Source organism: Halichoerus grypus, chromosome 1 (assembly GCF_964656455.1).
Source record: "Halichoerus grypus chromosome 1, mHalGry1.hap1.1, whole genome shotgun sequence".
In the NCBI taxonomy this organism is placed as follows: domain Eukaryota; kingdom Metazoa; phylum Chordata; class Mammalia; order Carnivora; family Phocidae; genus Halichoerus; species Halichoerus grypus.
In genome coordinates, this window is record NC_135712.1 from 201,391,556 (window position 1) to 201,501,936 (window position 110,381).

Sequence of the window (110,381 nt, forward strand, 5' to 3'; positions counted from 1 at the left end):
GACTCGGAGTAAGCATAGACGCCTCTTGATGAGTTTTGCTATAAAAGAGCGAATTCAAAACCAAAACCAAAAGGCAACAGGGCAGAAGTCAGAGGGGAAAGTGGTATCAAGCAAAGGGACCGTTTCCCTGGGACGGGAGAAGCCCAGCGTGTTCTGTCTTCCTCCCCACTAGAACATGCGCAAGCCCGAGATGGTTTTGTTGACTCTGAAGGCATTTTCATGAAAGCGGGAACGGCCGGAGAGAGCGGGCAGAAGTGGGCCATTCACCGGGAGCCCCGGGAAGGGTGGGAAATGGAAAATGTGTGTTAACGCTGCACAGAGGGTCCGGATGTGCAGCCAGGTCTGCGAACCCCGTGTGCACTGCGGGGTGTGAACGTGCCTACAATCGCCCCCCACCCCGGGGGTCCTGCTACGGCGTGGGCTTTGACTTAAGGGGGCCTGGGGAGGGGCCCGCGTGAGTCTGCATTTCTCACAGGCTCCCCGGCGGTGCCCACGCTCGGCCACAGAGCCCATTTCCAGGACCGACAGGAGAAAGAAATCCAAAATAATCTGAACTGGTGAGCTTGCGGAATGAAGCGCGTGTGTTTTCTGGCAGAGTGAGGCTCCTAGGGCTTCTCCCGTTAGGAAGGTGAAGAACAAGCACAGAACAGCACCGCAGGACACAGTGGAAGTCCTTAGGGGGTCCCCGATGGGGACAGCGCGGCCCCCGGGACACCCTGACCCTCGAAAATATTTTCGCAGCGCCCCGTCTGTTCTTCCTCAGCAGATCACGCCTCCTAGCTGGTCCTGATTGTTTGTTCCCCGCACAAATATGTGGGGCGAAGAAGCACACGGGGCCAACGCCAACAGAAAGTACGGAGGGAATCTCGGCTGCCCACTGGGCCCAGTGTTTGCCCAGGGGATCAGCTGAGCCGTCCTGGGGAGCGGCCGCACTGTTTTCCCACTAAACCCTTTTCTGCGTCTGTTCGCCGGGGCCTGAAAAACACCTGTTTGTTCCACCCAGGCCTTTCTGAAGGATGCCCCCTTGGTGGGGTTTATGCTCACGAGCTAGACAGCACCAGCAGCGACTTGGCGAAAATCGCTTCAGCTTACTTTGCTGAAGGCGGTCGTCCTTGGGAAGGGGTTATGTGGACAGGAGGACCCCGGATGTCACACTTGTGGTTTCCTTTAACCTCACTCCAAGTCTCTCGAGGCCCTGAGCTCTCCCCAGCATAGAGTCTGTCAAGTCTACAAATTCAAGCATCCGCTTCAGCGTTTTCCCTACATTAGTTTACGTTTAGGCCTTCTGTGCTTGCAAGCCTGAGACCTCTTTTCATTTTCTTTTCTCTCATTTTTAAGGCTGCCATGAATGTCACCTGTGTCCGTGACTCGGTCCTGTCCCACAGCGGCGGGAGGGCCAGAAACAGCCGCAGCCTGCCGCCGCCGCCCCCAGGCCCCATTCTGTGTGGCCGTCCCCGCCTTGGTCATCCTCCACCGCCCTGGGGTCGGCCGCACAGTCTGAAGGGCTTGGGAGCGCTCAGTGAGGAAGGCCCGCAGTCTGTCCCATGCTGCAAATGTAAAATGCAAACTCAGAAAGGTCATACGCTCATTTTTTCCCCCAAAGTCCATCAGTCACGATACAGTCAAGTGCCTGAAGTGCATATACAGTACTACCCGTCACAGGTGCCATGGAAAGGCTAAATTGAACACATTTTCTACAAGTTCCAGGGAGAAGAAAAAAAAAAAAAACCAGTGTTCGATGAGCCCCAGTGGAAACCATCAAGACAAATTCTGAATGTAGGCCATTCTGCAACTGACACAATTAGCCCAGTCTCTCCAGAAAGTTCATGCCACGAAAATTAAAAGGTGGGAAAACCATCCCAAAAGCAGCTCTGCGGACACCTGGGTGGCTCACTCGGTTAAGCGTCTGCCTTCGGCTCAGGTCACGATCTCGGGGCCCTGGGATCGAACCCCGCGTCAGGCTCCTTGCTCAGCGGGGAGCCTGCTTCTCCCTCTGCCTGCTGCTCCCCCTGCTTGTGCATGCGTGCTCTCTCTCTGTCTCTCTGACAAATAAGAAATCTTTAAAAATAAAAAAAAATTAAAAATTAAAAAATAAAAGCAGCTCTGTTCGCAAAGCCAAATGCAAGGTGTGAGTCTGATTTGCTCCCGGATAGTCATAAAGGGCACTGGGGACAACTCCCTGAAATGTTCACTTTGCATATTTTGACGAAGCCTAAAATTACCTCCTTAGAACATTTTAACCCCTATCACGCTTCTAAGTTACGTGCCCAAGATTTAAGTTCTACCTTTTTATTTTTTCAAAATTGCACAAAGTAAACACTCTTCTGCAGTGAGACCTTGGTCATGGATTAAGGGCTCACCGTGACGTTCTGGCTCATCCTCATGATGTATCTTGATACATATTTTTCTTTTTTTAAAATCCTACCTGGGATTCATTGGGCTGCATGAATCTATAGTGTGAAATGATGAGCTCTTAGACTTTAAATACCACTCTGTCTTAGATTCTCCTTCTTCTCCTTCTAGAATTCTAAGAAAGCATATGCTACTTTATTGCTCTACATATCTTAACCTTTTTCATATTTTTTTAACCTCTTTGTCTCTCTCTGTGCAGTGTTCCAGAAAATTCCTTCTGACAGATCTTTGAGTTCATTGACTCTCCCTAGCTGTGTCTAATCCATTCTTCAACCCATCCACTGAGTTTCTGATTTCAGTTACTGCGGTTTTCTTTTCTAGAAGTTCCACTCGGTTCTTATTCTAATGATCTGTATCGTTTTCCGTTCTCTGCTGTTTCCTGCTTTCTCTGCCAGTCACGGACAGACGAGTATAGAAGTCTCTCTCGTGATTGGCAGCCAGATCAGTCTCTCCTAGCAGTCCTATCAATTTTTGCTTCCAGTTTCTTGAAGCTGTTTTATTCATTGTATTTGACTTTGAAAATGTTACATCTTTCTGGTGACAGATGTCCTTTCTGTCACTAATAACACTTTTTGGTTTTAAGTCTGTTTCGTCTGATGTAATACAGCCCTCCATGGCTTTCTTTTGGATACTATTTTCCTGGTACTTCCTTTTCATCATTTACCGTAAATTTTTCTGTGATGTTACGTTTAGTATGTGTCTTCTAAATGAATTTTTTTATTCCAGTCTTTGTCCTAGTCCATTTAAGTCATGTGTATTTACCGTAACTACTGGCATACTGGGATGCATATCCCCATCTTACTTTTTGCTTCCTGTTTGTTCTGAATTCTTATTAATACTCCCCCCACCCCACCCAACCACCACCTTTGTTTGCTCTCATCAGACCAAGCAAGAATATAAAGCAAGGCTGCTGTGGAGTCTTGACGCATGTACATGAATACATGGTACAACCACTGTTAGGGATCATCTACCAAAGTTGAAAATATACACACAACTGTTTCAGCAAATGCACCCAGAGAAAGTCATGTGCACATGCACCAGGACACACGTACCCAAAGGCCCTGGCAGCTTTCTTCACGACAACCAAGCTCAAAGAAAATCCAAATGTCCACCGAGAGTAGAGTGGATAACCGATCTGTGGTTATAATCATATAGAAAATATGATAGAGCAGCAAAAAAGGGAATCAACTACAGCTACACGTGCCAACTTGGAGGAAACTTCAAAAACAATAATAACGTGACAGGAACAAAGTCAAACACCAAAGAATAGCCACTGTATTTTTCCATACTATAAAGTTCAAACACAGATAAGACGAAAATGTAGTGATGGGGGATTCACGCCCGGGGAGTAAAACCACACGGAAAAGCAAGCAAGGCGCCGTCAGCACAGGGGTCCCCTCCGCAGGGAGAGTGGGGGTCTGACGGGCAGGATGGGTGAAGGGGCCACTCGGCGCAGGCAATCCCTTTCTGGACCCGGGCGAGACGATCATCTGTGAGCTATAGATCCGATGTGCAATTGTCTGCCTGGGTGTTCTATTTCACCATGCACAGGGAAAACAGGAATACAGTCCAGAAGTATCTCTTTTTCTACTCATTACCATCTTTTGCCAAACTTCCACACTCACTGACAATGCTGACGTCCTTACATTGAGGTGTCTCATCTTCAAAGTTGCTGTGCACTCGGTGTCGGCCTGGGTATGCGCGGTCACAGGGGAGGCTCATTCTAACCTAGGTCCAGGGGCCACGTTACTCCCTGATCAGAGGTAAAGGAGTGAATGGTGGGACGAGGGATGGAGATGGAGAAGGTGGGACACACACACAGAGAAAAGCTATCTGCCATGTCAGGGAGAGCCGGGCGGCCGGTGGGACAGACACCAGCCCCGGGAGGTATAGCAGACAGTAGGAGCCCACGCTCAGGGAGGCTGGCCATGAGGGAGGGCTGCAGGTGAGCTCCCAGCCTGGAGGGAGTGCCCTCAGCTGGCCAAGCGGTGCTCAGGACCTGGGTTAAGTCATCAGTAGGCTCAGGGGGGTGGAAAGAGAGGCTTGAGAGGTGCACAGAGAAGATGGGGGACCCCGGCCCAGGGCCATGAGACAGGACAGGACAGAACAACAACAGCAACAAGGCCCTGCTGAGGCCTCATGGCCCGATCACAGCTCTGCGAGATCTTTCCAGAAGCACCTACCAGCAGTCCGGGGAGCCCAGAGAGGCTTGAGTTTGGGTGGCACAAGGCTGAGAGACAGCAAAAGGACTGGGAGTCAAGGGGGTTAGGAGGGCAATACGTGGAATCGGCTGCCCGTTAGGTCCGGGCCAGAGACGGGGCCCTGGTCCCCGGGAGACAGACAGGTAGTGGGAGGGGTGGGGGTTGGGGTTTCCCCTCTCGCAGCTGGAAGGGCTTCAGGGGACAGAGCCACCTGGGGCATATCCAGCCTCCCAGTGGGAGGATGAGGGGTCGCATTCAGCATCCCGAGAGGTGGAGGAGCAGAGCAAAAGAAGGTCCCATCTTTTCTGGGGACAGGACAGCATTCGGACATGGCTGCATCCCACTCACTTGCTCACAGTCCGGGCCCAGCAGGTGGAAAGCTCTCCGTGGGAGGAATTAGCACAGAACCCCCCCCCCCAGGCTCCCCAGACCCCAGGCAGGAGTACCCGGCGGGGCTTCCTGCAGTGATGGGGACGCTCCATATCCTGCTGGCAGCACGGCAGCCACCAGCCGCACGCACTGCCCCGCTCTTCAAGCGTGGCTAGTATTGATTTCCTATTAGTTCATTTAACGTTAAGTAGGGGACGCCTGGGTGGCTCAGTCGAAGCGTCTGCCTTCGGCTCAGGTCATGATCCCAGGGTCCTGGGATCGAGTCTTGCAACAGGCTACTTGCTCAGCTGGGGGCCTCCTTCCCCCCCCCCACACGCCCCCCCCCCCGGCCTGTGCGCGCGCTCTCTCTCTCTCTCTCTCTCTCTGACAAATAAATAAGATCTTAAAAATAAAATAAAGTTAAGCAATGGCAATGTGGCCAGTGGCTGCCATGTTGGACAGTCCAGCTTCAGCTCCCCTCCTTGAAAACAGAGGCCTGGCCTTGGCAGTGGGGCTCCAGTACGTTTGGGGACCTTAACACTTTAGTCCAAGTTCTCCACGGAAACCCGTGTCTAAAAACATGCTGGTGGGGCTCCTCCGCTCGGGCTCCCCCTACTGCCTGCCAGGCCACGGGCACGCCGTGGGAATTCCGGGGCTCTGTGGGCGCCGCCTGTGGGCAAGGGGTGGGGTGTCTGCACTCGCGGCGCCGGGAGGACCCGAGGCGGCTCGTGGCAGCGCCACCGACAGACATTGACCAGCTTGTCTTAAAAGCCATTAGACCAACACCGGCTTTACAGGTATGGTAATGATGGAAAGCTTCCTTTTAGAATGCATTTAAGTGAAACGGTGAATTCATTTAAAGGAAAATGATAGATAGATAATAGTCCCCGTGGTTCACAAATGGGGCAAAATGGTGGTTCAAAATCCTGGAAGACGTGGCTGCGGCGTGGGGAGCACTGAAGGGTCTGATCTGGGGATCCGGGGATTTGGACCAGGGCCAGCGGCACGCCCTGGCACCTTGTTGGAAACGCACACTGGGAGGCCCCATCCTGAACCCACTGAAGCAGGACTTGCGTTTTAACGAGCCCCCAGGGCATCTGTGGGCACATCAATGGGGCTGGCTATGCCGAGAGTCCCAGGGTGGAGCCCAGGAGCTCCACTTGCAGCCAGGAGAGGCTCAGGTCTCCTGGGAGCTCCTGTCCCCTCAGCACCACACACACACACACACACACACACATGCACACACATGTGCATGCACACACTCAGCCCTGATGTGGGGGTCCCAGCCTGGCTCTCGGGAGGACCCTCCTCCTCACCCCCTGACAACCCCCCCCACCGCCACCCCCAGCAGCTCCTCGTGGCTTCTGCACTCCCATCTGCACTCCCCCAGAGAGAGCAAGCAGGTACCTTGGGCAGGAGGGAGGGGGCGCTGTCCTGCCCCGAGGTGTGCCTGCAGTCCCCCAGCCTAGCAGGCTCCTGGCACATGGGAGGTGGGCAACAAAAACTCGAATGTCTGAGGAAAACTTCTGAAATGTGGGCGCCTTGGTTGTCGATGCTCTGGAGCAATAATGATGAATTGACACCAAAGTGCTCATTTATCAGCTCGCCTTTACTGAGACTCAATGATGCACCTGGAATAGGGAGAAAAAGATGAGTAAGACGTGACACCACTCGGTTAAGCGTCTGCCTTCGGCTCAGGTCATGATCTCAGGGTCCTGGAATCAAGCCCCCATTGGGCTCCCTGCTCAGCGGGGAGCCTGCTTGTCCCTCTCCCTCTGCCTGCCGCTCCCCCTGCTTGTGCTCTCTCACACTCTCTCTGTTAAATAAAATCTTAAAAAAAGACGTGACACCAGCCATGGAGCAGAGGGGACACAGATCTTGCACTCTTCGTGACAAGGCTGCACGGACAGAGGACAGGACAGTGTTAGAAACCAGATATGCAGCCCCAGGCTGGGGGGCGGGGGAGAGGGAGCAATGTAGCCTGGCCCGAGTGGTGGGCGGGGTGCTGGACTTCCAAGAAAGGGTAGTATTTAGGGGCGCGTGGGTGGTTCAGTTGGTTAAGCGTCTGCCTTGGGCTCAGGTCATAATCCCAGGGTCCTGGGATTGAGCCCCACATCGGGCTCCCTGCTTGGCGGGAAGCCTGCTTCTCCCTCTCCCACTCCCCCTGCTTGTGTTCCCTCTCTCGCTGTCTCTCTCTCTGTCAAATAAATAAAATCTTTAAACAAGGTGGGGGGTAGTATTTCATCTGGGTCAAGAAGAATGGAGAGCCTTCTCCCAGGTCAAGAAGGGAGAAGGTGATCCTGGCTGAGGGAACAGCCCAGGAGGACAAAAATGCACACCACTTTTCGGAAGGTGAAAAGCCTAGGTGAGCAAGGGTCAAATTCCTCCTGGCACAATCAAAAAATAAATTCCTCGGGGCCGTACAGACCAGGCTCAGGAGTTTGGACTTTATCTCATGAGGAACTAGGGATTGATGGGGAGTTAACAGCATCATCTCGAGGGTGGGTACATTAATCATTAAAAGCTGGGTGGCTGGAATTGGTGGGGAAGAGTCTGGAACCCTGGCACGGGGCCGTGACCACACCTGTGCAACTGAGGGCCGCCCCTCCTTTCTCCACCACCCTCTTCCCCAAGTCAGATAACTGGGGCAGGCTGGCCTTCTGTCCTGATTGACATGGGGCCCGATGAGACCGGACAGGCCTGTCGGAGGGGAGGATTTCTTCCATCCTGGCAGTGGGAGCCCCCAGGGAGCACTCAGGGTGGGGCTGCCCTAGGGCACCGGACCTCTGAGACCTGGACTCGCTCCCCGGGGCCCCTGCCACACTGAAGTTGCCGGCTGGTACCTCTTCCAGAATCCTGTGAGCTGATTGTTAAAGGCAGCCAATATTAGAACTTCAGTTATATAAACTAACAGGTAAATGGTATAAACCAGAGGTGATAAATGTGCTCAAACCCCACCACTTCCTAAAGGTCCACTGCACCTCCGTCATGCTCTCGAGGCTGTGTCTACTGCGTGTGTGTAACGGAGATCCAGACAACGGTGGGTTCCTGCGCGTCTCTGCCCAACTCCATGTTCAGTGGCACCGTGTTGGAAGTTTGGACTTGGCCACAGGGGGAGTATTTACACCAGCGAAATTGGCGAGCACTACCAACCAGAGTTCTGTAGAGAGCCGTGGCTTTAGCGTTTGCCACCACTCACCCCCACCCCCTGCTTTGCTGGTTTCCCGTGGAAGCGCATCCACCCCTCCCAGGCCTGTTCTTCACGCTTCCAGCAGCACAACCGGTCTTCTCAGCTTAGAGAGAGCTGTGGTCGGTGGGCATGAGGAAGGTGTGAGGACCTTACCAGGAGCCCTGAGCATCTGCCCCTGAGGATTTACTTAGTCCTACTATGGAGTGTCTCTGTGCGCTTCCCACAGCCCCCACCCGGGGTCCCCCGGCCCTGATCAGGCTCCTGGGGCGTCTGGCAGTGTGACTGCTGGGACCTTCTGGCCTGACCCCTGGGGGTGGGGAATGGAAGAGGGGCCTTGACTTTGTCACACCAACCACCTGCAAGCAGACGGCAGGCAACCGCACTGGGCATCCGTCCGGGGTGGCCAGCTCCTGAATGCCACCGTGTGGCCGGCCACCCTCTAGGGAAAACTCATTCACGAGAGTTGTTTGTTAAGAGTTTGTTAAAATCAAGACCGTCCGTTCATCAGAAGACACCACTGATAGAATAAAAAGACAACCCGAAGGCCGCGGGCAGGAATTCGTAATACCTAAAACTGACACGGGGCTCATACCCAGAAGGAGTAAGGAACTATCTAGGTCAGGAGGAAAAAGACAAGTCAATTACAAGCTGGCAAAAGAACACGCACTTCATGAAAGAGGATATCCAGATGACCCAGTTAGCCTATGGGAAGGTATGCAGCCTCATTCGTATGCGGGGAAATTAAAATTAAAAGTCACAGAGAACCATCACGACACACCCACCAAACCGGGGAGCACTTTTAAAACAGAACGACAGATGTTGCTGAGGATATAGAACAACAGAAACTCTCGTGGGAGTGCAAACTGGTACTACCTCTCTGGGCAACAGTTTGGCAATATCTGCTCGCGCTGAACCTCCAGTTAACCGTCCAGCCCGGAAGTTCCCAGCGATGAGCGTACTCGTCCCTCAGTGGCACTAGAATGTTCATCACCGCCTTATTCACAATAGCCCCAACCTGGAGACAATACCATGTCCTTCGGGCATCGCCTGGAGTCGGTTCACAGCGTGGAGTACTATGCAGCAGTGAGGAAGAACAGCCTGGAGAGGTGCGCACTGGAGCAGAATGACTCGCACAAGGAAGCCGGGCATGAAAGCGCACATACTGCCCAAGTTCATGTGTGCAGAGGTCCAAGCAGCGGAAACTAACCTATAGCCATAGACGCCAGGATGGTGGGTCCCTCTGGGGAGGAGGCAAGTTGTAGGAAAAACACTAGAATCCCAAAGTTTAAAAAAGCAAAAATAGTCTCCCTTGCTGTGTTGTGGACTTCTACGGCTTTGGCTGTCAGAGGTGGAAAGTTCAAGGACAGGCCGCACGTAGGAGGAGCCTCCACCTTCCTTATCACACTGCCCTTCCTGAGCCACCGGCCAGGCAGGGACTCGGGGGATTGATTTCATTTTGGCTTCAAGGAAGATTTCCACTAGCAACTCCACTTTTTCATCTCTTTTTAATTTTATTTATGTATCAAGCATTTTCTTAGCAGGCCCTGTACCAGGCACCGTTCATAGTATATCATCATTATTAACTGATTTAGCGTGCTACCTTTTCCATTCATCCAGACCTCTGGGGACTCATACCAGTGGCCCCTTTATCAAGCACGTACTATGTGGCAGGTAGTAAGCTATCAGTTAATTCTGACATGAGCCCTTGGGAGGGGGCTATGTTTGTTTCCGTTACGGATTAGGCAACAGAGGCTCAGAGAGGCTCAGTGACTCGTCCAAGGTCGCACAGCTCAGTGGCAGAGCTGAGATCCAAAGCCAGCCCTTGGCGCTTCTCCAAAGCACCAGGCTTAGACAGGTCTAGTGACCACCTTGAACGGAACAACCTTTCCAGACGGGTTTTTTCAGGCCTTAACTCCTGTATAATGAATCAGAATCTCTAGCCCTTAGACCCACCTGAGCAGTAGAGTATCTCACAGAGCTTGTTCAAAACGGGATTCCTGACCCCCACCCGACACTACAGAGCCAGACTCCCTGCCCTGCACACAGTAGGCAATTAGGGCCTGTCTGCAGATGGAGGGAAACCTGGCTGCCCCCATTGCTCTTCCTCCAAGAAGTATTTGTCTGCAAAGGAGTGGAGGCCCTGGAGAGTCCCCCTCTCCTTCCCTTCCTTTCTTCCAGTCTCTGGGCAAATGTCCTGTCTCCTCCTCTGGGAAGCCCTCCGGGACCACGCAAGCCTACCGCCACGATACTGCTCACCGTTTTGCTTTGCCTTAGTTGCCTTCCTCCTGTCTCAGTCTTTTATATGGACTAAAACGAACCACATGAAACTGTCCCTTCTGTAGGTCAACAGTAGTTGAAACTGGGACCTTTTATCCCGGCCAATTTAAGCATTTCCCTCCCGAAATGTCAGATCCCGGAAGGGTTGGGGATGTGTGCGTGTGGCTCACAGCCCGTCCCCAGACGAAGCCCAGCACCCAGTAGGCACCCAGGAAACGATGGTTAGGTGGCTGGGAGAACCTGACGGCTCCGAAGAGCCGCGCAGCAACACCCCGGCCCGGCCGCGGAGCCGGAGAGTCCCGGGCGCCGCCCCGTGCCCCGCAGTCCCAGGCGCAATCCCGGGCGCCTCCCCGGCCGCGGCGGCCGGGCGGGGTGGGGCTCGCCGTCATCCATTTACAGTCTCGCCCCTCCGGCGGGCGCGCGTTAATGAGATTAGCAATTAAAAAGCGAGCGAGCAGGCGCGGCCGAGGCGCGAGGCCACCCCCAGGCCGAGCGGGCAGGGACGCGCCGGGCAGCCGCGCTCCGAAGCAGCCCCGCGCGGCGCCCGAGGGGGAGCCGGCGCCCAGCTCGCGGCCATGGAGAAGGCGCGGCCGCTGTGGGCCAACCCGCTGCAGTTCGTCTTCGCCTGCATCTCGTACGCCGTGGGCCTGGGCAACGTGTGGCGCTTCCCCTACCTGTGCCAGATGTACGGCGGAGGTGAGTGCGGTCCGCGCGGGGGGCACCTGGCCGGGTGCCCCGACTCCGGGCCGGTAAACTGAGGCTCGCCGCGAGCGAGGGGCAGGGGGGTGCAGAGCCCGCCGTCTCGGACCCAGCACCTCCCGGTCCGCTGCCGAGCTGTTATCCAAACCCGCCCCCCCCCCGCGCCCTCTGCAACCCCCCACCCCCACCCCACCCCACCCCACCCTAGGGGCCGCTGAGTCCCCTCCGCACCCCTGCTCTTGAGAGCCGAAGGAGGCTCTGGACGGTTTTCCCCCTGGGGCAAGGGTCTGACTTCTAGTGAGTAAAGCTGACATTTACGTGTAAAAAGTGAGCAGGAAATGGTCTTGTTAACAGAAACTCCCGCTACAGTTTTCAAATCCGAAACATAGTCCCAGCAGTTCGTTTTGAAACCGGTTAAAAGGATCTTGAGCCAGTTCTTTACATGTTTTATTAGAACATTGGTTTGGATTTGGAGTCACAGATAGCAGGAAAGGCAAATCATTCTATTTCTGTTTTGGGGCTTTTTTTGTTTGTTTGTTTTGGTTTTACAAATGTTTCCCCTAAAGCATCAGGGCACACTCACTAGATAGACCCACCCACGCCCATCGCATTCCCTTAACGTGGCAGGGTGCTGGGGACACCCTTCGTGACATGCGAGAGAGCCTCTGTGCAGGCCAGCCTGTCGTTTTGGAAGGCGGTGTGGCAAGAGGGATTGAAGTCTCAGCATTAAACAGAGTTTTCCTCCTTGGTTCCACTTCTAGAATTCTACCGAAAGGAAATTATCAGAGGTCTGACCGAGGGTGGCGATGGAAGGACGGTCTCAATCTTTTAATAAGAGGAAAACGTTAGAAACTTCCTGAGCCCTCAACGAAAGGGGTTGGGTCAATAAGTTATGGAACATCCGTGCAGTGGGGCTCTTTGCAGCCGCTAAGATGGAGTTTTCAGAAACTTTCATAGGAGTTTTCTCCTGTCATGTATTCAGTGGAGGGAGGGGAAGTTAAATTCAAAACTGTATAAAAGGGATGGTCTCAGTTACATTTAGAAATATGCCAAGAAAAGAGAATGAGAAAAAAATACACCAAAATGTTAACAATAGTTATATCTCAGGGTGATTTTTCTTTGCCTTGGATCGTCTGTGGGGGGGGGGGGGATGTCTTCTATAATCAGGAATGTTTTTTCACCGTAAAGAACAATAAAAGATGTTAGACCAAAGTATTAAGATTTAACCCATTTAAGAAGGACCAAGACCTAAGTACTGCTGCCCCTTCCCCTCCCCCCACCTGCTCAAAAAAAAAAAACCACTTGACAAAAGGTTATTTCTCTGATTCTTTCTTTTATTTGAAGGGCATTAATACAGCATAATGATGGGAAGGGCATGTGTTACCATGTGTTGTAACAGCTTCATAACTGACTTTTGAAAGAACTGTTTGTCAGGATGAGATTTCCAGGTCGTTCTGTGCTCAGCACCCCTACCCACAATACCTTTGTCCCGGCTGCGTGTTTTCCAGCTATCGGGCCAGGTGAGCCTCGCTGTCACATGACTGTTAATTCCTTGTTTCTAACAAAACACCATCCCCTGAATAGACTGCCGGTGACATGGGTCGGTTGGAGTAGTTCTGAAATAGAATATATGTAAGGAGTTGCTAGGGGAACAGCAGGACCTTCAGGACGCGGAAAAGACAAGAAGAAATCCTGTGTCCGGTACGGAGTATACTCGGGCTGGCTGGCTGGCTGGCTGGCTGGCTGGGTGGAGAGAGACGGATGATGGCTCACGGGTGGGCAGACACCGAGGAGAGGCTGGATTGGTGGCTGGCTGGGTCCGGGGTGGGCAGATATAAGCGGGGCGGGTGGCACCCTCTTAAGCATAAGTGTCTACAGATAAAGACCCATCGGCTTATCCTGGCCCAGTAAGGGCTTCATCGCCCGACACCTGCTCTTCTTTCCACCCCATTTCCCGCCACTCATCTTCCAGCCCCACCAAATGTTCCAGCTGTTCTGGACAGTTCCCTGACAGTGAATGCCTACTGTCTGCCTCCACACTTTGCACGAGCTATTTCCTCTCCCTGGGAAGCTGTCCATAGCCTGGAGCCCTCCTTTCTCTGCCCCCTCAACCAGCCCCACTGGTGGGGCCAGAGGAGCACCAAAGAATATTTGTTGGATGGCTGAGCAGGCTCTGTTGGGAAAAGCGCGGGGTACGTGAGGTGGGGATGCTGGTGGTTTTCCCCAAGCCTTTCCCTGTCCAGGGGTGGTCTATGTGGCCCGAAACCCAGGCCGTTTGCAGACCTATTCTTTACCTAAAGCTGAAGGGTAAACCAACCACATCATGAAAGAAAGGCTCCAGAGGAGTGTTCAACCTCCTTCTAAACAGCGCTGGGACCCACCGCCTCCAGACAACAAAGCGCTTGTTTATAAACTACCGAGCCAAGCTGTGCCAAAATACTTCCCAGAATAAAGCGGATTAGGGGTCCGTGCTCCTTTCCACGGGGCTGGGCCTGTGACTGGGGAGGCCTGTGTCCTTCCTGCTGTCCGGGCCAGGCCCAGCCCGAGGAATGTTAATTCTGAAGATTACGTTTCGGGTACCAGCCACGTCTGGACAGCACGCCGGCGCTAGAGGAAAAAGAAAAGCCTGCCCAAAACCTCTTCTGGAACAAGGCAGCAGGTCTCGGCGACCGTGTCAGCGTCTAAGGCAGTGTTGTTCTGGAAGAAATTCGGGATGCAAATGCGTTGTTCGCCCGTGTAGAAAAGAAAGGCACCAGCAACTGCTTTCTATACCAATGTGCTCGAGTTATGGAAGAGACACGGACCGATGGGAATAGTTGCCTGGCTGGTGGCAACGTGGTGCTTTTCCTCCTAAGTTTTCTCGCTATTATTGTGACCTGTGAAGGGGAGGAAGTCGGAGGATACCTGCCTGCATTGGTTCGATGACACTCGGACTGGATGTCCCACTTCCCCTCGAAGCCCCCTCTGCTCGTCTCTGGCGCTTAGAGCATCGCGCCTCCAACCGTAGCCTTCCTTCCCGGGGAGCCTGATAAACGGCAGGTCTCTGGCCCCCCCCGCCCCCAGAGATTCTGACTCAGACACCTGCCGTGAGGCAGGGGCAGGATCTGCCTTTCTAGCAAGGTCCTAAGTGGTGCTGATGCTGCTGGTCCTTGGAGCACACCTTAGACCGAGGTCAGGGTTGTTCTCAGGCCGCCCCCCAGGCCACCCGCTGCGGGGAGCCAGGTAGCAGGGTGCTGGGAAAACGTTGAGCAGCCGGCTTTTGGGGGCAGAAGTAAGACCTGATTTGTAGCATCCGATGATTATCGCCGTGTAAATACTCCCACCATGGCCAATTTCACACTGTAATGTCCTGGGACATGTCCCAACGTGAGGTCCCGGGACGCGGGGCTGACAGAGATGTGCACAGCCGGCTCTCGTGAGCTGGTCTGAGCTGGCCCCGCACCCCCAGCCCTCCAGGCCAGTGTCCGGCCTGGGACCGAGCCACAGCAGCTCAGCGCACAGATGGACAGGTGGGTGGCACCTGCTGCTGCTCGCTGTACAGCGTGCGTGCGTGCGCGTGCGCGCGTGGTGCGTGTGCGCGTGGTGCGTGCGCGCCCTGCGCGGTGTGCGCGCGTGGTGCGTGCGTGCCCCCGTGTGGTGCGTGCGCGCGTGGTGCGTGCGTGCCTCTGCGTACGCGCGCGCAATGTGCTTCAGTGTTTCTACGGTTGCGCTGGGCGGGACGGAAACCTGCGGTTCAGAGGTGGTAGTGCATCGAGCCCATAAAGTTTCCACAGTCAGCTCCGGATGGTAGGTGAGAACATGGGCTCTGTGAGTCCCTCGAGAAGCCACGTCTGGTGCTGCTGCTGGGGCTTCTAGACTCAGTGCTGGGAACCGGCGCACCTGGGCTCTTAGCAGCAGGTCCTCGCCGTCCTCCTCCCAGCACCCCTGCAGTCGGTCCTGTCTGCCCCACTCAGCGATGGGAGACAAGTCCAGAGAAGAAAAGGGGGCTCCTGGAGGCGGAGCTGGGGCTCAGGCCACTTCCGTGTGGGAGCCAGGCTCTGCCCAGACCCCCTGGTGCCAGGGTTTCCTGTTCTGATAAAGGCAAGACAGAAGCGACTGCTGCAGAGGCCTGGGCCTCCTCCCAGGATCGGACTTGCCCTGGCTCAGGGCCCTTCCCCACACGGTCTGCTGTGACACTCAACCACGGCTTCCCCTGCACACCGGAGGGCGGCTGGCCAAGCACCTGCTATCTGCCGTGTCCACCCAGGAGAAGCCCTTGTCGCCTGCAGGCCAGCCCTCTCTCTGCCCCTGCCCTTCCCCCAAATGTCTGGTGGCCCCCCCTCTGTCGGGGGTACCCATGCTTCTCGCCCTCTCCAGGACACCTCCTCCTCCCTAAGTTAAAAGTGGCTCTAAAGCCATGTCTTACCGTGCCCAGCACCGTGGACTCTAACACGGCTCACCCCCGTCCCCCACAGTGGGGAGGAAAGGCCCCCAGCCAGGACGCTGCGTCCACCTGTCAGTGGGGAAGGCTCTACCCATCTGCACATTAGCATCCCCCGGGAGCTGGGCGACACGCTGATGTCTGGGTCCCACCCCCAAATCCTGAGTTGGTCTCACGAGTGACCTGACCAGTAGGCGTTTTAAAGCTCCCCAGGGGATCCTGCTGTGCACCGGGGCTGAGAACCACCATCTTAGATCCTTTCCCAAACAGGCAGGAGCATAGAAAATTAAACCATCAACAATATAAACCTCTTAGGAGTTTAATTTCAGTCCTTCAACAAGCATGGATTGAGTATCTGCTGCCGGCCAGGGACAAAGATGGTCATCACCCCTGAGGATGTGACATCATGGAAAGGTCCCTTCCGCATGGAGCCGCAAGAGCATCCTCAGAGGGCTCTTTGGGAGGCTTGACTGAAGTGACTCAAGAGGAAGGACTAACCACCCGAGAGAACCCAGGAAGACTTCCGGCAGTGGTGGCATTCCATCTAGGCCTGGACAGATGAGTCTGAGCTCATCAGGTAGATTTAGGGACAAAATCATTCTGGGCAGAAGAAACCCCGTGTGAAAACGACACAGAAGGATGTGCATCTGAGGGGAATGGCTGGAAACTCTGTGTGGCCAGGACGTCTGGGGTGGGGGCAGGACCATGGCGGGAGGGCACGTGAGGAAGGGTCCAGCATGAATGCAAACCAAAGGGCCTTGACTAACAGGCTGGCAATACGGAAATTCACTGGGGCAGCGAAGCCAGGATTCCAGGAGGGGAAGCCGTGCCTTTAGAGCTTACAGAGCAGGGGGCAAGACAGACGCCAGGACCACGTTCACCAGGGTGGCTGGTGAAATGATGCTGCTGGCCGAGGGGTTGGGCCAGGAGCAGGGGGCGCCTATGGGACGGGCATCTATAAGTTCTAGACCAAGGCGTCAGGCAGGGTAAGCGGGACTTTCATTTTTCTTACTTGTGTCTCTGTTCTTTGTTTCCAAAAGTTGACCGGAGTTGACTCCAAATAATAAACTTTTGGGGGAAAGCCAAGATGCGAGGGGGTGAATGAGGAGGAGGCAGGTGGTGGGATGGGGTGCTGCAGAGAATAGGACAGCGCTCCTCAAAGTGTGGTCCCCGGACCAGCAGCTTCCGCATCACCTGGGAACTTGGGATCTGTGCCCCTTAAACACACACACACACACACACACCAAAAAGAAAAAAATCAGGGTGAAAAGTCCCTGTGTGGTTTTGTCAAGACAGAGGTGTGGAAATGGAAAGACAGCATGAGTTTGAAAGCCTGAGCAAACTTTCGCCTGAAAGTGGCTGCATCTGGTTGTTTGGTCTCTTTGTGGGCCTCAGAGGACAGAGATTTGCAGAGATAAACTTCATACAGAGAGGAATTTCTCTTGTAGGGAGCTTCTTGAGTGTAGCAAACAGATTCGGTACTGGCTGCGATCGTTAGAAAAATAAGTGGCAACATGCTCTTAGAATGACGTATTCGTGTGTGTGTGTGTGTTGGGGGTCATAAATGTAATAATACGTATTCGTGGTAGAAAATTTGGAAAATAGAGAAATACATAAAGAAATAAAATACAAAATCACCCCAATCCCAGTACCCCAAAAAGTCATGACCGTTACTTTTTTTTTAGCCTAAAACAACTAGAGGTATATTTTGTATGTAATTTCGTGTCTTGCTGATTTTACTTTCCCTGTGACAATCAACGATCGTTTCCAAAATCATTTAATATTCTTTGAAGCTGTGAACTTACACGGCTCTTGGAGATTCCATTTACAGGTAGAGCGTTAACTAATTTGCCCATTCTCCAGTGTGGTCTGGGACTTGATCTCACAAACCTTGCAGGCTCTACGTCTAGGTCTTAAGTACATTCTCATCAGTTTTGCCTCGGACTGCTATGGCTCCCGGCATGCAGGGTGGAGACCCTTCCCCATGTCCCCTGCTGATTACAAACGTCTCGAGCCAACTGTTGACCCACTGGAGGGTGCACCAGAGCTCCTGCTGGGAAGTCAGTCCTTTTTGCAGACATTAGCCCACTTGTCCTTGTGAATGGGCTGCTGGGGCTGCCCGATGGGCTGGCTGACAAGGTGAAACCCTCAGGGGTGGGCTTCCCTGGCGAGAGGGCCCAGGAGTCCCCCCTTGCTGGAAAACGCTGCTCTGTGCCTCTCCTCCCCCCTTTCTCACAATGGGTGAGGCAGGGTGCCTCTCCTCCCCTCTTTGTCACAATGTGACACTCTGTCAGGTCAGCTGCAGACGGGGCTGAACGACCCGAGTGTTCTGTGGGGCGAATCCTGCAGGCGAGGACACTCAGAGCTGCACCTCCCCACCACTTTGGCTGGTAGCTCACAAAACTTTTTTTTTTTTGCTTACAAAACTTTTTAGAAAATGTTAATGTGGGACTAAGTGAGCCCTTTCAGTGACATGGCCAGGGAAGCATCTGGTAGAATTTGTTGTTCCAGCTGCTGTGTCCACAGCCTTCTCTCCTGCTTGGTTCTTTCTAGAGACACAGGAGATGCGTGGGCTTGCCATCCGTACCTCACCCTCTGTCATTTCCGCTTTATCCTCTTCCCCTGAGCTACGGGGGTAATTTTTTTACTTTTGACTTACAGCCTCCATTGGCTTTATTTTTTTATTTTTATTTTTATTTTTTAAGATTTTATTTATTTATTTGAGAGAGAGAGAATGAGAGAGAGCACATGAGAAGGGGGAGGGTCAGAGGGAGAAGCAGACTCCCTGCCGAGCAGGGAGCCCGATGCGGGACTCGATCCAGGGACTCCAGGATCATGACCTGAGCCGAAGGCAGTCGCTTAACCAACTGAGCCACCCAGGCGCCCAGCCTCCATTGGCTTTAAATTCATCTGCCATATTTTTTTTTTTTTGTCTTCATAAAATCTTTTTTCTCTTTAAATTGTCCTTTCTTCCTCATTGCCTGATGCTGTTCCTTAAGCACAGTGTCCTCTTGACACTTAGAGACCAGGTACTAGAAATTTGCTACAAATTTCTTCTGTTTGTCACAGCAAATTGATTTCGGAGGAAGGCATTTGCTCTAGATGCTTTAGAGGGGCCCTCGTGTCTTGAGCTGTGGTGTATTATCCTAGGGCCAAAGACTGCCTTCTGAGTGCTCATCCTTTCTGAGGGAGTGCAGGCCAATGTAGAATTGCCTAAGGTCCGTATTACCTAACGCAGCCACAAAATAAAGCTAGAGTTCAAAGGAACCTTCTATGAAATTTTATGGTTTTAACAACATGATGGGTTTAGCAACCATGACGAACTTTCCCAGACCTCTCTGTCATCTCTCTCTGGTAAGAGCTTCACAAATTGCCCACCCACATAGAACCACCATCAAAACCACTTACCATCAAGCGGCCATTCAGCAAACACTCACTGAGCAAGCACCCACTCCGTATCGGGCCCTGTGGTAGGAACTGGAGATTCCGCTGTGGGCCTGGCAGACCCCATCTCCGCACTCGGGAGCTGTTTAGGGAAGTAGGGGTGGACAGAGCAGTAGACAGTGAGCAAGGGGCTGTGAGGAGGGACACCCCAAATTAGCTTTGGGTGATCTGGAGAGGTTCCTAGAGGAAGCCATGTGTGTGGAAGGTCCAGGGAGCCTGAAGGATTCTGTCCTGCATCCACCAAATATCCACTGTGCTCTGCTCTCTGCCCAGCTCTGTTCCGAGCAGACCAGCGGCGAGAGCATCCATGCTAAGGGGAGACAGACACCAAGTAGACAGCTAAAATTACAGCATCACTTTACAGGAGTAACTGCTTGGAAGGAAGGTCCAGCGGGGTGAGAAGTTGGAGGGTCCCTCTAGCCTGGGGGCCGTGGGCACTAAGGCAGACCAGGAAGGCCCCTCTGAGGGGGGCAAGTTTGGCAGAGAAATGAGAGAAGGGAGAAAGCATTCCAGGCAGAGGGAACAGCAAGGGCAAGTGTGCAGAGGCTGGACCAATGGGAAGGGCCACAGGGCTACAGTGGCCAGAGGGAGGCCACCAGCCTGGAGAGGAAAAGGGAGCCCTGGGTCTCAGAGCCTCAGAGGCCACAGGAGGGAGAGTGGGTGTTATTCTAGGTGTGAGGAGACCCAAAGAGGCTTTGACCAGGTGTGGGGGGGATGGGGGGAGGCAGAGAGGGACACAATCGGACGATCAGCTGTCGGGGGGCAACTGTTGGGAGTGGACGGGCCCAGAAGACCAGCCCCGAGGCACTGTGGTGAGCCCTGGGGAGGTGGCAGGGAGTAAGAGCTCCCCAGGCTCAGAGCTGTCTTTACATCCTCGGAATAGAAATGTCCTCTGTGACCGTAAACATCCCCCTGGCCCAGGGTCGTGCGGACGCACACAGGCCCGTGCCACCCACACTCCCTGACCTATCTCGGCAGCCCAGAGCACTCTAAAACTTAAGGACTTAGAAGGAATGTTGGAATTAGAGGGTCACCCGTTGGTAACCAACACGACGATGGGTGTCTCCCGCAAGAATCCCCCAGGGCTGCTAAATCTAGCGGACAGCGGTCTGATGGGAAACAGGAAGGCGACCTTGGCTCAAAATACCTCCCTGCAAAGTCACATCATCATTTCCAAGGGGCAAACCCGTAACTTTCCACAGAGAAACCTGGTCGATCCCCACACCCCTTTGACCAAGTAAACCAAGTGAACCCGGCCAAGAACGGATACAAATCTTTTGTACATTTTTTGAATGGGTTCTTCGTTTGCTCACTGTTGAGTTTTGAGCGTCCTTTGTAAATTCTAGATACTGTCTTTGTCAGATACGGGTTTTGCAGATGTTTCTCCCAGTCTTTAGCTCGCCTTTTTAATTTTCCTAACCGTGTCTTTCACAAAAGACAATTTTAAAACGAAATCCGACTTACCGATACCTTCTTTCCTAGATAGTGCTTAAGCCAAGAAATCTTTGCCTAGCTTATGGTAAGAAAGTTTTTTCCCTGGGCTATCTTCTAGAAGTTTTATAGTTTTGAGCTGTGCTATAGGTCTGTGATCCATTTTGAGACATTTTGGGGGGGGGGTTCTAAAATGTGAGATGTGGGTTGAGATTTTTTTCTGCACGTGGGTGTTCAGTTATTCTAACACCATTTGTTGAGAAAACAGTTGCAGAGCAGATTCACTGGGATCACGTGTTTGGATAGTTAGAGGATGGGAGGGGTGATAGAAATGTGTGATGGGCAGGCCTCAAGAGCCCCCATGCCCCCGCCTGGGCACCAGGCCTTGGATTGCCAGTCTTCCCATGGGCAGTGGGCCATCAGGCGGGCCCTGCCAAAGAGAAAATCCTGCCATGGACCTTGCCAGGCCCCATGTGGTTACTGTTTAACACCTTGGGTGAAAATGAGCTTTTCTTGTAACCACTGAGGGTTTGAATGTTGCTCCAAGCAGATGGTGCCCACACAACCTTGGTTGTTAGGTTTGTGGTGGGTGGGAGCCCCCAGCAGCCTGCCTCTTGGACTCCCTGCTCCAAGAAGAACCTGGAGAGATGCCAAAACATGTTTCTGCAGGGCAGGACAGGAGCCAGGCCTGGCAGAGGGCAAGTCGTCGGAGCAGAGTCCAGAAGTGAGAGGGGGAGCACTCGTCGTAGGCCCCAGTGTGAGCAGGGAGGACGGAGCTGGGAATGTGAGGCCTGGTGGTCCCGTGTGCACCGTCGGTGCATTTCTCTCGGTGATGGGACACGGCCCTGCTTGGTCTCTGCTCGGTCTTCACGCCAGCCATCCTCCTCTTGGGATTTCTATCCCGAGGAAAGGACCAAACACGTGGGCCAGGCTTTGTCCCACTGCTCTGTTTAGGATGGCAGGAAACTGGCTACAGCTTAGCGGCCAAGGACGGATGAAATGAGTCTGGGTGCGTTTTCCTAGTGGAACTCTGGGCGGCTGCTGGAGGGGTGAGGCACACGTACGTGTTGTGGTCGGGAGAGGGTTTGTGAGATCCCGCCGGGGGAGAAAAGTGGGCTCTGGGGCCGCAGGTACGTACAGTGAAGGCATTGTTGTAAATATTAGCTGTTCATGGAAGCATCTGTATTTCATTCTTTACCTGAACACTTTTGGAACCAGTTCCTTCTGTAACCAGCCCCTAATCCCTGCAGCTGTAGTGTCAGGGTTTTATTTTAATCAGAAGTCCTGCCCTCTTCTCCTTCTGGACCCTTTCTCAGGTCCACTGCCAAGGAGCCAGGAGCCGGGGGAGAGATAAGCAGGGCTTCAGAGAAGGAGGGAAGGAGGGGTGGGGCTCACGGGAGAAGCAGCGGGACAGCCCTCTGCAGGGCAGGGGTGGGGGGCGCCCCCAGCAGGTGTCAGCAGTGGGGAGAGCTTCCATAGCTCCAGCCACACTCCTGAGCTCCCCACTATCATCACAAGCACTTGTCTGCAGATGGCTCCTCAGGAGGCAGCAGGCTTTTAATTTGTGTTAGTCATAGTACTCTTTTTTTTTTTTTTTAAATTTTTTTTTTTTTTTTAAGATTGTATTTATTTGCGAGAGAGAGAATGAGAGACAGAGAGCATGAGAGGGAGGAGCAGACTCCCTGCTGAGCAGGGAGCCTGATGTGGGACTCGATCCCGGGACTCCAGGATCATGACCTGAGCCGAAGGCAGTCGCTTAACCAACTGAGCCACCCAGACACCCAGTCATAGTACTCTTTATTAAAATAAAATTTTAGACTGAGGGCCACTGTATAAAACAGATACACATACAATAGAGGTGCTCTGAAGAAGAAGCATTATAATTCAGCTATAATTTATTTTTTTAAAGATTGATTTATTTGAGAGAGAGAGTACTCATACACACAGAGGGAGAGGGAAAGGGGGAAGGTGGTAGCCTAGGCTCTGTCTGTTGGGGACCCCTTGTCTCCCCACACATACACACCAACCCCTGCCTATGCCATTGGTTGCTACAACAGAAGATGGATTAGGGTTCTGGCAGAGGAACTGGGGCAGCTGAGCCATCGAGGAAGGCACTCAAGGGGCTCGGGGCAGTGGCAATTACCACCTGGGATGGAAGGATTTAAACATTTTAACTAACAAGTCCACATGTCATCCATGGATAGATGGATGAACAGATGGATGGATAAGTAGAAAGATGAAAAGATAGAAGGATGGATGGATGGATGGTAGATGGATGGTTGAGTGGATGGTTGGATGGATGGATGATGGATGGATGGATGGATAGATGGATGGTGGATGGATAGGTGGTTGGATGGTGGATGGATGGGTAGATGGATGGTTGGATGGATGGATAGATGGATGGATGGGGGGATGGTCGGATGGATGGATGATGGATAGATAGATGGATGGTGGGTGGATAGGTGGTTGGATAGTGGAGGGATGGGTAGATGAATAGATGGGTGGATGGTTGGATGGTAGATGGATGGATGAGTGGATGGTTGGATGGATGGATGATGGATGGATAGATGGATGGTGGGTGGATAGGTGGTTGGATGGTGATTGGATGGATAGATGGATGGATGGGGGGATGGTCAGATAGATGGATGATGGATAGATGGATGGTGGGTGGATAGGTGGTTGGATAGTGGATGGATGGGTAGCTGAATAGATGGGTGGATGGTTGGATGGGTGGATGGATGGATGGGGGAGTGGATGGATGGATGGATGGATGGATGGATGGATGAATAGACGGATGGATGGTTGGATGGGTGGGTGGGTGGATGGATGGATGGATGGTTGGGTGGGTGGATGGATGGATGGGTGGATTGATGGACAAATGGAAGAACACAGATGGATGGATGACAGATGGGTGAGAGGAAAGAAAGAACAGTGGGTTGTGGAACAAGATGGAAGAGAGTGAAGGCAGATGGATGGAGGATGGATGGAAAGATGGGAGGACGGGTGGGTGGAAAGGTAGAAGGATGAATGGATATGTGGAAAGACTGAAGGAAGGAAGGGAAGGTGGATGGAAGGACATGTGCATGGAGGTTGTGTGCGGTCCAGAATAAGACCCGTCAGTGACGGCCTGCTCTTGGCTCTGGACGCCCGCAGGGAGCTTCCTGGTGCCCTACATCGTCATGCTGATGGTAGAGGGCATGCCTCTCCTGTACCTGGAGCTGGCAGTGGGGCAGCGCATGCGGCAGGGCAGCATCGGTGCCTGGAGGACCATCAGCCCCTACCTTGGTGGTGTTGGTAAGTGGATTGTCTCTCGTCCTTGGCCACCTGGACCCCTGTCCGGGATGCAGCAGGGGCTGGGGGTGGGAGCCCACTGGCAGAGCAGCTGGGGCCAAGGAGCAAGCACAAGGACTAAGAGAGAGCCCCTGGATGGGTGGACACACGGCCCAGGAGGGGGTGCCCCCGCATGCCGGCTGGGAGGGGCTGGATTTCTTAGGCACAGGCCAGCGAGAAAGCGGGGATGTACACGCGCTGGGCAGCTGGTGCCACATTGCTTTTCTTCTCTGGGCCTTAGTTTGCTCTTTTGTAAAAGGGAACTAGCTGCCCAGCCGAGGGGCTATAATGCAACATCCCAGCCGGCTACCACTCTGGGAACTCACCTAGCTAACTGCTCCCTGCCACTTACTAGTAACAACGTCTCCCTGTCTGTGAGCACCTCCTCAGTGCCGGGTGCCAGCCTGTATGATAGATGCTCATGAGCCCAGGCGAGCTTTGTCACAGCACTGAGAGGCCGCGGGGTGCCGTTCATACCGCCAGTGCACGGAGCCAGAGGCTGCACGGCCCCCCCGCCGAGCCACTTGGAGCTGATGTCCCGGGCACCGCTCGGAGATGGTTAACCTGCCCCGCACAACCCTCACGCTGCAGGGCTGCCTGGGAGCAGCGGGAGGAACTTTGGGCCACACTGGCCACCATCTCTTCTGCTCCACCCTCCCACCCCCAGACAGGAAGGCAGGCAGGGAAGCAGAGGGTGTTTCGGGAGCAAGGAGGAAGTACACGTCCGTGGCCTCCCGAATCATCTCTAAACCCCAACTGCCTCCTCATCTTGAAGGGCTGTTAATTTTTAACAAGGAGGCGCGTGGTTTTACAATCTGCCCACGTAATCAATCACAAAGGGCTCCTCTGAGGTGGCATTTGCTGCCTGATAGGAAAGATACCAGCTGCTTGTGCCAAGCAGGGGTGCGGGCGAATGTTTAACCACCAGCCCTCGAGGAGGGCTGCGGTAGGGAGGGCCTGGCGGTAGCGTTCACCGAGGCCGGTGGTATAAATACTTGCACCGGGGCGGACTGCAGACCCCCCACGCGATGTCCCACGGGGTGGGGTTGGGTGGAGATGCGCACAGTGGCTCTGGGGGGCTGGCCGACCCGTCCCCTCGCCTCCTGACACCCAGCCCCACGCCCCCACTCCCTGCCGCCATGAGGCAGGGCTGGGCACAAGGGACCCCACTTCGGGGGAGCCCTGGGGGGAAGCATCGGGGTGGCGCTGGGCAGGCTCAGCAGGCCGCTCACGCTCCGTGCTGAGCCCACGTCTGCCACATCGTAGCCCAGCGCTCTCGAGCAATCTCTGTGCCTCGTTTTCTCCTCCGGGAAGGGCAGGTAATGACGCCCCCGTGACCACGTTGTCGCGAAGACCTAAAGCCCATCAAGTGCTCGGATTGCACCTGGCACCGAGGGGTGGCAGACATGGCCTCGGCCTCGGCGTCGGCAAAGCCGGGGAGTGAGTTTGCGGGGACGGACCGGCCCTTAGAGAGGGCCCGCAGGCGCCCGGTCATGGCTGGCCCTCCCTCAAAGCTGTCGGAGGAGGAGGTTTGCTCTCCCGGGGCAGTCACCCAGGCGCGTCTCCGGCCGGCGGACCCAGGCCAGGCCTCAGCGCCCCTCTGCCTCCTCACAGGCCTGGCCAGCGTGGTGGTGTCCTTCTTCCTGTCCACGTACTACAACATCATCAATGCCTGGGCCTTCTGGTACCTCTTCCACTCCTTCCAGGTGAGCCGGCCCAGGCCGGAGCGGGAGCCACCCCCAGGGGGCAGCCTTGGGAGGGCGGGGGGCTGGGGAGGCGGGGAGGCTGAGCACCCCACGCCAAGCAGAGCCTGGCCTCCACGGGCCCCTGCCACGGTGTGTGTGAGCGCGTGCGTGTGGGTCCACGTTTCTGGGGCGCAGGTTTCTGGCTTTCCCTGGGTTCTCTCTGAAAGATGTGACCCCCCCACCCCCACTCCTCGCAAAATATTGAGCGCCAGCCCTGGAGAATGTATGGAGAGAGCCAATGGGGAGGGATTCCACCAACCCAGCAAGACGGGAGGAGGCCTTCCTTCTCCTCTGATTCACCCCCCCACCCCCTCCCTGCTCTGGTCACTTGTCCTTCCAGCTTTCCGACTCCAGGCCGAGCCCCCACTTTTCCCCGCAGACCAGAGTTCTCCTAGAAGGACCACTGGCCCCCCTGTAACACAATAGGGGCTACTCCCAAAGAGAAACATTTTAAACATGTATTTCTGATGATGGCCACAGCTGACGCTCATGGTAGCACGTGGGAGGGGGCTGAAAATCGTAGAGAAGAGAGAACCCCGATTCCTCGCTGAGGTGCTCTTTGTCTCCAAGCCAAGAGGAGTCTTCCCTTCTGCCGCCCGTGCACACTGCTTTTCCTCAGTGCCTGCCCTTCACTCTCGGGGACCCCCCGCCCACTGCCCCCTCTTGCCCTCCAGCAGCCCCCCTCCGTCTCAGACAGAAGGTCACTGGGCAGATGCCCCACCCTTTGCCCCTGAACCAGGCCTTCACAGGACGGACACTGTCCCCAAGTTCCAAAAGCAAGGCAGGGCTGGCCATGCACTGTGGACTAACCCCAACTTGTGGGGCCACTCTCTAGAGTACTGGGGCACAGCCTTGAATCTTTGGCACCCCAAGGAATGCTTGGGTGAATGACCTCTATAATCGGGACTTGGCATTTACACTTGGAAGATACTACATCCACACCCCACTCTGGCTACCCAGTCAGCCCTACCCGGTCACCGCAAATGCCCTGTGTACATCCTTGACAGGAAGGACTCTCTGCTCTGAGCTTAGTTGCAGCCCCTCATCTTCTCCCCGACTCCACAGCCCTGCCTCTCCTCCACCTTTTGGGCGGAAACAGTAGCTCCTCTTACTCTCCACGCTGGTGATGATTCCTCCTCCTCTGTGCAGATCTGTCACGTACAGCTGGGCAGGTCGTGCACTGCACAACAGCACCCCAACTAAAGAGCTGCCATACACATCACCGGCATTACAGATCTGTATACTCATAAAGACAGTTTTCCAAAGGTGGAAGCAATGTGTCTTGTTCTAACAAAATCAGAATAATTTGACGACCTTCCAAAGATGAAGATAAGGTTGTCTCAAGAAATGAGACCCATTTTTCTAACTCTCAGAAGTTCGAGGACCAGCAATTCCTGAAAATCACTGGACTGTCCATTCATTCCGTCATTCACCCTCAGTCCCTCTGCTCTGGAGCCCTCGTCCGTGTTCACATCAGGATAGGACCAGCCGCAGACACTCACTCACACTTGCTCTGGGCCAAGCATAGACACCGGCAGCCTGGCTTCAGGGGCCCTGCTCCTGTCCATCCCACTACCTGGGCTTCCCAGCCTCCTGTCTGACCTTCCCCAACAGTAGCACCAGGGGCTATTAGGAATGCAGATGCAAAGACCCCAGCCTGACCCAGAGGCTGCATTCCTGCAGACACTGTGGCTGGAGTCCCCTGGGCTCCTCGCTGCAGAGGTTGTGGGTTCTACCGTCATAGATGGTCTGGCCATTGTCCGTTTGGTCCAGTCTCTCGGAGCCATGACAGAGCTAGGTAATCCTGAACAAACACCTGTTTGTTGAAGTGTGGAGCGTGTGAAGCCTTCGGCCCGCCTCTCTCCCACCCTGCAAGCCCTTTCTGTGCCCCTGACCAGCCCTCCCATTCCCTGTCTGCCTTCAGCTATCAGGCCACCTGTCCTTTGGGGACCAGCGCCCTTCTCCCCCACCCCACCCTCCCAAGCCCCTTCTCAGGGCCATTCCCATCCTTCCCACTCGGCCCTCCAGCCTCAGCCCTCACTGGTCTGTATAATGCTTCTTTTGATCCCAAAGGATCCCCTGCCGTGGTCCGTGTGCCCGCTGAATGACAACCACACGGGCTATGACGAGGAGTGTGAGAAGGCATCCTCCACGCAGTACTTCTGGTACAGGAAAACCCTCAACATCTCCCCGTCCATCCAGGACAGTGGGCACATGCAGTGGGAGCCGGCGCTCTGCCTCATCCTGGCCTGGCTGGTGGTGTACCTGTGCATCCTGCGAGGCACCGAGTCCACCGGCAAGGTGGGGACGGCAGAGCCTCTGCCCGGGCCTGGGCAGTGCCAACGGGGGCGGGGGGAAGCCGGGCTGGGGAGGAGGGTACGGACACGAATCACCTAGCAGGCCACCAGACGGTGGTGCTGGAAGTTGCAATCTTGAAAGGAGGACTTTCCCCCTACCTAAAAAGATGAGCATTCCTGCGCCAGCCAGCCCCACACCCATACCACCCAAGGGGCACCAAGCAACTAGGCAGTGAGCTTTCCCTTCCCTGGAGATGTCCCCAAGACGCCCTAGCCACTGGCCCTCCAACTTAGCTGCACATCAGTGTCATCCGGAGAACTTCTAGAACTCTGATGTCTCAGTCCTCCTTGCCCCCAGGAGGTCCCGGAGTCATGAGTGTGGGGAGGAACCTGAGCATCCGGGTGGTAAAAGCGCCCCCAGGTGATTCTTTTTTTTTTTTTTTTAATATTTTATTTATTTATTTGACAGAGAAAGAACACAAGCAGGGGGAGTGGGGGAGGGAGAAGCAGGCTTCCCGCCGAGCGGGGAACCCAATGCGGGGCTCGATCCCAGGACCCCGGGATCATGACCTGAGCCGAAGGCAGCTGCTTAACCGACTGAGCCACCCAGGCGCCCCGCCCCCAGGTGATTCTAATCTGCAGCCGAGTCTGAGCACCTTTGCTCTCGGCTGCTGTCCATGACCCTGCAGAGCTGTCCGGCCTGACTGATGAACCTTCTCTCCTTAGTGCATCCCCAGGTTTATTCTCCTGCAGGGGGGCGCTGAGATGCTCTTTAATCTGCCCGATGGAGGCTCTGCAGCACCTGGCATCTTTCTGGAGCCGCAGCAGATGCCCTCCGCCCCCCCCCCCCCGGGGCACTCCCCGTCCTCATACTCGGGCACTCGTCCTAGCCGATCCCCTGTGGGTTGGGCTTGCACCTTGTCTCCATCTTGCAGGAGCCCTTCATAGTAGAGTTCATTATCCCACTCCCTTGAGGCGTTGAGGGGCAGAGGGACCTGCCCAAGGGCACCAACCAGTGAGGGCAGAGCCGGGGCAGACCCAGCTTTGCCCCTAAGACTCCCCGTCCTCTTGGTCTGGTGAGCTACCTCTGTTTGCTCTCTCCGTGCCTTTCGTGACATGATTCATCCCAGCTTTTCCCTTCCGAAGGTCCTGAGGCCACCTGTCCTCATCCTCTTGACCACCTGGGTCGCCTCCTCCAACCCCACAGTGTTTCTCTTGAGGCAGCAAGACCAGAACTACTCGTGATATTTTAGGTGCCCTGTGATGTCCCCAGCACTGTGCCTATCCCATGGCCAAGCTGGGGGACTAGTGAACCTTCTCTGGAAGAACTTAGAGCCTGGCAGCTACTCATTCCATCCCATCTTGAAGCTTGGCTCGTATTTTATGCTCATAAAAAAAAAATGTTTTTTGCGACTTGTCTTTGCCAGATTATTATGCACGTGACGAAAGATCTGAGGGCAGCATCTGTGAACCTGGAGATTTAATGAGGCCGTCTCTTTTCGAGATCATTTATAAATGTGCGAAATGAGGTCATGTCATGCCATGAACTCTTACTTATTCTTACTATTTCCTCTGCTCAAGCCACAGCCCCTCTCCATGCAGAAATACCCCAACAGCTTCATTTACGGGGGAGTGATTCTGTTAAAAACTGTGTACTATTTCCTGACTTCTTCTCTTGGAATCTGCTCCCCCCCGCACACACTCCAAGAGATGTCATAGATGGGTCAGAAATGGTTTCTCCCGATGGTGTAGGCTGGGTCACATGTCCAGCTTCCCTGATGGGGGAGAAGTGAGCCCAGAGAGTCTTCCAGGACTGACCTGAGGGGAAGGAGGGAAGCTCCAAGGGCCTGCCTCAGTATCCCCTAAGTGTCCACCGGTTATGGACATTGGTTACCCCTCTCCAGTTGCCCTCAATGTTCTTAAGCTCACGCCCGATGTCCTTGTCCTCATCTGTCTGCATCTCGCTCCTGGATTATTTTCTTGTCAAGTCAGCTGGCTTGATTACTCGAGTACAATGACCTCAGTGAAGAATCAGTGATAAGAGACACGCCCCACCTCTGCCTGCTGTCCCTGGGGGTGAGAGGGCATGAACTGGTCCTCTGGTGGCCTTGGAAGTTTCCAGGGAGGCCACCAATGATGCCACACCTCAGCAGGAATAGAGGAATAGAGGGCCTAGTGCGATCCAATCCAAGCCCATCTGGACACGGGCCTCCAACCAGATGCCTCACAGGAGGACCCAACCTTCAAGCCAACAGCTTTCGCCAAGAGAATTTTGCAAAATATTTCTGTGCTTTACATAAAGAGGCTCTGGTGCCCATATGAGTCGAGTCAGAGGCAAAGCGCCGGGCCCGGATGGACACACGTGCACCTGCAGGTCCCTGTTTGACGGCCGTGTGAGAGTTACCGTTAGTAGAGTTAGCAGGCCTGGAGTGTGGACGGCTGCCAACACCACCACGGAAACCGAGGATAAAACGTCGTCGAGCTTGTGATGCGTGTCAGCAGGAAAAGATTTGGTTGAACAAAAATTCCGTTCATGGGCAGTTTTAAAGACCGTGAGAGGGAAGCCTTTCATAAAAAAAATCAGATCATTGAATTTCTGTCGTATTTCCGATAGGAACATGGTCCCCACACCAACATCATCACTTCTCTTTCAGGAGCCCTCGTGGCCAGATTTCTCTCAGGTCTCAGTTCTCAGGAGAGACATGCCCTTGCTCCAAGCCCCTGAGGTGTTTTTTGGTTTTTTGTTGTTGGTGGTGGTGGTTTTGGGGTTTTGTTTTGTTTTGTTTTGTTTTCAGCCTTCTAAAGACGATATTAAAGGTGTGAGCGATGGTGCTTTCTGCAGGGCTGGGGCCGCTAGGAAGCTCAGAGAGGAAAGAAGCTGCTCCCGAATGGTCTAGCCCTCACACACACATCCTGTGGGCTGCCTTTCCTTTTGGGCTCATCTTACTGGATCGCTCACACGGTCTCTCATCTAGCAGTTAAAAATAGCGATGTGCTAGGTATACTCAAATCCTTTCTGGAATAAGGTCCTGTCGAAGGGAGGGTGGAAGGCAGAGGCCTCGTACCCATTTTCCTCTGGTCCTACTGATGCAGATTTCCTGGTGGTTACAGAGGCGGGCAGAGGCATCCCAGCACCCCAGCTCCCAGCCCAAACTCAGAACCAGTGGTCCTGCCTTTCCAGCCGTCAGTAGCCTGGACGCCTGAGACGGGGGAATGTTCTGTGGGGACCACCCCCTGGGGGTCTGTCCCAGGGACAAAGGGGGCCCGGTGGTGGCTGGCGGCAGGTCTCCCGGAGGCTGACGCTGCCCTCTGGTGCCCGCAGGTGGTATACTTCACCGCGTTGCTGCCTTACTGCGTGCTCCTCGTCTACCTGGTCAGGGGCCTCACGCTCCACGGAGCCACCAACGGCCTGGCGTACATGTTCACGCCCAAGGTACAGGCTGGAGGGAGGGGGACCTGCCGTCTTCCAGGGTGGGTGGAAAGAGGGGGAGACCCAGGGAGGTGGGTGGGAGCCCACCAGGCTGGGGGAGCAGTGTGGGTTACCTATGGGTGCTGGGTCACCTCCTCAGCCAGGCCGGCCCCAAGCCCTGTTCGTTCTGGGGACACTGAGTCTTTTGTCCGCCCATCCTCCTCGTCCTCCCTGCACCCCAACCGACTGCTACCCGAGCCCCATGTCTGGCCTCCTGGCCCCCACTCTCACCTCACACCCTCCTGGCAGCCTCTGGACTATGTGATTTATCATCCAACCACTTCTCTCTCTCCTGCCTGTGCACCTCCACGCACCCCTTTCCCTACAGGGGTGAATCCACACTCCGCAGGGTATCCTGTAATCCCTCACCAGCCCACCCGCTCCCCTGCACCCCACGGCCAATGCTCATCCATCGGCAGGGTGTGTGGAGATGGTGCGGGGGGCGGGGGGCACTACTGACTTTGGGACAGAACAGGTTCTTCGTTTAGCAAATCTGGAAACAAAATGACTGTGGCAGCGCCCCCCCGAGATGCCCCCCGACATTCCAGATGGCCCCCAGTGTCTTAAATCACTTCACCCTGCTCTTTTCAATTGCACACGTCTGCAAAGGCGCTGTGGAGGATGGGACGTGAGCCCATGCTGCGGGCTCCTGGGGAGTGGCCGGGCTCCTGCGGGGGTGGGGGGGCACAGGCACGCTCGGTCCCCCTCGCCGGGCCTCCTGCCCCTGCCAGTGGGTCCCAGGGTTGGTTCAGCAGCCCCGTCCCCTGCCTGGCTTTGCAGCTAGAGCAGCTGGCCAACCCCAAGGCCTGGATCAACGCGGCCACGCAGATCTTCTTCTCCCTGGGCCTGGGCTTCGGCAGCCTGATCGCCTTCGCCAGCTACAACGAGCCGTCCAACGACTGCCAGAAGCACGCCATCATCGTGTCGCTCATCAACAGCTCCACCTCCGTCTTCGCCAGCATCGTGACCTTCTCCATCTACGGCTTCAAGGCCACCTTCAACTACGAGAGCTGCTTGAACAAGTAAGCCCGCCCCAGGGGGCCGTCCCCACGAGCCCCAGGCGTCGGGTGGGTGTGCGTCTCCCGGGCTCCCAGGGCCGCCCGGGAAGAGGTGGGCGCCGGGAAGGCGAGGGGCGAGAGGCAGCGGCTGTGCAGCCCTCCATCCGGGGCCCCAACCCGGGCACCCCTGCCTAAGGGCTGAGGGCAGTGCAACAGACAAGCCTTGGTTTCTTCGGCGTCTCCCTGACCTCGGAAGTAACCGAGCGCTCTCTGGGTGAGCCGCGGAGAGCCCAGAATCTGCTCTCTGTCCCCTTCCCCTTACCCAAAACAAGACAAACCTCATCCAGTCCCGTGCAGGAGTCACTAGCCACACGTGGCTACTGACAGATTGAAATGGGGATGGATTTACATAATTAATTTTTAAAAATCTAATTAGTTGATTAAATTTTAATCAATTGAAGCAGTTGTGATTTTAAGTTAAATTAAGTCAATGAATTAAATTTTTGTTTAAATTGATTTCCATTTACCTGTAAATGAATTCAAGTGGGTTTCTCAGTTAGACTCGCCACATTCAAGCGCTCAGCAGCCCCCCGTGGTTAGTGGGGGCCGCACTGGGCAGCACCGACATAGAATATTCCCATCATCACAAACATTCTGTCGGACAGTGCTGGCCCAGATGTGAACGTGGCCTAGCTGGGTGGGTTGGTTTCTCATCTCCGGTCCTACTTGAGGCTCCTGCAAAGCCATTCAAACCCCCCCGCCGCCGGCAAACTTTAAAAGGTCACCGGTCACTGATCAACAGAGTCCCTTTGTTGGCGAGACCTTGCCCGATCAGAGGGGAGGGACCTCCAGCATCCAGGCCTCAAGAGGGTTCCGTGACCGTGGCCTTTCTAATCATCGAAGGTCCATCTGGTGCTCTGCTCTGCAGGGTGATTCTGCTGCTGACCAATTCTTTTGACCTGGAAGATGGCTTTCTGACAGCCAGCAACCTGGAGCAGGTGAAGGGCTACCTAGAGTCCACCTTCCCCGACAAATACAGCGAGGTGCTCCCGCAAATGAAAAACTGCAGCTTGCAGTCAGAGCTGGCCACGGTAAGGCGCGGGCCAGGTCTCCGCTTGCTTCCCTCCACCGAGAGCTGCCCACAGGGACAAGTGCAAGCCGAGGAGGATTCTGCAGTCAGCCTTAGTGTTCAACCTGTGTGTCATTTCCCAGAGGTAGTGAGTGACACCTTCCTTGCAAATGCCTAGGCCGCTGTGAGTGTGCGGGGGTGGGGGGACCTGCCGGTTCATACCCAACGGGAGGCCTTTGTCATTAACTTTTGTCCTCCCGAGTCCATCTGTGGGTGCCACATTTGAGGATCGGGGCCTGGAGCTGTTTCTGTCACGGTCATGCTGGCATCTCTGCTGTTTGGAACTGATGTAGCGAATTTCTCCCCCCGAATTTGTCCCATGCCTATTTAACTCAACCAAATCTGCAGTTCCACAGGATCTTGACTTCCCACCCAAACAGAACAAAGACCGTAGTGCCCGTTCATCTCGTCCCTCTAGTTTTAAATACCATCTCTGTCCGCTTCTGTCTTTTCCTCCGCGTTTGTCTTTCCCCGAGTGTTTGCCTTTTTACCTGCTCACCATTTCCTGCGGCACCCCAGACATCTTCCGGGATTGTTTTCTCCCTTAAAATGCATTCCTTTAGAGCAGCTTGTTTTTTTACCCCTTTAATTTTAATCCCAGTATAATTACAGGGCTATGTTCATTTCAGGTGTACAGCACCTGTTTCTTGATGATAAATTTCCTTGGATATTGTCTGCATGCAAATGTCGATATTCAGTCCACTCTTCTGAAAGACTGTCTCCCCTGCGTGGAACATTCCAGGTTAACAGTTATCATCTCTGGACACTTCAGAGATGTTCGCCACGGGATTCTGGCTTCCACTGTTGCTCCTGAAATGTCCTGTCCTTCTTGGAAGCACTCGGCTGCCCAGGGCTTTTGCTCTGATTTCTCTGTGCCCTTCCTGTGGACTCTGGCCTCAGCCACCTAAGCGCGGATGTATTTTTTATTTATCCAATGTGGCTTGGGTGAGGTTGGGCTTCCTGGATCCGCGGATCCATGTGTCTTTATCAGTTCTGGAAAATTCATACCCGATACCTCTTAATCATTGCCTGTACTTCTGTGTGTCTGCTCAGAATTCCTTCCAGACCTTCGCATCCCCCACTGCGTGTCCGCTCATTTCTCTTTTATGTTTTCCCAACTTCTTATCTTTTTTTTTCTTCATCATGGATCCGTTCCTGGGATATGCCTCCCAGTTCCCTAATTTTCTCTTCAGCTGCAAGTGGCATTTAGCTGTTGATGGAGCCTTTTGGTTCAATAATTTGTTAGACACGATTTCCCTCAAATTTGCTTTTCATGCTAATAGTTTCTTGTGATATGTTTATCTTGGCAATCTTATCTTCTGCTTCTTTGAAAAGGTCGTACATAGCTGTTTTAGGGGTGGCCTTGAGCAGGGGAGTGACGGCAGTCTGTTTTATCATTGGCACTGTCGAGAATTTGTTGGCTCATAATAACGATAAAAAGCAAGCCAACTTTAGCAGGTTTCGTTACTGTTTGTAAATTCTCTGCAAAGGATCACCCCCTGTTGTCTGCATCCAGAGCCGGCGAATCCCACTAAGCTCATTGGTCTGCCATGAATCCGCCAATCTAACCAACATCTGCCGTCTTGGGGAATTATTCCCACTGATTCTTTCCTCAGTAGCTTGTCTTCTTGTGGGTTTATAAATCTGTTCGCAAGCTCGCTGCTTGATCCTCCCTGGTGGTCCCTCGGGTCTAAATTGGGGGAGCTTGACCCAAGAGAGGGCTTGCTTCTGCTGCTGGTAGCCAGGGCCCCCCTCCCCAAACCTAAGACCTCTTTCAACCCTCTTGGAGGGTTTGTCTTAAAGCAGGAGCTCCAGGCTCTGTTTCCACAGGTCGAATCCCCACCACAGTGGTATCTTCCGTGGATCTGGCCACGGAGCAACCCTGCCCTCCCAGCTCCCGTGGCTCCACTCGCCCACCTCGCCTCCCAGCCACTGAGGCCTCAGAACGCCTCGGTGGTCATGATACTGGAAGCAGAAATTATCCAAACCTTGTTTGTATTTCATCCAGAGTGGATGTGAGTTGGCGCCAGAGAGGGGAGCTCAGTGTTCCGAAATGACTGAAATGTCGCCTCACACTTTGCAAATATGGGCTCCTGACAGCTCACACTTCTACTGAACCCCACTAAGCCCGAGGGGCCGGTGTGCGGATGGCAAACCCAACCTCACCACGTGGCTTCTCCTGGCCACCTCCCAGGTCCCCCAAGTTGCTTCGCATCGGGTGTGCTTAAGGAGTCCCAAGCCCCTTGGGGGTGTAACTGCTGTCTTCTTACCACGGGCAGGCGGTCCAGGGCACTGGCCTGTCTTTCATCGTCTATACCGAGGCCATTAAAAACATGGAGGTGTCCCAGCTGTGGTCGGTGCTCTACTTCTTCATGCTGCTGATGCTGGGCATTGGGAGCATGCTGGGGAACACGGCGGCCATCCTCACGCCTCTGACCGACAACAAGGTCATCTCCAGCCACCTGCCCAAGGAGGCCATCTCCGGTGAGTGGGCCCATCCGTGGGGGAGGTGGGGCTCAGGGAGGGCCGGGCCTGGGGCGCAAGCAGATGGAGGAGCTGTGTGCTCATCAAGGTGGCCACCTTCTGGCGGGCCTGCCGTGGTCTCTCCTCCTCGGGGCCATCTGGGACTGGTGCTCATGACTCTCCCGTGCCTCTGGTTCTCCATCACGGGGAAGCTCGGTGGCCACCCCAGCCTTGGGGAAGGCCAAACCCACCAACATGGGGCTCAAAACTCTTCAGGCTAGGAGGGAATCTGCCTTGGTCTTTGTTTCAAATGAAGTATAACAATTATAACATGTACATTTCTTAAACACAATCTCAATGATTTTTACATGTTTCCACCCAAGTAACCACCACCTAAGTCAAGATGCAGAGCATTTCCAGCACCCCCAAGAGCCCCTCCCCACCCCTCCCCAGTCAGTATGCCCCCAACCCCAGAAGCCACCTCTCTCTGACTGCTACCACTTTAGGATTGTTTTTCCCACTCTTGAACTTCATATAAATGAAATCACACCGTCTGTGCTCTTTGTGTCTCTTGTCTTCACCAAACTCTGGGCGGTCCACCCCGTTGGTGCCCGTGGCCGTCAGTCTGCCCCTTTCCCGCCTGCGTGATAAAAGATCCCCTATAAGACCACCCACGCTGGGGGGCATTTGGGTTGCTAGGGAAGGAACCTGTATTTCTAACCACCCCCTCCCTGCTTCATGCCACCATCCATTTGCTCCATCATCCCACCTGGCGGTGTCTGGGGGACCCAGTGGCCCCGACCCCTGCCCACGATGACGCCATCCCACCACATCTACAACGCCCCTTCTCCCAGCCCGAATCCCACCCAGCTCCCATCCCATCCCCTTAAAGTCCTGACCAGCCCGGTGGAGCTGCTCACCCTGTCAGAGCCCTCGAGCACTGAGCATCGCTCCTCACACCTGGTCTCTGTAGCTGCCTGATGCGTGCCGTTAGCCCCCAGCCAGCACGTAGCCCCTTCTCCTGGTGTGTCCCCGCAAGATGGCACGGGGGCTTGGTGACTGGTGGGACATGGTGTGGCAGTGGGAGGGGCAGGCGGGAGCTTGAGAGTCAAATACTTCGTGGGGTCCCTGGGGGAGTCAGCCAGTGGAAACTGGGACAGGAACCTGGGCTCTGGAGGCAGAAGGGCCTCCATCTGAATCCCGACTCCACCACTTCCATGCTGTGGGATGTTGGGCAAGTTCCTCTCTGAGCCTTGGGTTTCCCGTCTGTGAAAGGGGGCTCCCCAGGCTATTGGAGCCCATGCATGACACATGCCAGGGGCATGTATAGTGGGAGCTGGGTGAACATTCCTGTCTTCCCCTCCCCTCCCTGCTCCCTCTTCTGGCCAGACGTGAGTCCTCTCTAGGAGGTCCTGAGATGGGTGCCCCGATTCACCTCCCGTAAGCTCAGAGGCTGAGTTGTTGGGGTAAACAGCATCACCAGACCCACCGGCAGGGTGGGACCCCCCCCTTCCCCCAGACAGCAGTGCCCACAACTTTCTCTTTTCCACTGAGCTTGACGCCCCCCGCAGGACAGCTCCCTGAATTAACATCAGTGACTTGTGCAGACACACACTCGTTGGGACACCATTGTTGCCCCCCGAACACACACACACCTGTGGCATACACAGGCAGAAAGGCCAGTCCATGGCCGAGTCCCCTTGGGGTCTGTGGCTCCGCTGGGGCACAGGAAACTGGCTGAACGGGTGGGCGTCTCAGGCAGGTGAGCGTGTGGTCTTGTGGCCCCAGGTCTGGTGTGCCTCGTCAACTGTGTCATCGGCCTGGTGTTCACCATGGAGGCCGGCAACTACTGGTTCGACATATTCAATGACTACGCTGCCACACTGTCCCTGCTGCTCATCGTCCTGGTGGAGACCATCGCCGTGTGTTACGTGTACGGGCTGCGGAGGTGAGGAGGCCCCGCCCCCGACACCTGCCGGGGGGGACGTGCCCACGAAGGCCGCGCCCACAAAGGCCCGCCCACAAAGAAAGCGGCCCCTTCGTACATGCACTTCACTTTTCTCTTCCGGCTTGGCATTGCTTTTCCCTTTGCCCAGCTAATTCTCTGCCTCATTCCCACCTTCAACCAGTATCTCCTCTCTCCGCTCTCTGTATTTTTACTTTTTATTATAGGGTGTTCGCCTGTTGACCCTGCAGCGGCTCGCTGGGGCAGGGAACCGTGCCTCCAGGCACTAGACACTCTGAGCATCGGTAAACATCAGTATTTTTCGAACATGCTGACCAAAGTCCAGTTGATACACCCTAGAAAATGTGGCAAATTCAGGATGTCAGGTTCTCGATCCCAGGGCATGATACAGCACTGGAATGTTTTAAATCTCCCCAGATGATGCAATGTGCGGCTGGGCTGAGACCAGGGGTCTAGAGCGGCTTCCAAACTCGAGCGTGGAGGGCTGGTTCTGACACTGACCGCTGGGCCTCACCCCAGGGCTCCGATTACGTAGGTGCCGAGAGCAGCCCAAGGACTCACGTTGCTAAGGAGTTGCCGGGGGCGTCCGGGGAGCTGTCTGAGAACCACTGGTCTAGAGAGCCTTGCTGCCCCAGGTGTGGTCCCAGAGTAGCAACCTCAGCATCATCAGGGAACTTGTTGAAAATGCGGGGGGATCTCGGGCCGCCCAGGCCCACTGACTCAGATCCTACCTTCTAACATGGGAGGGGCCCGAGGCACATTACACTGTGGGAAGCACTGCTCAGAGGTGAGCCGATTACAAAGGTGTGTCACGTGCTGCCCCCCACCCTCCATCTTTTCTGATCCTCCCAACTGGTTTGGAGGGTGGTGGGAATGGGGAGGACCAACCATAACTCTAGAAACCAGACCCGTTGAGCCACGTTTCCCACCGTGTCCCTGGAAGCTCTGGGGTCCGCTGTCACACCAAGGGACTTCCGTGATCAAATAATTTCGGGACATCACAAGTTAAACAAAACCGACATTTCTTTTCTATAGGACTTCTTGGAGCCTTGAAGACCATTGTGAATCTCAAAGAGGGGGTATAATGTGTAGCACTTCCAAAACGTTTTTGGTCAAGAAAGACTTTTGTATCCATCCCTCCCATTTGCTACCTATCGAGGACATTGGGGTTAGAGTGACTCATTCTCCCTGTTTTCTTGGGACCGAGGGGTTTCCCAGGATGTGGGACATTCGGTGTTAACACTGGGGACGTCCTGGGTCCACCGGGACAAGTCGGTCACCTAGGAAATGGCAGTCTAGAGGGAGAAACAGATCGGTCCCCTGCGACAGTAGGGGTTTCCCAGGAAGAGAGAAGGTTGAGGAAAGAGGACCAGAAGGCAGGGCCCAGGGGAGGTGCTGGAGAAGGGACACAAGTCCATGCAAAGGGGGGGTGCTAAGTGGTGAGGGCCGGAGGGAGGGAGAAACTGAAGGTGTCTGGCAGAGTTTGTAATGTAAGGGGCAGGATCCGGGAATGGCCCGGAGAGGGCAGTCCCTCTGCTGGCCCAGGGGACAGCGCCATCTAGTGACCGCCGAGCAACAGTGCCATGTCACCCTTTCTTCGGCAGCCAGCTAGCTCTCCCCGCCTTTCTCTATCCAGGAAAGGGAGGGGAGGATGGGGGGGGACAGGGGATGTGAAAGGACAAAAGAACGTGTCATCTTGAAAATCCCAGGTATTCACATTAAGCACAGGAGCCTTCGTGGCCTGGAACCCAGGGTCCAGCCAGGTCAGCAGCAGCTGGAGTTCTGCAGGCTTCTGTGGGACAAGCCCCAGGCCCAAGTGTGGCAAGTGGCCATGGCTGCAGCTGGTGACCGTCTCGCCTCAGCCCACCCGCCCCGCCCCTCTCCATGCCTACTTCTCCCACCATGGAAAGCGGCCCCCTGGTTTGCTGCCCTGCTCTGTGGCAGCCTCAGCTCCTCTCCCCTCCCCACCCCACACACCCTCTCCCCAGAAGGCATCAGAGAGGGACCCCGGAGAGGTGATCATCGGTGGTGCGCAGAACAGAATCTTCCTAAGCAAAGGGATAAAGGGATATGAAAGCCGGAGCCCCCCTCGCCCCAACAGCATGGGTAATCCAGACTTTCTCCCCATTTTCCAAATAGATTTGAAAGTGACCTTAAGGCCATGACTGGCCGCACCCTGAACTGGTACTGGAAGGCCATGTGGGCCGGCGTGAGCCCGCTGCTCATCATCAGCCTCTTTGTCTTCTACCTGAGTGACTACATCCTCACGGGGACCCTGCAGTACCAAGCCTGGGACGCCTCCCAGGTACCCTCCGTCTCAGGGACCCCGGGCTCGTGGCTCTCAAGCCCCGGCTTTGTGTTTGCTGAAACCAAAGACCCATTTCCCTGGTGTGGGCAGGTTATTTGTCATGACGCGGAAACATCACCCAGGTATTGAAAAACACAGCCCAGGGCAGCAGAAGTGAGCTTTGGTTTTTCGACAGGTGCTCAAGTAAAGTGAGTAGGATTCCCTCCAGAACTTCCTAGGGGGCCTTTCCTGGAGGCCGGGAGAAGGTCTCCTGCACGGCGCTGGTTCCCAGCCCGGGCAGCACTCTCTTCCTCCTCCTTCTCCGCCCCAGGCCCTCTGACCTCTGTCCATTAGGCCTCCTCGGGGAAGGCAGAGCGAGCCTGGAGGGCCAGGCCCCTGAGCCCTGGAAGGGACACCGGAGGGGCCTGAGGGGACCCTGTTAGCAGCGGGGTGCCGCATCCCGGCAGAGCCCGGCTCCGCGTGCGGCTGGGACAGAACAGGCTCGCTCAGGGCAGAAGGACAGTGTGTCAGAGTCTGAACAGCCAGCCCGGGCTGTCCCTACACAGACGCGCTTTCATAGCGAACATGACCGACGGCGGCCGGAGGCGCCCCTCCCCTGGTTCCAGCCGCTGGGCCTCTCCAGCCGTGGCCGGGGGACCGGGGAGTCTTCCCCAATCCATAGCAGCCTGATACTTTCGTAAGATGCAAGGACAGGGAACCACTTGAAAAGTGAAATGAGAAAAAGATCTATAGAATACAAGCTCCAATTACTTATTATATTCAACAGACACAAGACGAAGCTGTCGAATTGCTACAACAGCTTCTAAATGTCACCCCTCCCCTCCCCAGTTTCTGCACTGGTCAGGACAGAACAAAAAAAGGGAAGAGATGAGCAACCCAAAGTCTGTGGGCTGGTTTCCCACACCACACTCTAAGCAGCGTTTTGGTTTACAAACCACGCTTGGTTGACAGCAAACACCCGCTTCCCCCGGACGTAGCTGTTCCGTGGCTCCCTCGTGGAAAGGTGGCCTTTGTGGGCTTTTTGGCCTCATTTCTCATCAGCTTTAATGCGTGTGCATTCAGGGAAACATCCAGCAACTAAATCCAGAGGTTCATCAAGCCTTCTCCTGACTAGGGCTGTGCGTTCAAGATGGTAGCCAACAGCCACATGGGGCTATTCACATTTAAATTCATTACAACTCAATCAAAATTAAAATTCAGTTCTTCACTCTCACTGGCCACATTTCAAGTGCTCAGGAGCACCCTGTGGCTGCGGCTGCCATGTTGGACAACACCGATACGGAACATTCCTACCCTCCCAGAAGGTTCTGTTGGACAGCACTGGGCTGAGGTTAGCCCCCTTCCACGTAGGGGCCCCGAATGGCGCCTCAAGTGGAAGGCCCTTGATGATTCTTGTGGTGACTCTTCAAGGGTAGCGGTATGCATGATGGGTGAGGTGTACGGAAGAGAGCGAAGGCAAGGGGGACCAGTCTGCCCAGCACACTTGCTAGTGAGCTGCAGAACCAGGTGGCCCCAGACACCCCCACCGCACACAGCCTCTCCGCCAAGCCACGCTCGGCCTGCAGCGGCCCCTCCTGCTGACCCTCAGTTTCTCCTTTCAGGGTCAGCTTGTGACCAAGGATTACCCCCCATACGCCCTGGCCGTCATCGGGCTGCTGGTGGCCTCCTCCATCATGTGCATCCCCCTGGTGGCCCTGGGGACTTTCATCGTGCGCTGCCTCAAGAGGGGAGACACGCCCCCCGTGGCCTGAGGACTGGGCTTCCGAGAGAGAGACCGTGGTCGGCTGCTCCCTGCCCTGCAGCTACGATTTACAGGCGGCATCTCCTTTGGCTGCTTGTAAAAATATTTGCTCCAGAAATACTCAGCCCGTCGTCTTCCTGAGTCCATCAAGAAGAATTGTGGAGGAAGACGGCTCCCTCGGGAGGACCCACACCCCGCCCGCGGAGTGGGCCCTGCTCCCCTCTGCGTCCCCCCAAGGTCGCACCGTGCCGCCTCCTTGTCACTAGAAATGCGGGCTTTTCAAGGCCAGTCTTGAAGACAATCACTTTCTTGACTCTAGGGAAGTCCTAGGATTAGGACACACTGTGAGCTGAAATTTGACTATAATTTTTATGGAATAAAATTTAAGTGGTTTTTTCCTTCTGAAGAAATCCCAAAATATCAGAGGGCAATTGTTTTTTTAGATCGGTTGGAAAAGAGGTTTTTTTCAAGTGCCTGAGATGACAGATCTGAATGTCACTGGTGTGAAATCAAGTCTCTCTTTTTTTTTTTGAGTCATAGTGAATACGCAACTGCTGTGTTCTTCACTAACAAGACTGGCCACGCAGAAGGGAGGCCTTTGTTGGGGTCCACAAAGGGGGTCACTTCTGTGATCTGACATCTCTCACAGTGGATCCAGGCCCGGTCCTCCCAATTACAGTACGCAACCCCAAACCACCTGAGCAGTCCGTGCAGACGGCCCCTATCCCGGGGTGTTGGAAAAGATGCCAGAGCCACGTCCAGGGTGAAAGTAAATCCAACTTTCCCATACAAGGTGTTATATTTGGACATGATGGCCAACTCGTTAGAGCAAAGGCCATGAACATCACTTACAATCCATTTTAAATTATTTGTACATAAGTTTTCTAGAGTGTATATAACTCAAACAGAGCCTCTTGTAACTGAAGACACCATATTTATGATATAGCATCAGTGCACCGTGCCCACGTCTCCTGTCTTTTTTTAACCACAATAAGTAGGTCAAGGTTATCCCTAAGCGGATCCGGCCCCTTCCTGCCCTAACATTCCGTGCTTCCCCGACATACAGGATTCAGGGACGTTTCTTTGGGTAGATTTGTACAGACATCTTCGAAGACACTTAAACACTCATGTGGGACATCAGTTGGAGGTTTTTTGTTTTTTCTCTACTTCGTTTTCACGATCTAAGTGTCCTATATAACAAAAATAGGCATTAGGAAGGACTTCTGCCTTTTTTATAGCCATCTTATCAATATTTCGCAGCTTCACCTCATGGCCAGTTATAAAAAGGTCGCCTGCCTTTAAAATGTGTGCACCAGCGTTTACTAACCACAAATACCCAGTCCTCTGATTTCTCATCAGAGAGTTCAGTGTCGACAAACCTTACCTACCAGGGCTTGAAGAGTGGGGCGCACTCAATGTCAAATACATGCCACAAATACACGGTTCCTGAATCCCTACAGAGAGGACCCCCCCTGAGCCCACAGGCACGGTCACGGTCTTAACAACCCTGGCCGGCCCTCCTGGGGTCCGGCATCAGCAGGGGTGTCAGCCCCAAATGCCCAGTATCCTCAGGACCGTAGAGGCCAACACTGCCCTAACTCATTCCTGTATTCAGTTACCGTGTGTCACTGCTTCTACCCAGGCCGCCCATCCGAACCACCTGTGAGCGAGCCTTGACATCTCCCCGTGCCCACCCAGGCCCCGCCCGGAGCCAGCCAAACCCGAGGGCCAGGGCCCCACGATGGGTCGTGCATTTAGGAATATTTACATCAAAAATGACCTTGAAACGTTTGAGAGCATTTTTGAGCCCTTCAACTGTATGGAAAAGCCACTTCTGCAGAATAATTTTTGCGCCCCAAAGTCGGACAGATGAAGTCACGCTGTTCTAGAATAATGTGCTCGAGATGAAAAGGCCTCAGGTTTTGATTCAGTTTTATTCTGGTTTCTGTGAACTTCATGAAGAGCAGAATAGTTCTCAAGCATCCTCTTGAACCCGTAGTTAAGTCCTGTCTCAAAAAATCCTTGGTTGAGGGGCGCCTGGGTGGCTCAGTTGGTTAAGCGACTGCCTTCGGCTCAGGTCATGATCCTGGAGTCCCGGGATCGAGTCCCGCATCGGGCTCCCTGCTCAGCAGGGGGTCTGCTTCTCCCTCTGACCCTCTTCCCTCTCATGCTCTCTCTCTCATTCTCTCTCTCTCAAATAAATAAATAAAAAAAAAAAAAAAAAAAAAAAAAAATCCTTGGTTGACCGTTTTCTAGGTACTGCACGAAAGTGGTCATCTGGTGTTTGTCCACCCTCCTCCCGGAGGGCTGGAGGGAGAAAAGGGACGTTCCATCCCCGTCCACGTAACAGTCACCAGGATGCCACGGCCAGATCGTGGGCTCCAGGGAGCTTTCTATTAAGGCTGGAGGCATAATGGCCCTTGGCTTTGCTCTACGCAATCAGGGAGGGAAACAGCTGGGTTTTTAGCAATTGTCCTCATAAATAAAACCCCACACAAGTGTATCTGTAGGTTTTTGGTCATGTACTGGCTGTGGTTTTAAGAGCTCTTTCTTCACACAAGATTTCCCTTCATTATGTAAACAGACGAGCCGATTCGCAAAACATGGCCAATAAAGGAGGATCCACCCAGCGTCTTGTTTCTGTTACCTTCCCCATGTCTCCCCCATAGAGCCAGTGAAGCCCACTGACGCGGTGTACAAAGACCCTCACGTGATGGTTAGATTCCCTAAGAAAAGTCAGAAAAATTATGTCTCCCTTGCTGGGTGTAAAACAGGGTGTGAGCTCAGAATCTTCTCAACCCCACCGAGAGGTGTCCTGGGCAGCCTGCCCGTTTCAGGGTCTCTCTCTGCCTGAGGCCACGAGAAACCGCAGTAGGCGTGAGTGTGTCCTTACAACTGTCCTGGGGGCAGAGGGGCCGTGTGCAAACTACTCTGTTTGACCTCTGCCCGAGTTCCGTAGAAAGATTAATCTGTGGCTGTTCTACTTGACAGGAAAGCTGGGGCAGAGAATTAACCCCCCCATCAGTTTCTACTCGACATTAGTCAGGGGAAGAAAAATAAATAACAGATTTAAACATCCACTTGTAAGGCCAAAACGTTATCGACAAATAGGAAATTCTTAACCAGAATGTCCTGACCAGTATCGGACATGGGCACCACCTCTCTTCCTGACCGTGGCCCTGCATAGTATCAGCCTTCATTGAGAGCACCAACTGCATTACAAACCAGTCCCGGGGTAGGTGCGGGGCACGGTGCTGAACAGAACAGACACGGTCCCTGGCCTTCATGGCACTTACATTCTGGGAGGGAAGAGTGACGATCATGGGTAACAAAGCAGTACAGACTGTGATCGTTTCTAAGAAGGCAAGAAATGGGTCGAGGGATGGTGTGAGAGGGATATTACTTCAGTCAGGTGGTCAAGGAGGAGCTTTGAGGACGGAATGTCTGTCTAAGCAGCGGCAATAGCACGTGCAAAGGCCCTGAGGTGAGAAAGAGCAGAAAGGAGGCCAGTGGTTGGAATGGGGAGAGTGATTGGAGGTGGGCTTGGAAGAGTGGGCAGGGTCAGGTCAGTAAGGCCTTGTGGGCCAGGCAAGGGGCTTAGATTTTCTTCAAAGAGCAACAGAATCCCACTGCGGGTTTGACATGGGGGCCCTGCCCTGCATGATCTGTGGGAGATTTATATAGCACATATAACCAACAAACAACTCTCTAGAATACAAAGAAGTTTACAACAAATCAAGAAGGACAGACAGTCTAACAGAAACTGGCAAAAGACCTCAACAAGGCACAGAATGGGAACACCGAAGACCAAAAAAAGAATGACGAAAAGCTGCTCAGGCTCATCAGGGATTGGAGAGATGCCAGAATAAGATACCACTTTATACCTCCCGGATGAAAAAATTAGGAAGTCTGGCATACCGAGCGTTGGTAGTCACGTGGAGCCACTGGGCATATAAATGGCACAAGCCATTTAGAACACGATTTCATGTTATTCTTGTATATTTCCGGGCAGAGAACAGGGAGAAACACGCTCCCACGTGAGCCAGGAGGCGTGGGGAAGGCGCGCAGCCGTACGGAGTGCAAGAGCTACCAACCAGAAACCACCGAAATGTCCATCAGCATCAGACCAGACCAGACCGGATAAAAAGGGAAGTGTGATCTATAAGTCTGGATGAACACGGAGACTGTCGTGAATTCATTCACTATAAAGAGACTGGCAGGAAGGGACGACAGCTGGGACCACCACCACGGATGAGAAACACCAAGCTGAGTGCACACACAGCGACACACCTGTCTAGGGATCCACAGATGTACTCGACTCGTAAGGCGTGCAGGGAAATGGGAAGCAAGACGCGCAAGCAAGGCCCGTGCTAACCCCTCTGGGAGGACGCAGGGGTGGCCCTGGGAAGAACACGGGCCTCCGCAGGGGCAGGGCTTGATCACCCCCATTCTGTTACGGGCCCCTAAAGCACAGGACGGAGGGAAGCGGCGAAGCTTTAGACTGAGCCGAGGTACTGAGCCGAGGTACTGAGCTTCTACGGCAAGGCGCCCTCTTCCCTAGCGCTCCTTCCCCAGAGGGCAGGGAGCCCCGAGCTGGGTAACAGTGGGGAGGTCCTCGCACACTGCGGTGTCTGTCGCCTCCTCCTGCCTCCCCACCCCCTCCTGCTTCCACTTCCTCTCTCTCCCTTCTCCCCTGCCGCCCGCCCCTTCCCAGGTGAGAGCAAGCAGCTGGTGACGGAGGGCCCCGGCCTCGGAGCCACCCAGCCGGTGCCAAGTGCAGCAGAGATGAGCGATGCCCGCAAGGCCCTGCCCAGACTGCAGGGTTTTGTGAGCAGAACATGGTATCGCTGTTCTGCGCCGCTGCGGCTAGTCTGCCATGCGGAGTTAGGTGACCAGAACCCGTCGGTCCTGGCCTAAGCTGCCCCGCCTGGCAGGAGGCCACCGGGCTCTCGGGGCACCAGCCCAGAGTCTCGCTCCTCACTGGCTAAGGCGGCCAACTTCTAAGATGGCCCCAGGGATGCCCACCTCCTGGCGCTCGTGCCCCCGTGTGGTCCCTCCCCTCCCCTCGCATGAGCTGGATCCACTGACTGGTTTCGAACCCACAGAGAACGGCAGACGTGATGGGGCGACACTTCTGAGATCAGGTTACGAGAAAGACTGGCGTTTCGGTCTCGCTGGCTTCCATGAGCCAAGCAGCCGTGCTGGGGAGCCTCACGGGGCAACGGTCATGAAATTCTAAAAACTTACCATAACATATCCTTATTGGGATACTTTCTTCTGACATCAGGACTCTTGGATGATAAAACCCCAAAAGCCTGATTTGTTTAAGCCGCTTCCCCCCACGCCACCCCCAGCGCACCTCCAATTCCAGTCCTGACACCACGGTACATCCCAGTCCGTCAGGACTGACGAATCTGCGTCACATAACTCTGGGGACCAGCCCCACTCCTCCCACCCCCACCCCCTGGTCCCAGAATCCTCAACGGGACAAAGCTTGTCATTCTGGAGCTGCAAATAAGAGCACAAACAGACGTCGTGGGTAACACATGGACTAAGATCTCATTCGTACTGAAGTATAACCAGGCGATCAGAGCATTGGTAACCTTTCTTTTCGCCCCATGGCGAGGAAGGAGCTAGAGGTTACCAGGCACAAAACACAGATTAGTGTATTGGAGGGAAGGACAGAAGGTCACGGGGGTGGGTGGTAGAGAATTCCTGAAAACCCCTTCGCAGGAAGCCGCTGGGGTGGCTCATGTTCACCAGCCTGGGCAGGAAAGGAAGCTGCAAGAGCCCATGCAGAGAGCCGACACCAGGGACGGGCCCGACACAGCCTGAGGCGGCTCTGCTCCGCTCATGAGGGGGACGGCAGACTCCACATCCCATCTCCAAGGACTTCTGCCTCACTACCTTCCACATGGGTGGAGGCCTCCCAGGTCATTCCCACCTTGTGCCGGACACATTCCGTGGCCCGAGAGATCGGTTTCTAGTAAGCAACACTGTCCCTCTGCCAAGGTGAGACCTGTATCCTTTTGAAAAACTAACTTGGGGGGAGGGGTGGGACGCAGGGGACATCTTTTTATGGATGTCACACTTTACTAAATATTTCCCTGGTTTTATCTTTAACTAAAAAATAATTACACAGACGAACACAATTTCTCAAGTGATAACTGGAAAGTAGGATTTCAGAAGCTACGGATTTTCTTGCTTACTCACACCATCTACTTTTCTATAAAGCCCCTGCATGCACTGCTTTGTGTGAGTTCTAAAATTCTAAAATAAAGGGGCGCCTGGGTGGCTCAGTCGGTCTGCCTTCGGCTCAGGTCATGATCCCAGGGTCCTGGGATCGAGCCCCAGGTCGGCCTCCCTGCTCCGCGGGAAGCCTGCTTCTCCCTCTCCCACTCCCCCTGCTTGTGCTCCCTCTCAAATAAATAAAATCTGTTAAAAAAATTACAAAATAAAAAAAGAATGTCCCTTTCAAGACAAAGTACAGCAATGATACCAACGGTGGTTAGAAAAGAGTATGACATTTATTTTCACTTAAGGATGTACAGTACATGAATCTAGAAATCACAGCACGGCAGGGCCCTGAACACGGACGCCTGAGGCTCTGAGAAGCCAGCGTCGGTCCACCGGCTGCGGAACAGCCACCCGAGCGGCTCTCACTTGGTCTTTGCCGTGGCTGTGGAAGTCGGTCTTCACGTGAAATGTCCGGGAGCACTTGAGTAATATATTACAGGAGACATGAACCACGTTTCAAACATTTCATCTTTGGAACAAATTATGCTTATTTACATGTTAAGAACAGGTAGTTCTAATTATTTACCCTACTGGGAGTTTTAATGACTGATTTTAAGCTACAGAGGGCTTCCAGCTATTCTCCTTTAGAGTTTCTAGAAGCAACAACTCTTACTGTTTATAAAAAATAATGTTGAAAAAAAAAAGTGATGTTGAAATAAAGGCGCTTTGAGAGATATTTAAGGACCACTATTGAAAAAAACTGTACATATTTGCAAGCACAACACAAATATTGTAGCAGTATTTAATCGGTTTTAAAATAGTGGCAAGTATACTACTCTACACACTTTTCTAATATTTAAACTTCATAATTACAGTTTGAATATATAGTCCAACTTATAATTAGAACTATGCACAGCTTCTAAAGCATATTTTTCAGGCTTGTTTTTGCACATAAATTAACAATGAAGTTGGTCCTTGATTTGGAGAACTCTAACTACCTGGAAGCACTAAATTTCAGACACACTTATTGATAGAATAAAGCTAACAAAAACCTTTACGGAGTGAGAAGCGCTGACGGTGCCACGCGTGGAGCCTCCCCGGGGCTCGCGCGGCGCGAGGAATGAACCCCAAGGGAACACCACAGCCGGGAGGGGGAGCCGACCAGCCGAGGGTCTTTTCCACGCTGCGGCAAATCCTTAAAACAGAGGCGGCTTTGGACCTTTAGCGTAAGACACAGACTTTACATTCTTTGATTTCATTTACACCTTTTAAAAAAGATAAATCCTATCTGAACTTCTTTGCACTCCAGTTCAAGCTGAACTCAGGAGGCACCCCAACCGAAACCCCAACAGGACGCCAGGCCCGGCTCCCTTCTCCGGCTGACTACCTGACGTCCGCGACAGACTCCCGCCGCATCAACACAGGCGCGTTAGCTTATCACTCATCTCTTAGGAAAAGTCCAAAGATGTGTGGGGAAGTCTGCTGGCGAACAGCAACTGCTTCCACAGTGACAATAAGGAAACTGAGCTAGAAAAATAATTTTACCATTTTAAACAAGGAAAGAAGCTAGAGTTCTTAAATATATTACTTATTCTGCAAGAGTTGATTAAATCGACAAGGAATAGATTCCTTCCGTTCCAGGAGCTGGATTCAGGTGACCTTTTAATTACAGAAGAGCTTCCAATTATAGCTAGAGCCCCCCAGTAGTGAAGAGATGGTCAGGGCAGGAACACCGGGCCGACTGCAGGTCCCCCCCCGGACGAAGCAGAGGGCAGACTTCCAGAGAAAGGCTTTCGAAAGACCTCGGGCTGACGTGGAAAGCGGGTCAGTAAAGACTCCAGTTCTGCATAATGGAATCTTCCAAGCCAAGCCGCTTTCCACAGACACAAATTCAGTCCATCTTTTCTTTCTGGACCAATCTGGGAGCATCGACAAAATCTTTGCCATTATAAAGAATAATGAAAAATGTTCCAATGCTTGCAACTCCCCAAAAGAGCACATAGGCCAGTGTTTCTGTCCAAGTGTCACCTATTGATATTAAAAAACAAAGAGTTGGAGCACCTAGGTGGCTCAGTCGGTTAAGCATCTGCCTTCGGCTCAGGCCATGATCCCAGGGTCCTGGGATCGAGCCCCGCCATCAGGCTCCCTGCGCAGCGGGGAGTCTCTGCTTCTCCCTCTCCCACTCCCCCCACTTGTGCTCTCTCTCACGCTATCTCTAATAAATAAATAATCTTTAAAAATAAAAAAAATTTTAAAAACCAAAGAGTTGATAAATAAAAATCATTTTATCGAGGGGCACCTGGGTGGCTTAGTCGGTTAAGCGTCTGCCTTCGGCTCAGGCCATGATCCCGGGGTCCTGGGATCGAGCCCCACGTCAGGCTCCCTGCTCAGTGTGGGGGTCTGCTTCTCCCTCTCCCTCAGCCTTTCCCCACTGCTTATGCTCTCTCTCACTCTTTCTCTCTCAAATAAATAAAATAAAAAAACAAAGAGTTGATAAATAAAAATCATTTTATTGAGGGGCGCCTGGGTGGCTCAGATGGTTGGGCATCTGCCTTTGGCTCATGTCATGATCTCTGGGTCCTGGGATTGAGTCCCGCATCGGGCTCCCTGCTCAGTGGGGAACCTGCTTCTCCCTCTGTCTCTGTCCCTCCCCCCACTCATGCTCTCTCTCTGTCTCAAATGAATAAATGGGACCTTAAAAAAAAATCATTTTATTGATCCCAGATCCAGCTTTCAGCTGCTTAGCAACATTAAAGTCTGGTGTTTAAACATTAAAATCTAAAGTTTAATCTTGACAACATCAAAGTTTATCAGCACATCTACAGGAAAAATACAAGAACCTCTCAATTAAGGTTTGAACAAGTGGTTTTTGAACTCTGGCTGGCGTTAGAATCCTTTCCAGGGCTCGATAAGACATCAGCTGCCGGGCAACCCCGGAGATTCTGACTCGGCAGGTTCGGGTGGGACCCAAGAATCTGCATTTCTAACAAGTTCCCAGGTAACACTGACGCCACTGGCCCAGAGGCCACAGCAGGAGAACCATCTGACTGTCCTATGTGACATCACACAAATAATTACGTACTTTAAGATGAGGTACTTCCATATTAGAAGAAGCTATTAGTAATACATTCACCACAATCAAAATGCCTACACACAAAAAAATAACTTTACAAAACATACATGCTTCAGAAAAGCTATGTATGAAAGCGTATAAAACAAAACTCAGGGACATATTTTAATGATCTACTTCACACAACTCTCCCGATCAGCACTTTTTGCAACATCTAGAGTTCGTGAAGGTTAGCGGCAGCGGGAAAAGCTCTACTTTGTTCTACTCGCGCAGCTGAACCGAGTGCTTCTGCCCTCCCACGCCAGGGGACCCACATGGAGGAGGAGACAGCGGGAGAATGGCAGGCTCCGTGCTCTTTCCTCGTCGGCTGTCGGGGTTCACGCTGCCCTTACCCCCCCACTCTCTAAAAACCCAAAGTATAGGCTGCAAATCAGACGCTACCCTATCCACACATCACAGCGCTCATCACCTTATGGCAACGAGCGGACACGCAGTGCGGCCATCCACGGCGTCAATCTCTTCGTACACAAAACACGGACCAATTCACGTGATCGCTAATGTTCACACCTTTGAGTTTTTAAATTCTTCTCGGACAAAGAAGAAAGACAGTTCCTCACGAGCCCAACCGGAGACCATCCCCCAAAGGAACTGTCCCATTTGTTCAGGCCAAGCTCTCCGCCTTGACTTGCCTGCCTCTCCGGAGGTTCCACAGGGAAGCCAAGGAAACACAGAACAAAGTGACGAAACGAATTTCACGGGACACGGGCTCCCAGAAAATGGCATCCACTAGGCAGTGTTTTAAAGCAGTCAGAGAGTCGAGGGAGCGAAGAGCGTGGCCCTCAGAGGAAGCACGAGCGGCACGTGCTGGCTGGCCCTGTCCTCTTCCTTCCTGCCCCCAACCCGGACCCGGGACCCGACTTACGCCACACAGATCTGCCTGTGCTCCAGGGCCCTCAGCCTGTTTTGTACTCTGAGCTAAGGATGGTTCTTACATTTTTCAAGAGTTGTAAAAATAAACAATGTGCAACAGAGATGATATGCAATTTGGGAAGTCTAAACTAGTTATTATCTTGCTCTTTACAGAGAACGTCTGCTAACTCCTGCCCGAGAGTAACAGGATGGCTCCCTCCCCTACGTGGTGACTGTCTATAATGCTGAACCCCGAGGGGAGTATGGGGATCACAGAGAGCAACAGGTACCTACAGAGTCTCCCTTCCAGAACGCGCGTCGGGCGTGGGGTTGAGGGTCCCTGGCTCAGCAGACTTTTGCTGAGAGCTTACTATAGCCCAGACACAGGAGACAAAACAATGAGAAAGACACAGTCTCTGCCCTCAAAGAGTTTCCCATCCAGTTGGAAAGACAAATGAGTGTGCAAATCATGGCTCACAAAGAGAAACACACACTGGGGAAGCCGGGGACACTGGAGACGCACACCACCTCTGAAGAAGAGATCCCCAGGGGCTTATGCAGCCAGAGGACAAAGCGCTGTAAGAAAAGGACACAACGCTGTGGAGAGAAGGGGGTAAGGTCTGTGTGGGAGAACAAAGGGTCACGGTGAGAGGGGCCCATGGGAATGGGGCCCTGCCAACGGGCAGGGCTCAGACAAGACAGGCCCGAGTGCACAACACAGCCAACGCGCACACTCCTGCCCCACAGCTCTGAGGAGTACTGCACGGAGATGCGCTCATCCTAAACGCTCATGAACTTAGTAACACAGGAAAATACTGAGAGAAAAACAGAAAACCAGTAACGACCTTGTTAGCACAAGTTCTTATTAGGCAATTCTGCTCTCAATCTACTAAAAAAAAAAAAAAAAAATTTTTTTTTTTTAGAGACGGGGAGAGAAAGAGAATCTTAAGCAGGAGCCCGGTACAGGGCTTGATCTCACGACCCTGGGATCATGATCTGAGCTGAAATCAAGAGTCAGATGCATAACTGAGCCACCCAGGCGCCCCTCAACCTACTAAAATTTAATGATAAGTAGTGTATTAATCTATTAATAATATTTGTCTAATAATAGGTGGTTGGTTAAATAAACTATATATCCATAAATGGATTTTAATGCAGCCATTAAAAATAAAGAACACGGGGAAATGCTTATATTGCTCAGTGAAAACAGATTACAAAAAATACATCTTTCACTTGTGAAAAAATCACACACACAAAGATTAAAACATCAAAACGTTAAAAGTAGTTAGCTTATGTCTGGAAGATAGGATGATAAATAATGTTTTCTTCTTTCTTGCCTAACTGTATTTTCTATAATTCCTATGTGTTACTTGGGTGATAAGACAAAAAAAAAAAAAAAGTTTAAATCTTAAGTAAAAAAACTAAACAATTATCAGTATATGTTCTTCCTCCGGTCACATCTGAGGACTAATCACATCCACTCACTTTGCTCACTAAATTTAACGGGGAAACATCAAGTGTTGAGCAGATTCACAATCTCAAGATGCTGTATAAGGAAGTGCCAGATTCTCAGAGATCAATGTGAGTCTGTGAGAGAAGGGCAGACTTACCGGCCATCAGCAAACAGATAATGCACATCGAGAAGGCAACAACCATGATAATAGGCAACTGAAAAGAAAAATGGAGAGACAAGCCATCACTTAAGAATGCTACTCAATGGTTCTGAAGTCAGTTGCACTTGAAAAAGAATAAAACCCTTCTGCAATCTAATATACAAAATATCTTTCCCCAGCAAAACATCATTATTTTGGGGGTTCAACCACAGCTGCCCCAGTTTTCAGACTGGTTAGGTCACAACATCTGAGGAAGCACGGCTCTGGTCCAAACACGGGCGTGCTGAGGGGGCTGCCCGAGTGAGAGGCCGGGACGCCAGCCAGCAACATTCGGGAACACTCTGCCCACTGGATGAGACCCCAGAAAGGCTCCTGCAAAGTCTGGTGAGCAGAGGAGGCAAAAAGGAGAGAAGTGTCAAAAACACACTCTGCCTTCCATGTTACAGGCTGGCCCCCAGCAACCCCTGATTGTGACAGGAGTCGAGTCTTCCAGAAACGAGAAACCTTCCACACTCCCTTTTGCTCATGTGTTCTCACATAAACCGACAGTGAAGGGTCACAGAAAACAAACGCCCCACAGTTATTTTACTCCTTTCCCTCATCTTCTCCTCAGGGAAACAAAGTATTTACAGTCCATTTAGAACAATGTGTAAAGTTTTAAATCAAGGGGAGTCGGCACCATCTACACCTCCAGACATAATGCTTTTAAAAACTTGAAAAACAGGGGCGCCGGCATGGTGCACTCGGTTAAGTGTCCAGCTCTTGATTTCGGCTCAGGTCATGATCTCAGGGTCGTGCTCAGCAGGGAGTCTGCTTGAGATTCTCTCTCCCTCTGCCCCTGCCCACTGCCACTTGCACACTCTCTAAAATCAATCAATCAATCTTAAAAAAAAAAAAAAAAAGGCTTGAAAAACAGAAAGGTTTCTTACAGCCAGGAATTTCAAATCCCGTGGAACACTTAAAGGACTATGAGATTCTAACTCATCCACTGAGTAGTTTCCAAGAAACAAGTCTATGGAATCCTAGAACAGAGGAAGGAAATTAGTAACTCCCCAGTGCGAAGTAATGATACGACCACGCGAGGACCAAACATGAGCACCAAATACAAACGTACCTGCCTAAAGCCATCAGAAAAGTTGTTCTTGTAATACCGTATCAGGGAGTTCCAGCCATCCATTAGCAGTCCCAGCTGAGTTCTCTTCCCAGTTCTGGTTAAAAGAGGTGAATTCCGAGTTACAGATCTGTATATTAAATTCTCCCACAGTTTTGTGGCCAATAAGTATGTGGTATGGAGATAAGTGAGTTACAAAGATTTTAAAGATCACCCCTGAAAGCATAAAGGAGACACCTCACAAAGGAATCCTCTAGCGGGTCCAAGAAATATGCATTCTTTTTCTAAAATATTACCTAAGTGGGCACAAAGAGAAAAACACTCAGGGCCAGCGGCAAAGGTAAGAAACGTGAAGAGAAACACCCAGACCAGGTTAAGCGGCCAGAACACGGCAGAGACTAGGAATCTTAGTTTGCTCCCAGGGAGTCCCTATGGCAGAAAAAGACCCACATCTATACAAATCCCCACGCCTTGACCTCTCACTAACCAGTGCGGTCCTGGAAAGCTGCACGGGCATCACCTGGCTGCTACCCCGAGGTTCAGGGTCTCAGCCCCGCCCCAGACCGCAGTGACTGGGGTGCACCGCGAGGTCTGGGAAGGGCTGAGGGGCCGAGGCTGCCCCCCACGCGGCACAACCACCCAGGGAGGCTAGGAACCCTCCAGCGCCTGGGCCTCCCCTCCCAGCAAGCCTGACTCGACTGCTGTGACCCGAGGCGCCGGGGGCTGGGGTTCTGCTGCGGCCCAAAAGCTCCTGGGGCGTCCTGACAGGACACAAGACCCGAATATCTGCAGTGCTACTTGAAAAGCATGGCTTGCCTGGTAAAGTCCGTCTTCAAGGCACCAGTGCCCGCGTACTGTTTGGCACAAGCATTTGCGTTGTCAGCCCAGGCTGTGAACACAAGGAAAAGTCAACGGACAGCGACTTACGTGACAACCAGAGTTCCTAAATCCAAAATAGTTTATTTCACCATTTGAGTAACTCTGCCTCTATTGAGGAAATTACCCACCATTTTTGTAAGTCTTCTCAAATTCATTTTGTTCTTCAAGCTTCTGTCCCACATGCAAAACTCCTAGTCTCTGGAATAAGAAGCACACCATATTCGAGTGTAACCTATTTCAGCACACGCGATTCAGGACCAAAAGCAGACAGTCCCACATGGTATCACACGGTTCCTGGCTGCAGGCGGGAGATGTGGTCCTTGCCTGCGGGGGGGCAGGGGGGTTGGGGGGGCAGCTCACCATGGCCTCCCCCTCTAAGGACTCCTCCCCCCCGCGCCCCAGCCCCGCAGGAACAGAGAGGCAGAAGGAGAGCAGCGGTGGGACCCAGCCATTACCTCCTCCTTCCCGGCTGCCCCCCAACCTCCCACTGCCTCCACCCTTTAGCCTCCCCACCACTCGCGTCCCCGGGCTTCCCTCAGCCCCAGCCCTACCCCTCCTGCGGTCTAATGCTACACACCTACCTCCCCTCAAACTGCACATACACCGCGCCCTTTGCACATCATCTCAGAGGACTCCTGGACATGCTGAATTCCCCTATGGACTCCCCTTTGGGGGTCACTGGGCAAAGATTAGGAGCCCCTGCCTTGGACCTCATCTCAGACCTCAACCACCTAAGAGCCCCCACTGTCACTGAGCACCGCAGGTGACAGCTCACTATCTCTACCCCAGAACAGCACTCCCACCTCAGATAGTGCAGGGGCCGCCCTCAGTGACCCTTAACTGGCGGGGGGGGGGGGGGGGGCACAACTGGAGGCCCCACCAGCTGGCATCGACACCCCAAGACTCTCTGAAGGTTGGTTAGATTTTATACTACTACATTCAGCACATGAAAGAGTTAAGTAGCGATTCCAGAACCTAGTTAAATATTAAGGCTTTAGTTTATTGGGCTTGGAAACAACCATTATTACTACTGTTTTGGTTTTTTGCTACTATTGTTTCTATTAAAAAATACACCTTGAAGTCAATCCATCAGATTGAGAAGGACATAGTATAATACAAACTAGAGCTGATGCTCAAACAGGGAAACCACTCCTTTGGCCTGTGTTACTTAGGATTCAAGGGCAATTCGTTTTAAAGGAGGTGTTTTACTTCCATAATTCCTTCCTGGTATCATAAAATTGTCATAAACAAAGCTGAATTGTCATAAACAAAGGTTACCATTTAAGCAAGAAACCATTTGGCATGCATTTTGTTTGCCCCTCATGATAAATGCCAATGGGATCTGCAAATCTGGGCTTTACGTTTTTAATTCCAAGTATAAACACAAGAAAATATTTATAGCTATTTTTCTCAATAGCCCAATCGTAGTGGTAGAGCAAAGCTGTGTCAGAAACCTCTTACCTGAAGGTTAGTATCGCTTGCCAGTAATAAGAGAGATGCAAATGAAAACAACCTTGAGGTCCTACTCTTTACTAATGGGAAAAAAAGTTTTAAATAAAAACATCTCATGCTGGCAAGAATTCAATGACATGGATTCACTTATCATGCTCGCTGGTGTTAGTGGAAACTGCTATGACCCTCTTGGAAAGCGTATTCTCTTTAACTCAGTAAATTCCACTTCCAGCAATTAACCCAAAGGGAAGAATTCAAGTTAGTAACAACATCCACAGATTTGGTCTCTACGGTCCAATTTATAAGCCAACAATGTAGCAACTCAGTAAGTGCAACTCTTAAAACAACTATGGCTCCGCATAATGCTAGAGGAAAAGACAAAATTAAAAACTATGTAAAGGGGTATCTGGCTGGCTCAGTCAGTGGAACACGCAACTCCTGATCTCAGGGTTGTGAGTTCAAGTCCCGTGATGGGTGTAGAGGTTACTTAAAAATACAATCTTAAAAAAAAAAAAAAAAGAACCCAAACTGCATACACATACGCTGACCATAGGTATGGAGATGTGCACACCCACGGATGGAAAGACAAAAACACAAAAGCTGGGTTAGGGTGGGGAGCAACGTGAATGTTTTCTGTTATTTGCTTTTGTAATGCTTTTTGTTAAGGTTTTTAAGGATGCAGCTTCTTTCATTTTGGCCTCTATTGCTGATTTCGTAAAAGAGACAAAGCATGTGCACCTGGAGCTGGGCCTGCAGCGAGCGGCGGGCCAGCAGGCTCTGGATCACATTGGTTCTGTCTAGACAGTCCATGCAGTTGCTGCGGAACACACCCTCCTGGCTCGTCACCACCATGCCGGCCATGTCCACTAGAAAATAACTAAAACATATTTGTATAAACACCCTCATACCGCAGTCAGGCCGACGCACTGACCACCTCTTGTGTCACACACCCCGTCGGTAACATTAGGGAAACTGGCGCATTCAGAGGTCTGACGGGAAGTGTGTGGCCCAGGGGAATGGGATGACCAGAGAGCCAAAGAGAAGACTGAAGAGCTGAGGCCAGAAGCAGGCCCCACTCTGACACAGCTGTTCATCATGGTCCCGTATATCAAGATTTCTCGAAGCATGGGCCCTACACTGTCCGTATCAGAATTCCCTGAGCTGTGTGCTAAAAATGGATACACCTGGCCTTGAGATAAATTCAAGTCAGAGTGAAGCAAGGGCTGGAAATTGTGCATTAAGAACTTCTTAAAAACCTTTCTTAAAATGGGTAATATATGCAAAATACTACGAAGTTTATAAGGTTCAACAGGGTGTTGTTTGAAAACTCAGGTTTCCTTTCTCCCCTTTACCACCCAGGTGTCTGCACAGGAGCCAACCATGGTCACCAGTTCCTGTGTTCCGTTAATTTTTAACAATTTCCTCAGCTAATTCTATGAACTCAAAAACTGGACAACGCGTAGTGTGGCAGGGAAGAGCACGGGCCCCAGCAGCAAACAACTGGTTTGTGAGCCTTAGCTCCCCCAGGTAACGTACTAGCTGCGTAACTTCAAGTAATCACCCTCTTCTCCACAAACCTGTTTTTCACCAGTCATGCACAATGTACAAATTGCTTAGCAGAGCGCATGGGACAGAGCACACGGTGAATGCCAGGGAATAGTAAATTTATTGCAATCGCTCCCCAAAATCAAAATGGGCAGGGAAACACAACAGATTTACTATGGGCCAAATAAAAATCATGACCTTAAAAGTTAAGGGCCTAGAAGAATGCGTTGAGGCTAAATATCTACCTGAGATTCATGCAGAGCTGGTGAGGTCCGTCTGGAGCTGGTGTGTGCACGTACGCGCGTGTGAGTGCACGCAGGCTTTGGCACCCCACGAGGACTCAAGAAATAAATACTAGGTATTTTACAAATGCTGTTTCTTCAACTATACACAGAGTCTACGAGGCAGGAATATTATCTCCACTTTACAAATGGAGAAACCAAGGTTTGAAGGTAACTAACTTGCCCCTGGGTCACATGGCTAATATGAAGCAAACAGATTTCAGGGCGCCTGGGTGGCTCAGTCAGTTAAGCGTCCAACCCTTGACCTGCGCTCAGGTCATGATCTCAGGGTCATGAGACTGAGCCCCGAGTCAGGCTCCATGCTCAGCGGGGAGTCTGCTTGTCCCTCTCCCTCTGCCCCTCCCTCTGCTTGTGCTCACGTGTGCTCTCTAATAAAAATCTTTTTTAAAAAAGCAGCAGATTTCAAAATGAGGTGTGTCATACCCCAAAGCCCAGATTCTTTCCATTTCCCCCAAAACCCGTGGGGAATATGTCCAGAGAGGTCACGTGCAGCTCCGCTGTCCCCATGGAACACAGCAGGTGGGGAGGGAGAGAGATTCTGGGGTCAATTCTCCTTTCTCAAACTCTTGCGTGGCAGCAATTAATGGGCAAACCCAAGGAGCTCCCTCCTCTGACAGTGCCCCAGGTCCAGCCGGCGTCACTCTAGCCCAATAATGACGTATGTCAATCCCCCTTCACTAGCTGCTCCTGACAAAACCTCGTAGAAAAAGAGCAGGTTTAACTAATTATAGCTGACTACTTAACATGTATAAAATAGATTTCTAAATACTGAGAAATGCCTAGAGGAAAAGTTCTACTATGTATAACTAACATGAAAAAGTGCCCGAGGGTTGCCAGGGTCAGAACTACACACAGGCAGAACATGACTTCTTCTGGCTTTAAAATAAGTAAAGACAGACATGTGCAGGTGACTGCAAACCTGTGAGCCAACACGGTAAGTAACACAGTAAACACGCACGGAAAGTACCATAAAGTTATTCAGACCCTTTGAACCATTAATCCTACTCTCAAGAATTTTAGGAAATAATTTAACAGAAGTTAAGAATACATATACCCAGAGCGATTCATTGCAGTTCAGTCTTTTGTGGTAGGAAGAGAAAAGAAAATAAGACAATGGCTAATATGAAAAAGAACATTTAACTGAACCTGTATTATGACACAGTGGAGTATAGAAAAGCCATTAAACACCTTCGTTACAGAGACAAAATATCAGAGATCCGTGATAGAATGTTCAGTGAAAACAACGGAATATAAAATACTAGTACACTAACCTCAATTATGTAAAGCTTTGTAAACGAGTGGCACCTGATTCATAAAAATGTGAGAATACCTGGCTTTGGGTTGCTTTTAAAATATTTTTAAATCATTAAGTCTCATCTTTACAATGAAAAAACTAAAAGTCATAGTATAAACAAATGCTGTCAACCCGGTGAACTGTATTTGTGTACGTCTGCTAGATAAGGCATAATAACTATGATTCATACACACACGACCCTCTTCCCTCGACCTCCACGGGGGAATGATATAGCTTACCTTAGTTCATCTTGTATTTCTGCTACCTGATCCAGCAGAATACTTAGTCGGTCCCATCTCATATTTTTACATTCTTTATGGAAGTCAAAGGCAATATATCTACCAAAAGAAAAGATACGCAGAAACTGACCAAAGATTAGTCATTTTCCTTCTACTGCTATGTTCATAAGCAGATTTTCCTATTTGAGCATACAGATTTCTTCTTCACTGCGGGTTTACACACACACACACACACACACACTCTCTTCTATCTTCACATGTTCTTCTAGAGGCCCTGAGATAGGAGTAGAGAAGAAGCCCAGCAGAAAGCAGAAGTGAGCTCAGGTACAGCAATCGGGTCTATAATATAAAGTAGCCTTATCCAAATGAATAGCCAGGGTGTATTCTTTGCCCCCATGTACAAAGAATAAGGTCCCTTTGTATTATTTTTTCAACTGAATAAAATGTTTAAAATGGTCGAGCTCAAATCAGTGCAAGGAGGATTCGACGAGTGTCAGATCTGTACTGGGGTTTGTCAGAAGCACAGAGGCCACATGGCCCCCACTCTGGTCACTTACTGTCCATCACCTTCCTTAACAAATCAAAACACCCACTGTCCTTATCACTATCTGTACATCTCACATAGATGTGGCAGAGGGACCTTCCCTGCCGGTCTGCAATGGGTTGTTTTTAGTTATCTGGTATTTAATAGGCCACTTCTGAAGGTTAGAACACATCTGACAGTGAAGGTGTCCTACCATGAGCTGGACAATGTTGCCAACTGAGAGGGGGAAAAGAAAATCATGAACCAGGTCCTGAAAGTCAAGGGAGTCAGGAACCAGGTCGAGTCATAAGTAGGAGGACTGGAAGGACATCAAGCTCTGGTCGACTACACAGTGAAATTCAGATGAGGCGTCTGCCCACACGTCACTCCCTTGGCTCCAACAGACCGAAGGAGCATCAGTAGAGTGCGGGCTTCTGAGCAGGTCCAGAGGGGCTCCTGCCACCTTAATGGTTATCTCACTGATGAGGTGAGAATGGTCTCCTTAGAAATCAGTACAAAAACAGAGGTTAGCTACCATGAAGCTAGACTGGGTGAAGACTGGGAGTGGGGGGAGCACTTCCAGAGGCCGCTCCCACAAGACTGACAGAGTGACAGTCACTTTGGGGTACTCCCACAGAAGCAACAGCCCTAGACTGGCTTGAAGACCGTAAGCAGCTGGCCAGCACCTAAATGCATTTGGATTCTTAGCACGCATCCTTCTAAAATCACACTGGTAGCTTCTAAGAATGAACTGCATTGTTCTATTTTGACAATGCGTGACTGTAAATATACTATTTTGCTTCTGACCCCAACAGTCAAGCAGTTCTGCTTCTTTCCAAGTTCTAGGAAGAAACCCTCAGAGACACATCACCTTGCATGGCTCATTTTCTCATCCAGTTCCCAAAAGAAAAACTTCCCATTGCTAATGAGTCCCACCATTCCTCAGAAGCACAACCACACGACCTCTCTCCTTCAGGTCATTCACCAATCCATCAACTTCATTCATTTAATGTAGTCAAAGCAATAATCACTGAACAACTAAAAGTGAATCAGTCCAATAAACCGGTATCTGAAACATGACATTAAGTCTACCGTTTCACTTTAACTGACTGATTTTTCCCCCTGCCAGAATATGGATTTACTCAATTAAAAAATATTCAAATATACTTTTTTAATATGCTCCTCTGTCTGGTGGTCTTTAGAGCTCATGGAAGGAAAATGACAACAGCTCTGGGTGTTCGCTCTTTAGGTGAGGGCCATGGGTGCCCTCCAAGCTCCTGGAACACCAAGGGCGTAACTCTAGACTCTGACGCTGCAAGTTCTCCAAGTGAGCTGCTGCTACAAACTCAAGACAACTCTCCAGACAAGTGTATCTGTGGAAACCCCCTGGGGCAGACAGAAGGCCTTAACAAGGGGTGGACACAGCAGCCAGCAGACAAACTTCTCTCAGAGTACGCATGCTAGGCTCCAAACCCAGAGGTTCTAATTTTTCAGGTCTAAGGTATATTCTAAGTTCCTCTGAGTCCTCCAAAGAGTGTTTAAGAAAGTTCCACTGGGAGAAGGCAGAAGTGTGCATGGAGTGGGGGGGTCTGGTGAATTTGCTAGAGCTTTTGAGTTGGAGGAAAGACACTTGAATTCTTCCCCAAATGCTCATTGTATCATTCTATTTTTGTGGATGTTTAAAATTTCTCATTAGGTTAAAAAAATTTCTCCCCAAATAACCCCATACCATTTCTTTGGAAAGTTCCCCCACCCCCCACCCCAGTGCCTGTGACCACTTCCTACCACAGTACACCCTCACCTCCTGCCCAGTTTCCTGCTGCAGAAAGCTCCAAAAGGGCTGACTCATCACCTTGCACCTTTCCACAGGGCAACTGTTGGATGTTTTAGGATCCCTCTCTTTTGACAAAGCTGCACAGTTTGGTAAGTAAAGCTGCAGCTCCAGACAAGGCCACCATGCAAGTGTAAATTTCTCCAACTCATGTGGTGGTCAGGACCACAGAGATCACACCAAATGATCACGAGGAACTGAAATTCATGACCCAGTGGCCACGTGACACAAAGCCTCAGGAGGGGATTTTGATCAGGGACTAAACTTTCACAAAATTCAAACTAAAATCTGACTGTTAAGAAGTTATTCTGCAGTATAATTATGCCAGAGAAAAATTTCAAGCTAACAGAATCATGCTTTGATCTAGTATTGGGGGAAAAAAAGCTGAGCTGTAATTCAGGTTTCCCCTACTATCCAGAAGTGGAGTGTTCCTATGACCTGAAGTAGCCTAAAGCGAAGCGTGCCCCCTGCTTTCCAAGTCTGCCTCATGCCATAGGCCACTATACTCTTACGAAAGACCTCCATCTGTGTGGTAATGAGCTTCTCATAAAGGTGAAAAATCGTCTTTGGCTTTCTTTCGGTTAGTGACAACAGGTACCAACACGGGTCTCTTATAATACAAAGTGGTGTGACACAGACTTTTTGAAAAGTGGGGATCACCATATAGTGATCCCTATGTACTGGTGTGTACAGTAGTCCCCTTCTCCACAGTTTCACCTCCCACAGCTTTGGTTCCCTGGGGTCAACTACGGTCTGAAAGCAGATGGTCCTCCTCCTGACATGGGGCCAGGCTGCCAGTGGCCTGATGCTCTGTCACAGTGCCTTTGTCACTGGGCTGACTCCATCATGTGGGCATCTATCCCTCACATCATCACAAGACACACAACTACAGTAGAGCAAGGTATTTTGAGAAAGACCACATTCACATAGCTCTTATTACAGCACATTGTTTTAATTATTCTATTATTGCTGTTATTATTCTATTATCAGTTTATCTGCTACTGTGCCTACATTATATATTAAGCTTTATCATAGGTATGTGTATCTAAGGAAAATTACAGTATACCTAGGCTTCAGTACCATGTGTGGTTTCAGGCATCTACTGGGGGTCTGGGAACGGATGCCCGTGGGTGAGGGGGGATGGCTGGATATGTAAGTGCACATCTCATCTGAAAAGACCTGCGCAGATTTCTAGGGAGGTACCTGATCATTCCACTGCCCAAGGAAGACACCATTGTTGCAAATGCCTGTTCGAGTGGTTTCTCTGAGCCCTTCTGATTCACCTGTAAAAAAGTAAAAACACCACAGCTTTCTTTTAAGTTCCTTTAAAAGGAAAGAGCGACATCAGCAAAATGGTGGGCCAGGAAGCTCCAAGCTCTTGTTCTCGCACAGAAACACTGAAAACAACGGAAGCTGTCTGAGCCAACTTTGTAGGAGCTCTGGAAAACAATCAAAGGTTTAAAGCAATGAAGCAAATCCCCGATCAAAAAAAAAAGGTATCTTCAAAACTGTAGGACAGTTTTGTGACATTTTTACTTGCCCTTACATTTTTACTTGCCAACTCCATCCCTGGGGCAGTGACGGTCTCAGTCTTAAGCAGCAACCAGGTTCTCAGTTCACCTCTTCAAACCGGAGACAGAACCCCAGACCTTATCTGCAAGTTACTGCGTATGTTTTGTTCTGACCTGAAGGATGGGTCTGTCTGTCTCTGTCTCACATAACTCTGAACACAAGCAGGGGAAGAGGAGGACACAGCTCATACAAGCTACAAAGGGCTACAAACCAACAGCCACGTAGAGCAAGGGATTTCGGAAAACATAAAATAGACCATCTACAGGCTGCAGAAGAAGCTGGGGTGATACTCTGGAAAATTAGGACATTCAGAAGCAGCCATGTATAGGGAGGCTTTTAGAAAGCCACATGCACACCCAGGCAAGAGGCATGTCTGCAAGTTCCTGAGAAGACCTAGAGCCCTCACCTCAGGCTGACCCCTACGCTTGAGCAAGCCTGCCTAACCAGAGAAAAACTGCTCCAGCACAGAACCAGTCTGCAGAGACTGACAGATGGGGCTGTTCTCTCTTTTTCGGTTTTTGCCTTTGTCTGTTTCAGTTCCTGGCATTCAAAGAAATCTCTGTCAAAACATTAGCTGAACATGAGCCCAAAGAATAGAGGCTTCAGTAAGCATAAACAAGGGAGTCTTTTCAAAAATGGTTGGGAAACATCTGAAAACAAATGGGATTACCACAGCCATCAACAATCGGAACAAAAACAAAAATAAAAATGCTGCAAAATTCCGGGAAAGGAGAATCTGACTTCCAGAGTTACCATATTATAACCACCCAGTGCCTGATTTTCAACAACAAAAATACCAAGGCATACCAAAAAATAGGCAAACAAGGCTTATTCAGTGGAAAAGGATAAACTGACAGAAACCATCCCTGCAGAAGACTTAATCAGAAAAAGGGTTTTAAACGAGTGTCTTAAATATGCTCAGAGCTAAAGGAAAACAGGGTATGAAAGGAAACCAGGAAAACGGTACATGAACAAAATAAGATTACCAGCAAACAAACAAAAATCATTCAAAGGAACTAAACAGTAGGTGTGGAGTTGAAAAGTACAAAACAGAAATTAAACAGTCACTAGAGTTCAAGAGCACATTTGCGCAGGAAGAAAATCGAATCGGCACACTTGAAAATGAGACAAATGAACTAACCAAGTCTGAAGAGCAGAAAGAAAAATGAATAAGGAAAAGGGAGCAGAGCCCTGGAGCCCTGGAGGGGACAACACACCCATTCTGGGAGTCCCAGAAGAAAAAGAGAGAAAGGACTAGAGATCTTTACTGAAGAAAAAGAAAATGGCCCCAAACTTCCCAAATTTGATGAAAGACATAAATCTTCAAATCCAAGAAGATCACCCAATTCCAAGGATGATAAGAGAAACCCACACCAAGCACATTCTAATCAAACTACTGAAAGACAAAGAAAGGATCTTGAAAGCAACAAGAGGGAAGAGACACATCACATACAAAGTATTCTCAATAGGATTACAGGCCAGTTTCACTTCAGAAAACTTGGGAGGCTAGAAGGCAGTGGACGGATATATTTAAAGTATTGAAAGAAAAGAACTCTAAACCAAAAATTCTGTATCTGGTGAACTGTCCTTCAAAAATGAGCGAAATTAAGACATTCTTAGATAAACGGAAGCTGAGAGAGCTCATTATCACTGGGCCTGCCCTACAAGAAAAGCTAACAGGGATCCTTCAGGTTGAAATGCAAGAATGCTATAAAGCAGCCTGAAGCCACATGAAGGTATTTAGATTTCCTCTAAAGGTAATATAAAAGGCAGCATTAGTGTAATCTTGATCTATACCTCCATTTTTTTTTTAATATTCTACAGGACTCAGAAGTCAAATGCATTTAAGAAATTATAAATCTATGTTACTGGGAACAAAATGTATAAAGATGTAATTTGTGACATTAATAACATAAAGAGGAGGGACAAAGCTTTATAGGAGTCAAGTTTTTGTATGCAAACTGAAGTTAGGTTGGTATCAATTCAAATTAAATATTACAACTTTAAAACATTGTATGTAATCCTCATGGTAATCAAAAAGAAAATATCTGTAGAATATAAACAAAAGAAAACGAGAAGGTAATCAAAATATATAACTACAAAAAAATTCAACACAAAAAAAGACAGTGATAGAGGAAGACAAAGGATAAAAAATTGTAAGATGTACAGAAAACAAATAGCAAAATGGTAGAAATAAGTCTCTACAAGTAAGTAATTACTTTAAATATAAATGAATTAACTCTCCAATTAAAAGGCACAGATTGGCAGAATGAATTTTAAAAATGATCCAACCACATGCTACAGAAAACATTCACCTTAGATCTAAAGACACAAGTAAGCTGGAAATGAAAGGATGGAAAGATACTCCATGCAAATAGTTAGTAATCAAAAAAAGGCAGGGGTAGCTCTATCAACACCAGACAAAATAGACTTTAAGTCAAAAACTGTTGTAAGGACAAAGAAGAACATTATATAGTGATAAAAGAGTCAATTCACCAAGAAGGTAAAACAATTAAGATATATATGCACCAAACATCAGAGCCCAAAAATGTATGAAGCAACACTGAAAGAACTGAAGGGAGAAACAAACATTTCTATAATAGTTGGAGATGTCAACAGCTCCCTTTCAGTAATGGAGAGAACAAATAGGTAGATCAATAAGAAAACAGAGAATCTAAACACCACAAATCAGACCCAACAGACATAAACAAAACACTCCACCCAACAACAGCAGAATATACATTTTTCTCAACTGTGCATGGAACAGTCTCCAAGACAGAGTAATTGTTAGGCCACAATACAAGTCTTAATAATTTTTAAAATAACTGCCATACAAAGTATCTTTTCTAATCACAGTGGAATGAAGTTAACCCTCAATAAGGAAAAACTAGAGATTTCATAAATATGAGGAAATTAAACAGCACACTCTTTTTCTTCTAAAGATTTTATTTATTTATTTGAGAGAGAGAGAAAGCACAAGCAGGGTGAGGGGATGAGGGAGAGAGAGAAGCAGGCTCCCTGTTGAGCAAGGAGCCCAATGCGGGGCTCCATCCCAGGACCCCGGGATCATGACCTAAGCTGAAGACAGACACTTAACTGACTGAGCCACCCAGGCAGCCCTAAACAGCACACTCTTAAACAATCATTGTGTTAAGGAAGAAATCACAAGAGAAATTAGAAAACAGACAAATGAAAACAAAAATACAATATACCAAAACTTATAAAATAAAGCCAAAGCAGCACTAAGGGAAATTTACAGCTATAAACATATACATTCAAAAATAAGACCAGGGCACATGGATGCTCAGTCAGTTGAACAGCCAACTAGTGATTTCGGCTTAGATCATGATCTCATGGGGTTGTGAGACAGAGCCCCCCGTCGGGCTCTGTACGCAGAGCGGAGTCTGCTTGAGATTCTCACTCTCCTCTCCCTCTGCCCCTTCCCCCACTTGCACATGGTCACATAAGTACGTGCGCACTCTCTCTCAAATAAATTAAAATATTTAAAAAAAAAAAAGACCTTAAATCAAGGACCTCACTTTACACTTTAAGGAACGAGAAAAAGAAGAGCAAACGAAACTCAAAGCTAGCAAAGGGAAGGAAATAAAGATCAGAGATAAAGAGAATAAAGTATAGAAAAATAGAGAAAAATTAATGAAACCAAAACTTGGTTCTTTGAAAGATTAACAAAATTGATAAACTTAGCTATAACGACCAAGAAAAAAAAGAGAAGACTCGACTTAACTAAAATCAGGAATGACAGATGGGATATTACTACTGATTCTGAAGAAACAAAAAGGATTATAAGAGAATTCAATGAACATTTTGCAGTCAATCAACCAGACAAATGGACACATTTCTAGAAACAATCCACCCAAACATGAATCATGAAAAAACAGAAAATCTGAATAGACCTATAACTAGCAGTTATCAAAACAACACAAAGAATGGGAGAAAATATTTGCAAAGCACATCTAATAAGGAATTAGTTCCAGAATATAAAAAGAACTACTAGGGGCGCCTGGGTGGCTCAGTTGGTTAAGCGACTGCCTTCGGCTCAGGTCATGATCCTGGAGTCCCGGGATCGAGTCCCGCATCGGGGTCCCCGCTCAGTGGGGAGTCTGCTTCTCCCTCTGACCCTCCCCCATCTCATGCTCGCTCTCTCTCTCTCTCTCTCTCATTCTCTCTCTCAAATAAATCTTTAAAAAAAATAAAATAAAAAAAATAAAAAGAACTACTATAACTCAACAACAAAAACAACCACCACCTGATTTAAAATGAGCAAAATACTTGAGTAGACCTTTCTCTAAAGAAGATACACAGATGTCCAATAAGCACATGAAAAGATGTTCAACATTACTAGTCACTAGGAAAATGCAAATCAAAACTACAATGACACACCACTCCACGCCTATAAAGATGGCTATAATCAAAAACATAACAAAACGAATCCTGGCAAGGATGTGGAGAAAGCGGAACCCAGGTGCACTGCGGTGGGAATGTAAAAGGTAGCCACTGTGAACAACAGTAGTGGTTCCTTAAAAAGTTAAACCTAGAATCACCATATGATCCAGCAATTCAACTTCTAGGTATAGCCCTAAAAGAATTGAAAGCAGGGACTCAAATGGATACCTGCACATCAATGTTCAGAGCGGCATTATTCACAACAACTGAAATGTAGAAACAACCCATGTCCATCGACAGATAAATGGATAAACAAAATATGGAACATACAAAGGAATGTTACCCAGTCTTCAAAATGAATGAAATTTTGATACATGCTGTAACGTGGACAGTCCTTAAAAACTTTAAGCTCGGTGAAATAAGCAAGACCCAAAGGAATCAGTATTATATGATCCCCTTATGTGGTAAATCTAGAATAGGAAAATTTATATAGATAGAAAGTAGAATGGTTACCAGGGGTTGAGGGAAGGATAATAGGAAGTTACTGTTTAGTGGACACTGAGTTTCTGTTTGGCATGATGAAAAGTTCTGGAAATGGTCTAATGGTAACAGTTGCACGACACTGTAAAATACTTTAATGCCACCGAACTGCACACTTCAAAATAGTTAAAATGGTAAATGTTATATTTTTTTTACATGTTTTTTGTTTTGTTCCCCCCAAGAAACATGTAAGAAACATACCAGATTGATTATTACTTGTTTTCCATAAATAATTACTTGTGAATCAAAATGCCTTTGGAAACCATCCATCTAGAAAGAGAAAATAATTACACACTTTACCAAATTACACTATATTTATAAAACTTTTTAAAGTATCTCCTGGGGCGCCTGGGTGGCTGAGTCGTTAAGCGTCTGCCTTCGGCTCAGGTCATGATCCCAGGGTCCTGGGATCGAGCCCCGCATCGGGCTCCCTGCTCCGCGGGAAGCCTGTTTCTCCCCTCCCACTCCCCCTGCTTGTGTTCCCTCTCTTGCTGTATCTCTCTCTCTATTAAAATAAAAAAAATAAAGTATCTCCTTAAATGTCCTGTTTGTATATTCAAGAGAATGACACTAGGATTGGGACCAGGTCTTCAAGATACTCTAAATACCATGTAATAAGCAGCAATTATAAGCCATTCTGTTCTGAGCTACAATACCATACTTTAAATCTGAGCACGACCTCAAACAGAATACACTAAAGACTCTAAAACAGCATGAAGCTGCAAATCTTACAAGATCTCTAAAATCTGAATTTGCCATGCTGTCCAATCATCTGCTAGTTTTCCGCATTTCCAACGTGCCATCTCTACAGCCTTTGGGTCAGAGGTTCACTAGGTGCCAGATCCAAGGAGAATGGCTGCAGAGATGCTGGATTCTAACTCGTGAGGAATAACTACATGTTCCACATGCAAACTATAATGCTATGAAGCTCCTATTTTTAGCCAATGAAAAAAAGCACAGAAGATACTCACATGATTGGCTACTTTGTTGATTAGTGGCTGTGGTTTGTACTTGAGGTTTGGTCTTTGAGACCAGAAAACTGGTATTGATCCTCGAGTCTAAAAGAAAAGAGAGAAATATGAAAAGAAACATACACATTAACTTGTTTTTCTCATCAAAGGAAAAAACATAAATACAACCTACCAACTACAAAAAGGAGTCTGTGTATGCCTACTCCTAAAGTTCCGATTCTGTGGGAATACATTTGGAAAGGACTTTTCCTCCTGATTTTATATACATGTTTACTACTTGGGTAGTAAACAGTCCTGTTTCCCCTAAACTTCCAAAATAAACCAATTTATCTATAAACAATTAATAAGTTATGTCTGTTATATAATCCGCTATGATGATGAAATTAGAAAACTGCTTTATTCATTCTCCAACGAGTATATTTCTGAACTTACAAATGTGTGGAGCCACCACTGCTCTGGGGCAGCAAGTGACCCAGAACTCCATAAGGAGGCAACAAGAGCCAGACTGCCCCCCAAAGAAGTGCAAGGCGGGTAAAGCCTTCACAACCTGGCTTCTGTCCCATCATCACTGCCTTGAAGAAGTCAAGGGGGTGAAGCAGAGAGGTGGCTCCACGTCCCTAACCCTTGGACCTCCTCCCCTCCTCTCTCCGTAGGGATTTAATTAATTCAAGGGCAGGAAATGTGGGCAGGTGAGTGCCAGGTTAATCGAGTAGCTTTGTTCTGAGGGAACTTTACCCACATTGTAGACAACGAACAGTATTACTTTAAAAAGCAGGGGAGCGGAGGGAAATTTCAACACCAGGGCAGAAAAGTATGGTGGAAGCAGAGGAGGCGAGCTGGCTGGCCGCCTCACAGACACATCCACTTGCCTGTACGAATGAGGCCCTGCTCCCGTTGTAGTGCACAATTTGTTCTGTTTCTACAAAGTTGGCGGCATGGCCTTCAGAATCAATTCCTAAATCGAAAAAAAAGCCAAAGTTAACCAGATTTGTTACATGAGAAACGCATCAGAGATTCACTAATTCGGTTTAACTTGAAAAGAATTAAGTCAGTTCAAATTAGTGGAAAAGTCCTTGCAAAAATAAATTCCAAACGCATGGTACACCATCCGAAAGCTAACAGAAGCTCCCTCATTACAACAGGCTTAAGGCGGAGTATTAAGGACCTATTAATAAACAGATGAAGTTGGTTGCTGTTTAATGTATCAATTGTTTATACATACACAATTCCTCTAAAACAGTGTTTCTCAAACTTGAAAAATATTTTCAAGAAAAAGTCATTCTCAAGGACCCGAGAGTATGCCCATAGATCCCAGTTTGAAAAATACTATTTTGAAAGTTAAAACTATTAAACACAATATTAAATGGAAATGTGGGTCATTATGTTAACAATATTTTGTTGTAATAGGGCAAATGGTCTGCCAGATGCTTATAATGATTTCAATTATCAAAATAAAAGCACAAAAATTGTATGATCCTAGAATTCTTGTAACTCCATGAACATACCCACAAAGCCTAGTTTGAAAAGCACTGCTCTAAAGTGTTTAGCCTTAATATTGGTTAGTCCTTTCGATTATTTGAAGCAATCCTCTATAATCCCGTTCACATAATCTACTTTTATACGAAAAACTTGCAGAGGCAACTTTCAAGCTAGTCCCTGACTCAAATTACTAAATTATCATAAATAAATCAACAGATTTTTTTAACCACCTCAAATATTTCTTAACATCCTTTCTATCTGATCTATTTCTCATTTTGAGGTGAGGTAGGTAGTTTTGTTAATAGTGACGGGGACAAAATTACTGAGTCAAATCGGCAACGAAATGCTTTCTCAAAACCTTCTAAAATTACTTGTCAGAAGCATCTTATACTTGGGTTCTTTCCATTAATTCTCATTAAGGAATATTTTTAGAAGTTAGAGTGAGATTGGTGTGCATGGGGGTGGGGATGAAGGGAGGGAGGGAAGGAGAAGACGGGGGGCAGGGGCTAGGTGGGGAGGCAGACCTTTATGAAATGATTTCCAAGATATATGAAATTTAAAAAACAGAAAAAAACCAAGGTATAAGAAAATGTGCTCAGTATGCAACCAATGTCCACAAAAGGGGGAGGAGAACACACAACTGTAAAAGCATTAAAAAATGATCTGGAAGGATAAATAAGAAGCTAACAACTGAGTAAGATGCAGCAGATGGGCCCAAAGCCCAAAAATATTTTTTATTGCACATCTCTTTATATTTCTTGATACCTGAACTATGTGAATGCATTACCTATTCAAAAATTTAACTAAGAATATGTCTCCATCCAAGAAAACCTAGTTATGAAGGAGTCGCGAATTCCAATTCTGATTCTGTGATCTTGGCCAGGTCACTTACTAAAATGTCCTTCTTCTGCTATATCACCTGTAATAAGGGAATAACCTTTACAACTTTGTGGCCCAAAACTTCTACAATTTATCTAATGGCCCAGAGGATTTTATTCTTACAAAAAAAGAAAGAAAAAAAGAAAACAGGAAGAGTTAGAAAAACTCCTTTTCATAATGCCAGTAATTTTTAATGCAGATTTTAAAAAGCTTGGTTTAAGTAAATTAACATGTTGCTAGTACAAATCCTAGGGAATAAATACTCAAAATGTAAATCTTTAAAGTTGAAGGCATAAAGTCAAATGTCTAGCTTTATGCATGCAAAGAAACCGAGAGCAATAAAAGAAAATACTTTCTGATACGAGTTTCTGATATGAAACTACACTGAGTTCAACTGGCTTTCAGACATCCAGCAAACAACATGAATAATTCCTCTTAAAGCAGTAAGAAGCAGCCTATAGGGTCTCATTAATATCTGCCATGTAACTACAGTAGCTGGAGTAAAGCACAGAAAACCTACCAAATTATTATAATGAAGCAGGAGATAAATATTTAGTGAGGCTATCAAATGATAATGAGAACAAGTAAAATACAAAAGGTTACATTCATGTCACCGTATGACAAGACATTAATTAGTGATAGATAAAACCCAGTATTGAATCACGCTGACAAAATTAATCTCACCTCTTACATAATAGCGCACACCGGCTCTGAAACAACTCCTCCTCGAGATGAGAATCCAGTCAAAGTATTTTCCATTAATAGAACACGAGTGCATAGTAATAACTTAGCTATGTTAAGAAAAATATAACATTTATAGAAATCATAGGTATTATTTCCAGATTACATTTGAACCCATTTACCCTAGCAAGAATGACTCCGTCTTTAAGAGAAAAATGAACCGGGGCGCCTGGGTGGCTCAGTCGTTAAGCGTCTGCCTTCGGCTCAGGTCATGATCTCAGGGTCCTGGGATCGAGCCCCGCATGTGGCTCCCTGCTCAGCGGGAAGCCTGCTTCTCCCTCTCCCACTCTCCCTGCTTGTGTTCCTGCTCTCGCTGTGTCTCTCTCTGTCAAATAAATAAATAAAAATCTTTAAAAAAAAAAAAAAGAGAGAAAAATGAACCAAGAATGTACAATCTTTTTGGGTTCTTCATGAATGTTCATAAGCCTTTAATATTGTAATATTCGACTGTGAAGGGGCGCCTGGGTGGCTCAGTCGTTAAGCGTCTGCCTTCGGCTCAGGTCATGATCCCAGGGTGCTGGGATCGAGCCCCACATCGGGCTCCCTGCTCAGCGGGAAGCCTGCTTCTCCCTCTCCCACTCCCCCTGCTTGTGTTCCTGCTCTCGCTATCTCTCTCTCTGTCAAATAAATAAATAAATAAAATCTTTAAAAAAAAAAAAAAAAAATATTCGACTGTGAAGTTTGGTCAAGTCAGTAATCGTATAATGACATACGGACAGTATGTTTGAGTGGCTCATTATATTGTTTCTATTTTAAAAGTATGATTTCCTTCCCCTAACCTCAACCACTTTCTAAAAGTAAAACATTACCTGCATCACCAAAAAACTGTGCTTAGAATGAAAAACATAAATGTAAAGTAGTTTTGCCTTCAAATAAGAAATGGAAAAGGGGGGGTGCTAGACTACTGCAATTAAAAAAAACACAAAAATATATGTATAATTACAAATATAAATCAGCGATAACAGTTCGTGTGCATATGAAGATTACAGATCAAACTGTGATTTAAGGATTATCCAGAAACAAATTCTGACTCTACTTTGTCCGTGAAACAGGAAAAGTAAAACTGAATATGAAAAAAAAAAACTATCTCCCCCAAAAGCTTTTCTTAATCTAAACCTATCTCCCTAACAACTAGTAAAGGTATGCGCTATCCACCTGCTCACTCCCGCTCAGCAATGCAGAGGGCTCGATCCCTGCGAACCCTCAGGGCTCGGGTCTCTCCACCTCATGGCCAGAATGAAGGGCTGCGGAAGCCTCTGGAGATGGCAAATCTCTTACATTAAAACAATGTTATTAGGAACTATAACAAATAGAAAAGAATACACAATGTATCTAAATATTTACAAAAAGAGCCATGTCTGGGGAGCTATTGCTTAATGGATTGAGAATTTCCAATAGGGGAGAAAGAAATGGCTTGGTGCTCTTCATACGACATTAGGAAGGTAATGCCACTTTCTAAACTGTACACTCAGAATTGGTTAAAATGGCCAATTTCGGTTAAATATTGTCTGATCGTAACAAAAATCACTGAACCCGCTCACACATCCGCCCCCACGCGCACCACCGGCACCTCTGGAGCACCGAGAGTGGGCGCCCCTCCCCACCTTGCTCCCCTGCTGCCCTCCACGCGCGGACCGCTATCCACTCAGTTCACCACTATCCACTCAGTTCACCACTCCCTTGCTGGTCTTTCTAGTTTTGCCACTGAGCAAATTCCTAAAAGGAGTTACACTGTATATGTCTTTTGGCTTGCCCTCTTTGTTCGGCAGTACGTGCCTGGGGCTCCCTTGTTGCTGGGGCTGGATTCTATCCCACCGCGCGGATTCACGGGCTACACCAGTCTATCCAGCCGACTGTCCAGGTTGTTTCCAGTTTTTGCTAGCAGAAAAGTGCCGCAAACAAACATTTTGGGGAGGTGGCTCTAAGGAGCTAGGACTGCTAGGTCACGGAGTATATTCATCATCTGATTTTATTAGGAAATGCCAAATTCTCCTAAGAATTACTTTGACTTTTCATCTTTACCGCTTGATATTGTAACAGAAAGGTTTCTTTCACTGTCTCGATGGCCTTATCTTTCTTCCTTCCTCAATTTGTTTGGGTTTGCCCTATGCTTATCTTTTATACGTAACATTTTTTTCTTAACACAACTTGAATCATCCATTATAGAGCATTAACAGCACGATAAATTAAGTATCTATGAACCTCCCATTCAACTTCAGAACAGTACCAAAACCCTGACTCTAATTACTGTTACTTCTCCATCCCGTCTTCTTGCCCAGAAGCAGCAACTATTCTCAGGAGACCATACTCCTGCCTTTTTAATTTCACCATAGGCAACCACGACTTAAAAACACGTGGCTTGGGCGCCTGGGTGGCTCAGATGGTTAAGCGTCTGCCTTCGGCTCGGGACATGATCCCAGGGTCCTGGGATTGAGTCCCGCATCGGGCTCCCTGCTGGGCGGGGAGCCTGCTTCTCCCTCTGCCTCTGTCTCTGACTCTCATGAATAAAAACAAAAACAAAAACAAAACAAAACACATGGCTTGCTTATGTTTGAGTTTTTATAAAAACAGCACCACATTCTTGACAAGCTTCAGCCCTTGTTTATTTCCACTAGTACATTCCACGCTTGGACGGCACGAACCAGTAGACCACTCCTCCTCGGTGCTGTGTGCCATCTGCAAGGACCACACCACAAGAGCCCCGACTCTTCTCTGATGGAACTGATGGCGTTGGTTCCATCCAACTGTGGTGCTGTGAACACTTTTGCAAACACCCCCTGGTATAAACATATTGGGTATGCACAGGGGAAGTTCTGGTAAATTCAAAAGAGAATGCCAAATCACTTTCAAAATGATGGTACTGAGGGACATTAGCAATATGAATTTCTAATGATTCATCCTTCTCTTTGACCTGGGATCATGAGACCTAACGATGACTCATCCTGAACTCCCAATTCACTTTTCTTTAAAACCCACAGCACTAGAGAAGAATCCAAGGCCGTATTTGTTCATTCATTCACCCATTACCTATTTTGGGCGAGGGCACAAAGATGACTAAGATATGAGCCTGCCCTTAGAGAACTAAGTGGAGCACAGAATATGAGTGACTGCTTTATGAATCATTTCCTCGGATTACAAGAGAAATACAAACACACTTTAAAGAATCCAGAAAGCATGGAAGGAACAAGAAAATAAAAATCATACAGCAGCCCATCACCATGATATCACTTTTATCATGTGAACAGATGTACTTCCGGTCTTTATCAATGAGTTACGCCCAGGGCCACGTGCTCGCACTTGGATGCCCATACCACACCTTCTCAGCCTCCAACACTCCTCCCGCATCCCACTCACCCAACTGACATGGTTTCCTGGTCCTCTGTGGAAATAAAAGCCATCCCCGTGTGCTCCCGCCACAGCTCTCTATCAACTGGCGTCCACATCCACGTGTCTGCTTCCCTTCCTGGCGGAGGAGGACCTGGGCACTAGACTCCACCTGTCGCACACTCGAGGACATCACTCCAGCACGTGACTGTGCTCTCCCCTTCTGCAAACCCTTCTCATCAGTTCCCCCATCTGGGGAGGAGAGTCGGGGGAGCAGGTACATAACTTCCCTGCCGAATGTTCACATTTAACCACCCAGCACCTTATCAGCTGATTACCCCCTGTGCTTGCAGACAGTCTCTTCATTTGTTTGTGGGACACCACCCTCCCTTGGGTGGCTCCCCTCTTCCTCACTGCCCTTTGCTGGGTCACCATTTCTCCTGTCCTTGCGGTTCATTCACACCGGTTCCCCCACTCTGTCCTCAATGAGGCCTACAGTCTGTGGCTTCACCTTCTAGAACTCCCTTCAGGCCATCTTCTTTCTCCAGGCCTTTTCTTTTCCCTAGATGCATTCCTTCCTTTGATGAGCTCATCAGCTTCGTGGCTTTAAATGCCATCTGTGCTCATCAGACAACTCTCAACTTTATGTCTGCAACATGACCTTCCCTCGTAAACTCCAACGCCATTACTCCATCTGCTTCTGTGACATTTCATCTTGGAAGCTAGAGCAATTTCAAGCTTAGCTGTCCCAATGGAACTCCGGATACTCTGGCCTCACCCCCACCTCCAGAGTCTTCCACGCATCGATGGATGGCTTCCTTCCACTTACTCTGGCCAGAAACCTTAGATTCGTACTAAGCCCCCTTCTTCCATACCCCATGTACAGTCTGTCAGAAAATTCTGTAAGCTCTACCTTCACGACAGGTCTGGAACCTGACCATTTCCACCACCATCACTGCTACCATCCTGGCCCCAGGCATCACCGCCTCTCACACCTAACTACAACAACTGCCTCTATCGTTAGTCCTTGTATCCTCCCATGCTCGCCTTTGGCGTGTTCTCCACACCGCTGTCAGAGTGAGCCTGTCTTACCATGCCAAGCCTCTATTCGAATCCCAAGTTTCTCATCACAGTTACAGTACACAGAGCCTACAAGGCCCTGCAAAACCCAGACCCGGCTCCTTCCCTCAGGTGACTCCCACCTCTCCCTGTCCACATTTGCTGCTTGAGCATGCTCCTGCCTCGAGGCCTCTGTTCCTGCTCATCTCCCCGTCCGTGTATACATCAAACACTGAAACTATGTTAGCCAGAGGCTTATTTAAAGCTTAGATTGAAAGCTAAATGAATGGATAGGCTGTTTCTAAAATCGCCTAGAAAAGGTGTCCCAAAACTCATTTAATATTATTGTCCGTTCACAAGCTCATTTTGGAAACACACACACACACAAAATTGGCCCAAACCCCTTAAAGCACTACCTAAATTCATTGCTTATTTTAGTCTTAGGAGAACTTGGAAATATTCCAGGGAGGGGAGGGAGATACAGAATAAACAAGAGCTTTTATTCCCAGCGTTTCTGGTTTTTATTCTCCCACAAATGTGAAAAATGTTTCCTCCGTACTTTTTTGCTTTTAAGTATAACAAGAATAATTTAAAGAAATCCTATCAACATAATGAACAAAGAGATCACAGACTGTTTCTGTAATAAGCTTCTCGGGGGTTCTTAATACAAAGATCACCTCGGTTTCTGCAGGGAGAGCACAGTGCTGATTACAGGCGCTCGTCAGCTACCTGTCCTTTATCCGCCAGCTCACTCGGCTTCTCTGTTGTGGTAAGTTCTTAAAATGCACTTACAATTAGATGATGACTATTTGTTTTGCATCTGTACGGACTTTCCCCCTGCCCTAAGCATTATTCTTTGTGTACCATCTATTCCCATTTTTTTTGTGGCTATTTCAAATGACAAGGATGATTTTTAATTATAACTCTCCTCTCCACGTTGCTGGTCGCCCTAGTTCCTGAATCTAACTATTTTAAGGGAAAGGGGAAGTTTTCAATAGTCAGGTTCAAACTACTCTTGTTTACTGGTACAAAGTCTAATAAATACAAAACACAGTCTGCATGCTCCTTCTTTAAACCACCAGCCCCAGAACTCTTGAACAGAGAGAATAATTCAGTCTCAAGAGTTCATTTAAAAAAAGGGGGGGGGGGGTATTTATAACCAGTATTCTAAGATTTTATGTTAATGGGTTTGATTTTGCTATCAAGAGCAATTTCTACTAATTCTAAAACACTCTCTTCATATGACTGAGATTGTTCCTAAGTCTGCCTTGTACTAATACCGGACTAAGGACTGCCAGGCAACTGAAGAGTGACACCATGAAAGGATACAGCCGTGTAATACTGGGAGCGCAAACCGATGGACCTGAAATGGAGAGAGACAGGACACTGAGGAATACACATGCTCTTCAAATAAAAAGAAGCACTGCATAAAACATACTTCTACTATATAAAAATATTTGTGTGTTATGGAGGTAACATGCAAATACAACAAGGTATCAAGCTTATGGGTAACTTATTTTTTTTAAATGTCTCTCACGCACCCTGGTCTTTCCAATTAAAACACAATTTAAGCATGTGATGCAATCAGTTGGGCTTAAGTGTTCAGGTTTTGGAACACTAATAAAACTGCATGAAGCTGCCAAACGTCTACCTCCCTCCCTGTCACTCTTTGCCTACAGCAACTTCACTGCTCCAGGAAAAAGACTCCCATGCGAGCTGTTTGCAGCTCAAACTACTTTTCCGAAAGAAGCAAAGCAAATGACAAGAAATAAAGACACTAAGCAAATCCATGTACCTAGATTTGATATGCTATGCTTCTCGGCTGGGCCTCCCTGCTCCCCCCTCATTTGTACAAACTAAGGACAGAGGAAGATGATGACATCCATGCATGTCTCTCTTGGGTAACTGAGGACAAATGCAGAGCTCTGCATTTGCCCGGGGACCTCCTGGGGCTCCTCATTTTTTTCTCCACTACTGACAGACCAAGACCGCTTCTCTCTTACTCAGAGAAAGCAATGTATTTTTATGTAAGTATTTCTTCTTTTTTAAGGCTTCCATGGGAGATCAGAGTAAAATAATTGGGCTTCTTCAAACCAGAACAATGCGAGGAGGCAAACCTATCAAAGCCTGTAAGTTATAAACTGAGTTAAATGAGAAGTATTTACCAAAATCCCTGGTGATTAGGCAGCCATTTTACATATCTATTCAATTAGAACTTGGACTGTAACAAATAAGTAGGTTTTATTTAGTGTCCATTACCTCTGGCTGGGCAGAAAGTTCTCTTAGAAGATGACCATTCCATACAAACCGCTGATCTGCCTGAGGAAGAAGATTTAAAATTAATCAAGTATCTCCTGCCAACCTGAGTTTCTACAGATGAAAACTCTCAACAATCAATGTCTCCACCTGGTGGCTACACACAGGTCTTCCCCTCAAATCCGCCCCTCCTCCGGGTGTCCTGTCCCACTGGCTCAGGCCAGTGCTGTGGGCCCAGGCAGAAACCTGGGAGTCCTCTGGGGTCTTTTTTTTTTAAAGATTTTAAAGACAGACACAGCGAGAGAGGGAACACAACCAGGGGGAATGGGAGAGGGAGAAGCAGGTCTCCCACCAAGCAGGGAGCCCGATGTGGGGCTTGATCCCAGGGCCCTGGGATCATGATCTGAACTGAAGGCAGACTGAGCCACCCAGGCGCCCTGGGGTCTTCCTCTTATCTGTAGTCAACTGCCAAGTCCTAAATCTCCTTCCAAATCCACCCCCCTCTCCTATGTCCCTGCTCCCGTGGCCCCAACTAGCACTTGAATCCAGCCTAACTACTATGGGCAGCTTCCCCGGATAGTCTTGGCCTTGCCCCTGCCACCCACCCCTCATGCTGCCAGCAAGAGCTCTCCAACGTGACCTGTCTCCTGTCTGCTGGGAATTCTTCACTGGCTCGATGTCACCTAAAGAACACACCTCCGCATGGCCTAACCCGTGCTGGCATCTGGCAGCCCCTACAGTAACTGCCGAGGGCATCTCTGACTTTCAAACTATAAATACAGGAGACGTTCCCTCAACAACACAGGAGATTAACCGACTCTCTCCATTCTGTTTACAAAACACACGGACTGCCACTCCCCCATGCTTGTCCCCAGCTTAGAGTCCCAGGAGCAGCCACAACCAGCCCCGGGGCACACTTCCCAGTGCAGGTGTGTGCTCCCAATCGCCCGCACGTATTAGTCGTCATTACATAATCAAACTCAATGCCTTACACATCAATGAGACAGGAGACATTTGATAAACAAATGGCAGATGCAGCATAGCAACTGCTTTAAAAAAAAAAAAAAAAGTAACTGTCTCTGTAGTTAAAAGCCAAATTGCTTGATTGCTTAGCTTACATCTAAATTTGCATCCAAGTCTACATATAATTTTACTAGATTAGAGTATAAAATCTTAAAAGAGCCAGTCAACTAAAATACTGATTTAGGATGAACCATATGAAATTATCGTTTTTACTAGTCAAAAATTGTCAATTACTGGCAATTTCATAGGGTCTAGCCTAACAGGTAACAGACAGCAACCTTTAAAATTCTGTCTGCCCCCTAAACACATCTAAGGTTTGTTACTAAAATATCCAGGCGGCAATTATCCAGGTTCCTGAACAGCAGGAATTTTAGGATGATATCATTTGAGACCTAGTTTTAAAGACACACTCATACTTAAAAAGGGCGGGGGGGGCAAAATAACAACAAAAAACCCCACCTTAAATCAATATTTTTCAAGTTCTTACATCAGTGAGTTCTTACTTTTCTCGTTGTAAAAACTGTAAATACCACCACTGCAGAAAGAATATTGCATGTTGGCACGTTAATTTTTTAAGGATAATTATGTTGTTAACGTTAATAACTGTTATACTGCAGAGCACTGAAAGCCAGGAAACTACCAGCATGTCTTTTTTTTTTTTTTTTTTAAGATTTTATTTATTTGACAGAGAGAGACACAGTGAGAGCGGGAACACAAGCAGGGGGAGTGGGAGAGGGAGAAGCGGGCTTCCCGCGGAGCAGGGAGCCCGATGCGGGGCTCCATCCCAGGACCCTGGGATCATGACCTGAGCCGAAGGCAGACGCTTAACGACTGAGCCACCCAGGCGCCCCTCAGCATGTCTGTTTAGACAGATTTCTCAATTCTTATACCACTGGTTCTCAGTCCTGTCTGGGTCACACATACAGATTCTGGGATCCTGAATTTGCAATTGTGACGGACACTGAGAACACGGTGTGTTTTCAACCCCACATGTGAGTCTGACATAGCCAGGATTGCAAAAAATCAATAAATATTTTTATGGATGACATAGAGATATGTCCCTTTAAAAAAAACAAACCAAAATAAGTAAAAATAGCTGAAGATGAAGCTTACCCTTTCCAAGAGACTCATTTCTTGGAATTCTGGACTGGTGTTCGACAGCCGCTGCAAAGTATGGGTCAAATCATATGTCGTTGAGAAGTAAAACCCATCCACATTCAGGACGTGGTTTATCATCGCTAGGAAAGTTTTATTATCTTGTAACTGTAAACAAAAGGGAGGAAAACATCAGTCTGTCTCATACTTGAAACCGAATCTGTCCAGATCTGTAAGCGGCCGGCCCTGTTAAATGCCACTGGCACAGGACTGACACAGAGGGTGTCACCATTTCCCTAGGACGTAGGCCAGCTCCTGACCCACGGAGGAGGTTCACTCAACAGCATGGGGTATTGTTACATTAACTGATGGGATAGAACTCCTGGCCTTTAGTATCCTTCAGTTTTTCTCTAATGGGCAGAAATTTATTTTAACAAAACATCACCGCCTTAGGTGATGACCTCCCACATGCCAGACCCTTTAGAGACTCTCTTTCATCCTCACAACAAACCTTGCAGTTTAGTGTTAATTATGCTCATTTGACAAGTGAAAAACATAAAGTCATGAGAGGCCCAATAACACAGCAAGGAAATAACAAGGGAATAATACCATCCTCATTCCTAAGAAACTTTACTGGGCTGGATGGGAATTAAATTCTTTTTTAAAATGCAAAGATTAAAAAGAAAAGTCCAGTAAAATAATACTTATCTTTATTTTCTGATAATCATTTTAGCTGGCCTTCCCAATGAATACTGGGACATTTACTTTTATCCTTGCTTTAAGAAACAATTGATAATGCTTGGTCATGTTTAATGATTATCAAATGATTAATATGTTAATCTACCTGTTACAAATCTACATACTACACAATTTTTAATTTGGGCTCAGACATGTATTTATTTATTTTAGACCAAAAGGTACAAAGCACATGTAGTGGGCAATGTTAAAATTAGTTGCATGGCCTGACAACCAAGTAGAGCAATCAAGAAAAAACTGTTGGGGCGCCTGGGTGGCTCAGTTGGTTAAGCAACTGCCTTCGGCTCAGGTCATGATCCTGGAGTCCTGGGATCGAGTCCCGCATCGGGCTCCCTGCTCAGCGGGGAGTCTGCTTCTCCCTCTGACCCTCCCCCCTCTCATGCTCTCTCTATCTCATTCTCTCTCTCAAATAAATAAATAAAATCTTTAAAAAAAAAAAAAAAAAAAAAAAAGAAAAAACTGTTCAAGCAAATAATACTGGGCTAGTAAATAAATACAACCATTTTTATTGCCTTAAATATCATGTCTTATAGGGGTGAATATATTGATCTATGGAGTATCTTTTCTATGCCCTGGCCAATTGCCATACACCTGTCTTTTCTTTTTAAAGATTTATTTATTTATTTATTTATTTAAGAGAGAAAGAAAGAAAGCAAGCATGAGCAAACTCCCTGCTGAGCGTGGAGCCCAATGCCAGGCTTGATCCCAGGACCCTGAGATCATGACCTGAGCCAAAACCAAGAGTCAGATGCTCAAATGAGCCACCCAGGTGCCCCTAATTGTCATATCTTATCCTTACGCCTTATCCTTGGCACTCTCAAAGTCATGGAATACTCCAGAGAGTTCCTTTCCTGTGAAGTCTGTCACTGGTATCACTTCCTCTGGGACATCTTCAACCTTCTCATCACAACCACTTCATCATGAATGTTGAGAAGTTCACCCTCACTAAGACCCCTGGCTGCGGACCTGTGGAGGGCGAGGGCCGGCATTCCCAGGGTCAGCCGCAACTTCCGTACCCCACTCATGTTCAATGCAAACTTCCCTTCAAGAGCTGATGCTTTTTTGTTCCTTTGCCCTCCAGCTTGCTGCACTAATACTTGACTTCATATACCATGGTAACTGAAATTGAACCCGCTTTGTTGGGGGACTGCATTCCCTAATACCTGAACAAGGGTAACTAAAAGCTGTGCGTACAGGAATCGTGCTAAGGGGGGGCAGCCGCTGGGGCAATGTGGCAAACACGAAGAAAACTTTTTCTCTGGACAAAGAGGGAATGAAATGGGATCAGTGGAACCTCAAAGGTATCTATATTTTATTTCTTTACAAAAAGGGTATGAAGTTAATTCTGGTTGCTGGATACTGGGGCTTTTTCTGTTTGTCCTTTTCTCTACATATGAAATTTCAAAACTTAAGAACTTGAGTCAGTTTTTAAAAAAGCAAACCAAGAACAATAAAATAAATACAGGACTTTTAGAAAGCACGTTTTCTGGCCAGGTGTAAAGGTGTGTAGAGGAACCTTGCTCGCTGGGCTGTTGAAATCATTAGGCTTAAAAGAAATCCGTCCAGGGCGCCTGGGTGGCTCAGATGGTTAAGCATCTGCCTTCGGCTCAGGTCATGATCCCAGGGTCCTGGGATCGAGTCCCGCATCGGGCTCTCTGCTCCTTGGGAGCCTGCTTCTCCCTCTGCTTCTCTCTCTCTCTGTCTCTCATGAATAAATAAATAAAATCTTTAAAAAAAAAAAAAAAAAGAAATCCGTCCAACCTTCGTTCTGCCGCCCCAGCTGCCGCCCCCATGGGACTGCGTCAGCTTTTGTGATTAATAAGTGATTCCAGTTCTTACCTGAATATCAGTTAAGTGCAACATCGTCTTCTTATAAGAAAGGATGTCAAAATCTGCTGCTTTCCAGATTACGTGATTGAAAAATTCACCTATTTTTGTCTTTTTGGTAATAACAATTAGATAATTACCTGCAAAAAGCAAAGCCACACACAACATAAATATAAAAGAGGCAACTCTAAAACCAACAGTAGCACTTGGCACCGTTTAAGCTCCAAAGGCAGCAGAGTGAGACCGCACGGTGCCGTACAGATAAAAGGCCCATGACTTTTTTTTAAAGGAAACCTTAGGATTTATGAATAGAAAGAATAGCGCATTATTTAGAAAAGTTCCTACTGAAAGGTCAAATCTTTTCTCAAAAAAACAAAAGCAAAAGCAGTGATCTTAGCAGATGCAAAGTAAAGCCAGAAAATGCTTCTTTCTCTCTCCTGCCATCCCCAAGGCACACAGGCCTCTGCTAATGCATTTCCCAGCATGTAGCTTAGAGCATCATCATGTGTCATGAGATCTGACCACTGCGGGAGAGGTAATGTCCCGTCTACACCACCCCTATGGCCTCCATGTCATTTTAAGTGGTAGAGAAATGTGCTGGGGCAGTATAACTAACTGGTCACCGCAACTCCGCAATCACAAAGATGAACTGTCCAGAATTAAGAAGGCATCACAGTACTATGAATAATACCCCAACCGTGATCCTAGCTGCCGCCGCCTCCCACAAATAAAACAGGGTAAGCCTTTACCACTAAATTAATTCTTAAGCTCCATTCAAGGCTCTACCCACAAGTGCCCTTCCTGGAAGTCTCCCTACGTGCACCTCTCTCCTGGAACTTGTCACACCGTACTACAGTGATTTACTACTTAAATGCATCTTTCACTAGATTGTAAACCACAGGGGAAAAAAAGGGCCTGGCATCTTCCATAGCTCAGCATCTAGCACACTGCCTGATATTACAGGAATTTAAGTTCAATGAAATGAAATCTAGATAAACAAAATCACCTTCCTAATAATTCAGAACCAGGTAACATTCTCTAAGACGCACCAGGTTATAGTCAACCTCAATATGGGGCTGACGGTATAGAATACTCTGGGTCATCAGTGCATTAAAATGTTTTTTTAAATACTCTTAGAATTTATGAAGAAATGTCTAGTTGACTAGAGATTTCAGTTGAAATAAAACCAAAAACCAAACTTTTTTCAACAGAACCTCAGGCTGATAGATTTTACCACTTGTCATTTGGAGTATGTCACTTTTAGAAATTAGTGACAAATATCTAACCTACAGTTACTGCCTCAAGCATGATAGGAAGTATGCCTTCATTTTATACTGTGTCGTTTTCATTACCTTCTTGGCCCATCTTAGCTTATTTTTTCTTACCTGCCACCAGATGGATTGTGCCCAGTATACCGAATATTGGTCTTGTAACAGCTGAAGGAGGAATATCTTTCTTGACTTTAAAAGAAAAAAAAAAAAAAGGAAAAGAAAAATCACATAGAAAAAGCTCACTGATACAAAAGGAGATTTAGTTTGACTTCCGTAGTTACTTGAAAATCAATATGCATGATTTGTTCTAAGAAAGCAATAGTCCTTCATCTAGTGCTAGACCTCCATTTTGGCAAAATATAAAATAAAGATGTCCATGTGACATATAAAGGCCTCTGCCTGTCTAGAATAAGGTGCCCAAAGTAACATGCTTCAGCATCCTCATCAAGTAAATCGTGGGATACTTCTATGGTCATTTTTCAACCACATTTATTCAACCTCTTGCCAGAAACTAAGTCCGTGTCTATTTCAGAGAATTAGAAAGTTAATGGGGAGGAGGGCATGAATTTAATACCAACATGCAACTAAGGGAACACAAACAGAGACTTGCCCATCCACCTCTACAGATGTGGGAAACGGAGGCAAGCCCCAGGGATGAGGGAGGAAGGAAACGCAGGTGTGCAGGGAGGCACCACCATTAACCTTGACTTTACCAATAATGCCCTTAATAATAAAAAAGTATCTTTGATTATAGGGTTCATTTCACAATTGTTAAACTTTAAGTCAATGTGTTTCACAAAACACCTTCTGTAGAACTCTAGGGAATAATGCCCCAAAGTGGGGAGGGTAGGAGTCCTCATCAAATGAGCTGATTTGGCTACAGACACCCACATCACCTCTCTTCCCTCTCCCGGAGTCACAAGGCATGGACCTCCCGAAGAGCCTACAGGGCACAAAGCTGCTCCGTGGTTTCATTCACGGCTCCCAGGCTTATGTGGCTATATAATTTTTCTTTCACAGTTTAATTACCATCCTAGAACTCATTTTGAAACGCTGCTGTCAATCCAAGTCTGGTTTCTTAAAGGCAGTCCTGTTATTCTGAATAAAGTAATTCCGAATAAGGTCTGAAGTTCACTTCTGTTTCTCTCAGTGGTTCAATTTACTTAGCAATGCTATGCCACAATTAACGAACATGACAAATGGGAATGCCAGCGCAGTGAAAAGCTTAGAGAAAATCCTGAATATACCGAGATCATCTGATAAAAATGTACTAAAATATCAGTCCCCATCCCAAAAAAAAAAACCTTAAATGTACTATTTATTGATGGAGCTCTAAGTTACATTAACTGGAGTATAATAACAATAAAACTGATAATTCCTAAGAACACACGTTAGTTTTTCATGGAAGGAAAAAAAAAATCCCTCTTTCCATGGCAATGGTCTGCATTCCCAACGGCTAAAAAAAAACCAAAAAAAACTAGCAGAGCAACTGTGAGTGAGTCAGCCCCTCATCACCACTGGCTTCAGGTCAAAGTATCTCTTCATGTGTCCACTGAGGACTACTTGGTGTCCTTTTTACATCCAAACTATTGGTGACCTTTAGCACTGTCGCCTCTAGTGGGTCTGCAATCTCTACCTACAAGTAAGTATCACTGAAAGGCCAAAAATAATTGAAAACACATCCATGCTAAAGCTTTTATAAGACACTAAGTTGTATCAACACGGTCTAAAGCAGTAGTGTTACTAGACTTTAGAAGTGCCCTAACATTGGTTAAAACCAACCAGCTATCTTGAGAGAGCAGCCACCAAGCAACAGACACAGGAAATGCCAAATTATCAAACCAAAACAGCCCTCTAATTCCATTTGGTCAGAGGAAAACTATATATGGTACTTACCAGAATAAGCAGGTAACTAAGAAAATAGAAATTTACAGCCATCTCTTTCTTATACTTTACTATCCTATTCAAAATATTTTCATATTTCACTTTATCCATTCAGAGGGTATTTACATTTACTGAATTCCTACTCTCTGGTTACTCAATACTGTACTTAAATACAGAGAACTCTGTCTAGAGGGGAATATTTAAACACATGAAATATGAAATTCTAAATGTGATATCATGTGGTATATTAATTTATCACCACAATTATTTCACATCTAATCAGAAATCAGTGTTCCATATGATTGGGAAAAAAATTGTTTTTTACACCCCTGAGAAGCAAAACCGAAATACAACTGGAGAGACAGACAACATATAGACAGATAAAGCTTAGGAACATTATTTGCCTACAACACAAGTTTTAGTCAGTGATACACACATATATATGTGTGTGTGTGTGTATATATATAATTTTTCATTTATTAAATTACCCTGTCATGAATATTTTCAAAAACTAAAGCTGCTGTTAAAATTCCACACACTTAATGCTCAAACAACTTTCTCACCCTCAAATACCTTAAGTCTCACAGCTAGAAAGGAACTGACCTCAATAAAACCGATCCTGTTAAAGTACAGATAAGGGAAGAAATAAAGAAATAATTATGTTTTTAAATCCTTACAGATAGTAAAAATTTCAAGATCATTCCTCCTTTTCAGAATAAGGAGGAAGCATAAAACGAATGCATAACAATCAAATGAGGTGGCAGGAATTCAAAGTTATAAGACAGACTCAGAGAGCCACACACAGATATACCCCCGATCGTTTATTTTAATTACTGCAACTGCGGTACAGAGTCTGTCTCGAGGCCGCTTCTGCCCCCGGCTGAGAAATACCTGACAGGGTAACTTCTGTGGACACGCGGTCGATGACAAGTACGTCATCCGCTCCATCATCACAAGCTTCCACATAAAATTTTTCAGGTGTGACATGCCTAAGAAGAAATTAAAAACTATAAATAACCACAGCAGATGAAATGCAGGCTTCTAAAAAAACAATAACAAAAAACACAAACCTATTTATTTTAACAGCCTCAGCAGTGCTTAAATTTGACATCACATTGATTGCCCAGCTACTGAATAGGTGTTTTGCTGTCCTGACACATTCACTGCAACTGTTTTCACTGGTATATTATGCTCACAAGGTTTGCTGTAAAACCAGTTTGACTTACACAAGAAAATCATAATAAATTCTAACTTATTACATTCAACATAGTGCAGAATGTAGATAGTAGTCAGGAACCCGGTCTACAGAACCAGGCTAATTGGGCTGTGCGAACTTAGGCAAATTACTCATCCTCTCTGTTCTTCAGTTCCCTTATTCATAAAACAGAGATAATATCAGAAATCAAACAACATTGTCGTGGGGATAAAATAAGCTCATTTTTGATAGGCCCTTAGAATAACATCTGACACATAGTAAGGAAGATATATTAGCTAAAAGTACAAGAAATACATTTTAAATAAAACATTTCCAGGAAACTGTTTAAAATAAACTACTTTAGGAAAGGCACCTCGGTGGCTCAGTTGGCTAAACATTTGCCTTCGGCTCAGGTCATGATCTCTTGGTCCTGGGGTCTAGCCCGCATCAGGCTCTCTGCTCAGCGAGGAGTCTGCTTCTGCCTCTCACTCTGCCCGCCACTCCCCCCTGCTTGATGCCCTCTATAAAATAAATAAATAAAATCTTAAAAAAAAAATAAACTACTTTAACATTTGGGCATTTTTGTTTTTGTTGTTAGAATGCCATATAAAAAAAAAATGAGAATGAGGAAAAAAAAAACTTCTCATTCTGCAAAATAAGAAATAAAGGGGGTAAAATCAGGATTGGGACAGACTACTCAGAGCGGATGCAACTTTGTAACCAGAGTCCAACAAAAACCACACTTTGCGGCTCCTCAGGAGAACATCAGGATAACTCAGGGATAACCCAGGCAAGCGAGCGGGGTGCTGGAGGTCAGGGGCTGCCTCGGGAAACAGTAACCCCTCCCACAAACAATACAGTGAAAACAATGCAGGAGGACGTACAACCGTCCAGGAGCTGACCAGGCCTGGCGAAGGAACCAGTTTTCTTTCTGTGCGGTGTTCTGTTTTGTTTTGTTTGTATTTTCCAGGAACTAATCTTTATTGCCTTAAGCCTCATTTGAAAGAATTTCCATCTGTGTAGCAGCCAATGTGAGGGCTTTGTCCTTTCCTATTTTAAACTCTACTTCCTCTATTCCACTGGCCCTGCCTGTGAAAAATCTTAAACAAACCCACACGGCCATCACCGACACCATTTCCTACACACGATGGTGTTTAGGCTACCTGGCATTACAGGACCAAGTCCTGCAGCAGGCCAGACCGTACTGTACTTTCTGACTACAAGCTCTCAACTTTTAAGGATCCAAATGCAACTTACACCCTGTTATGGTTCATCTGTAACCAACTTTTTAATATTAGGCTAGTTTCCTCCAGGGGCGCGGGGCGGGGGGGGGGGGGAGTTGCTAAGAGAATGAAAAGCAATCCATTTTAATACAAATCAAGCAGAATACAACAAAGACAAATCTGCTTTAAATATGGGGGTCTTCAACTCAAACCAAATACAAGAGTTCATTCCTGTTTACAATGCCGAGTAGCATTCCAGTAAATATATCACCATCTGTTTATCCATTCACTTGTTGATGGACATCGGAGCTGCTTCCAGTTTGAGATATTACGAATAAAGGTTCTGTGAACTTTCTTGTACAAGTCTAAGGTAGACACACCCCTTCATTTCTCCTGGGTGACTACCTAGAGGTGGAAAGGCTGATCTCACGGGAGTTGTATGTTTCACTTGTACAGAGGGGGAAAGGGCAGGGTTGCTGGCGCACGGAAACTTTCCGGGGTGACAGAGGTGTTCATTATCTTGATACTGGTGATGGTTTTGTGGGTGTAGAAAAACGTCAAGGGACGCCTGGGTGGCTCAGTCGTTAGGCATCTGCCTTCGGCTAGGGTCGTGATCCCGGGGTCCTGGGATGGAGTCCCGCATCGGGCTCCCTGCTCAGTGGGGAGCCTGCTTCTCCCTCTCCCTCTGCTGCTCCCCCCACTAGTGCTCTCTCTGACAAATAAATAAATAAATAAATCTAAAAAAAAAACCGTCAAAATGTGTAATACTACTGTACCCTTGAAATACGTGGAGTTTACTGTCTGCCCAATATACTTCCAATAAAGCTATTTTTTTTTAAAGTGAGAGGTCCTGAAACCAACTAAAAGGAATAAAGCAAATTTCCAGACAATCTACTCATAGGGTAGTTATCTCTAGTCTTAGATCACGAAAACAAAACAAAACCAAATCAACATGCCAGTCCTTGTCTGCAGATGTTGTGTGCAAGCATAAACTGCTAAGAGTGAGTCAATACATTTACTGAAGGCTAACCATGTGTGAAGCATTACACAAGCAGTAGGGGACTGGAAGGTAGGGGAGAGAGAAAAAAATAACAAACAGGAAAAAAATTTCAATAAAAAACAGACCTCAAAAACAAGACTTCTTTATGAAATCAATAAAAGCTTTCAAAGAAAGCGCTATCTCCAAAGCAGAAGCCATTCTGACAAGCCCCCTCCTGAGAGCCCCCCCCACCCCCGCATCTCATACACGCCGTGTGTGCGGGTCTGCGCAGATAGAGCACAGATGCCCCACGGCATTCTCTGAGGCTTAAACAGGCTTAGGACCTGAAAGGGTGCCCATGGCTGGTGCTATATCGGAACATCCTGTCCCACCTCTGATGTCTGGAGAAACTCCAGGAGTTCTTTTCACAAGGTTCAAATGAATCTCTCCTCTGTTCTCTTCTAAAATAATGATTACAGCATTGCTAAGGAGCAGTCCATTACCAATGCTGCTTCAGTGTTAAGTCAACTCCCAAAGACTTGTGCTGGGCCCCTGTAGGCCAAAGCAACCACCCAGAATCACGGTCAATCAACAAACACATGGGGGCCTTGTTTAGATGGGAAATCAAAACTGATGGTTAGGGTTTGAAGCCAACGGCCAAGAAAGAATTCTTGAGACGTCTTTGGTGCAAAAAGGTGGTTTTATTAAAGCCCGGGGACAGGACCTGTGGGCAGAAAGAGGTGCACTGGGGTGGTGAGGAGTGGCCCATTATATACTTCCAAGTTGGGAGGGGGTTAGGGATAAGCCTCCCAGGTATTCTGGCAACAGGTTTCCAGGATCCTGAAGGGGCTAGCTATTGTTGGGAAAGGTAGTCTATTATTGTTTAGTAAACCCTCAGTCATGAGAACCTTCAGATGTATATTGGTGGGTCATATGATTGGAGGATGTATCTTTGGTGGGGCAGGGCGGGGGGGAGGTCAGAGATAAAGGGCCACATTTAGGCAAGAGGCTTGGAACCTGAGCAAGGCAAAAGGCTCACAGCAACCACCAAGCTGAATGCAAAGAAGCAATGCAAACAGGTTTATTAAACAACCCACCTCGAAATAGCCATAGGGCTTTACTAACCAATGAGCTACTTACAACCAGGCACAGTGACGTCCCCATGCTCCCTCACTCCACCCTCACCCCTGCCTCCTGGCAAACAGCTTCTCCTCTGCTGTCCTGTCTGCCGCTCCCCTGCTGTTTATTCAATAAACTTCTATCTCGGGGCGCCTGGGTGGCTCAGTCATTAAGCGTCTGCCTTCGGCTCAGGTCATGATCCCAGGGTCCTGGGATCGAGCCCCTCATCGGGCTCCCTGTTAGTGAGAAGCCTGCTTCTCCCTCTGCCACTCCCTCTGCTTGTGTTCCCTCTCTCACTGTGTCTCTGTCAAATAAATAAATAAAATCTTAAAATAAATAAATAAATAAACTTCTATCTCTTTTGTTCTGCCTTGGGTGAATTCTTTCACTGCCCCCCTCCTGCCAGCCCCACCCGATGGGGACACCCCATAATCTCAGCCCTTCATTAAGCCTGGGGATGAGAATGCTTACCCTAACTATTTCATAGACAGCAGTAATTAAATGAACATTTATGAAGTACTTTTGCAAAGAATAAAAGGTCTGCCTCATAGGTGTGGTAACTTTTTATCATTAACAAAAACATCCTTTAACAGAGAAGGGAGAAGTTGCAAATTTTCATGAAAGGACCAGAAAAGTTACTTAATTTAATTCACATTTTAAAGAAATAATACAATGGAAGGTTCTGATATCTTTGCCACATGGGCCACCTCTGAACAATTTGGTTTTGATAGGAAGATACTGGAATCAAACTATATCTTCTAAATATATATCCCCAAAGATCAAGACCATATAAAACAGAGTTCTGATTTATCAAAAATATTCCAGAATAATACAGAATGTGAATAAAAATTATGAATGAATGTCTTTCTTGATTTATTTGTAAATATGACTCTATAACAAGAAAACAGCTTTTAGTACAAAAGACAATGTTAGCTTTAAGAAGCCTGCGTGAAATGCTGGTTACACCTTGCTACTTCTTCCAGCAATCATTTTTACTCTGCATAGTCAAAAGTTGAACAATGAGGGGCGCCTGGGTGGCTCAGTCGGTTAAGTGTCTGCCTTTGGATCAGGTCATAATCTCAGGGTCCTGGGATCGAGCCCCACATCGGGCTCCCCGCTTAGCAGGGAGTCTGCCTCTCCCTCTCTCTGCCCATGCTCTCTTTTTCTCTCAAATAAATAAATAAAATCTTAAAAAAAAAAGATTAAAAAAAAAAGTCTGAACAATTAAACCACAGACAGAATGTGCTGGAAATTAAATTGTATCGTCGAAGTGACTGTGGTAGACTGCATTCTAGATAGAGATGTCCCCGCAAGATCCCCATCTCCTGATTACTCATTCAATCTAGGTACTGCCCTGCAGATGGAATTAAGGTTACTAATCAACTGGCCTTAAAGCAGGATGACCTTAGGTAGTTGGGGTGGGCCCCAATGGGATCCCATGCATCACAGGAGCCCATAAAAGCAGAAGGAAAGGAGAGCTAGTCAGAGAGGTGCAGCAGAAGGGGGACGGGAAACGTCTGGTACGAGACGGATCTGATAAGCTGCTGACGGCTCCTGAGATGTTGGGGCCACATGCAAGGACAGGAGAGAGGCTTCTAGAAACTAAGAGTGGCCCCATGCTGACAGCCAGCAAGAAAACAGGGACCTCAATCCCACAACCACAGCAACTGTAGATGGCCAACACCCTGAATGAGCTTGTAAGAGGATTCTTCCCCCAGCCTTCAGTGTGGAATGCAGCCCTGCTGATACCCTGATTCCAGCCCACTGAGGACTGTTGGACTTCTGACCTGCAGAAGGTCTGAGATAACCCAGCTGTCTTGTTCTAAGTCCCTCAGTTTATGGTCATTTGGTACAGCAGCAACAGAAAACTGACACAGGGATCAAATCCCCTGGAGAATGAACTACCCTCACATTAATCCCCCGCCAAAACCCAATCCACAGATACGATATCTTCCTGACACTAAAGCAATGAGATGCTTCCCTCAGTGGAATTTTTTGATACCTGGTGTTTGGGCCTCTAAGTGAGAAACCTTTTTTAAACCACTTTTAATGGAAAGTTTGTAATTTTAATTTTATTAAACCAAAGCCTCTCCTCATTAATCTCAATATAAGGAACCATGTTTTCTTGACTAGGGTCTATTCTGAACACACCGATGTCTGTGCCATCCCATGAAAACATGACGGTGTCTTCAAGTTCTAGAAATAGAGTATGCTGGAAAAGTTACAGCTTTGTACAGAGCTGGTTTGAAGCCCAGCCCCACGAGTCCCTGAACAAACCACTGAAATTCCGGGCCCAGCTCTCTCCACCGGAGACAGCTGAGAGAACACACGCACCATACCAGCACCAAGAAGGGACTCTGAGAAACGGCAGCATTATCACTTTACTGAAAGACCTCAGACCACTGTGGGTTCTGTTTTTTAACTCTTGTGCCGTTTTTAGTCTCCTGACAAAGCCATCGCCTGGGTTCCTACTCAAGTGCTTCAGTTTTACGTCTGAAACAAGGCCTGAGGAAGGCTACACAATTGTGACCACAGTGTGAAGTCCCTGGGTGTTACTGTATCCGTGTTCTTCATCTTGCTCAGGGGCCAATGCTCCTCTCCGTTCACAGGCTGTATTTGGGGGGACAGGGTTAGCACAGTTCTCCACGTGAATGAATGGTGTGTCACTTCTTTAATAACCAATGCTACTTTTCATACAAAAAGATGACTAATCAACATACAATCTCAGAAATCAAATTCCTCCACTTTTTAATACAATGCACAAAACACAGAGCTTGCAGCTCAACAAACAGCCAGTAGAAAAAGGCATACTGTTTTCCCTCAGTGGCTCACCCTCTTACACTTTGACTACCTTTATCTCTTTTTTTCTTTGAAGATTTTATTTATTTATTTGAGACAGCGAGAGAGAGAGAACACATAAGCAGGGAGAGCGGCAGAGGGAGAGGGAGCAGAAGACTCCCCACTGAGCAGGGAGCCCCACGTAGGGCTCAATCCCAGAACCCTGGGACCTGAACCAAAAGCAGACGCCCAACCAACTGAGCCACCCAGGTGCCCCTGACTACCTTTATCTATATAAATGCATTTAAGCTTTTCACTTGTAAAACTTCTATAATGAAAATAAATTGTTTGAATGAAATCAATCAACTGAAAAGTCACACTTGTTTCCATATATAAGTTGCGGTGTGTAACCTAACAGATACCTTTCAGTTACTGATAAAGTATTCACTGTAAAATCCAGTGTTTATAAGAGTAGAAAAGTCTCCTATTAAAAATTTATATATATATGTATATATACAAAGTTATATAAAACATGCACATATATATATCTTTTGACAACATATATGGAATAGGAGTACCTGGCTGGCTCAGTTGTTAGATCATGCAACTCTTGATCTCAGGGTTGTAAGTTTGAGCCCCATACTGGGTGTAGAGATGACTTAAAAAAATAAAAGGTTAGGGGCGCCTGGTTGGTTCAGTCATTTTCAAGCTTCTCACTCTTGATTTCAGCTCAGGTCATGATCTCAAGGTCATGAGATCGAGCCCCACATCAGGCTAGGTGCTGAGCATGGAGCCTGCTTAAGATTCTCCCTCCCATGGGCGCCTGGGTGGCTCAGTTGGTTAAGCGACTGCCTTCGGCTCAGGTCATGATCCTGGAGTCCCAGGATCGAGTCCCACATCAGGCTCCCTGCTTGGTAGGGAGTCTGCTTCTCCCTCTGACCCTCTCATGCTCTATCTCATTCTCTCTCTCAAATAAATAAATAAAATCTTTAAAAAAAAAAAAAAAAAAAAGATTCTCCCTCCCTCTTTCTCTCCCTCTCCCGCTGCCCCTACCCACCTCTCTACCCCTACCTACACTCTCTCTCTCTAAAAATTAAATAAAATAATAAGCAAAAGTTTTAAAATATATATGAAATAAAAAGTATCCCTACGCTGAGAAAGTGTGGGAACACTGATAAAATACATACATCTTGGATTAAGACTTTCAATCATATACAAAAAAGTAGAGAGCTATAAAACTAAGCCTTTACTAATTGTCATATTCCTGATAATCACAAAGTTAGTGACTTCACTAAGTCCTTAGAGTCCTAAAAATTATAAAGTTAGAACCTTAAATTTTCTTTTATAAGAAGGTGACACTTCAGGGGAGGGGGGTGGGAGAATGGGTTAGCCTGGTGATGGGTATTAAAGAGGGCACGTTCTGCATGGAGCACTGGGTGTTATACGCAAACAATGAATCATGGAACACTACATCAAAAACTAATGATGTAATGTGTGGTGATTAACATAACAATAAAAATTTTAAAAAAAAGGTGACACTTCTATTAACACTTCTAGTCTAGACAGACACATTTGAAATGAGAAGATCAACAAATTAAAATTTTAACTGAAGTAGAATGAAATGAATTTCCAAGACTAAACACCAACCACTAAAAAAAGTCCTGATATTCTTTCAGAACATGGAATCTGGGGGGTACCAACAGGTGCGTGCAGCACGTGGGGCAGACACTAGACATTCAAATGCAGGTCTGGAAGAGGGAGAGTGCTTGGAAATGGGCTGACTCACCAAGTCACCACAGAGACTCATCACCGGTGGGGTGAGAGCCAACAAAGCAAGCAGATTCCAGCAGCAGAATGCTGAGAAGCCTCAAGAACCAGAAGGAAAAGGTACTAAGGACTGGGGTAGGTAGGGGTGAGGTGGCTCACAGTCTGTGTAAGTCGCTCAGATCCCCACCAAACCTACAGCAGGCACCTGTCCCCCCGACCCTGGGATTTAATGCTTAGAACAGTTCAACAGAAGATGCTCTCTGGCCTCCAGACATCAGGCACAGCTAAGGACCAGGGAGAGAGCCAAGTGAAGTCGGGAGACAAAGAAGGTCTACTTAAAGACTGGAAAACTCATCCAACCCTCTTCCTCTGCCAGATTCCCAGAATGCTGGCAGCCCAGCTCACATCATCCCTCTCCCTGAGCCCTCACAGGAGCTTTGAATACCGTCTCTGAAGAAACTTGCTGTCCTGAAAGCAAAGACCAGCAACTGCTGACCTTTAGCTTCCCCCCTCAACATGAAAGAGTTGAGTTCCTGTGCAATCACTCTACACAAAGGCCACCAGTTGGTAAGTCCTGACCCACAAGCAGACCCTCCAATCAATTTTTAGTGCCTCCTTCCTCAACATGAAATGACAGTCAAGGATCACCAGATATTAGGAAAGGTTCCATCACATAAGAGAGTCCAAAACAAACAGAAAAACAACTCTGGATAAACAAACTATGCCAAGAACAGACTACAACTTCAAAACACATTTATAATTGATGGCCTCAGAGAGAAGACATTGCATTCATGAAATAAGAACAAGAAAAGCACATTTAGAAAGCAAGAACATATTCTTGGACTGAGAGCAGAAATAATAATTTGACTATTCAACAGAAAGACTGGATGATAAAACTGAAGAACTCTCCATGAGAACAGAATAAAAAGATAAGAGCTCTAAAACAGGAAAACACAGGAAGGAAGTGGGGGGGAGTGGGGGAAAGGGGGAAGGAGTGGGGAAGGGAGGGGGAAAGAGAGAAGAGCCTGATCCAGAATATTCAACATAAATTCAGCAGGAATTCCAAAAGAGCACACAAGAAAAAAGGAAAGAAAATATTTCAAAGAAATAGTGAAAAACAAAAACAAAACGGAAAACACACAGACACACTAAGCATTAAACTTCAAAACACCATACAAAGACAATCCTGAAGTTTCCAGGAAAAATAAAAAAATTAAAAAGAAGAAAGCAGCATTGAAATATTCAACAGTCACACTACTGGATTATCCAGCAACAACACACTGCATTATTCAACAGCAGGTCTTTAAAATTCTACAGGATAATAATTTCTAACTGAGAATTCTATCTTAACCACACTATCAAACAAGTGTGAGGATAGAATGAAAACACCTTCAGATGTACAACATCTCAAAAGATATCTTTCTTAGAAGGAAAAGTTTGTTTCACCAAAATGGAATAGATCAAGAGGTAGTCTGAGAATCCAAAACAGGACAGAAGTGGAAAAAAATTCTCCTGACGAAGGTATTGTCTGGGACCACAGCTATGCAACAGGCCTAAAGAAAAGCCAGTACAGATTGAAGCAGGGGGTACCGGGCTCCCAGAAGTAAATCTCAGAGAAGAAAATGAATTCAGTTACCCAAGGTGTTTCAGAGGAATTTTATTGCTGTCCCACAGACTGAAGATTCATTAGCAATAGGCACAGTTTTTAAAAAGTCATGCAGGGTGCCTGGGTGGCTCAGTTGGTTAAGCGACTGCCTTCGGCTCAGGTCATGATCCTGGAGTCCCTGGATCGAGTCCCGCATCGGGCTCCCTGCTCGGCAGGGAGTCTGCTTCTCCCTCTGACCCTCCCCCCTCTCATGTGCTTGCTCTCTCTCATTCTCTCTCTCTCAAATAAATAAATTAAAAAAAAAAAAAAAAAAAAAAGTCATGCAAATAAAAAGATAAAAGGAACCTTTCAATTCCAGGAAAAGCAAAACATTTTTACAAGGAAATATACTACTGACTTCATTTGAACCCTATCTACATGAACACAGCAATGTGAACACTGAATATCTTACTATAAATATACTGAGAGGAGAAGGGAGGAAAAGAGGGAGAGGTATAAAAGCTAAATTCTCATCCTCTGTAGGAAGTCATCAGATAACTAAAACTGAAAAAATGCAGGAAACAGCAGTACAAGCATGCTGTTCAGAAATGTGGAATAAAGGGGCATCTGGCTGGCTCAGTCGCTGGAGCATATGACTCTTGATACCGGGTTTTAAGTTCAAGCCCCATGCTGGGTACAGAGATCACTTAAAAAATAAAATCTTTAAAACAAAAAGAAAGAAAGAAAGAAAGAAATGTGGAGTAAAATACCAGAAGAAATTGCTTAACAAGTTGAAAGTCGATGTCCCTGGGACAGTAGGAATTGGGAGTGCAGAAGGGTGCTCTCTTTTATTATAAGCTCTGTGTACTGATGACTTTTAAACCATATACAGGTATTATATTAAAATAAAAATTAAGTTTTAAAAATGTGTTAAGGGGGGGCGCCTGGGTGGCTCAGTTGGTTAAGCGACTGCCTTCGGCTCAGGACATGATCCTGGAGTCCCGGGATCGAGTCCCACATCAGGCTCCCTGCTCAGCAGGGAGTCTGCTTCTCCCTCTGACCCTCCTCCCTCTCATGCTCTCTGTCTCTCATTGTCTCTCTCACAAATAAATAAAATCTTAAAAAAAAAAAAAAAAAAAAATTAAAAAAAAAAAAAAAAAATGTGTTAAGGGGCGCCTGGGTGGTTCAGTTGGTTAAGCGTCTGCCTTTGGCTGAGGTCATGATTCTAAGGTCCAGGGATAAGCCTGGCCCTGCCCCGCGGGCTCCCTGCTCAGTGGGGAGTCTGCTTCTCCCTCTCCCTCCATTCACCCCCGTGCTCTCTCACTCTCTCCAATAATAAAATATTTTATAAATAAATACATAAATAATGTGTTAAAATAACAAAAACAAAAATAAGAGTAATTGTGGATCGAGATAGAGAATTCTAGCCCAACAAAGGCTCTAGGACGGTTGCTGGATCCTGCCTCTCAGAGCGATGCTGCTAGAATCCAAGTTGCTGGTGCTGCCACCAGCCTATTCTGATAATGCTACTGAAAACAGCTTAAGAATTGGAGCAATGAAGATATGAACAGTGACTGCCAGCTAATCAACATTTCTAAGAAGAGTCATGCTAAGTGAGGACTCAGAATCCCACTAATGATCACAGCAGGTGTCATCTCAACTCAGAGACATCTACACATCCCTTTGTGGTCTTCCTCTTCCCACCACTCTTTATAATTGCCCTTAATATTGACCTGAAGTATATGTGCTTTACCCAGTAAATTGTATTCTGTAAGTTTTATGCTCCCCAGATTTCATTTCAAAACCTAGTGAAATTAACTTCAGCTCTCTAGCACTTACTATCAGAAACACCTGAGTAAACCATCCAGTGGTGTAATTTTTGCTGGTGTGCATGGTCTTATTGTTATTTTTGTTTGGGGAGCTTCACCAAATAGGCTACCAGGTCTCTGTACACAAGGACTCTGCTTATCCATTCTCCTTGGTGTTTCTCACACAAGACGACTGCAGAAGCTCAATCACTATTCTTAGAGAATACAACATAATCAGTCAGCAAGTATCTACATTAAGCTGGGTTTTTTCTATGGCCCTTAACTAATGTTTTCTTTGGCTCAGTGACAGAGTTAAAAAGGATTTAAAAACTGTTTTCCTTTCTCCCAGCTAAGGAAAGATCTTGGCGGGTCAAACGTTAACCGGACTGGAGGGTATGGCGTAACTAACGAGAGGGCAAAGAGGGAATAGTTCTCTGATTAGAAAGTCTACAAAGTGTCACTGGTGCCAATTTCCGCCTGGAGCTTTTCAAAATTAACCAGCCAACGGGCTATACTGAATTCTCAACATAATAAATACATGGAAACCGAGACAGAAGCTTCAATGAGAACCAAAAATCTGGGAGAAAATCCTTTCTCTACAGCCAAAAGAATGGCCCTCAATTGCTGTGAAGTCTCTCATTTCATTAAACTCTCACATTACTTTTTTTATGAAATAGATTTCAGAAGTTAAGACAAGGAGATTCCACCCAAGAAGATTATATGGTCATTAACTATGCTGTTGATATCAATCTCTGAAGTTCAAAATAATACTGTACAGTAAAAAGAGCTCTGGTCCTGTATAAACTGTCTGGCGAGGCTGTCCAAATCCAACAGGCATGAACCATGAACTCCAATGGAACAAGACTACTGCCTTGTTTCTCTCAACCCTGGGTTCTGCTTTCTGTTAAGAGGACACATATTCTGGAAGATACATCAAAATAGCAGAATACTTAAACAACAATCACTTCCTACTCTGACTGCTTTCATTTGGTTGACTATTTTGCTTTTATAGATTGCTGACCAAGTATGAGATAAAAAAGAAAATTCAGAGGACTAAGAGTTAAACTCAACGCAGGCAATTCTATTATACTTAATAGAAATGCATTTAATCTGAGCCTGGGTGGCTCAGTCATTAAGCGTCTGCCTTTGACTTGGGTCATGATCCCTGGGTCCTGGGATCGAGCCCTGCATCGGGCTCCCTGCTTGGCGGGAGGCCTGCTTCTCCCTCTCCCACTCCCCCTGCTTGTGTTCCTGCTCTCCCTATCTCTCTGTCAAATAAATAAAATCTTTAAAAAAAAAAAAATACATTTAATATTATAGCCACCTGGGATTCACTAGCTCTTAAGAGTGCTTTTTTAAAAATTACCCTTGTCGGGGCGCCTGGGTGGCTCAGTTGGTTAAGCGTCTGCCTTCGGCTCGGGTCATGATCCCAGGGTCCTGGGATCGAGCCCCACATCGGGCTCCCTGCTCGGCGGGAAGCCTGCTTCTCCCTCTCCCACTCTCCCTGCTTGTGTTCCCTTTCTCGCTGTCTCTCTCTGTCAAATAAATGAATAAAATCTTAAAAAAAAAAATTACCCTTGTCAAATTTTAAGAAAAGCAATGTATTTAATTTTTTTCAGACTTGGCAATATGATTTTCTAGTGTCTAAAAACATCCCTTTCCCCCCCCATGTAACATTTACATCTCTAGGCAACAACTAACCTCTTCAAAATCCTGTCCGATCCTGAGAGCAAAATTAACCCACTTCAAAAATATTACTATTTGCTGACCTCACGCCCATTATTATGAAAAACAAACAGAGAATAATGAGTGTTGGTAAGGATGTAGAGAAACTGGAATGCTGGGAGCTATTGGTGGGAATATAAAATGGTGTAGCCAGTGCAAGAAAACAGCATGGTAGTTCCTCAATAAAATTAAAAATAGCGGGGCGCCTGGGTGGCTCCATCGTTATGCGTTTGCCTTCGGCTCAGGTCATGATCCCAGGGTCCTGGGATCGAGCCCCGCATTGGGCTCCTTGCTCTGCGGGAAGCCTGCTTCTCCCTCTCCCATTCCCCTTGCTTGTGTTCCCTCTCTCACTGTGTCTCTCTCTGTCAAAAAATGAATAAAATCTTTAAAAAAAAAAAAAATTAAAAATAGAATTACCTTATGATCCAGCAATTCCACCTCTGGGTATATGGTCAAAAGAATTGAAAGCGAGGTCTCAAAGAGATATTTATGCACCCATGCTCACAGTAGTATCATTCACAACAGCCAAAAAGGTGGAAGCAACCTAAGCACCCACTGACGGATGAACGGGTAAACAAAATGCTGTATACACAAAATGGAGCATTATTCAGCCTTAAAAAGGAAATTCTGACACATACTATAACGTGGATGAATTCTGAGTATATTATGCTAGGTGGAAATAAGCCAGTCACAAAGGGACAAACACTGGATGATTCCACTTCTATGACATACTTAAAGGAGTCAAATTCACAGAGAAAGAAAGTAGAGGGCGCCTGGGTGGCTCAGTCGTTAAGTGTCTGCCTTCGGCTCAGGTCACGATCCCGGGGTCCTGGGACGGAGCCCCACATCAGGCTCCCTGCTCGGTGGGGGGTCTGCTTCTCCCTCTCTCACTCCCCCTGCTTGTGTTCCTGCTCTCGCTGTCTCTCTATCAAATAAATAAAAATAAAATCTTAAAAAAAAAGAAAAGAAAAGAAAGTAGAATGGTGACTGCTGAGGACTAGGGGGAGGAGGAATGACTCTAGTCACAAAACTCTGGCAAAAACATGTATCCTCAAAAATCTTACATAAGAATTAAATCAAAGTCTTAATAAACCTATCCTACCTCTGGTTCAAAACATACAGGAATAACATTATACTAGACCTGGCTAGCAAAAAGTAAACACTCAGACAGTAAAGAAGGGTCGTCCTCTGAGTCCACTACACCTATACCCAGAGGGTGCTCCCACCACCCCTCATCCATCTGCCCTTTGGGTCCCAGGGGTTCCCGCCTCACTGAGCCACTGCTAGGGTACCTTTCTTATAGCCCAGGTTCATACCAGACAACCCAATCCCAGTTGATATTTCCAGGAAGCTAATGCACTTTAATTCCATCTTCTTCCTCAAAACCCTGGGGTCCCACCTACTTCCTATTCTCTGCAGGTGCTAAGAACCATTAGCTCCAAAACCCAGACTCTTTCACAGCACCTAATCTGAAGCTCTAATCCCCAGCAAAATTTTCCAGGGCCCCCAAGCCTTCCAAAGAATGCTGTTCTACCATCCCACTACGCTCCGGTTCTCACTTGGCTTCAGAGTGCCTAAGAACCACCGGGACAGCTAAAGTTAAACATGCAGATTCCCAGGCCCCACCTTGAGAGATTTTTTTTTTTTTTTCCCACTCAGTAGGCCCCTTGTGAGGCTCTGGAATATGCATTTAAAACAAGCACAGCAAGTGATCTGATGCAGCCCAGCACTAACCTAGACTCTCCAGCCTGAGCCCCCAAGCCAACGAATACCTTGGATATAAACTCTGCGTATCTGTGCCCACATTTATAACCTTCCCTTCCCTCTATCCTTCCTTGCACAGAGATGAGTGAACAAGCTGACTGCTGCGTATACTGGACAGACCACATATGTCTTCATCGCTGTGGGACTCAGTTTACATCTGGTCAGGGTCACGTCACAGCTGTCCCGCTGACCTCACAGCTATGGCAGTCTTTTACAAGGAAAGGTGACTTAACAGAGGGAACAATGCTTCTCCAGAGGCAAGCTGCAGCCTAATTCACTTTCTAAAGGATTTCCTTTCTTACGCCTATTTCAGCTGACCTTTCAAAGGCAGGGGTTCTTTAAATGTTTCCAATAATGGATTTCTGTTGTAATTGTTTGGTAATTTCAAATTTATCATTGTCTGACATTATCTATGCTTTATCCAAGTAACTTAAAAAGAAAAAAGGAGTCACAAAATAGATTATTTAGAACTGCCTGGATGTTTTAAAAGAATTTTAAATTTTGAACATATCAATATTCTGTTTTCCATATTAAAAATCCATATGGACGTGTCAACTATTTTCAAATATAAGGGACTCGCTTCTATACCAGGCACATCCAAGGACTAAGGTGAAAGCAATCTGATAAGAAAAAAAGGCAATTTGAATAATGCAGTGTAATGGAAAGATCTCTGGACTCTGGGCCTGCTGTGTTCCAAGGCCAGTTCTGCCATGGCTCGGCTGTGTGACCTGACTGTGGGGCCAAGGGCAATTACTTCCATCTTCAACAGTGATGGAGGATATACATCAACCTATGACTTCACAGAGGCATTGCAAGACAACCATCTACATGGAATGACTTAAGCTGCTGCTACTTCAAAAGAATACATTCCAAAGTACCCAAGTGTTTCATTTTGAAATGCTGGTGGTATCTCTACACTGGAAAGTTCATTTACTTAGGTGATTCACTGAGAATCTCTCTGCACAAGGCTTTATGCTAGGTACTGAGGAGGAGTAGAGAAGAAATCAATGTTAAGGCGTTTTGAATATGTTCCACATATTTGCAACCTAGTGGGAGAAACAAAGCATATGCACCATAATGATTTCATCATTTCTAGGTGGCAAAGTGAGTAGTTCAAACAGTGCTATGGAGGGGCGCCTGGGTGGCTCAGTGGGTTGAGCATCCAACTCTTGATCTCAGCTCAGGTCTTGATCTCAAGGTTGTGAGTTCAAGCACCACACTGGGCTCCACACAGAGCCCATTTAAAAAGGAGTGGGGGAGCGTCTGACTCTTGGTTTCGGCTCAGGTCCTGATCTCAGGGTCAGGAGATTGAGCCCCACATCAGGCTCCACGCTCAGCACAGAGTCTGCTAAAGTTTCTCTCTCCCTCTGCTCCTCCACCCTCCCCTGCACTCCCATGCATGTGTGCACGGGAGAGGGTGCTCTCTCTCTCAATCTCTCAAATAAATAAATAATTAAAAAAAAAAAAGAAGGCAAACAGTGCTATGGATTGATCATTCTACTTCCAGTCTTCTTGTCTGAGATAATACACTGCACATCAATCCTAAGAAACAGAATGTGCAAGCCAGATGGACGTCTGGTGTCCAGTCCCTGTGACAGTAGACTCTTCTGGGAGCTCAGTGAAGGGAAAGACGTGGGGAAAAGGCTTCTCAGAGAAAGTGAATCTCTGTAAATCACACTGGGTATCTTATCTACACTCTCTTTCAATCGTAATAATCCTGTGAAGTAGGACCGTTCTCATTTCACAGATGAAAAACGGATTCAGAGATTAAGTAACATGGCCGTGACACAAAGCAGGTAAGAAGGTCAGGATGTGAATCTAAGTCTCTTTGTCTGCATCATTCAGCTCTACCATGGGTCCATGATTGTGATTAGCATGTAAAGATGGGGGAGAAGGCATTTTGGTAGAAGGATCAAAATAAAATAAGCCCAAGCTTGAGGCTAAAAGAGGGTGGCCAAGTCGGTGGAAAGGGGAAAAAATGCACTGAGCAATTAGGGGAAATAAGGTTACGGGTTAGCTTAGAAAGAGGCTGGAATCCAGATGACTATGAAATGTGGACTCAGTCCTATTGGCAAGATGGAACTGCAGACTGTAAGCAGGAGAGCAGCTGATAAAATCAGGGCAATAATGAGGAAGGTAAACTTCATAGCAGGACAGAGACGGACTGCAAATGGGTGACATAATGTAGAACAAATTACCATTTAACATCCTGGGTGCTTCAATATTGTGACAAACTCAGGAATAGCTGTAGTTTTGTAATAAATGATCAAACTATCTCTTGTATGGCTCTCTCTTAAAACATCTCTAGGCATGTTTTTAAAAATGGCTATTACGTCCTACTAATTCTTACATGGGTCAGAAACTACTGCCATGTCCAAATGCATTGAAAAAAGAACACCCCTTTGGTCAGAGGCCACATTTAAGAACCTTGAACTGCATACCTCAGAGCGGGAAGGGCCAAAAAGAGAGATTCCAACCCACAAACTTCTTGGTAAGAAAAACAAAACTATAGGAAAGTTGGATCTTCACATATAGACTGGCACTCAAAACTTCTCTCAGGGGAATAAAGTTAAGGACTGACAAATTAGAGACTGACTTTCACATAACCCCAGATTTACTTTCTCACTCAAACTCATAGTCTCCACTTCTACACAAATCAATACAAAAGCATCATCCCCACTACTTAAGGGCCAAATTTCCTTTCTCTTTCATGGCTATAGAGCTTTTTCTTTTTTAAGGTTTGGACTGATGAATAGTGACTCCTTAGCAACATATAAGCAATCATCAGAATTCTCAAGTTCTCCATCCCGTTCAATCTTTGCCACAGGAAAATTCAACGGCATTTCATAACCTAACGCTGAACTGCATCGAGCCAACGCTCCATATTGCTTAAACACATTTGAGACCTGGTGTAGGATCGTATTAAACCCTTCAGTGACTATCAGATAGTCAACAATAACCTAATTAGCCAGCAGAGCACACGTGACACTGGCCTAGCCAGTACCCTAGTCAAAGACATTATGCTGGATTCATTCACCAACAAGGTGATCACCTTGCAGAGGGAAACTGGGAGAGAATAAGGAAACCTGGCAAGGAAAATGTGGAGGGAAGTGTGCAGCTGGGGCTTTCAAAGAGGATTCCAGTACATGAAAGTTTGGAGTGGGCTGAGGAAAAAGTAATCATATTTTCTGCAAAACATCTCATGTCAAGTAGATGACCTCACTCCCAATTTTGCACCCAAACTTTAAATTGAACCTTCCAGAAAGTTAAGTGAGTTTGAGGTTCCAGAGAGCATAGGAAGTGCCCAAACCACATTTTGATGTCCTCATATCCCTACGAGGGAAACATGATCCCTCTAAGTCCCAAGGTATTTTAGCTCATTTAGGGAAAGGTAAGCTTCCCCCAAATTACCGATAATTTGATACCGGTCAAGGACATTCTCAGACTAGGACCTTTCAGTCTAGAGGTAAAGTATTAAACCCAAAGTAGAACAAAGTTATTCAGAGACAAGAAAACCAAGGGGCTGATGGTATGCTAAAAGAAATGCACATTTTTATTTAATCAGGACAAGCCAAAAGAACCTACAAATACTTAATTTACAACTCTAACAACCAGAGCCTATTTTCTCAAAGCCTCAAGAACTTGGCTTAACCGAAAAGTCAATCTGCAGTGCCAAAATTCTCAAGAATGGCCTCTGGCTGTCAACAGGAACTTAACCTGCTTTGTGCTTAAGCTGTATAATATTTAAAAACCAAATAAGTCCTTCAGGATCTCAAGAGTATCGACTGTTCTTTTTTTCTGCCTTAAAGGCTGGTCAGGCAGGCTTTGGTGCCCAGATAAGGTATGTCGATTTGTGTGTGGACTCTAACGCGCTGTTATGGGTCCATTACACAAGAAAAACAAACCAAAAAAAAACCACAACACAACAACAAACTTCTCTTTTCCTCTGCTAAGCAATAAAGATAAATTTAGCCGCCACCTCTCAAACAAAGTGGGTGGGGAGGAGCGCGCCCCGAGTTTGCCGCATCGCAACGCCGACCCCGGCTCGCTGGAAGCCGGTCTGCAGCTTCGCTCTCCCGCCGTAGGCGCTGAGGCCGAGCAGGGCGAAGAAGGCCGGCGACGCTGTCATTCCCGGGCTCCCGGGCCTGTGGCGACTCCGGCTGGGCCTTGGGGCGGCCGCAACCTACAAGCTCCCGGACCGGCCGCGCCGGGAGAGGAGGGCGCGGACTGCCTGGGGCTCCCACACCCGGCCCGCAGCCCCGGGACTCAGGAGCCCGGCCCGAGGCGGGTGGCCCGCACCTGCCGCCCCGCCCGCCGCCCCTCAGGCCCCTTCGCTCAACGGCCTCCGGCCCGCAGGACTCACAGCTTCAGCCGCTCGTAGGTCGTCGCCGCCATCGTGCACCACTAGCTCCTTCTTCCTCTTTCCGCCTGCCCCGCCCCGCGCCGCCACCTCAGCCACCGCGCTACCGTTCACCCAGCTCCGCGGCCGCAGCGCCCGGGTCGCCCCGCCCTCTCCCCGCCCCACCCGGCCCCCAGCGGACGGGAGGCGGCCGCGGACAAACTTAGTGCGAGCTCTAGAGAGTGCGAAAGAAGCTGTCCGGCGCGCGTATTGGAGCGCGCCGAAGAGCGCCGTGACGTAGACGCTGCGGATTGGCGGAAAGCGTTTACTTGAGAAAGGCGGGGCCGTGGGAGCTGTGGGCGGGAGCCGCGGCGCCGGGGCAGAAACGCTGCGCTGGTGTAGAGAAACCTGTTGAAGCTGCGACAGCGGTGATCTACATCACTGCGAGGGCCGGGCTAGCACAGGGCCAGTGGCGCAATGGATAACGCGTCTGACTACGGATCAGAAGATTCTAGGTTCGACTCCTGGCTGGCTCGAGGCGTACTTTTTGCCCCGTCTGCCTTGATGTTACAGGGTCTCCCTGGAAAGGACTCTGACTAGAGTGTGAAGGTTAAATATCTTGAATTTTACCGCCACTTTGCCTGAAATGTTATCTTTTCAGTTGTGTCTGGCACCCGGAGTTGTGTGAGGTGGTTTGTAAAATTGCAGAGCTTCCTGTGATGATGCAGGCGTCCCGATAGATGGGGTACATACAGGAAGACACCCCTGAAAAGGTGGCCGTTTGGAACGGGGGGACGCGCTATGGCCGGAGGTTGGCCACCTGATGACACCGAAGCGGATTCCAGGCAGCGGGTCTGGCCTTCTTGCCTGGGGCAGGGAGCCCCGTAGTGACGTGAATAGCGGCGCAGCCCGTTTCCCGGGACGTCGTGGGCTCCCCCGCAGCCCTGTCCTGGGAGGGCTCCTCGTGCAGAGGCCACCTGGCCCTCAGGTTTCCCTGGGATGCCCTAAAACATGCGTGTTTTTACGGTGAGATCACCCCCAGGTTATCTGGCGTATTAGATTATGCCTGGCTCGAAGACCTCCGAAGTCACGAAACCTCTGCGAAGGAAAGCGGACTCGAACCCTTGGACTGGCCAAGACATCGGACATCGATCAATTAATCTTTCCAATATGACATTCTTTTTCCTCCTTTTCAAAGAAAATTTGTGAAATACAGAAAACTATTTGGGATAAAAATAATGTGAGTTCCCATCCCGAGATCATTGCTATTAATAAATTTTTTTTTCCCTTTTCGATATTTTTGCTTCCAGGCTTTTTAATATGGATATACCTGCCCACGTATTTTTCCAAATTTGGGGTTGTACTAGAAATGTCTTTGTGTTCCCATTTTGTCCCCTTAGCTTTCTGTCTGAGATTTAAGGTCATTAAATATACTTTGAAGCTACCCCACCCAAGAACTAGACAATTTCAAGCATTACCCTCTTGTTGGGAATTTGGGTTCTCAATTTAACACTTTTTAAAGATAATGCTGTGTTGGATTATTTCTGATGTGTCTTATAAATTTCTAGATGTGGAATGATCAGGTGGACATTTTGAGACTTGGAACATATTTTCAAATTGCCCTCCAAAAAAAATAAAACCAACACACTTCCATTAACAGCATCTGTTTTCTTGCTTGCTAACCAACACTGAGTATTATAGGTTGCATTATGATTTCTTTGCAATTTTTATAATAGAAAAACGGAACTTCTTTTTACATATATTACTTGATGTATCTATTCTCTTGATGTATGTGTATTGTTTTTCTTAGGTCTGTTAGATTTTTTAATATATAAAGGATATTAATTCTTTGGCTCTCAAACACAATGCAGTCTTCTCCCAGTTTATCATTTACCTTTTCCTTCAATATTTTTGAACCTAATGTAATTTTCACTACTATATATTCCAATTTGCCAATATTTCACTTTATGGTATCTTCTATGGCATATGTGGTCTTTTCAAAATTTTTTTTGTGTTTGTATTGTTTTTCCCATTTAATCCGTTTGTAATTTATTTTTTGGTCCTCCCAGTGGAAAGATCAACTAAGTCTTAAAGCCTATCACTCTTCTTGAGTGATTAAGGGCT

General features: G+C 48.0%; 2 protein-coding genes and 1 non-coding gene across 6 annotated transcripts; 2 read left to right on the forward strand and 1 right to left on the reverse strand.

Moving 5' to 3' along the window:
- The first annotated feature begins 10,916 nt into the window (after positions 1 to 10,916).
- Positions 10,917 to 42,440, forward strand: SLC6A20 (solute carrier family 6 member 20). 2 transcript variants are annotated; one of them, XR_013450307.1, is made up of 11 exons: positions 10,917 to 11,145; positions 23,597 to 23,737; positions 25,388 to 25,479; positions 27,592 to 27,819; positions 31,138 to 31,248; positions 32,065 to 32,306; positions 33,211 to 33,373; positions 35,691 to 35,895; positions 37,663 to 37,822; positions 38,047 to 38,124; positions 39,980 to 40,111. XR_013450307.1 is itself a non-coding variant. In XM_036107623.2 (11 exons), exons 1-11 carry the CDS (start codon positions 11,025 to 11,027, stop codon positions 41,897 to 41,899), a joined length of 1,779 nt encoding a protein of 592 aa, XP_035963516.1. In that variant the 5' UTR covers positions 11,010 to 11,024; the 3' UTR covers positions 41,900 to 42,440. The 2 variants fall into 2 exon arrangements, 1 of the variants encoding a protein (XP_035963516.1); XM_036107623.2 differs by lacking the exon at positions 38,047 to 38,124 and adding an exon at positions 41,750 to 42,440 and having other exon boundaries at positions 11,010 to 11,145; positions 39,980 to 40,145.
- SACM1L (SAC1 like phosphatidylinositide phosphatase) lies at positions 12,462 to 108,423 on the reverse strand. Of its 3 annotated transcripts, none has more exons than XM_078078960.1 (21): positions 108,282 to 108,423; positions 88,867 to 88,964; positions 86,206 to 86,280; positions 84,833 to 84,960; positions 82,256 to 82,405; positions 80,123 to 80,182; positions 79,193 to 79,226; positions 73,424 to 73,525; positions 71,251 to 71,336; positions 70,382 to 70,468; positions 69,612 to 69,680; positions 64,098 to 64,177; positions 60,541 to 60,639; positions 57,899 to 58,037; positions 55,837 to 55,906; positions 55,646 to 55,718; positions 54,833 to 54,926; positions 54,648 to 54,740; positions 53,716 to 53,773; positions 18,977 to 19,094; positions 12,462 to 12,764 (listed from the first exon to the last, which is right to left on the reverse strand). In XM_078078960.1, the coding sequence occupies exons 1-20, from the start codon at positions 108,311 to 108,313 to the stop codon at positions 18,991 to 18,993; spliced, it is 1,731 nt and encodes a 576-aa protein (XP_077935086.1). In that variant the 5' UTR covers positions 108,314 to 108,423; the 3' UTR covers positions 12,462 to 12,764; positions 18,977 to 18,990. The 3 variants fall into 3 exon arrangements, with proteins under 3 accessions (XP_077935086.1, XP_077935082.1, XP_077935074.1); XM_078078956.1 differs by having other exon boundaries at positions 12,462 to 16,785; XM_078078948.1 differs by lacking the exons at positions 12,462 to 12,764; positions 18,977 to 19,094 and adding an exon at positions 48,394 to 50,154.
- Positions 108,424 to 108,720: 297 nt separating this feature from the next.
- On the forward strand, positions 108,721 to 108,793 carry TRNAR-ACG (transfer RNA arginine (anticodon ACG)). Its single transcript has one exon. It is a non-coding gene; the product is annotated as a tRNA-Arg (tRNA).
- The last annotated feature ends 1,588 nt before the right edge of the window (positions 108,794 to 110,381 follow it).

Bases quoted from the DNA above. Each gene is read 5' to 3' on its own strand.
- SLC6A20 (XM_036107623.2), top strand. From the start codon at position 11,025: ATGGAGAAGGCGCGGCCGCTGTGGGCCAACCCGCTGCAGTTCGTCTTC. The intron at 31,249-32,064 runs GTACAGGCTGGA...CTGGCTTTGCAG, and splicing joins CGTACATGTTCACGCCCAAG to CTAGAGCAGCTGGCCAACCC. The intron at 35,896-37,662 runs GTGAGTGGGCCC...TTGTGGCCCCAG, and splicing joins GCCCAAGGAGGCCATCTCCG to GTCTGGTGTGCCTCGTCAAC.
- SACM1L (XM_078078948.1), bottom strand. From the start codon at position 108,313: ATGGCGGCGACGACCTACGAGCGGCTGAAGCT. The intron at 82,406-84,832 runs GTAAGAACTGGA...TTTTGTTTACAG, and splicing joins TGCACTTAACTGATATTCAG to TTACAAGATAATAAAACTTT. The intron at 53,774-54,647 runs GTAAGAAACCTT...TTTTCTTTTCAG, and splicing joins GGGATTTGAAATTCCTGGCT to TTGCCTATTATCATGGTTGT.